This window comes from Carettochelys insculpta, chromosome 4 (genome assembly GCF_033958435.1).
Source record: "Carettochelys insculpta isolate YL-2023 chromosome 4, ASM3395843v1, whole genome shotgun sequence".
NCBI lineage: Eukaryota > Metazoa > Chordata > Testudines > Carettochelyidae > Carettochelys > Carettochelys insculpta.
The window spans coordinates 26,949,590-27,093,768 of record NC_134140.1 but is presented as its reverse complement, the minus strand read 5'-3'; the positions used below and the strand labels follow the sequence as shown (position 1 = coordinate 27,093,768).

At 39.8% G+C, this 144,179-nt stretch overlaps 2 protein-coding genes across 2 annotated transcripts; one reads left to right on the top strand and one right to left on the bottom strand.

Moving 5' to 3' along the window:
* The first annotated feature begins 46,044 nt into the window (after positions 1–46,044).
* On the top strand, positions 46,045–100,153 carry CLNK (cytokine dependent hematopoietic cell linker). The gene is made up of 19 exons (XM_074992095.1): positions 46,045–46,094; positions 47,019–47,090; positions 48,017–48,066; positions 52,376–52,416; positions 54,406–54,568; positions 59,928–60,025; positions 61,399–61,444; positions 65,135–65,197; positions 67,741–67,760; positions 68,264–68,283; positions 69,825–69,953; positions 71,522–71,549; positions 76,418–76,436; positions 77,485–77,632; positions 78,107–78,147; positions 83,471–83,601; positions 86,725–86,802; positions 96,399–96,554; positions 100,007–100,153. Exons 1-19 carry the CDS (start codon positions 46,045–46,047, stop codon positions 100,151–100,153), a joined length of 1,500 nt encoding a protein of 499 aa, XP_074848196.1.
* A 3,451-nt stretch (positions 100,154–103,604) lies between these two features.
* Positions 103,605–114,519, bottom strand: ZNF518B (zinc finger protein 518B). The gene is made up of 2 exons (XM_074992499.1): positions 114,438–114,519; positions 103,605–107,450 (listed from the first exon to the last, which is right to left on the bottom strand). Exon 2 carries the CDS (start codon positions 107,243–107,245, stop codon positions 104,099–104,101), a length of 3,147 nt encoding a protein of 1,048 aa, XP_074848600.1. The 5' UTR covers positions 107,246–107,450; positions 114,438–114,519; the 3' UTR covers positions 103,605–104,098.
* Positions 114,520–144,179: the final 29,660 nt, after the last annotated feature.

The following is a 144,179-nucleotide window of genomic DNA, read 5'->3' as shown; positions in this document are numbered from 1 at the left end:
GCCTCCTGCATCACCACGGACCCCCCTGTAGATCTGCCTACCCCAAAATGATTTGCTACTGACCAGTAACTGTCGGACATTGCAAACATCGACAGAGCAATTGCCACTCACTTCTGAACTGTTAAAGCCAGTCTCATTCTTGTGTTGCTGCTTTTCAGGGTGGGGGGCAGCACAAAATAAAGTTCTATAAAATGGACTTGTGCATGTGAAAGTTCTACAGCCACTGCTGGTCTTCCCAGGACTCCAGAATGATGTGGTCCCACCAGTGTGTACTGGTCTCATGAGTCCAAAACTGCCACTCTAATGTCAGCAATGCATCCAGGGTAGCCAGCAGTTGTGAGTTCTTGGACAACAGTTGTGAAAATTCTTCATCAAAACCATCATCATCATCTTCATTATGATACTGAACCATCACTGGGCTTTGTAATTGAAAGCAAAATTGCGCAACAGCCAGTGTAGCTGACTAAACAACATGTGCTATGAGTTGAAGCTTTGGGGATCCATGCTTGCGCTGGTGGAGAAAATGCCACAGGAAATGGCGCGATCTCCAGTTCATTTTCTTGTGTTTACTGGGTGCTCTGAATTCTGGGATAGTGCTTTGTATTCTGGGATTCAAACATGAAACTCCCACAAGCAACGAGGGCTAAGATACAGTGGGATTATTATCCACAATGCACTGCTTACACTGTTGAACTTGCATAGGACAATGGGTACGCAGAAACTCGACATAGAAAAACGATGGATTGAATTTCAGGAAGTTTTGTGGACTCAAATTCAAATTCATAAGAACAAGGTTAAAAATCAAATTCATTAGAAATCAAATTTATTTCATAGTGTAGACATAGCCTGAGGCTGTGTCTACACTGCAAAGTTATTTTGACATAACAACAGTTATTTCAAAACAACTTTGGCAGTGTCCAAACAACACACATGCTATTTCAAAATAAAATCCAATAGCAGGTGCATTATTTTGATTCTGATACAGTCCACAAACAATAATGCCAATTTTGAAATTGCTGGCTCATTGAATAGAGGATGAATGGGAGCTTTTTGGTCATTTTGCTACCTCTTCTTGCCATTTTGGACTCACTGGGAGCCTCAAAAAGACAAAGGTTATGTCTCAGTCTGTTTGGAAAGAACCCAGCATTCCAGTGATCGCTATTGCTGATATTGTCCTTAAGTCTGTTGATAAATTTTGATGATGTAACTGCTCAGCTAGCTTTGGAAGAGTGACCAAATGCTTATTGGATTACCATGGTGGTAAAATTCACATGAAGGTAACAGTTTATCAGGCGGTTTCTTTCCTATCCTGCTGTACGGCTTGGAGTCATGGCCCATATAATATCTCTGCATTTTGAAATTTGATAAGTTCCATAAGTGCTGCCTCTGAAGATTGCCCATGTGAATTGGTGGGACAAAATTCAAAACACTTAAGCTATATGGTGTCTTGGGCATGGAAGCAATGACTATAAACAGTTTTGCTGGATTAGTCATGTTATAAGGATGGATGAAACACAGAGACTGATACTTTTATGGGCAGCTTGTTAGCAGAAAGTGCTCTATTGGTTGTCAGTAAAAGCATTACAAAGATATCTTAAAGGCCAATGTGAGGTCATGCAGCATATCTCCCAGTGACCTGAAAATCATAGCTCAGAACAGACTGTTCTGGCTCCCACTAGTTCTTTCTCTTTTCTCTTTAGATTTTTAGATAATTGGAACAGAAAGTGACTTTTTCTGTGCATTTATACAATGGGATCCCAATCTTGCTACTGTGATAAAGAATATAACAGAATAGCTCTTGAAAAAATTACATGAATTCAAAACATTAGTATGCTACTGCAATCATAACCTCACCATAAAAGTTGTTTTAGTCTAGCAATCATTTAAATAAATTAAACAGTGCTAAAGAGGACATCAGCTATAGTTGTCAAAAGTCAGGACATGAAAATTTTGGAAATTTTAGAAGCAGTGAAGTACTTTAGCAGCACTGAGGTTTTCCACATCTTGGATCAGAGAATCTGGCCTTAAAGGCTGTGAAAATATTGTCAGAAAGCCTGGAAATGTCCTCTGGTACAGTAAGCAGTGGAAGTGGTGGTAATGCTGCTAGACAATATTAACCTCCCATGGTCCAGCAAAATCTCTGATCGGCACCAGTTAGGTTAGCATATTGTTGGCCCATGCAAATACAGGTAATAAAAGCTTTAAACCTTTATACTACATTATTCTTATTTCTAATCTGACTGCTCCCTCCCCCCCAACCCCAAATTTCTGTCTGTCTCTCATTTTTGCTGGGAACAGATCGTTTGCATTACTATTATTCACTTCATGTGCACTGAAGTAACATTGCGGTTCCAATACATTCTCTGAACCACAGTGTTTAAAACTTCTGCTATTTCACTTTTGCAATTCCATGTACTTTCTTTATTTTTCTCTTCTCTTCTATTCAATAGTTTTAAGTTCAACTAAACTACCCACAGAGAAATGATTCCAGGCAGAATTACAAGCAGAAGTTTCAGCCACAGGAACACTGAGCTCGCTTCCATGGTTGGTGCAATAATGGCTCATTAGTTTTCTAAGATCGTTTAGATACTGTTATTTAGACAAGACAGTGAAGTAGGTTGCATTTAAAAAATACAGAGCCAGCTGAAAATACTAATTATCCAATTCCTCCAGCTCTTACCACCAAACTCCAGCCTTTACTGGGGTATCAAGTTTATTTTTCTACATTTTGAAAATATTTTAAACAGGTGTGGATTTGTTTGTTTGTATGACTATGGCCAGCCCACAACCAAGGAAACGGGTAAAACAAAAAAACTAGAGAAGAAGAAAAAAGCTGTACACATCTGAAGGCATACACCTCTCTGCACAGAGCATTCTTCCTGTCTGACTCAGTCAGAGAGCAACGACGATCAGCATGTTCCTCAGCCTGTTCCCAGACAGGGAACATTTCAGAAGCTTTAGGGGGTTGTATTTTAAAAAGGTGAAATATTAATAAATATGATAGACCGCCCCCCGCCCCAAGTTCCACGAAGATTGCATTCCTGGGCAACATTACCTAACTCAAATTTCGCTCAGCTGGGAGGAGCCAGGAACCAGGCAACAGCCTGACTCCCAGCTCACCTGCGCTTGTGGGAGCCGGGAAACTGACCAACAGGAAACTGACCTGACTCTTGCTGCCCCTGACAGGAGTGGTTTCCCCGCTCCCATCAGGGATGGCAGCCTGACTCTTGGCTCCTGCTCCTGTCAGGGGCAGCAGCCACTCCTGTCAGGGATGGCAGCCAAGAGTCAGGACCCAGGAAACTGACCAGTGCAGCAGTGAGCTCACAGTCACATTAATCCGAGATACACACAAGTCAAGCATGCATATCTCAGCGTTTTACTGTAATGGAATGTGGGGTCTACAAACATGCTTCTTGTCACAGTCACGAGCTGTTACATAATCACAGTTTAAAACAATAATGTCTTGCTGTTTGCAACAAGGAGCTTCTGAGACATTGGGAGATGGCTGTCCTCTACCTACATATAGGTCTGTCTACTTAAGATTTTATCTTCGTGCCTAACAGTGTGGTATTTCAATACTATACAAAATTAAGGTGAATAAAATCTCATAATACAAAGTAGGCTTTCCTCCATTCATCCAGGGAAGAATTGGTGGAAAGTGAGACTTTGAAGTTATACTCTGGTATAGTGTGTAGGAGTTGTCCACATGAGCTCTGATCAAAAGCCATATAAGTCAATGAGAGTCTTTCCAGTAACTTCAATGGGCTTTGGGTCAGGGCCTAAATTGAAAAATTTCTTGTGATGTTTGAAACTACTTCTGTTTGTTCTTTTTGAAGTTCCAACTATCCAGGAAAGGACCAGTTACAATACCTAAGCATGACCAGAAATAGATATTAAAATTTCAGACAAAATATATTATATATTTTGTTGGAAAAGTATATTAAAGAAATTAATATTATCCATGGTAGCTCTGTGCACATATGCAATAGCAGTGAAATGAATTATTTACTTGAATTTGGGCTATGATCAGTCTCCCTCCAGTAATGTTGTTCACTGTACCAAATCAAGGATTCTCCTTTGGAGGCTACTTCCTGAAAGAGGTATCTTCCCTTCAAACACCCAATCCTTCAGTTGTTTAGCTCTCAAACAACCTCATTCTATTGACACCAGGAATGGTTCCATGGACTCTCTTCCGAAAAACCAGGGTTTGAAATAGTGGGTTGCATTATGCATATTTCTTATGCTACTGCATCCTAATGGCTAGCACATGTCACAGATGACCTGCTTGATGCCTGCACTTGGAGGATATGACTTTATCATAGAACCCACTTTATTTCACGCTTTTAGCTGTGGAATCCCCCAGTTCACTATCTGGTGTGTTAGCCAAGCTAGCAGCCATCACATGCTAAATAGTACCATGTATATATCCTATCTTCCTTGGTAAACCCTATAGAGAAAACACACATTTCCGTGAAAGGGGAGATCTTTGAGGACAAAAAGAGGAGTCATCTGGTGCATCCTCCATATTCTATATTCCTGATGGATCCATGCAGAAAGAGAACTCATGGTTGACTGCCACTACAAGGCTTTGTCTCACCTTCTTCTCTCTTTTGTCAGCAGCTCTCTCTCAGGAAGAGGTGTTTTCATGTGATAGTGCCATGTTAATCTAAATGCAGGTTCCTCATGGCAGAAAGTGCAGCAGAGGGAGTTTGCAAGAATTGAAAGAGGACACAACTCCCCCTTTAGAGACCCAGCTAAGGAAAAGTAATGGGAAATGGTAATGGGTAACTATGTGTGGTAATGGGACCTACCTGCAGGGTGCTGTTGGATTTAAAGTGTCCCCCCAGGGCTTTGCAGTCACTGAGAATCAAGAGCTATGAGAATAATTAATACAGCTAGTGCATGAAAGTAGAATTTGACCCAGCTAAGGAAAAATCCCTTGATTTGATGAGCTCTAAGTTTGCTTATAACATTTTTAAGAGACACATCACCCTATCACTAAAAAGAAACCAAACTCAGCAAACAAATTATAAAGGCCAAACTCCACAAAGAAATATAAAGTTCAAACCACAACAGTGGCCCTCACACAAGATGTTGACCGTAGTTACTACTTTGGGTTTTACTGCTAAAGAGCTTGGTTTCAGCTGTTTTGTTGAGTGCTTTTACTAAAACAGCCATTTACAGCTCTTCCCACTCGCATATCTTCAAAAATTTGACTTCTCTGCTAACACATATTAGTGGTGTGTTCTCAGACTATTATCTATCACCTGTTAATTTTAATTTTGATCTTTGTAATTGTCTGTGGAAAACTGAAATCACCATGTGCAGTTACAATATGCTGAACCAGTAGGAGAAGTGATAAATACCTACTTTAGAGGAGGTATTATTTTACAATATTGGTCTCCTTACTCAGAAAGGCTATAGGAGATGAGTGTGCTTAGCACCTCACAGGATAATATTCATCAGGCAACATTCCCACTGAGCTTAATGGAAGACTTGTCTGAGTGAGGACTGAAGCAATTTGCCCAGTTGCCAATGTGTTTTTGAACAGAAGAAAATAAGTAAATATGCTAAGAGACCTAAATAAAATTATCTGAGCCTTTTGAAAGCCTAATTGTGATTTATCATTTATTTCTATTCTGATAGCCTCTAAAAACTAACAAACAATCTAAACATGAAGCAAGAGACAATATATGGTTACAGACAGATAGAGGAGTACAAAAAATAATACTTGGAATCAAGTTTATTCCATTTTTATTCCAACCTCAGCAGGGTGAAGGAGAGAGTGTCATGGTAAATAGAAATGGACACCCTCTGTTTACTCTGCAGTATGGGATTTTAGATTGAGATTAATGTGATGAAGTGGATTTTACCCACGAAAGCTCGTTACCCAATAAATAAAATTATTAGACTTTAAGGTGATACAGGACTGCTTGTTTTTTGTTTGGTTTGTTGGGTTTTTTTATTTTTTGTTTATTTGTTTTTGTTCTTTTGTTTTTGTTTGGGGTTTTGGGGTTTTTTTTTTGTTTTGTTTTTGTGGGGGTTTTTTGATAAAGCTATAGACTGACATGGCTACTCCTCTAAGACTATTTGACTTGCTCTATAATAGTTACTCTCAGCCAGGCTGGGGCCAGGCACTAGAAATGAGGCCAGTAAGCCTGTCTCTACTGTACACTCAAACATCCCTTTGCTGGCATCTTGGAGGCAGGAATCTATACAAATGCAGAGGGGACAAATCCCAGTGCAGGAGACTGGGACAAGAAATCTGGAGAGACTGAGACTGGATAGTGGGTTGAGAGAGAAATTGTGATTGGCTAAGCAAAGAGGCTGGGACTTGAGGCAGGTGCAGTGAGAGGAAAGGCTGGAACTGTTTGGATAAAGAGACTGGGATTGGAAGCCGTGGGAGGCTTGGACTGGGATTTTTCTTCAGCAAGGGAAAGAGGGTTGGTGAGGGACTGAGAGCCACATCACTAGAGGGGTACATAGAATGGATAAGCAGCTTGAGAGCTGAGGAAGAGGGATGGGAGACAGCTCTGACAAGGAGAAGTACTGGGATTGGTCCAGCGAGGTGTGTGCAGAAACAACCCACTCGCCAGGCCCCCAAGCAAGGTGGGTGAGGATCATCCCTGCACTCCTGAAGAGGTGGAGCTTTGGGCAGAAGGCATAGGACTGGGACAGCCAGCCCCCAGTGCATACCAGACTGCCACCCCCGCCTGCCCCCGCCAGGCCTCATAGATGCCCATAGTGTGCTGTGTGGGATTACAGCAGCAATTTGTCATTGGTGGTGGCCAGTGGGACCTTTGAATTTCTGGACCCCAAGGCAGTTGCCCCTTTTGCCTTCCTTTCCCTGCCCCATTAGCAGGCTTGGATGTGGGGGAAAGGGGTGGAGACTTGGGTCAAAGGAGTGGAGCTAAAGACAGTCAGCCCTTAGTACCACAGGAAGCATTATGCTAGCCCCTCCTGAGCCCTCAAAAGCCACTCAGAGTGGTGGAGTGATGCTGCCACAGCATTTCAAAGGGACCCGGAGCTCCCTGCCACCACCAGTGCTACTAAAGAAAAGTTCATCAAATTATTAAATTAAATGTATTAAATGGTGAGAAATTCCTGAGTCTCATCTTTCCACTGCTGTTAACAAATATCTCTGAACCCCACTGTCTCATTCTTTTTCAGTGTGAGTCAGCATAGAAGACAGTAATTACTGCTATTAGCTACTCCATTAGAGCAAAAGGCAGAAATCTGTGCGGTGGGTAAAAAGGTTCAGATCCTACTGATGAACCATGTGAATGTCAATATGCTGTCGTGATGGAATTTGTTTTTTCACTTTGCTGATTCTTGAAAAATGGGACATTATACATGCACAAAAACTACACTAAAAGGAACATAATTCAGGTTGTGAAATCAAGCACTCAAAAGTTAGAAAATGCCATAATTCAGTTTCCCATCTACAGTGAGATAATACCACCACATTCCATACATAGGGGTGATCAGTGACTATTACAATGAGCCCTTTCATGAAATCCAGGAGGAAAATTAATTCGGTCTTTAGGTAGAGTAAATAGGACCTGGGCCACACATTGAACAATAAGGAGAAAATACACTGAATACCTGTTCATTACGGCTACGTCTACACTAGCCCCAAACTTCGAAATGGCCATGCAAATGGCCATTTCGAAGTTTACTAATGAAGCGCTGAAATGCATATTCAGCGCTTCATTAGCATGCGGGCGGACGCTGCACTTCGAAATTGATGTGCCTCGCCACCGTGCAGCTTGTCCCGACGGGGCTCCTTTTTGAAAGGACCCCGCCTACTTTGAAGTCCCCTTATTCCCATGAGCATGGTTGCCCGCGGCTGCCCGCATGCTAATGAAGCGCTGAATATGCATTTCAGCGCTTCATTAGTAAACTTCGAAATGGCCATTTGCGTGGCCATTTCGAAGTTTGGGGCTAGTGTAGACACGGCCTACATGAGCAGCTTTCATACTGTGCACCGAATGAAGCATGGTGTTGTGGAAAAATAACTTGATAACATACCTGAAGACTAGCTCATAATGCAAATGCAGAAAGAGGCCAAATTAACTTACACCAGCAACCCTAATTCTGACATGTCCTAATTTGTGAGTATTTGATTTTGCAGCACAAATAATAGTCTTGTGAAAAAGTCTCTGTGTGTGTGTGTTTTGTATCTTTATATATTGTTTTGGATAAACAATGATGAAGGAACAAGACTCTTCAGCTGGCTGACCATACGACCGTCAGTTTTACTAACCAAACGTTTTTTCAGATTTCTGTTCCAGGAAGTATGACCAACCCCAGCTGTGACGCTTAAATTAGAAACAGTACATGTAAGCATAGAATATTGCTGTCTCTATGGTCACAGGTATGTAACATTTTTGTACTAAAATTGGGCTATTTTGCCTTTGTTTGACTTTACTTTGATTAATCCTGTGAAACTGGTCAAGATTCATTGACCCCTTTGAATTGCTCTCTTGTTTCTGATTAAATTCCCACAAGTCAAATTTGCAAATAAAGTTGATCCGCTGATATGGTGTATTTAGATATTAAAACTCTAAAGTTAAAACTTCTGAAAAGAAATCAGAAAAAATTATTCATACAACATAAACATTTGATAAGATAGGTTAGGGAAGCTACAGTAGCCAACATGGTTAGATGACTTAAAGGGTGTTAAGAAATAAAATGTACTTTAGACTTTTAAAACTTTTTCTGAGGACTGAAAGTCAAGATGTTTGAAGTTATCCTCTAATCAGGCTAAAATGTGTGCCCTTGTCTCAAAATACACACACACATAAAAAGAAGAAACTAAAAAGTTAATTCGGGGTTGGGATGTCTTATAAATAGTTTTTTGTGGCATCAGAAGCACAGATAGGAGTATTCTATTAAGACGCTAATTAGTTGACAGAGCAATAATGGCCAAGTAGGCATGGAAACAAATATTTTTTTCAGTTGGACTGAAATACACACTAACGCTGAGGCATGTTGACTGGACTGAACTGGAAGTCTGCCCTCCCACTGCCTTGTCTTGCAGGGAATAGAGGACATCAGTGGCTGTCACAAGCCGCACACCTATGCTGATTCTTCTTAGCAGCCTTCCAATCAATGTTACATTCCAGATTTTCTGTGTGTTCCTTCTATGACAGGTGCTGAAGAGTGCCACGTGCTGGTGGCTTAGCACACAGGAGCAGGTATTAAACCATTTGGACCAGCTGGAGCCTGAAAGTGGGAAATTATTTATATGCACATGCCCATAACCATTTGATCTTTGAGAAGTAATATCCAAGGGGGGCAGGTTATGGGGAAGGAACTGCAAAGACTAGAGAGGGGTGATACCTACATTGCAAAGCAAGGAGGATGAGTGCTTAAAGGGTAGAAAGGACTTGAAGGCAGAAAGCAGTTGAAATTGCCAACATAATTTCTGTCATTTCTTCCATTTGTTTCCCCATTATTTCAAACTTACCACTAAGATGTTCAGCCAGCCAACCCTTATACATGCCCTGGTCATCACTAGACACTAGATAAATTGTCTCACCAAATCATCTGGATTGGAAAAGAAAGAAAATAGATCTAGTTTTCATCAGCAGAGTAAAGGCACTGCAACCACTAATTTCACCCTATCTGCTCAGCACTGAGCAAGTATGTGACAGAATAACCCTGGAAGCCCCCCAGCTTGTGACAGAAAGCCTGGGGCTAGTGAGTAATTAATTGCTGAATGCTTCTCCCTAGGATTGCTCTGTATGTCCTCGAATGGATCATTAAACTTGTACAGTTTCTATTTTCCCCAGTATCTACGGTGTTGTCCCACTGCCTTTGTATTAAAATATGTCGCACACAGTTTTGATTTTCCCTCATCCTGGTCTGGGCAAAGATGGAACATTTAGTCATTAACAGGTGAGATAAAGGCATCAGTATGACACTTGATGAGACTGATCCAAACTTCCCTCGTGTGAATGGGAGTTTCCATTAAGTTCAATGGACTTTGCCTAATTCCAGATCTGTCTGAACACAAACACATATTTTACCTGTGGATGGCCTCTATGCCATTTATTTACATGAATTAGGTAGGCACGAGCATATAATATACGAGGTCCCATGCAAGGAATATCCTGTTTCTATTATTCTCAGTTCACAAACATATGGATGACATTTCAAAGATTTTCCAGAGTTGGCTGAATTAAATTAAAATAAAATATCATTATTATGGTTGTTCTTCGCCCAAAGATTTCCTTTCTTAATCAGGGTTAGAAACTTTCATCTGAGTCAAGTCAGACTTCCTGGCAGCAAACTGTGCAGCCTCTCTGAGAATCTCATTGTTTAGTTAATTGATCTGACATCAGTGGGATTCTGGTAAACAGCCAGTAAAAATTATGTCTTTTGTGTTTGAATAGATTCTTATACAGTTTTGAGCACTTTTGAGGAGTATGACAGCTCTAATTCCATTATGTATTTTAAAATATGCATGTACTATGTATGAATACTTTGTTTGTATTTGCAATAACCATGAAATAAATCCGTGAATTTCTATAACCAGTACATAAATGAAGGATAGGGTGTTGTATTCTCATGAACCAGAAATTAAGTATAAAGGCTCCCACTGTGGCCTTTGGAAGGAAATCATTTGAAATGCATCATCTAATGAAGAGAATACGTCTAGATTGTAAGGCCCAAGTTCTGATCTCACATCCATTGGTGACAATTAGAACTGGCATCAGTAAATCAGACATCAGGGATAGACTATGTGGGATCCGCATGAAAACACTGTATGCCCTTGTGCTGCCAGTACCAGCTCTGTAGAAACACTCCATGCATATAATTGCCAAGCTGTGTTGACCTCAAAAAAAACAAAAAAACTAAACTGAGAAAAACAAATCCTGAAGGTCATTAACACTGATGTTTGTCAGCGTAAGGAAATAAATGTTTTTTGTCTTCCAAGTGGGTATTACAAATAATAGAGTGAAAAAATATACATGGAAACACCCTTCATAAAAAGACGACCTTCTAAATGTAACACTCTAATGCTATAAAACATCTATTATCCACTCGATGGACAGATAATCTAAACAGATAACTTCCTTGGTGTCAACTGGAATTATTGATCAAACAGATGTCCTCAGTACAAAACCAGAATACCAACAGTACAGGGGATAGGAAATGGAGTAGTTTTCACAATCCAGAGTACAACACAGATTGGAGATCTGAGCAGTAGGGACACAGGGCCTGTACCATGTGAAAACTTATAATGCATGAATACACTGAAAAGGTCTTGCCTGTTCCCCATCCCGATCACCCCTTTCTACTACCACGAAGCAGGCCGACATGGAACTAGGAACCAGATGTACAACAGACAGGAGATGTCGTCTGCTGCTCCTACCTTCATATACTTCACTACTTTTTGTCCCTTTCACAGCTCTGGAAAGGGAGGCCAGGATTTTATTCGATTGGCCTAAAAAGTTTAAGTGCATTCTATAGTTCAGTTTATCACCACCCCACATTGGACTGTGTTATAAAGCTTGTCTCTCCATATTTAACTTCCCAGCCATTCTATCTAGTACTTACCTACTAAAATACGCAAGTTATTAGACACTAGGATTTGTGATGTTGGCATTTCATTCAGTATTGCTGGAGTAGTAGGAAATGTGAATAATTTCCCTGTGTTGTCATGACTGACGAATTGATCATTATAATAAGAGATTAGAATTGTGGAAGTGAAAGGTAAATTTAAAAATATATTTGCAGACAGCAACTTTAACTCTTTATCCCTAAACTAAAGTGAATAATTAAAAGCTGCAAGGACTCAGTCTTTATTGACATTCTCTCAAAATATGTGATCCAGTGATGCAGCCTTAAAATCCTCTTATCTGGCAGTGAGTAACGTAGGGTATGTCAAGATTACAGTGATTTGTCAACAGAAGCTTTTGTCAGAAGGCATCTTCCAACAAAAACTTCTGTCAACAGAGCGCAGCCAAACCACCAAGTGACCACAAGAGTGATCCGCTCTGTCAACAGAGAGCAGCAGGACTGCACAGCTGCTCTCTCAACAAAATGGCCAACTGCAAGCACAGCAGACAGGGCTGCCCGGTGTCCTGGGCACCCCTGGAATGTCCAGGCTGGCTTTCTGTAGACAGATCTCTATAGGCAAAGGTGTTATTTGCTTTTTCTCCTTGTCTTTGTTGCCTGTTCTTTTTTTAACCCCTTGTCTTTGCTGCCTGATTGCATACTGCCAGCTACAAATCAGGTGTGTGATTGACTGGCCAGTTCATAACTCTGAGGTTCTACTGTATCAGCTACTTATTTTAAGGATTTTTCTTCACTACCACACTACATTGGCACCATTGTATCAATGTAACACAGCTGGTAAAGATGCATTATCTCAACAAGACACCGCTCTTCTGTCAATGTTATTCTTCCACCTGTACAAGAGGAGGCAGCTATGTTGACAGGAGAGCAGTACAGAAACTGCTTTAAGTTGATATAACACATGTCACACAGAGGGGTGATTCTTTCACACCCCTGAGCAAAGTATGTTACATCAACTTAGTGTAGACAAGTCCTAAAATACTAGACTACCTATTGTGCTATATTCATTCTTTCTATATGCCGTATATGTCTGTGTGTAGTCACATCGCATCTATCAGTTTAAGTGTGTATTTATGCCCTATGCTGGAGAATGTGCATGTTACATTTTGGCATGGAGGGGAATCCGTAGCCAGACCAACACCCTTATAAGATTCTTTATACAAAATAAAGAAGGTCTTAACAACAGTTACTTATTTGACATTCTGTGCATATTCTCATATCAACACAGGAAACTGCCCCTTTAAATGAAAGGTTCCTTTTAGCTTTATCCAGAAGATAAACAACCCTGCTCATACTGTAAGAGCTGTCAGCAATTTTTGACACAACTGAACCTGAGAGGTTACTGTTCCATTGAGCCGTAGCAGGAGTGGTCAGACTGACACATAGGTGGTTCTAATACTTCCTCTCAGAAAGATTCATGGGGGAGTGAATGATTTTTGCTTCATGAGCTCTGTCTTGTGGAGCCCTTCAAGAATTCCCCATTCTTGTCAACATTTCCACTAGACTTCTACTAGTCTTTTATGCTATAAACACCCAGCTCCACATCATCTTCTCACCAAACCCATTTCACAGCTTACTCAGTGCCCACTGAAATCAGCAGCTGACTGAAACTACACTGAGGCACGATGGAGCTCATGTTGGACATAGGCTATATGCTTTGAAGAAAGGACCTCATAACGCTGGTCATTTTCATTCAAAGGAATCTACTCCCACATCACAGTCTTGGGACTTCCTAGGTTCTTCACTGATTTTTTGGATCATCAAATGATTCTAGCAGCCAAAAATACAACCATCTTTGGTATGGTGGGAGGGTTTCTCCCTACCAGACGAATTCAGATACAGCCACTTGGGCAGCACCTCAGGAATCAATGACTGGAATGCTCCATACCTGTCTGAGAATGCCGTGATGCTACAAGATGCAGATGTTACAAGATGCAGGACCCTGTCATATAACTAACAAAGGTAATCACTCAGTTTTTCTCACTTCACTGGCCCTTACTGCATCATAAGATCCAATTTAGGCCCTAATTTTAATCTGAAAAGCATTTAGGCCCAATTGTGCAAACTTTCTACAAGCCAATGAAGAAAAACTAAATAATTTGAATAATAATGACACTGCTCAGTTCTGAATTTAATGGACTTGACTATCTCAGAAACCAGCACTCTACCCAGGACCTAGCACAACAGTTGCCTCCCTCAGGAGCCCCAGAGCTGATCACAAATACATGGGACGTCTCAGCAGTAATGTCATAGCAATGGAATCCTCTTCGGCAAAATGGTAGCACACCCACACATCTGGGCACTTTTGCAACAAATTGTGAGTCTCATCTCTTCATGTTAGCATTTCCACAGTTTCCCAGGAGTGTGGCAAGAAGGAGGGGCAGAAGGAGGATGCAGAAAAGGAAGAAGAAAATCAGTATCTTGGCTAGGAAGAAAACACTGTCTTCATACTTAGAACTCCTAGTTCAAGTCCATTGATACAAATGGCAAAACTCCCACAGACTTCAAAGAACCTTGGTTCAGGCCTCGATGTTTTTTTTTGTCATTATAATTCTGTCCAGATGCCACAGTGAGGAGGATGATTTTCTATATCACACACACCCTGCTATGTGTTCCATGACTTCCAACTACTTGCACAAAATAATTACAATAAAGTACCTGCTTTAGAGCTATAAAACAAGTACTGGCTGATAATTATGGTTTTGCTGAAATTAATGTTTTTCAAAATGTCTGCTAGCCATGGACAATTTTGTTTTTTCATGAAAGAAGTGAATACTCCAAAACCAAACACTGCAGTTTTGTTGGCCAAACCATAAATAATTCAATTTAGCAATGCAGTCCCAGTGACCTGCCCCATTCTCCTTTGTTCTAGTCTATATTGATTTTAATACAGCATCCATCAACATCATATCTAACTTCCTTCCCATAGCGCATTAATTAGTGCAATGATACAGTCTGTTACGTGTTATTTGTTCTCTCAGTCTTCCAACAAGAGGCATGTGGAATCTTGTTTTGATAGGGTTTCATTTGTTTTTCTCTATACCTGTTGTTGTTATTTATATTAGAGAAGGCAATGTGGTGGGTTGCCCAGCTAGACTACATATTTTTTATGAGGTACTGTGACGCTTTTTGTGGATTATTTTTTCCGCCAAACCAGCTCCAGATACAAACAATAACTGTTTTTTCTTCCTATATTGGTTTCAAAACATCTGTGAAGATAAAGTAAAATATTTCCTAGTTAAGCACATGCAGTCAAATTCTCCTCACATATAGCTGGAAAAACCTATTGGGATCTCATGTCACTGGAAAGCAGAATTAATTCATTCCCCCTACTCCAATGTATTCATTTCTTTTGAGAACAAAGTGATTAAAATATTTAGACATATCTTAAAACAATTCTCTAAACCCTTTGATCAGACAGAGCAGGTAGAGGAAAGTTTAAGTTGAGGGATAATTTTTTTTTCTTAAACTGGAACAGATCTCTGGCAAAAGAAGTTCATCCTTTCATGCTAAGATTTATAACAGCTCTTTGAACAGAAGATACTGGGGTAGAATTGTTAAACATAGCACAAAGAAGATCAGAACAGTGCTTATTTTTCTCTCTGTTCAAGCAAGACTTAGAAAAGGGAAATAATGGGTATTTACCGGTAAAAGTTCATACTGCTGATTGGTGGCTGGGCCTGTGGCAGCACTTTACAGGAAATCAGACAACACTGTCCAGCGGAGATTTCTCAGTATTGCTTATACTGAAGAAACAACACTGAAACCCATTCAGCTCTGAAAAGCATCTCTCAATGGTGCACAGAATTTGCTTCATAGGCAACAACATCTCAGCTCTTTGCTGCCTCAGATCACACACATCTTAAGGTAAACCTACATGAACAGCACTTGCTTCTGCCTAGGTTCTTTTGCTTTTGAACAGATTTCTGCTCCAAACAGGAATTTTAAACATGGGAATGGTTTATGAAACTTCTCATTATACTTGAGGTAAAAAGATTACATGGTGTGTAAATGCTAGCTGGGCTTAGTCTATCTTGCACAAGACAGCTGCATCCTGGCAGCCAAAACCCTCCAAGTTCCAACATTTTATATTAAATATATTAAAAGAGGACTGTATTGTAAAGTTAAATTGAGTTACCCTGCTTAAAGATTTTACTGAATCAACAAAACTTCACTTAAAAATGCTGGTGGTAGGCTCCTATTATTTACATACTAATACATTCATATTGTTAATATGCTGCTGCTGCACATTGCTTGCAAGGGGAAGAATGAAATGAACATTTCTAAAATAAATTGAGCAATGCACTAATTATGCCAGAAACAAATTAGAAACAGACTGGGTTCATGTGAGACACAGAAACAAGTTCTACAGCTTCTGTCTCTGACATGTGACTATTTTCCGTTGTTGTAAGAAGAAATTTCTACACCCTGTAGCAATTGGTAGAATATATTTTTTTACTATCTAAAAAGTAATTATTCTGCTACATACAGCAATCTGTTACTTGGTATGGTAGAAATTTCTTATAAGAGACATAAAAAGGCAGTAGTGGCTGTATCAAATAGCATGCCCCTTACGTGGATAACTTTTCTGTGTCAGGCATATAACACTGCTCTCTATAACTTCTGGGTCTTTTCATTAAAACTCTACAATAAAAATATATATGCCTGGCAATGGAGCTTCATGGATCCATATAAAATTTTACATACTTGCTCTGTGTTGTTCTGGTCTCTAATTAATAGGCTGCTTTTAGACATGTTATTTTAGTTTTTATTGTGGAGTCAGATGTTAAAAACAGGGTTGAAATTAGTTATTTGAGGGAACAGACTGTTCACTAGACATCTTACTGAGGTCCCTGGGAGTTTGTTGGACTTTTTAAGGATTTGGTTCTGCTGCATACTGGAGTGGCAGAAGGGTGGTTTACTCAGGAAAACGTAAAAGATAATATTAGCAAAAGGGTCTGTTTGAAAATTTTACCTTAGGCCTCTTCTGGAATTTAAGATTATTCATCCAATCAATTTCAGGGATATTTAAAAAGGTTAAAAACTAACATGTATAATGTGTCCACTGAGTTGTACAATGAAACACTTGTGTCTGTGCTTTAACAGAGCAGTTCAGTCCGTGGAGCCTGCAGGTCCAATTGCAATGCTCCATCTTGATCCAGGCAGATGAAAAACTGAAGCTGAATTCAAGATGAAGCACATTACACTTCTGCTTAGAAAATGTCTTGGGCAGCCACTTCATATTAAAGATGAGAGCCACTACCAATATATAAAAGTGAGCTCTGGCCAAACCCCTCACCATTGCCTAGTCACGCTTAAGTAAACTTTCTCAAAACTGTTTACACAGTCTAATTTAAAAATCCACATGTCACTCAAGAAGCAGTACGATTTTGCTGATTACTTTGCCTGTGCACCCTTCAGGACAGGATCCCTCTCTCCCCACATGTTTATACAGCACTTAGCTTCTCTTAGTTTAGACTCCTAATGCTACTACAATAGTAATAACAAAGAGATAGGCATGGTAGTCTGTATTCTAACAAAACAAAACAACAGTTATGTAGCACTTTAAAGACTAACAAAATAATTTATTAGGTGATGAGCTTTGGTGGGACCAACCTACTTCTTAGATCTGAAGAAGTGGGTCTTTCCCACAAAAGCTCATCACCTAATACATTATTTTGTTAGTCTTTAAAGTGCTACGTGACTGCCGTTTTGTTTTATTACAATTGTAATAAAAAAGAGCAACTATTACTGCAGTTTTTTATTAAAGAAAGTTTTTCTCCATCTCCTTGGAGGTTTATCCTGCTTTTCAGCTCCACTTGAGTTTGTTTCTCTACTGATGTGACGTCCATTCATTCCCACAGGATCAACATCATAGGGAATCAAGTATCAGACGGGTAGCCATGTTAGTCTGGATCTGGGGTCCTGTGGCACCTTATAGACTAGCAGAAATGTATGAACATAAGCTTTCGTGGGCAGAGACCCACTTTGACCTGCATCTGACGAAGTGGGTCTTTGCCCATGAAAGCTTATGCTCATACATTTCTGTTAGTCTATAAGGTATCATACGAAATGAAATTTCAGCTGGGTGACTCAACAGAAGAGAAGAAACTAACTACAGATGAGATTCCAAGCTTGAATCACAACTGTGCAATTAAAACCATCTGTGGGTTTATCCATACTCAGTTCTCAGAAAACAAGAAGGTTCAATGACAAGGGCAAAAAGTTGTAATAACATCTTTTTCTCTTGATAATTTTTTCCCTGATAAAACATTTCTCAGACTCTGGACCTTTCCATTTTCCTTACATAAAAGTAAACTAAATAAAAAAATAATCCAATGGTCTCTTCCTAGTTGTTAACAAATGAATCTCCAACTTAAAAAATCACCAGATAAGGGACAGTAAATCAATTTTTTCACGTAGTTTCAAAAAGCATCTATCGTTATTGCTTCTAAGTGCCAAATATAATGGAGTGAAGGCAGGAGTGTGAACTCAGTGGGACTGGAATGACATAGGTGCTGTTTATTAAAGCACTGGGGAAGTTTGCATGATACCAATTCAGCACTGTTGGCCAATTACCGCTTGGCTCTTTCTCATAAGAAATACTTCTGAACGCAGTAGCCCCATTTCTATGCATAAGGGGAGAAGATTTTGGCTGCATATCTCATCTCAGTTCTGCTTAATTATATTCTCAGCCCTCACTTTCATTGGAGTTCTACTGTACTTACATATCTTCGTATCTCATGTCATATCTAGTACTATTAACACAAAGTATTCAAAAATCATAATTCAGGACCTTTTGTCCCCAAAAGTCATGAGATTTGGGGGTGCCTTTGATATCTCCTCTCCCTTTTGATTTGTTACAGTTCACATTTCCACTAGTTTTGTTTTGGTTTTTTTGCTTTTTTTTATTTTGTTTTTGTTTTTGAAACCATGAGGTCTACAAACAGAAAAGAAAAAGAAAAGAAAAAAGATTCTCATGTAGTTACATGACTCCAGAAGCTGGAGCTTTAAGAACACCTAATACCATGAGACAAGTGATAGGCCAACAGAGTTTGAAAAACTCCATGTCTAAATGCTGTCTATACAGCACATGGTGTTCCATATATGCTATTATCCCTTTAATATTCTCAGCATCAGGTTAACTGTGAAGAAAATCTTTCACTGAATTATAGGTATAAAATGTTTAAAAGGGACTCATGATTTTAGGCTGTAAATATATGATTTGACTGCTGTGATTTTAGAAAGTGCTGAGCATTTGGTGTTTCAAAATTAACCCCCCTTTAAAGTATTTCATACTAAGATGCCTAAAAAACATATCTTTAAAACAGAAATGTAGGTCTTGCATCATTATTAGAGAGAAACTGACACCTCCTGAGGAAATTTTGAAAAACATTTCAGTTATACACAAGTATATTGGAATATTTCCTGAGTTATTTGCTTCATCACCCTGTCTTAATAAGAGATGTATATGAAAGCATGATCTTTTGTAATTAAAAGTTCAGCTGCTCCTGTTGTAACTACAGTGAATCACAAGCTATAGCCCACTAGTTGTGCTGTCAAACTGATGACTGTGACTTCAGGTGAGGAATAATAATAATGCCTTAAATCTATCCAGAACGGTACAAACATTAACTAAATTAATCTGCATGCAGGAAACAGCAGGAGTTGGTGGATTTTACTGAATAAAAATGCTTGATTCCATGCACATATCAATTGGCTACAACTAAAATTAGGAAAAGAAAAATCATATGAGCAGTTTTCTCTTTGAATAAAAGTTCAATTCAATTTAGTAATTTTTAGGCAGAGGTACCAGAATGTCTTTAATACTGATTTAAAATGAAAAGATCAGGAAATTGTACAGGAAGGACAGACAATTCAGCAATAGCCAATAAATATGTACACAACTGACAGATAACTCCTCCCATTTGTTAACGAGTCTGCCCTTGACCCCCATAACAAAAACAATGCAATACTGTGCATATACAACATATCTCTGACCGTATGGAGAAGTGAGGCAGGTATCTTGCAGAAACTTAAAGAGATTATGTAGACAACACATAGCAATAGCCAGTATCTCCATCCATGCAGGTATATCTGTGGATTTATCACTGTCACAATTTGCGGTGCAGGCAGTCAGGTCTAGTGGTTGGTGCAAACACCAGTAGGTAAGCAGGGCAGGAGTAGACTGGACAGGGCAGGAGCAAGGCTGGGAATAAGGTAGGCACTGCAAAGATCATGTCTATGGGCATATGCACTGAGCAGGCAGAGATCAGTTGTTGTTGGGGTCAGATCACATTTGATACAGCTCAGTTGTGCTCCTTGGCTAGCTGAAAACTGTGCAGGCAGAGTTGCACATATTCATTCCTGACAGTCATAATCCAAAAAGTAAACGATGCCTCATGTTACACAGTATGTGGAATACCATGATAGAAAACAAATGTGCTTTGAAAAGGTGATTGAGGAGATTGGGGATATTTTGCAACAGGAAAAGGAAACTGATTCCAAACATTATGACGAAGTTACATTCATGGCAGAGATACAGAGAAGTAAAATTTAAACATAAATACTCTGAATGGAAGGTTTCAGCGTAACATTGTTTCTTAGACTACAGAATGATAATCCACAAGAACCCCCAGAACAGAGAGAGACAAAACAGGCTGCTCCCTAACACAGAGTCAAAACTCACTCCATCGTGCCAAAGGCATTTTTCCCCAGAATGACTCTGCTTGCACACTTCCTTACAAAACTGCCTACTATGCCAGCTGGATCAGGAAACCAGTCACTCACAAGGTGAGTGCTTGCAATTTCAACACAGTCCTCAATACCACACAGAGAAAAGTGGGAAAAAAACATGAGGAAGACAATAAGAGGAGAACAGAGTGCAGTGCAGTATTTGCAGAGGAGATCTGGCAAGGGTAGAGCTCTTAAGAGCATTAAAGTTACTGTCAAAAGACAGTGAGGTAGAGGAGCCTTTTGGCATGAGCAGAGCTGCAGGAGAAGATTATTTTATTAGTTCATTGCTGACTTGATTGAAGAGGAAATTAATTTAATCTAAGTGTGTGAGAGATAACTTTGATGTGACCCAGTCTTTTGGCAGTGGAAGAGAGAGGTAGAATGAGGTTTAGAATATTAGAGAGAAGCAACAGTTTGACAAAATCACTGAAAAGAGAGGAAAAAAAGGAGAGAGTCATAGATAAGATCAGGTTGTAGAGCTGAGTGTAAAGTTTGGAAGTTCATTGTTTCATTGGAATTAGCTTAAGGGAATGGTAAGGCATCCATAAGGAAATATCAGTGAGCCAGGAAGAGATATGTGTGATGCAAAGCTACACTGATGCTTCAACATGAAGGAGACTGCAGTTTGACTGATAATAGCAAAGTGATTTTTAGAAACAGCACATTTAACAGCCAAAAAAGCAGTATTTTGAGCAAAATGTTATAAAAGAGTCTCCTCTTCATGAATGAGCAGCCACACACACATATACACCTGCACATGTTCTGTCGGAGAACTTACATCTGTGCAGTTTTGAAAGGCACTTTTCAATTTCAAGCATACTGGATAAGATTTATACATCCTTCACTCTTACCAAAAATCCATGTGGACCCACAAGGAATTGCACATGTGATATCCATCACATGTGCATACAGATGGTAATAATAAGACAGTGTGTGCATAGGTGCTAAGCTGCAAAAGCACAAATGGAAAACTTATTAAGGCCACTTTTGCAAAATGTCCACTTGCTGCTCCCCGCAGAAATGATCAAAACATTCCAGAAACAGATGCTCACTGAAAAGCAAACGACCCTTTCTACTTTAAAAATAGGCGGCATTTGGAATGAAGTCTCTGTCTAGTTTAATGAAAAGCTTTATTCTGTAATTATTTAGGGCCCAATGCTCCAGCCCTTTTTTACACTAAACTCAGTGGGAGTTCTGCTCACATGAGATCTATAGGATTGGTCCCTTGATCAAGTTAAAACAATATGCAATGGTAATATGTCAGCCAGCATGCTATTTTTAAAGACCTACATAAAACATTTTCTCATGTTCATACCTGACTCTCTCTTCACCTGGCATTGGCCACCGTCGGCAGATGGGATGCTGGGCTTGATGGACCTTTGGTCTGACCCAGTATGGCCATTCTTATGTTCTTATGTTCTTATGTTCACAGGCTGACCTGAAGATTTTGTATTAACTGGGTGCCAAGAATCATGAATAGAGAGTAAGTACTGTAATATGACATTTATCATCCTGTCGTGGTCACAACATTCATTAGTTATTTCACATAAACTACGTCTACACGGGGATGCTATGTTGAAATAGCTTATTTCGATGTAGCGAAATCGAAATAAGCTATTTCGATGAATAGCGTCTACACGTCCTTCAGGGCTGGTGCCATCGACATTCAACGTCGACGTTGGGCAGCACTACATCGAAGTAGGCGCTGCAGGGGAGCGTCTACACACCAAAGCGGCCCACATCGAAAGAAAGGTGCCAGGAACAGCTACAGACAGAGTCACAGGGTGGACTAGCACTTCCGGGGAAACAGCAAGCCGCTCCCTTAAAGGGCCCCTCCCAGACACACTTGCACTAAACAGCACAAGATCCACAGAGCCGACAACTGGTTGCAGACTGTGCATGCAGCATGGATCCCCAGCTGCAGCAGCAGCAGCCAGAAGCCCTGGGCTAAGAGCTGCTGCACACCGTGACCATAGAGCCCCGCAGGGGCTGGAGAGAGTGTCTCTCAACCCCTCAGCTGATGGCCGCCATGGTGGACCCCGCTATTTCGATGTTGCGGGACGCGGATCGTCTACACGTGCCCTACTTCAACGTTCAACATTCAACGTCGAAGTAGGGCACTATTCCCATCTCCTGTTGGGGATAGTGACTTCGACGTCTCGTCGCCTTACGTTGATTTCAACTTCAAAATAGAGCTCGCCATGTGTAGATGTGGCGGGAGCTATTTCGAAGTTGGCACGGCTACTTCAAAGTAGCCGGCTCGTGTAGACGCGGCTATAATGTGTTAAAGTATAGGTAAGGAAAGGAGATATGGGATCTCCCTAGAAGAGCTTGCAATTGAAGTCTCCCTTCCTGCAAACCCTAAGCATGTAAGTGTGCTGAGTAAAGCATCATTTACAGGATCAAACCCTAACGACACAAAACAATAGGGCATAGCTGGGGAACAGGAGAGGCTGGAGTTACAGCAGGAAGAGTGCGTAGCTATTCAGCAAAGACCCAAGTGCATTGTAGTGAAGGAAGGACTTTCAATATAAAAAATAAAATAAAGTAAAATAAAATAAAATAAAATAAAAGCCTTTTGGCTCACTTTTTTGAGAATTGTGATAGAAGGCAACAGTGCCATAGATTAGCAGAGGAGAAGTATTCTGGCCATAGGGGATGAAGTGGAAGAAAGCATAATTGTTTACAGGAGCATCTCTTTCTGAGGAGCAGCTTGCTTTTCTGTCCGCTGCTGCTTTCATCCTCCCACTGGGACGTGTGGAGGGAGAAGCTCCATGCTCACATGATTTTGGAGATGGAGGCCACCAAAGGCGTAGGGACAACCAAGTGGGAAATGGGTGGAGATGGCCATCCTGGACTGCTCTTTCTCTCTGCCTCCTCCGGAAGTGTGTATTCTCCTTTCCATTCTTCCTGCCCCTGCTCACTCATCCTAGCATTTCTGTTGTCTTTATTCCAAGTGCAAGATAACCAGATGATTGTATGTCAACATCACTACCCTTTTCTGGAAGAGACAGGTTGTTCCTGTAGCTAGAGCTTGTGAGGTACTTAATTTGCTTTATTTTTAGTTTCCCCACCAACAAAAAACTTTTTACCAACTAAAATCTCCTGTAAATGACTAGCATTCTGGATGGTCCTACATTCCCTGTTCTCCCAGAGCTCTCTTTCACTTCAGCAGACGGCTCTTTGTGAGCAAAAAATGCTGGGGGCTGCCCTACAAAATTTTTTCTATTTACATTCATCCCAGCTTTTGTTTACTGTGTGGGCTGCTATGGGGCTCTAAAGACCAAAATAAAGTTTGCCATAAACTTTCTAAAACGCTATCCACAATGCATGACATGATAATTGTACTAAAGTGTAGAGTACACTATATTTGGCTTGATCTAGTTTCCATTAATACAATGCCAAAACTTCCACTGTCTCATAAAAAGGGGTTATTCATAGATGTCATTCTATTTGTCCAGCAGAGTTCCTTTCCTTATTGTGCCACTCTGGGACGTTCCCTTGTTGGCTGCATGTAATTCTTGTCAGGCACCCAGATACCATGGTGATGGGCATGCTACAAACAGGGAGACAGCTATAATCTGAACACTTGAAACAAACAATACGTTAGACAAAAGCAATTGAAATTTGAAAAGATAAAAGTTTATAATTAGGGTTTATTTTTGCTTACTAAAAAAAGTTCGTGGTCTGAATCTGTGTTAGTAATGGCATTTATTTGTATTGTGGTAGCATGTAACAGCCCTAACCAAGGTCAGGGAACCTATATATAACAGATTACAATCTCTTCTAATGATTTTACAGTCTAAATGGCCAAAGTACATAAAAAGTAGGAGGGACAGTGATGAGCGAGTTGCCCAAAGCCGTAGAGTGAATCAGTGGCAGAGTTAGAAATGGCAATCAAGTCTCCTCAGCACTAATCCGCTGACCTGCACAGCCTCTTGTGTTTGTTGCTTTCATTCTGCATTAAGAGCACCAATAACACACACTGGTGCACTGTTTGTTCTCTCTCTCTCTCTCTCTCTCTCTCTCTGTATATGCAATAATCTCAACTAAGGACCAGTTAAGTTTAAAAAAAATTTCGTGACAGGTTTGTACTTCTCATTTAAGACACTTGGAGACTGGTTTTCGGCAGTCTTTCTTATTAAGGGAGGTGGCTCAGTTAGGACACCAAAAACTAGCAGATAATCTGGAAATATGAGTTGTGTGAATACAAATAGCTTTTCATTGTCAATATCCGGAGGAGGTAATTATGACTATGACTGCAGAGGTGTTAATGGGCCACACAACCTTGACTTGTCCCTTACACGATGTGCTGGCTAGTTATGCTAAACAATCTGTTCCATTGTGCATTTTGCTGTGACACTTCTAGTCCCATACCCAGATCTGAAGAAGATATCCGTGTGACTCAAAAGCTTGTCTCTATAACCAATAAGCAGGAGTGGTGGGTGAATCTATGACTTGGTGAGTCCACACCCCTTCCAACGCAAAGCCCTGTTCCCCAACTATGGTCACAGCCCAACATCCTCCACACACAAACACACACACACCAACAAACACACAATGGGGCTGCTGTCCTCCAGTCCAGGAAACTCCTGAGAGCAGATGGCTGCCACGGCTGAGCTGTAGGGAGCTGGCGGGCAGGTTGGCTGCCTGGCCCCAAGCCTGATTTCCCCAGCCTCTGCCATTCCCAAGAGCAGGCTCATGGAGGGAGCCTGGAGGTCTCTAGTAGAGGATGGGCAGCCCAAGGTGAGGCAGTTTGGGAAGGCACTGCCCACTGCCCAGGCCAATAAGATATTACTGCACCCATATTGTCTCTCTGCTACCCAAGAGAAGATCTCTTCATTTGCAACCACAGACTGTAGTGCAGTTGGGAGCCCTCTCCCTTGCCTCTGCCATCTAACCTCTGATTCAGTCACAACAATTAAGGGCTACAGATTGTGCCTTCCAAGCTTCCCCTCCTGCTGCCCCACTCATATCAGTATTGCATCTCTAAGCCTTCAGTTTATGATCAAGTGTTACAAAGTCACTGATCATTCAGTGCCCTTAATGATCTTTCACCTGTTTTCTATGCTCAGTTAGCTCAGTTTACTTGTATTTGCAGGTTAAAGATATTCCAGATATTCATACCGCCCCTAAGGCCTGAGACTTCCCTTCCCTTCCCTTCTCCTGCGGTGGCTCCATGCATCGCAAACACTGGAGACACCTAGACAATCCCACCACTAGTCTATCCCACAGAAGCCAGTGGGAATCCATCAACTTCAATGAGTTTTGGATCAGGACAATAAACAAGTTTTCTGTCATTGCATTCATTTGGTTTTCACTTGAGCTACAGGGTTAGGGTTGGTCAGATGTGTGTTGATGCACTGACTGTCAAACAACAATACAAATGAAATGCCAGTACAGTCAAAAGGATACAAAGTAAGAATTCTCTGAATTGTCACCAAAACAATTTTCCTACTCTATTCAGGCCACTGGACCTAGGAGCACAGGGAGGGAAAAACATGATGTCAAGAATTCAAGAAAAGCTATCTAGACCTGTGCTAGTGCATGGGTAGGCTTGGCACAGTTTTTTTTCTTTCTTTAAATAGTTTCTGTGAATAACATTTATGTTTAATTTTAAGCTTTTTTGTTTGTTTTTAATCAATTTAAGCCCTAACATTCACATAAAATTGTGGTTTTAAGCATTTTGTTTCTCTTTGTTTTACATGTTCATAGTTGTAGGATGTCAGATAAGTAGTGACAGTAGGCAGAGGCTACAATTACACTACAGTGATCTGTTTACAGAAGTTACTGTGGAAAGAGATGTTCTGACAAAACTTCTGTTAACAGATTGCATCTACACGTAAAAGCACATCAATTTTTTGATCCACTCTGTTCACAAAAGGACCCCCCCAGAGCAGCTACACAGCTTTTTTGTTGACAATTTCTATTGCAAAATGCCTTTTGTGTGCACACTCCATGAGTTTCATCTACAAAACTCACTAGTGTAACAGTAGCTATAGAGATTCAAAACATTAAAACTTTAGAACCATTAAAAACATATTGTCAACATCACATCAAAATACACAAAGTAAACATCCTTAAAATCAAACTCTCATAAGTTCTCAAGAAAGATTTTTCTCACTTTGCTTATTGGTTATTTTGATCGTCATTGATGGAAATGTTTTTTCAATGGTTTGTGCATGTATTGTGAAATCAACATTTACCAACATTCATTGATGAAAAAAATGTAAGCCTTCCAAGACTAGTTGGAGGGTGTATAAGCGAAAGCACTAGTTGTCTCTGTGCAGCTGATAAAAAGCTCAGTTCTGCTTAACTAGTTCTCTGGTTGATTCTACTCTTTGTATTTTTCTAATTTTGCATTTCAGTCTAAAGTCCCATTTCTGAGTATGTCGCCACCTCAGCTATTAATGTGAGCTATTATGCACAAAGATGCCAGTTTTATAACTATAGAAATTCAGTGATTGTTACATTGCTACAGTGATAGACATCCCCCCACCATACAGCTTTCAAGATCCTGGGGTCCTACACAGGCTTATCACAACATGTGATCATCATCATGAACAACGATGGGCTCAGCATCCATTGGTGTCTGATGCTCCAGTAAAATTATGTGGGTGAAATGTGAGAACCACTACACTCTCAAATAATCTCACACAGGAGTTATAGAAGTCCACATCTCACTTATGGGTTACACTTTTCACAAAGTTGTTCCCTTTCTATCTCACCTATGAGTCCTCATCCTGCACAACACTTTCAAAAGTTGAGCCTGGGAACTTAAATTGATAATTTTGATGGATGCTAAAAATCCTGATCTTATTAAAAGACACTAGATTTATGCCTTGTTATAACCACCTAGAACTCACCAGCTTCCTCTTTTGTTCTTGATCAGAAGGGTGTGAAGAGGGCACTTCACCTGGAATGGTCCATTAGAATCTGTGCTAAATGACTGGTCCATTAGAATATGCGCTAAATGAATTATGGTAAATGATCTGTCTGTTTGATCTAACATTTAGCTGTAACACTCAAGGGTTGTCTACACTGCTAAGTGTAAAGCCACGGCAGCAGTTCAACACAGCACAGTGGTCACTGCACGAGCACAAGGAGACAGATCTCCCACCACTGTAGATAAACCACCTCCGCAAGAGGAGTAGCTAACAGTGCTGTGAGCCTGTTTGTACTGACACTTTACAGAGCTGCAATTTGCTGCTTGGGGAGGGGGAGGGCATTTTCTCTGAGAAACAAAGTTACAGAGCGGTAAAGTAGCAGTGTGGACAAGCCCTCAGAGTGTCTTTCCCAGACCTGAAGAAGAGTTTGATGCAGCTTGAAAGTTTCTCTCTCTCACCAACAGAAGTTGGTCCAATACAAGATATTTCTCTCATCCACCTTGTCTCCCTTAAAGTGGTAAATCAAAGCAAAAATAACTGTAATCACTAATAATAATAACAGAAACCTCTTTACGCCTTTTACTGATGATTATGTATAAATAGGGCCTCCATTTTTAAACAAAAGTATGCTTTTTATTTTCTTTTCCTATTTGTGTTTGATGTTAGTACTCTCACATTCTGGCTGCACTCTGTGGCTATGGCCACACAGTAATTTCAACAAAACAGCTGTTATTTAAAAACAATTTTGCTGTCATATACACTATGCACATGCTATTTCTAAATAAATTAAAAATAGCAGGTGCATGATTTCGAAATTGGTAAACCTCATTGCAGGAGGAATAGCATCTGTTTCAGAATAACTATTTCGAAATAGGTGCTGTTAAGACACAGGATAGTGCTTATTTCTAAATAAGCATTGGTCTGACCCAGTATGATCATTTTGTATATTCTAAAATGTAGACCAGGCCTAAGTCTGATTAAAAAATCAATCGGATTTAGGCACCTAAGTCAGCTTTAAAATGAATTAACCTCTTGAATAACTTGGGCCTTGCAATGCTGTATGGAGCCATACCTAAATAATTTTTAAAATCAGGGCTGAAACAGCATAAAATGCAATATTCCTGCCCACCTCTCTAAAAGAGATATTATCAATGTCCCACTAAATATTGACAGTCAGTCCTCCAGCACAAAGAGTGAAGGTAGAGCCTTTTATTTTTGATACTTCTAATTTAACATTGAAAAATTAAACATTTAAAAAGTTATAGGCTTCTTTGCTACATCAGTAGAAAGATCAAACAGACCTTCCAACCTTTGCAATTTACCTTTCAGCATCACAACACTCACGTAGAAATGTGGTCGATACACAGTTCCCACAACAGTACATTTTGCTTTTTTTTTTTTTTTTGTGGTTTCATTTGTAATGCAGTTGACCATTAGAAAACAAGGACACAGCTGAGAATTTGTAGCCAATATCTTCCCTATAGCACCCATCCAATGTTTCTTGTAAAAATGTATTTCAAATTAACAAAGAACCCTTAAAGTAGTACAAGCCTAAAACCTCTAGTGTCTGACAAACCAGCACTTTCTGTTTTAGATACAGCCCCAGCTGTGGCTTCTCCCTTTGCACTGCTCATAGGAGGGGCCCCTCTTAGACGAGAGAACCCTTATGTTTGAAAATGCAGGCCCTGATCCTGGCCTGCTCTCTCACTCCTTGCCCAGGCAAAACTCACAATGAATGAGAATCAGCACTTGCACACTAGGGGGATGGATGAAATGCTAACAACAGATTTGATTAAAGGCAGTTTTGACTGAACAGGGAGCTCAGACGCAGGCCACAATCTTTCATTCTAAATGTCACCCACCTTTAAGCAGTTTTAAAACCTGGGTTTTAAAGCTCCTAGTTTCCTATTGCTGTGAGAGCTGATCCTCTAGCACATCAAAGGCCAAGGATGCTGCAGCATCACCTGTCTTTGAATTATATACAGGGGTAATTCTCAGGAATCAGGAATGGGTTTTAAGTTGACTTTCAGCTAAGCTAAACATGATCTTACCCAAGTAGACTTAGAGCCTGTGTTTTAAACCATCAGGCTTCTCTATCTGCAGAGAGGAGTTTCAGCTCTTCAAAGACAGAGGTGCCACATGTGGGACTGGAGATGAAATTGGAAATACCAGCTTCAGCACACACTGGAGGTTTTAGGATCCACAGACTTCCACTTTACATCAAGTACAGAAAGATACAGATTTTAATCAATTAGAAACTATTGACAACTGTCATATGCAGTTTGGGTGGGAAATACAGCTACCCTTGAAATTGTTTTTAGAGAAATTAATGCATTACATTTTTGAAAACATGTACATTAACACAGGGTGTCAGCAAAAATTATGTTGCTGAAGAGCATCGCTAGTCCACCCTCCCAAGCAAGATAAATCACGCTGCCATAAGTGGCAGTGTGTGCAGCACTATTTTGATAAGCTAGCTTCTCCCACCAACACAGTTACCACCACTAGTTGAAGATGGTTTAATTAAGCCAACAAAAGATCTCTCTCCTGTTGGCATAGAACAGCTACATGACAGAACTACAGAAGCACAGCTGCATCGGTACAACTGCTCTGCAGTAAGCTCTCTAGTTTAGAAGTAACCTTACTATATGTTTGTAGATGCCCCAGCACAGTTACAACCATTGTAATATTTAAGTATCATGTCATCTAGCACTATGTATTCAGTAAAAAGGTCACTTAAAAATCAGCTCTTACCAACACTTTGCATACAGTGCTATCTCAGATGCAGCACTATTTCCCGAACCTTGGACAGGAAATAACCCTCTATACACCTTCTGTAACACAGTAGTAGCTCATTTACCTGGTGTTGTTCGGGTCCTTAACTCAATTAAGAATTGGGGTGTGGGGAATAAAAGGAAAATGTTATTTAAATGATTGTATTTTTCAAAAAGAGAGGTTTTTATGAAGTTAATTTTGACTTTGCATTTCTTTTAAAAGGGGACTGAGATGTTAGAGTTGAGGGGTGAGGAGGGGCTCAGGGCAGGAAGTTGGTGGGGGGGTGAGGAGGGTTCAGGGCAGGGGACTGAGGCAGGGATCAACAGAAGGCTGGAGGGGCTGAAGCCCCCACTAACCCCCCTCCTGAGAATTCCTAGCAGGGCTGCTTGTTGTTCTCCTTCCTGTCTTTGTCAGGGAGTGAGAGCAAAGTGTAGTCCATTTGCCACCTGAGCTCCCCAGCCAGAGTGCAGAATGTAGCAAACTGTGCACTTTCCTTTCACTCCCTGACAAGGGGAACTGCCAGCAATGTCCCTATATGAGCCTGGGGTAGGGCACTTCAGCACCCATCCCCTGAAAAAAAAGTGCCTGGGAGTGGGAAACTCAGGGCGGTGGCAGTCCCGGATGAAGGTGATAGGGTGCACCCCCAACCAGCCCTTTCACCTGTCTAGTGATTGTCTCTTTTCTGTTTGGTTTCATGAGATGCAATCACATTCCAGGCACATCTTAATTGCCTGGCACAACCAAACCCTTGCATTGCATTAAGTTATGATAAGACGAAGCCATATGCTGAAGTTGATGGTCCTTGCTCTTACTAGTTAGGAGGAGTTCTTGAGGAAACAGAAAAACACACAAATAGACAATTTCTCTCAGATTGAAGTAGATGGTAATCGGAGGGGAATGTTGGGACAAAATTTTGTCTTTTAGCCATTGGAGGAAGAGCGTTTGATGGAGTTCAGCACCTGCAGCAACTTCCAGAGGCAGGGCAGACTCAGGGCAGATTCACAGTGACACAGTGAACAGCAAGGCTGTAAAAACATAGGCTCAACCTGCAAGGATGACCAGAACGGCCTCTACGATGGATCTGTCCAGGATGCAGTGTGTGAGGCATAAGTGGTAGGGGAAAGACTTGCTCTGGATCTGTTAATTTGGGGGTCCCTGAGCTCACAGAATAAGAGACAAGACTTACCTTTAAAACAAAGAAATATATATTTTATTTTTTCTTTTCTCCTGGATTTTACCAATGGCTTTTTCTCCTCCATCTATCTATCTCAACATTTGACCCCTTCCTACATAGGAATGTACTTGGTCAATAACCTGCAATTTTTAAAAAAATGTTTTATATCAAAAATGACCTTAGTCTATCAAAAATGACATTTATGATTTATTAAAAAATTCTCCTATTTCGATAAGATACTTTCAGATTTCATGCATACATGCCCAACCTCTCCCTTTTTCAACAGCATCCCTGCCCATTCTCCAGTTCTCTGTAAATACACTGTAATGCAGACTATTTTTATTTTATAACTCACTGTCAAGGAAGCACTAAGACCATTACAAACTCACGATGAGTCTGTTCTTCCATTTCTTACTTCCTTCCCTTCTCCTGCAGCAATAGCCCTTCTTGCTAGTTGTCTGTGGTTTCCAACCTTATGTTTTGTTGCCTGGCCAGCCTGGAATTACTGTCAATTAAGCTGCACCACTGGACAAACATTCAAGAGTATCTCTGATTTGGCGATGGAGTAAAACATTTCATCTGAGAAGCTGTCAGTCCTTTTAACAAGGGCAAAATAATCTCTTTGAGAGCATTATCTGCTTGCCCTCTTTATTACTGTGCCCTATACCATAATAGAGAACTATGGAGTAAATATAATATTGTAATTAATTTATGTGGCTCCATTAACAATGTGAGGGTAGCTTATGAGGCTTATGAATGGCAGCAGAGCCCCAGGAGTGAAATGCAGCCACTCCAATGCCACAAATTAAAGTATGTTGAATTTCTGGTTAATTTTGAAAATTTTAATATAAAACATCATTTGTTAGGGTAGGGTTCTTCTGGAAGGGCATGAATGGGAAACAGGAGAAAATGATGGTGTTCTGACACTAAACTATGAGTTTATTTAACTTTGACATGGCATAGATGCAATTTCAGTGTTGATTGACAGACTGATTTCCCCTTCTGACATCAATTTTGATCTAACTCCCTGTCCAGTGTAACTGATATACAGCTAGTGTGACGTTAGCAGCCACTCGGGAGGAATGGTGAAAATAATTCCATTATATTCTTCTCTACAATCTCGGTGGCAGAACTGTGGCTGCTGAAAACTGGCAGAACTCCATTAAGGCTAATGGGGCTACAACAATTCAGAGGGGCATATTCTCAGCTCGTATGTCTGATATGCATACCCAAGTACACATACCTTTAAAACCACTCACCTTTCTTAACTGCAGCCCCATAACATCCATTGGCCCCGATACACTTTTACTAAAACTTAGGGGGAAAAAACAGATCCCTAAAGTTAGGCTTCTCAACCCAGACCCACAAAGGGACTCAGGTGCTGCAACACCTAACTTGTAGGCCCTATGCCACCTCATGAAATTCTCAGACCCTGGGTAGATGCCCAAACTCTCTAAATAATACTCAAAAGCTACGTCTACACGTGAATGCTACATCGAAATAGCTTATTTCGATGTCGCTACATCGAAATAAGCTATTTCGAAGAATAACATCTACACATCCTCCAGGGCTGGTGCCGTTGACGTTGGGCAGTACTACATCGAAATAGGCGCTGCAGGGGAGTGTCTACACACCAAAGCGGCCCACATCGAAATAAGGGTGCCAGGAACAGCTGCAGACAGGGTCACAGGGCGGACTCAACAGCAAGCCACTCCCTTAAAGGGCCCCTCCCAGACACACTTGCACTGAACAGCACAAGATCCACAGAGCCAGTATCGACGTGATAGTCCATAATAGCTTATTTTGGAATAATAACACCAGAATAAGCTGTTCCAGAATAATTCTGTAGTGTAGATATACTCTTAGTGTTATTTTAAAGTTGGTTTCATTTCATGGAGAGCCTACAAGTGCAAAATATGATAACATATGAATAGGTCACACTATGAAGTTAAACAGTCAACTGAATCAAGGCACAAAATACAGTAATCAGGATAAGGCAACAAGGAGAACAAATGCATCTTCTCCTTTCCTCCATTCTCAGTAATAAGCTGTATAGATCCTTTTATGGACCCCAAAGTTCTAGCTATAGCTAAGTATATCCTTGATGACATAACATTACAGCTCTGCGGCTAGACAATGTAGAAATAACTAGTTTTAAATGAAGGATTTGAGGATTTGAACAGGCCTTGGATAAGATCAGTAGAAGTTGCTTTATTGTCTTCAATGAACTTTTGCTCAGGCCCTTCAGGAAGGGAATTAGACTACAGATGAGCTATGACAGATTCTGAGATGAGACTAACCATCTAGCGGGTCTGTCCCACGAAAGCTCACCTAATAAACTATTTTGCTAGTCTTTAAAGTGCTACTTGAATGCTTTTTGTTTGATAGTGTGTAGACTAGCACGGCTTCCTCTCTGTTACTACTCATCTATTACCGCGTGGATCATGGTTCTTGTGGAACTGTTGGGATTTCCAAGCATTATGTTTCATGCTGAAGAGACTGAGAGTCTTTAAAACCCAGACTTTTTTGTGCCCAGTATTTTATGGGCCTACCTGGAGATGTGGACCCTCTGGTTAACATGAAAGAAAATGCTGGTTTCAGCTTCAGCAGAAGTTCACATAATTGGTATCACTGTTTCTAACCTCAGCAGAGAAGGTTTGGAGATAGTACTACACAGCTGACATGTAGATGTACCTCTGCTGGTACCATTTGGAGACACACAGGTCGGGGGGAAGGGAGGTGTAGCAAAGCCTTCGCTAGCAGTGCTGCATCTGCTAGAGCTTTGCTTGAGATAAGCAGAGAACTTGTGTAACCTGTATAACCAGTAAAACTCCTTTAAAGTACTCTTTCTCAACCCACAAGTAACCTTGAATTGACCATAAAGGACTGACCATGCAAAAACGCCCAGTACAAATAAATGTTGCTTCTTTTAGTCCCCCTCTTCTTTTTTATTTCGTCAGATTCTCTCATTTAGGGGAAGGGTTGACGCAAAGATTAGGGCACTAGCCTGGGCCTCAGAAGATCCAGATTTAATTCCCTGATCTGCACAAATTTCCTGTGTGTCCTCCAGTAAGTCATTAAGGGTATATCTATGCCACATTTTAAAACCCACACTGGGAGATCTAGCTAATCCCAGAGCTGGACTAACAGCTGGACTAACAGCTCTGGTTCATGGGGCCAGTGCTTGCAGTTCTAAAAACAGCTTCGTAGATGGTTTGGCTTTGGCTCTCAAGCCCTCCATTGTCCCTGATGTTCAGAGTTAAGGGCCAGCCTGAGCATGAACAGGTGTGCTGCTGTTTTGTAGCACCCTAGCACAAACTGCATGAGACAATCTACAGACCTGGGCTCTGAAACTCACTGCCCCAACTTTTGAACCTAAGTGTAGGCATGTCCTTAGTCTCTCTGTGCCTCACATCCCCATTTTATAAAATGAAGATGATATTGGTGTTGTGAGGATAAACACGTTAACAATTGTGAGGTGCTCAAAGGTTGCAATAAGAGGGGGAGGGGCTATAGCAATAGTTCAGGTTTTTAAAAAATTAAGTCAATTTTAATTCAAATTAATTAGATGCAAAAATGGGCCAGACCATCAGCTGGTGTATATTGGTACAGTTCCATTAAGACAGTGAAGCTTGCTTAGTCCACACCATTTTGGATATGCCATTTTCTCTTGGCGTTTTATTTGAATTTAAATTAAAATCATTTTAAAAAATTATACAACCTCTTCTCTCCAACAAGCATGTTCCAAATACAAAAGTTTGCCTTTCTCCTGTGCTGTGCTACAACACACAGTAGGAGTAGGAGCTACCTTCCAAAAATAATCCCGTCCTTGCATTTTATTACAAGCTAGAAATCAGCAAAGAAGTGCAGGCTCTGCTCTGAAGCCATGTATCAAAAATATGACTGTCTAAATCTACATTCCATGACATCATCATCAGAAAAATGTATGAGACTCTCTGCAAACTTGTGATATTTCAAGGCTTGCATTGCTGTCAGAAGGGGGAAAAAAAATTCCTCGGTTATAATTGGCATGCTGACAGCAAAAATTGTTTTACTGATGCACACGAATACAAATGAAAAGCCAGCAGCATGAGCCTGGATGGTTTTGTTAGAAGAAAACATCTCATTTGATTGAAAAAAAAAAGATCATGCACAAATTGCAAGAGAAGTATAAATCAGAATACGGTGGTTGTTGGAAAGCATCTCTGGGTTGATGATCAAGAGGAAAAAAGATGTCCGCCCATTATATCTACATTCCCACTCTCTCCCCTGTTCTATTAAAGAAGATAAGACAGCAAAAGTGTCTTCTTTCAGCTCTGTTCCTCTGCTAATGTAAACTAATAAAGCTTCACTTGTAAATCTAACAGAATCACATTTATTTGCATGAGCTGAAGGTCTGACCATTGTGTTTATTTTGCTGCATTTGGTTAATCCGGCTATCTCTCCAGGTCTGTGTTTTTCCCTTTTTTTTTTCTTTTTGCATGTTTCAGACGTATTTAGATAAAGATTTTCCACACCCCTAAGTGCTGTCTGAGAGGTGAGGTTTCAGTCTGTGTATGTAGTGCTGTGCTTTCTGTATCGCTTAGATAAACAATATGTTGCCATTTGGACAGTTTTGCCTTTCTTGTTAATGTTTGTCCTTAATGTGGCTTATTTGCCCATAACGGCCTAATCACTGCTATCGTGGCTTTATAAAAAGGGACTACAGTAATGTACAGTCAGAGTTCTTAACAATAGAACCCATATTGCAAGCTACAATGTTTGGAACCATTATTGTACAATACTGCCATATAAGGGAAATCATAGCATTCTGCAACACCTAGGAACCTGATCCAAAGCCCACTGAAGCCAATGGGAGTCTTTCTGTTGATCTCAGTAGGCTTCAGATCATCCCCTAGATTAGGGCTGACTGCGGCAGAGAGATGATGTGATTATAGCATTAGAGTGATTCTGCCAAAGCCATAAGGTTCTGAGCTTATCAGACATGAGGAGGATGTCTCTAGGTGGCTGAGGGGACTCACACTGAGCTTCAGGCTTGTGTAGTTAAAGTACTAGGCCATCTCTCCAACCAGGCTGTCCCATATGTGTTTACTCAACACTGCAGCATATGCTTAATATGCCCTCCTAAAAACTGTTTGGCTAGCAGTCTGGAAAATGCCAGTGTAGTCATATGCTAAATGTAATTGCAGAAAAAAAGGAACACACAGAGATCAACCAAAAGAAAGTAAACTTGCTTGTGTGGAGCCAGCCAGCTTCCTTGCCAGTTTTGTTTCCCAGTCTAGTGTACTAATGCTAGACCACAGTTCTGCAGAGATAAAGGTAGGACTTGGCAAAACCACCTAACATCAATGTACATCCCATATACACCACCCTGAAGCTATATAAGTTATGCTGGTTCACTGTGAACATTTGCAGGACATTAATTACCTTCAGAAATGGTCATTTTTTGTTTGTGGTTCTGGGCTCAAGGGGAGTCACAGAGGCTGGATCTAGCTTGTGGAAATCATTCCCTCTGTGGCATTCGTTCCCTCAAGAGATAGGAACAACTTCACCACTTTCATACCAAAATCATTTAAATTTCTCTCAATGAGCTCTTCACGTAAGGTCTGACTACACTGCAGCTCAGGTAGGTATAGCCAAACAAGCTTTAATAGACCAAGCTCAGGTAGTGAAGCCATGAAGCCGTGGCAGAGTGGGCTTCAGGGAAAGACTGCCTATAACCTAGGGTAATTATTCAGAGGCTAGTTTGTGCTGCCACAGATTCCCTGACCTGGTACTCGAGCAAGCTAAATTAAAGTAGCCACAGATAAACAATAGACATATCAAAAGTCTGCCATCTTTTCAAATTTACTTCTGTAAGCAGTGGGATAGATAATGAAAGAAACTGGTATTGTTAGTACTACTTTAACACTTGGGAGGTACTCAGCGGGTCATAATAATACCTAGACAAATGCCAAAATTTTCAGACTTGGAAGCCTCTAAGCCCACAAGTTGATGTAAATTATGAACTTTAGGTATCTATGTTTCAAGATTCTAGATTAAATAACAAGATCTTTATGCATGAATGTCTTTATAAATAAACTAATAAAGATGGTTGCCTCCTGTTGGTAGAGTGTTTCACAACCTCACTTGATTGATGGTTAGAAACCATCTTCCAATTTCCAGATTGAATTTATTCATAGTTAGTTTATACCTATTATTCTTGTGCCAACATTCTCCTTTAGCTTAAATAGCTCTTCAACCTCTCTGGTATCTACCCCCTAATGTATTTATAATGAGCGGTTGTATCCCACCTTAGCCTTCTTTTTATTAAATTAAATAAGCCATGCTCTTTCGCTCCCCTTTCATATGATAGGCCCTTCATTACCCTAATATCCATCTTCTCTGCCCTACTCCAGTTTAAATTCATCTCTTTTAAGTGTGGGTGACCAGAATCATACCCATCATTCCAAGTGAGATCCTACCAGTGTTTGTAAAAAGGTATTAATACTTCTCTTTCTTTCTCTGCTGGAAATGCCTTGCCTAATGCATCCTAGGATCACATTTACCTTTTTCTCAGCCATGTTACATTGGTGCCTCATAGTTTATCCTATGACTGATCCACACACCCAGGTCTTTCTCCTCTTCTGTCACTTCCAACAGGTAAGACCTCAGCTTATAGCAGAAATTATTGTTATTAGATCCTATGTGTATAGATGTGCACTTTGTACTACTGAATTTCATCCCATTTCTGTGACTCCAGATCTTCCTGTCTAATGTTCTGATCCTCCTCTGTATTGACAATCCTTCCCAACTAATATAATCAGCAAGTTTCACACTACTTTTTTGTGTCCAGATCTATTGAATAAGATTGGCACAGGATTGATCCTTGAGGAATCCCACTAGAGAATCTCTCTCCATTTCAATAGACTACCTTTCTATTGCTTTCTCTCCTTGCCCTAATACTTCTTCTGCCTTACTGGGCTGATCCCCATCTTCTGTAATTTAATTATGTGACATCATGTCAGATGTCCTACTGTGAATTAACTAGGTTAGATCCATCACATTTCCTTGATCTATTTTCTCAAAGAAGGAAATCAATCCATCACTATAATTTGCTGTTAAACTCAGGTTACATTGCATCCCCTTTACATTTTCCTTTATGAATTTAGTAATTCTTTATTTTAAACTTTGTTCTAAAACCTTCTACATTAAGAGGACAGACTATCAGGTCTGTAATTGGCTAGATCACTTTTTTTCTTTCTTAAATGCAGCTATTTCTCCTGGAATATGGTGCTTGGGAGAATTCTCTCTTTCTGGAAAAGGATTACAGGAAGGTCCAGTAGCTTGTTTGTGGCTGTGACCAGAAAGCAGAGCTGCAGGATGGGTGTTAACTCCTGTAGTGGGACTCTAAAGTGGAGAGGATCCCCAAGTTCAGGTGTGTGAGGACCAGAGAATTAGACAGAAGCCCTGGAAGGGTGGAAGGCTAGTTTAAGTAGTACTTAGACTCCAGCATGGTGAAGCCTGGGTTCAATACCCTAACAAGAGGGAAGCATAGAAGTCAAGCCAGAAGGGTGAAAAGACCATTTGTTTAGAGCCAAGCCACAAAGAAGTGAAGGACTCTGACAAACCTAAAGCCCAGAAGAGGGCTGAACTGTTGTGTGACAGAAGACTGAGGCACAGAAGATTATTGAGAGAGTTCAGGGAAGAGATTAGATGGAAGTGATCACTGAGGCCAATCAAGTGACCATCAGAGGCTGTGCAAAAGGCACAGCCCCCTGCAATGCAGAGTTCAGGCATGAGGGAGGCACCCTCGTGATGAGGACATGCATTAACAATATTATAAATGGGTCACAGGACAACAACATTGAACAAAATTCAGGCCTGACACAGAAACTGGACAATTACATTGATTTCAGTGGCACTGGACAGGGCTGAATTTGGTCCCCTTTTTTTTAATGGTAGTTGTGTCTTTTGGCTACATTCCCTTCCTAATCGTCCCTCGTCTTTCTCTGATACACAAGCAAAGATTTTGCTTCTAACTAGTTGAGCAGCATAGTCTGGCGGATTCACTGCCGTGGTGTTCTCACACATCTTTGGCTCCATCGATGATGATAACCAGAAGGATGCTTGTTTGTGTGTGTGTTAAGTGTTTATGCTCAATGAGGTGGGCCCAATGCTGCAGCAGAGATCTCCCAAAGACCACAGATCAGGTAAGGATTGAAGGCACAGACAAGATTTATTGTCACGCAAGGTACAAATAACAGTCGTCAAGTATAGTATACTGTACTGATAAACTGTACATATGTACCTGCTTCAGTGGACTGCCACAGCCAGTGGGAATTCCACTGCCCCCTAGGTCAGACAAAGATGGTCCCCCCAAGACATCACATTATATGCAGGTACAAAGAAAGCACACCTCACTGCTGACATTGTCAGGTTACCACCAATCACCCTGTATCTCATCATTTAAATCATCTCTTATCCCTCATGCTGTTATTTTAGATCCCTTCCTGAACCTGGGTCTGTATCTGTAAGGAGTTGGTACCAAGGTCTTTTTTAATGACCTGGTGGTGATTTCAACTTATGAACTATACCAATTATTGTTCTGCACCTGGACCAATTACCAATTAGTGTTTTGTACTCTCAGCCCTGTCTGAGCCAAGTTCTGTTAGCAGAGGCCTGCCTCTTGCTCACAGCTTAGCTTTGTTTTTAGCCATGTTTTGTCCATTGTTGCTAGGTCTCAGGCCTCAAACCAGGCCTGTACTGTATGGGCTTAGGCCTTCATCTTACTAGAGGCAGAAAACCTGCCAAGTATGTAGGTGCAATAGCCGTGCCTTATTTTGTGTCTCTCCTCATCCTTCTGCAGAATTCATGATTTATGGTGAGTTTAGTGGCGCTCCACTCCAGAGAGTGTGTGTATCACAGTTAATAAGTATTTCTATTTCTCCTCACGGTTCTCCTAAGCTCCATTCTCTTTGCTATGCCTATAACAGAACTGTTATTGTAGTTCAGAAAACGCTTGGCACAAACACAGTTATAGGAGTAATAACGTCCCAAACCACCAACCTGCATATTTTTTCACACATATTTAGTTACCTTTCAGGTCTAAGGTTCATGCGACTCCTCACAAAAAGGGTTCAGTGCACAAGCCACTGATTCAAACTTTGCTGGCAATAACAACGCCAAGTATTTGAGTACATTTGTATAGGTTATTGGTTTTCAAAGGAGGACTTGGACTGAGGGCATGATATAAATTGTTGATCATAAACCAGAACACTGAATAAAATTAATGGAGAAATTTGGCACTGCCCTTCACTGAGTATAATGAATCCCTGTGCATATGGAGCTGGGCAAGCAAGAGGCAAACCCAACCTGGCACTCCATGAGAGAGCACAGACTGCCCCACCGAAAGACATGGCAGAGCACGCAATGCACAGGCTCCCCTCCTGAGATACTGTCCCACCTAGTGCTTTCCCTGAGGAAGTAGTGCAATGCTCTGTATGCATGCGGGTTAGAGTTCACAGTTTGGCTTCACCTGCCCAGAAACACTCCCTTGCTGGCTGAACAAGGTTGGTCTGTGCTGACATAAGAGGTCTGAAAGGGAAACTGACGCTTCCTGATACTGCCAAATACCAAATTCCATCCAAGAGTTTCAAAGTGCAGCAGTAGGTGGACCGTCATGTCCGACGGTGACATCTTGAGCTTGCACAGGCTCATCGGTTGTGGACTCATATGTGGCTGAGGAGTCCAAGCTTTGAACAGCATGGGCATTCACAGTGGGGCAAGGGAATTGTCCTGGCTCTGTTGGTGCAGCTGCTGCTGTTGCTTTCTTCCTCTCACAAGCATCAATGAGGCAGACGTGTCACTACTCTTCAGAGTTGTCATACGCATGTCGTACGAGAGCACACCAGGCTGTTCGGTCTTTTGCATGCTGCTCTAGCTGATCTGGTTTTAAATCAGCATGAGCAATGTTGGCTTTCACGCAGTCTTTATACCTCTTGCGAGGCCTACCTTGATTCCTTTGCCCTGGGAGAGTTCACTGTAGAGGAGTTGCTTAGGGATTCTTGACTCCTCCATTCGTATGACATGCCCTGTCCAGTGAAGCTGGGCTTTCAGAATCATGGCTTCGATGCTCATGGTTCCTGCTCTGTCCAGGACTTCCAGGTTTGCAACTCTGTCCTGCATCAAATGAGCAGTATTGACCTCAGGCTGCATGTGTGAAAGCCCTCCAGCAGTTTTATATGTTTTCTGTGCAGTACTGTATTACTTTCAGCATAATAAATATAATATAATCTGTGTTTAGCAGCAGCAGCAGAGGTTTGGGTTTTGTAAAGGGCTAGTTGCAATAACTATGTGGAAATAAAAAGAAAGACTAAGTAAAATATTTCCTTCTCTTCCAGAGTGACAAAATGCTTAGTGTTTGAAATATGCCTAATCAGAGCTCTGTGCTTTTCTCAGCCATAGTGATTTTTTAATTTTTTTTATCCATTGCCAAATAGCCAGATTTGGATTAGCCCCAGCAGTACCAGAGCAGAAGATTAGGATATAATATAGATAATATGTATGTAGTGCATATCTTAATTATCAGTTTTGAATACCTGTATTGTCAGAGGACTAGAGGAGCAGGAGTCATACTACATATAGGAGAGGATTTGTTTTCCTTAACAGAAGCAGCTTTAATTTCATCTAATCTTTTGTGTTCTGAGTGTAAAAATAGTGCTTGTATTTTTTACAGATGGTTAATGCTATTCTGTACCAGAATATTTTCTGGAAAAATGCTGAGAAAATATCCCTATTTGGCACTTCTGAAATTTTCATTTAACCAACACAGAGATTAATTTTAGTTGTATTTATGTTCCTGTGGGGTTATTTGATTAGATCTGGGGGTACTCGGTGAGGCTTTTTATTTATGTTAGTCCTTTTAAAATGTTATCAACAACATCCATGCTACATCTGTGCTTCAAAAAGAGATGCATAAGTCTGCATCAACTGGCTCAAGCTTGTGCTAAGAGATTAAAGAGAGCAGTGGAAACATTTGGGCTTGATCTGCAATGAAACAAAGGGGAAGGCAGGGAACAGTCTTGGATTCCAGGCTCCAGCCACAGCCCAACTCTGTACGTGGCCATTTTAGCAATTGAGCTGTATTTTTGTTATTCTTTCAGTGTAGGCGTACCCAACATACTTTTATGGTAGAGTAGAAACAATTTAAATAAATACATTCCAATTACCATTTTATTTTTTTTCACAAAGATTAGTAACATAAATCTGCTAAACAAGTGTTAATGAGAGAAGCTGTTCCAAATGTTTATTTGACTTTTTGTTTTTTAAGACACTTTTTTAAAAAGGAGATAATATGTTAATATTAATCAGTCTTGATATCAACATTTCCCGTTAGCTAAAAACAAAACAGAGCTCTGTATGGATGCTGGAACCCCCATGGAACCATGTGCAGTTTGATTACCTCAGTGTTTTAACAGTACTATATTTGTTTACCTGAACATCAGTTTTATTCAGTATTCTCTACTATTCACATCAAATAAAATATTGTCTTCTGTATATTTTTTCCCCTGAGCATCCTATTACTGATCTACTAGGGGAAAGGGGCTTTTTTGATTTAAAAATAATACAGGCACCAATTAAGCAAAGTGCTTAATTACCTGGGGTGATATTTTTCAAAAGCACGTAAGTGACTTAGGAACCTAAGTCTCATTTACAGAAAGGAGTTCGTTACCCACACCCACATTTTCAGAAGTGTTAAGATGCCTAGTTCATTTACGTAGACACCTGAATACCTTGGCTGTGCACCTAAGGATCTATGTAGCTCACCAGCGAGTATACATGAGAAAACACATGAGTTATTAGACCCTCAAGCTATAGCACTGAATCCTTTTAGTTCTGAAGATCCCTCATTCAGGTGTCAGTGAGTTAACCAAGATGGCAGTCATCACATCTATCTCACTTTTGAAACAGAGATTTAGGTGTGTTTGAAAATGTTACCTATGACTAACTTTAAACATGTCCCATTTACTTAAGCACTGCTGATTTCAGCTTTGCTTGATCAGGGCCATAAAACCTGTGTCTGATGCTTCTGCTGACCAGAATGTGAGTACTCAGCTATAGTGTTTGAGGGGGAAAAAAAAACGGTATTATCAGGAAAGGAAATGAGCAGCACAGTGCTCACTAAACCACAGTCTAGCAAAATTGACCTTATGAGTTCTAAACACGTTCAAGTTTTAATCACATTGCTGTGTGCACCATCTGTAACATTTTTAACCACAGTTCAGAAACTAAGCTAATTATTTTATTAGTGTCTTAATAGTCAAATTAGTTAATAATTGTCCTGGTAAATACTTGAGTTGAACATAATTTTGAGTTAGGAGTGGGATAAGGAGCCCTGAGCTATGAAACAGGAGCCTTTGTCTAGCACCATTGTTCAGCTGTGAAGTTAGAGAGACTTTTTCCCTGCAGAAATAATGACCTAGTGTTTCTTTGCAGACATTGTTTCTGTCAAGAGACCTGATCCTGCTGGCATTACTCACATGAGTATTTTTCATCCCATAATAAGACCCACTGATTTTTCGGGGAGAGTGTCTCTACATAATGAACTGGTTCCCATAGTCTAACTATGTTCCATCTTCCACTCTTTTCTTGCTGACTTACTTCTGTATCAACCTTACCTTGTGCACATCTTACCTGTTGGAGTATCTGTCCATTTTCTCTTGTCCTTTATTTAGATGGTAAACTCCTTGAACAGAAATCACTTTTTAATATATTTGTGTCTAGCCCATTGGGGCCCTGGCCTGCAATTGGGGTGCCTACTTACTACTACACTATAAATAATAATTGGTCAACCAACTCAAAAGTGCTTGTGAACATTTTGGAAGAGGCTATAAATATTATTGATAGGAATAATTGTTGCATTATCAGTGAAAATTAACAAGCTAATGAAAAAAGAAAATATCCAGTATTTGACTCCTCTAAAGTGCTGTAGTTGAGTGTGAAAATACTGAGTGGGGTACAATTTTCCTTTGAGTCACTGTTCACATGCAGGACAAATTTACGGAGGGTGAGGAACTGGGAGACAGGTCGGGAAATGAATATGAATCTCTTCTACTCTTTTGGGCTATGCTTTCTTTCTGTTATTGCTTAGGACCATATTCTAATAGCCTCACTCATGGTGAATTGTACTTTATGCTTGCTGTAGTACTATTGAAGTCAATGGAACTGTGTGCATTGAGATACCCCTGGATTTCAGTAAATGTACCAGAATATGGCCTTTAGTATCATGATTCCTGGCAAATTCCAGATTTTGGAACAGAAACTTTTATGTATCCATTTCATCATGAATTAATCGTTATCTATTATAATAAAATCCATCATGCTGAATTCACCTGGCATTAGTGTAAATGTCAAATGTATTTCTGTAGGTGTTTCATCACAGTTTGTCAGCAATTAAACATTAGTCAAAGGACTCTTAAAATGAATGCTACCTTACATTGCTTCCACCTTAATATCTTTGATGGCCATAAATAATGTAACTTGAATCATGAATTGGAATGTGCATCATGGTACTTTGTGTCAATGAAGAGCATTGTCACAAATGTGGAATTAAGACTTCAGAACATGCTTTCACTAGAGAATGAATTCATTGGTGGCAAAGGCTGGAAAATGGTATCATTAGCTTAAAGGCCACATACTTCCTTCTGCAACAAAGGTGAATGGATGCTAAGTGGCATGGAAAATGCTCCATCGTTCAAAAGGAGGGAGCAGTGCCTCTGTAGCACAAATCAGAGACCACAACAAAGCCCTGCATAGGAAGGCTGCTTTGTTGGGCTCTGTGGATCTGCTTTGAGCAAGCCAGAAATTGAGCTCAGGAAACCAGGCTCATGAGGGAATTTTCCCCCTGGAAGTGGACGGGGACTATGCAGACAGCTAATTGTAAGACTCCATTCCTGCAAATATGTAAGTGCATGATTGACTTTAAGCCTGGGAGCAGTCCTATGGCTTTTCAAATTCAATTTGTCAAGCATTTGCAGGATTTAGTCAGAGATCAGTAATAGTTTTCCTGGATTTACTGTCTCCTAAAAGAAACCCCATTCTAAAGGGGCCTCAGGAGCAAGTGTAAATGGACAGAGTATAGCAGGGCACAAGAGCAGTGAAACCAGTAATGGGGGCAGGAGCTTCAAGCGTATGCCCTACTGCTCAGCAAGGCTGTGGCGACACTGGCCCTCCCTTTCGGAAGGGGCATGCAAATGTGGCAGATCAGAAATGCAAACAAGGCACAGATTTAAATATCTCATGCCTCACTTGCATACTCACATGGGGTCTCAATTCCAGAAGAGCTGATTTCAAAAGCCAAAACAGGAAGAAGGATGCTTTCAACAGCAGGGTTTCCTTTTGAATGAACCCCGTATTCCAAAAGGGAGGGACTGTAGTTACAGCCCAGCTACAACTACACTTGCATTCCTCTTTCAAAAGAGGAATGCAAATGAGGGAAATTGAAAATGCTAATGAGGCATTGATTTACATATCTTGTGGTTCATTTGCATAATCCCTTTTCAGAAGAGATTCTTTCAAAAGAAAAAAAGGAGTGTACGTGGTCTCTTTCAAAAATCAACCCCATCTTCAAAAGAACACTTCTTCCTGAAACAAAATAGGAAGAAAGGATTCTTTTGAAGATGGGGTTTATTTTTGAAAGAGCCCCATCTACACAGCGTTTTTTCTTTCAAAAGAATCTCTTCTGAAAAGGGATTATGCAAATGAAGCATGAGATATGTAAATCAGTTTCTCATTTGCATTTTCAATTTCCCTCATTTGCAAAGAGGAATGCAAGTGTAGATGTAGCCCCCAAGTGTATCACTGTCCATAACAGGGGTCTACAACCTGCAGCTCTGTAGCCGCATGCGGCTCTTCAGGGACTTCTTTGTGGCTCCCAACATTATGACTGCAAGGTAAAAAAAAACCCTCTTGATTATTTTCTATAAACAGTGAATGTCTAAAATGTCAACAATGAACAATTCATATCTAAATAGAAAACAATATGTGATCTCGAAACGATGGATAACTCCCCTTTTAATATGTGCTTTGAAGCTCTTAAATTACTGAGGTTTTTTACTGAATTTGAAAAAAATGCCTCTTCTTGATATTTTGGTTGCTGACTCCTGGTCCATAAGAACAGCCTCCCAAGGTCAAACCAGTGATCCACCTAGCCCAGTACCCAGTGTCAGCTGTTTCAGAGGGAGTGAACAGAACAGGCAATGATGAGTGATTTTGCAGTCACAGCTTCTTGCATGGAGTTGCAGCTGGATAACTATAGGTTTTGGTAACTCAATTGCCTTTCCCTTCCAAAACAAGTTAGTGAATCCCCACCCTAACAGTTTTGAACATTGGCCTGCTAAACCCAGCACTGTGAGTTCAATCCTTGAGGGGGGCCATTTAGGGGGTCGGGAGCAAAAAAGGTTTTTAAAAAAATCTGTCAGGGATGGGGATAGGGCCTGCTGTGAGGGCAAGGGGCTGGATTGGATAACCTCTGAAGGTCACTTCCAGCTCTATGAGATAGGTATATCTCCATATATTTTTTGTGTTATTTTAAATGGTATCACTTGGAGTTGGAATTTGGAGTTTCCTGTCATTCAAGGGTTTTTCTCCCTGTCTTTTTGCACAGGAGGCAATTTGGTTCAAAATTGTTCAAAACAAGAATCAGCAAAGCCAAATCCTCCCAATACTGGGGGTGGAAGAAGAAATGTAATGTAATCTATCTATACATATGATGTCCCAGATTTGAAGAACTGCTAAGATATATGAACCTAATTTTGCTCCTATTAAAGCTTGCTTCCAACTTACTGCTATTTTCTAATAATTTTCTACTGAACTAGATTCAACAGGAAAATTATAGTTGAACAAGCAACGATCCTGAAAAACAGAAAGTTAACTTTGCCCTTGTATAGGTAAGTGAATTTATTATTCTAAAGCACTGATAAGTAATCATAAGAATTGTATTCTTGATGTATAGCTGCTTTAAGCATTGGCCACCTAAAAGTTAGATGAATCCAGTGTGGTTTGAAGAGCACTCACTAAACAGGAAACCACTGAACTACATTTTTTGTTCGATAGCCACTATGAGAGATAAGACAAAAAAGAACAGATGATATAGTATAACTCTAAAGTACAGGGGCGGAGTTTGGAGCCCAAAGGTTTAGAACTGACATTTTGCTAGCCCTGAGTATTTCCTAGGGTAGCTATTCCGATATTAGGGTGATGAGGTGGGCATAAATTTATTCCTAATTGTGACTACATCTATTTTCCTAGTCTTTAACAGTTGATAGGTGCTCACATACAGCAGTGATAGACAAGTACTGGGACAGGTAAGGAGATCTGAGGTACAAAGGGTATGGAGGGATAATGGTGACAGTCAGTATGAAAGAGGAGATCTTTGCACAGGATTATGTGTGCTCACATCTTGGTGAGTTCCACAGTTACCAAAAAAAAAAACAGTCAAGTAGCACTTTAAAGACTAACACAGTAATTTATTGGGTGAGCTTTCGTGGGACAGACCCACCTCTTCACACCATAGCCAGACCAGAACAGACTCAATATTTAAGGCACAGAGAACCAAAAACAGTAATCAAGAAGGACAAATCAGAAAAAAATGATCAAGGTGAGCAAATCAGAGAGTAGAAGGGTAGAAGGGGGGAGAAGGTCAAGAATTAGAAGTATGCAAGCGAGCCCCTTGTTACTAGTTACCAAGAAAGTTTTTCACTTAATGATTAGCAGTTCCTCATCCTATAATGTAATGCTAATCCTTCAAGTGTGAGGTTTTGATATATTTGCTTATATTCAAGTGAGTGAATTTGTTCTCTTTTACTTCTTTTAGATCTTGGCCAAACATAAATGCAGCAAGTAAACTGGAGTTACACCAGAGAGGTAAAATACTATGTTACCATTTCTACCACATTTCCTCTCAATAGTATTTTTCATTCTGGTTTCTTGTTATCATGCTTTTTACCCTTTAGCAATAGTGTGGGTTATGCAAAGAATATAGAATCAGAACCTGGATATGCTGATGTATTGTAAGAAATATTCACAATTCAGGTATCAACTAATGAAGGGAGCCAATAACAAGCATACAAGAAGAACACTGATTTTGTGACCTTCTGCATTTAAAACAACAAACATTGAATTGTTAATCAAGTGGCTTGTTGCTTCTAAAAACAATGAGAAGGAAGAATGTATAAAGGTTTTTGATAAAGTGCCTTTTTGTCTATATCTATCTTACCCCTTTAGGCTCAAGTTCCGTAATTAGGTCGGCCAGCATGGACCTCTGTTCCTGTGCCAAGGCCTTCTGATTTGATTTAAATTATCAAAATGGTTGATCACTTCTAAAGCAATTGGAAGTTTGCAAAAAAAATCCATTATAATTTAGAAAAAAGTAAACGTCTTCTATTTATGAGGTCCTGATCCAAATTATAAGGTGTTCTCCAGCCCTGGGTCGGTAAAGTATTTAAGCACATGTTTAGCATTAACATATACTTAAGTAACATTGATTATATAGGTAACAGTTTGGCCTCACTGTAATCAGTGGGGAAAACTCCCACCAACATGCATGGGCCCAGGATTTCACCCCACGACTTTAATGGAACATCCTTTATGTAAAGACTGTATGTCAATGCTTTGTTGACTCTAACGATCTATTAGCCAAACGTGTGCTGGATGTAAAGCCAGTACCCTACGTTTATTGTACATCAGCATCTTGCTGTGTGTGTTGCACATTGACACACAAAGGACTGTTTGCTAAACTGAGTACATCTGCCCTCCCCTTACCTTTTACCTCAAAAGAGCATCACAGGGCTTTTTTAATAGAGAATGTTCCAGGGTATGCAAACCTCACGCTAGGTCCAAACGGGTGAAAGAGCAGTGCTGGGTAGAAGTGCAGCTTAGAAGGAATGCAGGCAATTCCATAGAGGGCTGACAAGGCAGGGAGAAAGACCTACCCTGGAAGTTCCCAAGAAGGGGTGCTACAGCAGCTCCATGGGAGAAGAGGAGCCTACCTGCTGGGCTCAGGCAAGCTAAAGAAGCCATTTGTATTTTATTTTTACCTTTTGCTACAGACGACACCACTTGGACCATAGAGACGTGGGTAAGAAGTAGCCCAAGTGCTTTTGGTAGTTAAACTTTGGTAACTGTCATGGAGCATAAGCTCCCCTAACAGCCTGCAATCTTAAGAAGGAAGTGACCTGCTCCCAACCACTAGCTGATGTTTCCAACAAGCACCAACTATCACAGAGCAAAATAGGTTTTATGGTGAAAAGAATCCACTCCAATAAATTATAACCAACTTGTCTCATGGTCTGGGGGAGGTGTTCTCTTTCAAGCCACTTCCATGGAGACATGTGGCCACTTTAGAGCTAAACCTCACTACTGCTGGCATGGAACTAGCATCTTCCTGTCCAGTGCTTGAATTGAACCAAGATCATTGTTGAGGCTCCTGCATGTTCTCATTAGAGCCTAAAACAGAGTTGCCAAAATGCATGAGATGGGCATTTTTCATGGATTTTCCAGACAAACTAGCAACTGGCTTGAAAAGTTTCCAGACCAGTTTTGTATATCAAAGGGGCTTGGCTGTTCATTTAAACAACCTCCTGTCTGATGTCACTTTTAAAAGCATCGTGAAATCACTGATCTTTCAAAGATCTTTTTGCATCAACATTCCTTGGTTCAGATTCAGACCTTGTGAACTCCTATGTTATTTAATGAGATCACAGAATCAAAGTTGTCCCTGCTTTCTCATTTAAAGGCAACGTTGATGTGGTACTAATGTGCAATATGGTAATCCATGGTTACGGTCCACACCATTTTAAACTCAACCAGTGGGTAATACCCCTTAGGGAAGATCACCAGGAGCTGACCAAAGGGACGAAGAAAATCTCATGCCACCAATTCCTGCAATCCTTTACCTTTCAACTGTTCTCTGTCAACCTTTTGGAATACACACTCACAATTATATGAGCTTATTATTATCATTGATACACATTTACTCTTCGGTTGCATATAGATTCAGCCCAGCTGATGGCAGCACGATGCAAATGAAGACTCAAGAAATTACAAATGGCCAATTATTTGCATATTTGTCTTACTCATTTGCATATTCACTGCAGAAAACAAGTCATGTAGACATTGTTCTGCTGGCAAAATCCCCCTTTGTCGGCAGCCCCTTATGCCTGATTTTTTTCCAGGCAAAAGGGGCTACCAACAAAAGGGGGCAGAACCACATCTACAGTGCTTGTTTTCTGCTGCAAATATGAAAATGACTCATGCAAATATATGAACGAACAGCCATTTGCAGTTTCATGAGCCTTCATTTGCATCATGCTGCCGACAGCCAGACTGAATCTAGATGCAGCCGCAGAGCAAATGTAATGGAGCTGCAAAAATGTCTTCACTTTGAATAAGGTGAGAAATGCTGAGTCTACAACAATACGAACTCTTTGGTTTCTAATGAAAATAACAGTGAAAAGAAGTAAATTAGATTGTCGACACTTTGGCACACAGACTGTCTGCTATGTGTGCTTGTGCAACACGAGCACATAGTCTGATCTGACTGACACCTGAGGATATGTGCACAATACAAATAAATAAATGAACACCATTCTGTGAAGTGTTGTGTACCTCCAATTCCCGTGCACCTTCCCGTATTTTACAAGATTGGGACCCAGTGCACGTTGTGTTGGTTATGTTATATTACTGTATAAAGTCTGTTATAAAGTTTGTCACAACTTTAGAAAAGGTATTTAGATGAAGGTCCAGCATGATCACCTGCCCCCTTTACTGGCAGGTTTGCACTACTCAGGCAGCACAAAGGAGCTGAACAAATAATCAGAAACCTGAGGGTTAGCCTTACATAAATGGAATCCCTAGAGAGAGCCACACTGCTGGTGCTGTTCTATGTGACCATGCTCACAACCCTTTGTCAGAAGAGGTTTTCCCAGAAGAAAGGTGCTTAGGCTGGTTGCCTCTGAGCTCCAGAGATCCCTGGCTCATAGATGCATAGACATTAAGGCCAGCAGGGACCATCATATCATCAAGTTGGACCTCCTGCAAGTTACAGGCTATAGAACCTGACCTGCTTTACTATCCGAATGGCTTGGGGCTCTAGGCATACATGTATACATTTATGTTATTGCAGCACTGTATTGCTCTAATTTATGCTGCAAATGAGGCCACCTCCACCAGGTCATGTTTGAACTGGTTATAGTAGAGAATATGGCCAATAATGTGGATCTGAAAGACTCATTTCCTGTCATGTGGAGGGTGTTTAACTGGGAACTGAAGGAATATAGAGTCATGTTTATAATTTGTAACAGAAAACAAAACAACAAAACTTTAAAGCACCGTTTGGTTTTCCTCATTATGTCAGTTGGCCCTGAATCACCTCTCTTACACGCATGTAAATCAGGATTCACTCCAGTGAAGTGAATAGAGTTAGTGGAGCTACAATAGAAAATTGGTGTAAGTCAGGCTCATAGTTTGCAGAAGTCTGCTACCCTTCCCTTAAGGATGACTTTTAAACAGAGATCACAGTATTACAGGTACTGTACAAATGAACATTTAATGCCATCTGCTGGGCCATACAAAACTGTGCAATATTTTGTTGCTGGGATTATATACTACCTCTAATTTACAGAGGAAAAATGACACATAAAAGGATGTGGGGTGGGATTTTTTGTGTTTTTTGTTTTTTGTGTTATGGTCACTGTTAGCTAGAATGAGCACAAGGCTCTACGTAACACAATACATATCAAATGGGAGCATGCATGTGTAACAAGCTGTGGGCAAAAATCAAAGCTGCTATTGACTTCTTTGATTATGTTGTCCCTTTCCAGTCATGTGGGTGGGAGACTGGCTGCTCAAAACTTTGAAACTCCAGCTACACATGAGGGGTAGGCTATTCCAGCTGTCATGAGGTCAAACCAGGACTCCAGTCCTAGATGCAATACCTTGTTTTTCCCCAGACTTCTTGTGTGACCTTGCACAAGTCATTCTCTTTATGACCCCTTGTCCCAGGTAATGGGAATTATGCCAGCATTTTTCAGTATGTGAGCAACGTAAATATTTTCGGCATATTATATATAGTAACTAAGTTCTGTTCCCTTCAAAAAAAGTACTAAAATAACATATCACTCTTCTGTGTGAAACATATAATACTTCCTGTAATCTTTTTGACTACTTTATTTAGAAGACAGGAGCAGACATATTCCTGGAAAAACATCTAACTTTGTAAGTATTTTTCCTACCTTTCTAAAAATTTGCTTTATTTTCCCATAGACTTGAAATTTAGGATTATTATCTACTATAATGCTGTTTCGTGAAGACCATCCTTTCTGCCTGAGTGCATGTAATGTAGAGTGGGATTTTGAAAAGTGCTCAGTGTTGGCATAACTCTACTCCTGTTGGAATCAATGAGAGCTTTACATTGACTTCACTGGGAGCAGGATTGGGCCGATGATTGTTTTTGAAAATACCATGAATGGGATTCATTTATTGTATATACCTATGTTCTGTTTGAACTACAGTATCTTTGTATCAGTGGGACCAACAGACACTGTGAGCCCTGGGGCAAGGTGAGCAGGGCACATGGTTCCATGCCCTGGAAGAGGTGGAGCCAAAGTAGAAGAGGCAGAGCCTATGGCAGTCAGCCCTCAGTGCTGCTCGAACCGCAGCACTGCCTCCCTCCCTCAGCCATGGCATTGCCCCTCTTCCCCATGGTATTTAAAAGGGGCCTGGAGGTCCCAGAATCTGTCTCTGCCAAAGTAGCAGTTGCAAAAACTAGAACTCTGGGCCCTGTGCAATGGCCCTCTTTTGCCTCCCACTGTCAGCAGCCTGCTTTGTATTTAGAATAAGTCTCAGAGAGGTATCCATGTTAGTCTGTATCTGCACAAACAAGGAGGAGTTCTGTGGAACTTTAAAAACTAACAGATGTATTTGGGTATTAGTTTTCCTCGGTAAAAAGCTATTTGTAAGATGCATTTGATGAAGTGGTTTTTACCCACAAAAGGTTATGCCCAAATACATCTGTTAGTCTTTCAGGTGCTACAGGACTCCTCAATGCATTTAGGTTGTATTGTATTCAGTATCAAATCTACAGAGTATAAGATGCATCTGTTAAAATGGAAAATGGTTATTTCCAGATAGGCTATTAACTTCTGAAGCAGGGTTACAGGGGCAGACTACTCAGCAGCCAATTACGTATCTTTGCCCTGGTTCCATTTTACTTGTGTATCTCAAAAATCACTCTGAAGTCAATAGAAGTTGGAGTAAACAAGAATTACGAGACCAAACCAAGCTGGATAATTGGTACCCAAATAGTGCCAACACAGGAGCTCAGCAAATAAAAGCACAGCAGTGAACTTTCATTCAAATCTGAAAGTTGTTCTCATTTATACCATTCAGTAATATTCACCACCCTCTCTTGCTTACTTGGACACAGACGATGTGCTAGTCCAAGCACTGAGCACTCCAATAATGGAATATTTATTAACCAAAAGTGACTTTTGATTATTATCTTTTTATTTTAAAATTTGCAATTTGTTGTGAGCTGGTTAATTACATAAATCACTGATATCCAGATTCACAGAGTCCAAGGCCAGAGATGTTCTGCCATTAAGCTAACCCTTCTGTGACAATACTAGTTCTATTCCTGAGTTTGATGATTTATGTAAGTGAATAGAATAGCACAAATGAGATATTGAAAACATTACTCTGAAATGTAAAAACATTTAAATGTGCTTGGCTGGTGAAGTTACACGCTGTGTAACATTTTCAAAAGTCTCTAAGTGACTTAGGAGCCAGATGTCCATTTCCTATGTGATTTTCAAAGGCACCACTGATACTCAGGAAAAAACTTCTAACTGCTATTTGTGCCTTTGAAATCTCCCGATTAGGAGCCTGAATCCCATTAACTTTCAAATTAAAGTCAGTTTCACGTGTGTAAGCAGCCTTAGTTAAATTCTAAACTGCAGCCAGAAGCTCTCCTGCACCATTGTAACGTCTAGTCTTTCATCTTTATCCCTTCAGCAGCTGAACAAAACTCCCAGTTCATAGTCTGGAAGGATGAAATGGCATGAGTCAGCCCAAGTCTATCAAAGCCAGTTAGTCACAGAACTCACCAAAGCCATTCAACTCAACGGTATCCACTTTGACCAGGCCTGAAGTTAGCCTTTCATCTGTGGGTTCACTGTGTTACCTGAATTTCTTTCTTTTGCCTAGAACAAACATTTTGCAAAAGTGGGCGAGGAAGAGTCACAACACTCACGCTTCATACCCAATGAAGAGCAGTATCGCTATGATACTGTAAATACATCCATCTTGGAGGCAAGACAATCTTCGACAATTCTGCCTGCCAAGCCTATGAAAGAACCAGAGTATGCAGGTACTTTATTTCTGTACTAAAAGAGAACTGAGTCCTTGGGCTAAGTGAGGAAAGCAAGGACCAGACTGTGCTCAGTTTGATTAGACGAGCGTGTCCAACAGGCGGCCCATGGGCCAGAATCTGATCCATGCAGCCTTTTTATCCGGCTTGTGGGGCTGGCTGCCACGACGGCACCAGCTTCCATGGGGCCGGCTCCCACAGGGGCACCAGCTGCCATAGAGCTTGGGGCAAGGGGCCAGAAGTAGAGCCCCAGCAGCTGGAGTTGTGAGCCGCCGCTGGCCTGGGGGTGGAGCCCCAGCTGGGGCATGTGGCTGGCAGCAAAGCAGTTTGAGGAGGCGAGGTAGGTTAAGCCTGGAGGTGGGCAGGGGACACTTTGGGACTGTGGGGGGTTTAAAGCTGGGGGTAGTTTGGGGTTCTGGGGGGTCTAAACCTGGAGGGAGGTTTGGGCTGACAGAGGTTTTAACCCTTGGGGGATGGTTTGAATTATTTTGTGTTTAGCTCCCTGAAACACATAAAAAATTGTTGTGTGGCCCCCAATAAAAAAGGGTTGGACACCTCTGGGTTAGACCAAGTGCTCCACCAACTAAAAGACTTAGAAAAGAAAGAAAAATATGTAATCTCCAAGATAGTCAATTTGCATGTGCATCTTTCAGGAATGGGCATTTTGGTTTTGAATAAATTTCACAATGATTTGTCCATGGGAAAATTCTGTATTTTAATCAAGCCGGTGATTTGTTTTATAGAAAGTCATATTCAAGACTCATTTTATTTTAGCAGTTATTTGACATAAGCCACTTTCAAATTTGTTACAACGAAAGGTTTCCCCCATTACCAATACTAATCTGTTCTAATAATAAAATAACAAAATAGTCTTTTTAAACCCATCAAAACAAAGAAAGAAATACCTTAATACATATGCATATAAAATGCACCAAAAATAGCAAATAATGTAAGTACTTTTATTAAATTTAATTTAAAAAAATGAAAACCACAGCACAGCAAATAAGAGACGTTTGTTTCAAGTAAGGGCCTCAATTCTCACTGAAGCCAAACAAAGTTTTTCCATTGTTTTCAATGGGATTTTGATTGGACCCTAATCAAGTTACTCAGCTCATTTTTCCTTAGCTTCCTCAGCATATATGAACACAGTCTGGGGTGAACTTGCTGGGTTATGCTATGTTCTAAAAAATTATTTCCAAGCTTTATTTGAATTAGCAGCACTCAGATGCTTGATAAAAGCTTATTTTTCCTATTTTTCCCAACGCCTACCACTGGGGACATTTCTGTTAGGAACCCTGAGGTAAGCATCCTTTGGTGCTTATATAAAATCACCCTAGAGTGCAGTTACTGCCTGGAGAAAACTGCAAATTTTGACTAATGGATACAAAAAAAAACACATATTAAACAAATGGACAGCTATTTTTATTCATTTATGATGTATAGCTTTCACCTACCAGAAGCGAGTCTAAAAATGCATTTCAGAAAGAAACTTTTGTGTTCATGTCCCATTCTGCAATCTTTTATAGGAAAATAAAAATATGCACTGGAAGTTAATGATTCAGAAAATGTACTGACTCAGAAAAACATGCTTAAGCACATGGATGTTTTATCAAGGTATTGGCACATATTAAATAAGCGTTCATGGGTGTATTAGAATCAAATGTAGATTTTGCAAAGACATACTGTTATGCACTTTGAATAAATGAAAACAACCAAGAATAAAGGATGCAAGGGACTTTGTCAAGGGCCACGTCTACACAAACAGCTGTTCCCGGCAAAAAACACAAAGGGTGCGTCTACACTTGCATGCCTCTTTTGAAAGAGATATGCAAATGAAATGAATTGAAAATGCAAATGAGGTGTAAATTTGCATATTTGGCACCTAGTTTGCATATTCTAATTTTGAAAGAGCTTCTTTCGAACAAAGAAAGCCAGTGTAGACGCTGCTCTTTCGAAAGTAAACCCATCTTCGAAAGAATCCTTCTTCCTATTAAATAAATCATCTACACTGGCTTTCTTCTTTCGAAAGAAGCTCTTTCGAAATTAGAATATGCAAACGAGGTGTCAAATATACAAACTTATACCTCATTTGCATTTTTGATTTACCTCATTTGCATGTCTCTTTTGAAATGTGCTTTGTCGACAGTTTGTCAATAAAACCTGGCACACCCATCAGCAGCATTATACCTCTCCCCATTCAGGTATAAAGCTTCTCTTGATAGTGTTCTGATGACAAAACAGCTGTGTAGACACTCCATTGCCTTTTGTTGACATATAGGGCTGCCAGTTCACTGGGCAGCCCTGTTTGCAGAGCTTCTGGTCAACCATTCTGTCGAGAGAGGGCTGGGCAGTCTGGCTGCTCCCTGTCAACAAAGCAGATTGTTCTTTAGATTTGCTTTCATGTGTAGATGTGATCTGTCGACAGACTTACCAGGAAATTCCTTCCAACAGTAACTTCTGTTGACAGAGGCTTCCCGTGTAGATGTGGCCAAGAACAGCAGTTCAGGCAGAAAATTAGCAAAAAACCAACTGTCTGGTGGGGAGAGTGTTTATTATTGCTCTGTTGCAGATATTTTTAAGATAATAGGCCAAGCTCCAGAAGATAGAGTTTGCCCTCTTTTCCCCAAAGAGTTGGCCTACAAACTCCACAGACCTCACAGGATTCGCACGGGGGCTGGGTTATCCTGGAAACTTTTTTTCCCACAGTATTAGCTCTGGGCAAGAGAGGCAGCACATTCACTCCCTTGGTAGTGGAGCTGGGCTTGCAGGGACTCAGCTGGCCACTGCTACATAGCCCTAGGCACTCCCTATTTTCAGGGAGAATTCCCCAATGTGGAAGTTGCACAACAGGAAAGATATAGTCTGGGGATTTATCACCTTTCCCCAATAAGTGTTGGGGAGCGAAAGGGGATTTATGTGTATCCCCCACAATCCTGACCACACCCAACATGGATTATTCATTTCCTGCCCTTCTTTCCCTGCATAAATTCCATTCTATGGTGAGTCCTCTGCAGAGTCCAAGAAAGTGGAGTATAGTGCCACAGAGGTAGCTGATTACCAACAAGAGACCCATGGCTGAAGGGGTCACCTCGGCTGGGTCTCCACGGCACAGCTTTCCCAGAAGGTCCATGCTAATGAGCAGCCTCAAAATTGCAAATGGCTGTTCATTAGCATGGCCCTGAAACTCATTAGCATAACCATGCAAGAGGCAGAGCTATAGGCAGAGGTGGGTGCCAGCAGTAAAGAGGTGGATGTGCCTGAAAAAAAATCAGGTATAAGGGGCTGGTGACAAAGGGTCTTTTTGCTGGCAGGGATACATCCACATGGCCTCTTTATGGCTGGCAGCTGCCCCTGCCAAGACCAAGCTCTCGTGCAGGTATACTAATGAGCTGCAGGCTCATGCTAATGAGAAGCCCCGAAATTGCAAATGGCTGCTCAGTAGCATGAACCTGCCAGGAAAGCTGTGCCATGTAGACACAGCCTTCATGTGTCAACATCATGGGAGCAAAGGGCTGGATTTAATCTAATGAGTAAGATAAGCAGAGAAATCATGGATTTGCACATTATTTAATGTTTCTGAACCAGCATTTTTGGATCCTTCCATGTCCTCAGTGGATGTTTCAAATGACTGTTCCACTGAACTCAGTGAAATGCCTTAGACATAGCTTAGGCATTTGGCATCTTTAAAGGGGCTGACAAATATACCTAGGACACTCAGCCACCATGAAATAGTTAACAAACTCACACTATTCCACACCTGTAGGTGGTACCTTACCAATGATGTTTTGGAATGATAAGGTGGTAGTGCAATATAAATGGATATGTGACTTGACTAACTTTGACCTGAACTTATTCCACCTATCAAAGTATGTTAACATTACATTACATTACTTATGTAATGGTTGATTTTCAAAAAGGGCTCCAGAAACAACCCCAACGATTAAAAGCTGGTGGACTTAAGTACCAGCAAAATTGGTAGAAATTATAGTAAAGAACAGAGTTGACAGACAAATAGATAAATATGATTTATAAGATAAGAGTCCTCATGGTTGTTATGAAGAGAAATCATGCTTCAGCATTCTATTAAGAACAACACACATTGTGGAAATGGCAGAAGTGTTTGCTGACTTTTTTGTTTCAATTTTCACCAAAAATTTAGCAGAAATTGGACATCTAACTAAATGAATGCTAGTGAAAATGAGGCAGGATTAGAAGCTACAATAGGGAAAAAACAAGTTAAAAATTCTTTAAAGAACTTAGGTGTTTCCAAGTCATCAGTGCTTGATTAAATACCTTCTAGAATACTTCAGGAGCTGACTAAGGAGATATATGAAGCATTAGCTATTATCTTCAAAAAAGTCATGGAAGACCAACAGGATCCAGAGAATTAGAAAAGAGCAACTATCTTGCCAATAAAAGGAGAATAAGGATGACATGGGGAATTACAGATCAATAAGCCTAATTTCAGTATGTGGAAAGATAATGGAGCAAATAATTAAGCAATAAATTTCCACATACCTAAAAGATAATAAAATAATAAGTAAGAGTCAGCATGGATTTGTCAGGAACAAATGCATCAAACCAACCTAATAGCTTTCACTGAAAGAGTAACAAGCCTTATGGATGGGGAAAAGCAGTCAATGATGTGTATTTTTACTTTAGTAAGATTCTTGATGCTGTCTTTCACAAACAAATGAGAAGAAAAATACAACCTACGTGAAGTTACCATACGTAGGGCAAGAAAGGGTCGGAGAGACATAACTGGTTGGAAAACTGTTCCCAGAACGTAGTTATCTGTGGTTCACAATCAAGTTGAAAGAGCATATCCTGCAGGGATGAGTTCTGGGTCCAGTTCTAGTCAACAACTTGATCAACAGTTTAGATTATAGCAGACAGAGTACACTTACAAAGTTTCTGGATGATACCAAGTTGGGAAGGGTTGCAAGTACTTTGGAGGACAGGATTACAATTTAAAATGGTCTGGACTAATTGAAGAAATGGTCTGCAATAAATAGGATGAAATTCAATAACGACAACAGCAAAATAATCCATTTAAGAAGGAACAATCAACTGCACACATACAAAATGGAAAATAATATGTTCATGGAGAATAGATCTAAGAAATGCCGTAGCCAAGTAAGTTAGAGACACAAGCCTATCCTTGGGACAACCCTAACTCTCAGACTTTGAGAAGCCAAGAATGGAAGACATGTAGATCATTCCATAAATGTCCTGTTTTGTATATTCGCACTGATGGTCTTGTGTGGGCCACTGTCAGATACTGGTTACTGGACAAAATGGACCATGGGTTGTTTCAGTATAGTAGCTCTGATGTACTTTATTTTGTCCTTTGTCACAGATAAATGGTATTTAGGAGATTCAGCCTCTACTCAGCTTTCCAGAAACATGAATATCACCATCCAGCACATGTCCTCTGACTTCCCTCCAGACTTAGGAGTAAGTAAAGATCATACACAAATATATTTCCTCTTTTTCTTGTTTCACTTAATGCTATGAAACACCATGGGAGTTACATAGCTAAATCCTTGGGCACTTTTTTGAATCAGTGGCCGTGTCTACACTAGCCAAAAACTTCGAAATGGGCATGCAAATGGCCATTTCGAAGTTTACTAATGAAGCGCTGAAATACATATTCAGTGCCTCATTAGCACGCGGGCGGCCGTGGCACTTCGAAATTGACATGGCTCGCCGCCGTGTGGCTTGTCCACACGGGGCTCCTTTTTGAAAGGACCCCGGCTACTTTGAAGTCCCCTTATTCCTATCTGCTTATAGGAATAAGTGGACTTCGAAGTAGACGGGGTCCTGTCGAAAAGGAGCCCCGTCTGGATGAGCCGTGCGGCAGCAAGCTGCATGAATTTCGAAGTGCCATGTCCGCCCCCATGCTAATGAGGCGCTGACTATGTATTTCAGCACTTCATTAGTCAACTTCGAAATGGCCATTTGCATGGCCGTTTCGAAGTTTTTGGCTAGTGTAGACGTAGCCAGTATGTTTCAGTATTAAGACCCATATTTTAGTCTGAGCTTTTCATTCATTTTATCAGATGTAATATTGTTCTCATTGGCTATGATTACACTAGCAAGTTTTGCTGGCAAAACCCCGGTTTTGTTGACAAAACTTGTGAAGCGTGCACACACAAAATGCCTTTTGTCAACAGTATCTCGACAAAACTCAGCACTTTTGCCGGCAGCATTTTGCCTCAAATAACTCTGCTGTTGACAGATTCCATTAGCAAAAAAGCTGTGTGAACACTCTGGGGGGGCTTTGTCTCAACAGACAGGGCATCCACAACAAAGGGCAACCCTGTCTGCTGTGCTTCAGAGTGCCTGTTTTGTCGAGAGAGCAATCAGGCAGTCCAGATGCTCTATCAACAGAGCATAGCACTTTTCCAATTGGCTTTTGTGTGTGGCTGCACTCTGTCGACAGAAGTTTTGTCGGGAAATCTCTTCCGAAAGTGACTTCTCTCAACAGAGTGCTGTAGTGTAACCGCAGCCATTGTTTCTGTTATTTGTGCTGAGTAGAGTTGTGTCAGCCATACTAGGAGAGATTTCTAGAGCTTAACAATTATGGAATAGATTAATGCCTAGTTGGCAGTTTTCAATTGTTAACTATTTTATGGTTTGACAATTCCAAGTTTGTGTATAGTATTGGTGAAGGAAATACATATGGAGAAATCCATTAACTGGCAAGTATTCTTGTTGTGTCAAGAACAGCAGACTTTAATTTGCTGTACTTCCAATATATATCACAGCTAAACATTTTACATTTTATATATACATTTTGTGCATTCTACCCATTTTATATTTTACAGGCATGCAGATCTGTTTCAAAGGACAGCAGAGTCCCTGTTGTTGAAGGTACAATATAAAGCTTGTTTTGCATTTAGATTATGAAGATATCATTCTTATTCATTGGATATATGGGGAAGAATAATATAAATCAAGGAAGAAAGTATAAAAGGTCTATATTTTTTCAAAATATCAAGTTACTTTCACAATTCACCATATTACAAAAGAGAATCCATCTTCAACTCAGTAATGCTGAAATACTCAATTTCAAAAGGGGATATGTTGTGCCATTTATCTTTACATTCCTCAGGGACAGGCCACTCTGTGTAAAAATCAGGTTTATTTCTCCTTCTCTCTTCAATCTTAAGAAAGAAATATATAATATAAAAGAGAAGTGGCAGGTCTGCTACATTCAGCTGTTGAACAATTACAGAGTGCACTGGAGTCACTCTCGATATCAGCTGGAGGAAACAGGATCAGAATCTGTTTTTTGTGTGGCTACCTAGCCAACAACATGCATTCCACTACATATGCTTGTCAACATCTTTCAAGTGTTCAGTTACCAGAAGTGGCTGCTATTTAAGACTCAGGCTATGTCTACACTAACACCCTGCTTTTGAAAGAGGGATGCTAATGGGACACTTTGGGATATGCTAATGAGGTGCTGCAATGAATATGCAGCATCTCATTATCATAACGGCAGCTGCAGCACTTCGAAAGTGCTGTTTTTGATTGCGTGTGGCTCTTCTACACAGGGTCCTTTTCAAAAGGACTCCACACATTTTGAAATCCCCTTATTCCTATTTGGTTATAGGAATAAATCAGTGCTTCATTTGATTATAGGAATAAGGGGATTTCGAAGTGTAGATAAGCCATGTAGATAAGCCATGTGTGATCAAAAGCAGCACTTTCGAAGTGCTGTGGCTGCCATTATGCTAATGAGGTGCTGCATATTCATGGACGCAACTCATTAGCATATCCCAAAGTGTCTCATTAGCATCCCCCTCTTGAAAGGGAGGTGCTAGTATACACATAGACTCAGTGTTTGCCAGTATTTACCACACACTATTGCCAAAGGATGTGACAGCGTCCCTCCAGTTTAAAATGTAATAGAAATGCTAACAATGTAGCAACCCTTGGCAAATACTGACTTCCATGGCTTCCAGTTTATTGCTAGCCCTCTCTGTATTTTATTGCAAAATCGTTTAATTTTGAGACACTTGTAAATGCACACTCCAATGATTTCTTCCCTGTAGGTGAATTGTATATTATGATCAGACGCGCGTCATTTTGTATAAATGTAGGGAAATGGTCAACTCTTGCAGCTATTAATTTGCAATTTTACTCTGTCACTATATTAAAGTTCTATTTAAATTTTTTTAAAATAAAAATGTTTCTAAATAAAGTTATTGTCACCCCATTGAGACTAAAGGTATGTCTACAAAGCAAAGTTATTTCAAAATAACAACTCTCCTAACCTATCCTAGGACACACCTACACAGCATTCCCCTTTTGGAGAAAGAATACAAATGAGGGAGAATGAAAATACAAATCTGATTCACAAATCTTGTGCTTCATTTGCATAATCTTGCATGATCACATTTCCAGAAGAGACTTTTCTGAAAGCAAAAACAACTGTGTAGACAGAGTTTCTTTGGGGAAAAAAACGTTTTCAAAGAACGCTTCTTCCTTATGGGTGCGTCTACACTTGCATTCCTCTTTCGAAAGAGGTATGCAAATGAGGTAAGTCGAAAATGCAAATGAGGTATAAATTTGCAAATTTGGCACCTCATTTGCATAGTCTAATTTCGAAAGAGCCTCTTTTGATAGAAGAAAGCCAGTGTAGACGCTGCTCTTTCAAAAGGAAACCCCATCTTCAAAAGGATCCTTCTTCCCATTAAATAAACCCTTCTTTATTTAATGGGAAGAAGGATCCTTTTGAAGATGGAGTTTACTTTAGAAAGAGCAGCATCTACATTGGCTTTCTTCTTTCGAAAGAAGCTCTTTCAAAACGACTATGGAAATGAGGTGTCAAATATGCAAATGTATAGCTCATTTGCATATTTAATTCGCCTCATTTGCATGCCTCTTTCAAAAGAAGAATGCAAGTGTAGATGCACCCTATGGCCGTTTCTACACAGGCCTCTTTCTTTGAAAGTGGCATGGTAATACACGGCCTGAAATATGCTAATGAGGTGTGGATGCAAATTCCCCATGCCTCATTAGCATACGGTCACGTGATTTGGAGTCCAGAAGACCGTTCTGCTGCACTCCAAAACGCCGTTTAGAAGTGCGGCCCCAGGGGAGCTTCCAGAAGGAAGTCCTTCTTCCGGAGCCTCCTTCTTCCCAAAAATTTTCGGGAAGAAGGGGCGTCCAGAAGAAGGACTTCCTTCCGGAAGCTCCCTGGGGCTCGCTTCTAAACAGCATTTTGGAGTCCGGAAGAACGGTCTTCCGGACTCCAAATCACGTGACCATATGCTAATGAGGCACGGGGAATTTGCATCCACGCCTTATTAGCATATTTTGGGCCGTGTATTACCATGCCACTTTTGGAGAAAGTGGCCTGTGTAGAAACAGCCTATTTGTTTAGGGAGAATTGTTCTTTCGAATTTTTTTTTTCTGAAGGAACCCCATCTACACAGTTGCTTTTGCTTTCGGAAAAGTCTCTTCCAGAAATTCAATCACATAAGATTATGCAAATGAAGCATGAGATTTGTAAATCAGTGCTTCATTTGCATATTTGATCTCCCTCATTTGCAATCCTCCTCCAAAAGGGGAATGCTGTGTAGATGTGGCCCTATTGTCTAAACAACACAACCACTATTTTCAAATAATTTCACAATAGCAGTGGTTTACTTTGAAATTGGTAAACCTTGTTCTAAGAGGAATAGCACCTATTTCAAACAGCTGTTTTGAAATAAGTGCAGTTAAGACAGGGAATAGAACCTGTTTCAAAATAAGCCATAACGCATCCAATAGCTCTATCTCAAAATAGTGTGTTAGTGGGTAGCTAAGTGCTATTTCAAAATGAGTTTTTAGCTGCATCTACACTAGAGCTCCCTCTCAGAAGGGGCATATAAATGCAGCCAATCAAAAATGCAAATATGACACTAATTTGCATATTCGACACCTATTTTGCATAATGGCAGCCACCCGCTGTTCCAGAATGGCTGCTTTCAAAATGTAAAATAGATGGGTAGCTGGGGTTCCTTCAAAAGGAAATTTTCAGGAAGACGGGTGCTTTAGAAAGCAGCACGTACTTTCAAAGGAACCCCATCTACAAAGCCATTCTGCATTTTGAAAGAAGTTCTTCCGGAATGGCGAGTGACTTCCATTATGCAAATGAGGCACTGAGTATGCAAATTAGCATATCATTTGCATTTTCAATCACCTGCATTTACACTCCCTTTCTGAAAGGGAGGGTTAGTGTAGGTGCACCCATTGTGTGTACCTGTATTATTTCGAAATAAGCTATTTCTGAATAGCTCTTTGGTTTCAAAATAAGGCTGCTGTGTAGACATACCCTCAGTCAGCTCTTGAAGGATTAACTGATCTCTTTCTGGCTAAATATTCTTTTATTTCTTTAAAAAGTACAAATCTGTTAACAATGTTACTGCTGCAATATACTCTTTCAGAACTAAAAATAAAGTCAAACTTGATCATTTTTTATATTTAATGTAAAGACTGAATTTCAGATAGTATATATCAGCAGCAGAGAATTCATCAATGCTGAAACAAAATGTATTTTCTCCCTTTTAGGTCCTGCTGTAAAACAAAGCATAAAGCCAAAAGATGCTTCCACTGAAATCACGGGTAAGCATGGTGTGATAAACAATGTTTGCAAAAGAGAACAGAAAGTTTACCCTTTAAGAGCAAATACTGATATAGTTCAAGTGAAAATCAAATGAATGCAATGATAGAAAACTTGTTCACTGTCCTGATCCAAAACTCATTGAAGCTGATAGACTCCTACTGACTTCTGTCAACCTTGGAACAGATTCTCCTCCATTGTTCCATGTAAGCTGTGCGTGAGTATGGACAGTCAATGAGATTCAAATGCCACCAAGCTGATTAGCAGAGTGTCTACTCATAGGTTTTTTTTGTTTCTACTGGTGGTGCACATCTGCACATGCCTTGTGAAAATAAAAATTTATTCCATACATGGATGGAAAAGGTTAGAGAAAACATTGCTCCCCACCATCCCTTATCACAATGATTTAGGACTTAATTCCTCAAAGTACTTAAATACAGGTCTGCCTTTAAGTATGTGCAGGTTATTGTAGCTGTGTTGGTCTTGGAATATGAGAAACAAAGTAATGAGGTTATATCCTTTATTGGACAATCTTTTGGTGGTGAAAGATACAAACTTTTAAAGTACACCATGCAGTCAAGTGAGAAACATGCAATGAAAATGTCACAGAATGATTTCATTCACTATAGAGCCCTCATCCCTCAACCCCAATTTGGGAATCAAAGAAGACTGAAAAATTCTATGGCTTCGTTAGATATCTATGGCCCTAGGGAGCGCATTCTTGATAGTTCTGTCACAAGGCCTTTGACACACACTGGCAAACATGCAAGGGCAATACCATTGAGTGATTTCGTATGTTAATGTGCCTTCATCCTTCATCTCTGACTTGGGGATCAAAAGAAATCTATAAGCTCTACAAGATATATTGAAAACAAACTGAAAGAGGTGAGTTTTGATTTTTTTAATATATTTGCAACATTTTATTGTTGTGATATGTCTTCACCATATGTTCTCACCAAAAGTTATTGCCTGTTTTCATTTATTATTGTTGAAGATTGTGGCAGAATGACCTCCACCTTGCCCTCTTGTGGCCCACTGCAGTCCAGCACAGCAGAAGTTCTACCTCTGTTTCCTGGAAATCACGGGGAATTCTGTTTCCCTGAATTCACATTCTTCCTTTATTTTAAGGGTCAGTCAAGATGCCCACATTCTCCACCACTAGAGATACCCCTTATGGCAAGACCTCAGGTTGCAGCTACTCTGCCACTCTCACATCCTTGGGATTTTTGTGGTCTAGTGTGATGACTAGCCCTTCTGCCAGATCACACTGAAGTCTAACCCCTGCTGGTATACAGGGTCCAAAACAAATTCAAAAGAACAAACCCTTCCACCCTTCCTGGGCTCAATCCTTAGCAAAATATTCACTCTCTTTTGCAGGGTCAGCAAAAAGTTTCTCAATATTCAAGTTCCTCTTCATGCTATTAAACCAGTGGCCCACAAGATGGCATATGGGATTCAGCTGCATAAACCTGACAACATTATTTTGTCAAGTTCATTATCAAACTGTTAAACATTTCACCAATAATTACTTCAGTTCAGAATAACTTGCTATGGTTCACTTGTGCTTGAAGGATAAATTAATATCTATTATGTTTCACTTTTGTTTAGTTATTTTGGTTCTTGGAACTTTAGGGAGAAATGTGAGATATTTATTTAAAAAAGCAAATAAATAACAATAGCAAGAGTAAAATACACTGATGTAAATGACTGCAGACACTTGATTAAAGAATGAAGGAAATGTAATCAGTCATGTTACTGGCAAAAATAATGAAAGCAGGATTTGACTACATAGCCTTATGTACAGAAGCCAAAAATTATGGTCACTAGGATAACAGAGTGTTATGGAAATGTCAGCATTAATATGTAAATTAGCAAAACAAAATGAACGCCAGGCAACTTGATGACTATAAGAAAAATATAATTAATACTAATGCCAAATATTTTATGTTTTATGTAACAGCTGTGTACAGGTTGAACCTCTCTAGTCCGGCACCCTCAGGACCTGACCAGTGCTGAATGAGAGAATATTGTTAGCACATTACCAATATTTCCACTGTTTACTGGGCTCATAGAAGACATTTAGGGGAAAATTACAACTAAATAACAGCACAGAACATTGAGAGCCAGAACTTGTGGCTGCAAACAACTTTATGGGACCATGGGAAACTTGGCCACACCCAGGATAAGTGGCTGTCGAGCTAACTAAAATCATGCCCGTTTATGAATGTTGCTAGACAAGAGAGTTCTAGATTAGAGAGATTCAACCTGCACTTAGTCCCACTGTTACAATATTGTAGCGTGCTGCTGATGCAGGTCAGCAACAAATTATTAAGCTCCTGAAGCAAGAGTGGGAACTGCGCTTCAGAGGGATGGTTCTTAAATGCCTCCAAGGGATATTCCTAAACTATGCATTTTACAGCGTCAGAGTTCTGCCTAAAGACCCAGTCTAGCCTCTGTCTCTTGCTAATAGCTTTGAACAAGCTACAGGCTTGCTTCTTAAGCAAATGAACAGCACTCTATTAACATTTATTTTAATCATCTCTCTATTTAGGAGAAAAAGTAATTGAATCTCAGGTAAGGATAATTTAAAAACAATTTTATTGCAAGTCATTTCTTTTCTTTTGGAAAAAGCACTAACAATAATTGGTGCTTGAAAATTAGTCTCCATTTTTGCAGGCATTACTTTGTGCACCCCAATTAATTTTACCCACAAATGTTGCCTTTTAGATTTCTGCACCTGTTAGTTTGATTGCTCTAAATCAAGATCCTATTGCACCTGCGAATCATGCCTGCAGTCTTTGAGTCATGTGCTTGAACTATATCTGCCATCAAAACGTTAGCTCTTGCAAGTAACAGCAGGGTCACATATCTGCACTCCCCAAAACTAGAAACTGGGTTTGAAGATTTCTAAAAAGTTAAACCCTTTGTAATGTCCAGATATTGTCTGTGTATTATGCAGAAATAAAGAAAGAATTGAATGTGAAGTTTGGTGATTGTGAAATTCCCACATTCTTCAGTTGCCTGTCTTCTCTTGCAATGGAAAAATAAATCATATCTTTATATTTCATCTCTTTCAGTACCCTTTACCCCCTCCAAGGTAAGTGTGCTATGGTACAACATGAATCTATTTCCTAATTAGCTTGCTTGCAGTTGGTTAAGTAGAGGCATAAGAAAACCAGTGTATAAGCCCAATCCTATTAGTCATGTCAATAAGATATGTGCAAGTGAATGTATAGATCGTTGTTTAATTAGTACTATTGGAAGATTCCTCCATTCTAAAACTAAGGTTATGTCTACTTTGTAAGATTTTTCAGAAATAATTTATTTTGACGTTCTAATGCCAAAATAAGATATTTCTGAAAAGAGCATTCATGTTGCAAGAGGATTTCAAAACCGAGCATTCACGCTAGACAGCCCAACTTCAAAATAACAGCAGTGATGAGATGCCTCCCTGGAAACCAATTAAGTTGTAATTACCTCTGTTCCGTGCACACAGAGTCAATTTCAATATTGAAAGATGGGGATCAGCGAAAGTCATTCATTTTGGTGGAGTTACTATTTTGAGTTAAATGCTCTTTTATTGCAGAATAACAAGCTTTGCAGTGTGGATGCAATGGATTTTTTTTTCCAGAAAAAAAAGGGTTCACACACCCACACACACACCAACCAATATAGATAAACCCCAGCTGGGGTGCAAGGCAGAACAAAGTGTTAACCTCAAAAGCTCTGTACCTAGGGCCCAGTCCTACATCACTGAAGTCAATGAAGGGATGTTTGCCATTGACTTGAGAGTGAGCAAGATAAGGCCCCAACTCAGGAAACCTGGGATCTGATCCAGCTCCCACTGAAGTCAATGGAGAGATTCCTGTTGACTTCCGTAACTGCTGGATGAAGCCCCTGGGTTCTGTCCAGTATGACAATATCAGACTTTAGTGCCAGTTAACATTTTCCTTACATTTGCTTTACTCACTGCAGACTTAAATCCAGCTGCCGTGCACATTCAATGGGAATTTTGTCATCTGCTTTCAAGAGAAATGGATTGGGCTCTACTCTGCTATTATAAAGCATTCTTTTTCTTGTTACACAAAAACAATTTTCCCTTGTTGAGGCTTTTATTTTCATCTAAGATTAACAGTTGTCACAGATAAAATATATTTTTGAAAGGACTACCACACTAATTTTACCATACACACAGCAAATGCCATTAAAATTGTAAATAGGTTTGCAAACAGCTACTGTTGCTGCAGTATTTATAATATTTCCTAAATTAAATACTGGGAATACAACAAATACTACAGTAAATGTATATATTTACACACAACTTTGTAGAAAGGTAAGGATTTCAGTATTCAACACTGTTTAAAGATTAGTATATTTATTATTATTTCTTCTGTGCTAGTGGTGCGGACCCTTCATCATGGATTGGGACCTCACTATGCAAGGTCCTGTACTGTATCATGGTTGTATTGCACCTACAGGTCCTACTAAGTCAAGATCCCTACTGAGCTAAGCACTGCTCAAATACATAAGAAGAGACGTAATAAAATCCCAGTGCTTTATACATGCAACCTAAAATTACAAGACTGTTTTTGTCCTCTTTATCCCCTAATATTTTTTATGTTCTATTTTTTACTTTAGGCCTCTTAAGACTCTTCCAAAGAAGTATCAGCCACTTCCCCCAGAACCAGTAATAAGCAGTCATCTGTCTCACACAAGGAATATATTTAGTCAGGCTCACACCTTTCCATTGTCAGTGAAGAACTGCAGGTAATGGGTACCAACCATGTTTGTTTCATCTTCTGCTCACTTGCCATTATGTCAGATACACAACCCCAATGGAAGAAAGCTCTGAAAGTTTGTGATGGACCAAAATATGAAACTTGACCGCCTGACTACAGTACAGAAAATGTCACTTCTTTAACAGCCATGAAACTCTCTCCCAAATCAGAACACCTTTTCTTTAGCTTAATCCAACACCAATGCTAAACTGCCAAAAGCAAAGTAAAAATGGTGCCAATTAGAAAAAACGGGTGGAATTTTCAAGAAAATTTTGTCCCACTGTGTTCATTTAAAGTTTGAAAATTTCCAAACACTCTAAATAAAAATAATTGAAATTATTTAATACAGATGTGTGACGTAATGGCACGCAAACACTTCCAAGTTACTTTAGTGTTTTTGTAAAATTTACTTTTATAAAATCCATATGTAATCAAAAACAGAATGAATAATTCTGCGGTGTCAAATGGGAAGGAAATCAATCCAGTTTTTGCACCTCATCCAACTATGACACTATTTTTATTTATTTCAAATAAGAAGTCTTGTAGACACACTCCTCCTCCCAACTATACGTAACAGGTCAATGCTTTGGCTTGTACCATCATCCGCTGAAGACAAAATGAACTATGCCAGTTTGCATCAGCTGAAGTTGGACCACAAAGGCTGAACTTTAAGCTCATGAATAAATCTCTTCCTGTTCAGCAATGACCTCCCATAGGACACTGACTTTAATAAAATTTAAGCAGTAGTGTTTTTGTAAAAAAGGAGAGATGGTTTGACTCCTCACCACTCTTCCACCACCCAGTTCCCACCAGGTTCCTGATGGGGGCTCCAGCTCCCAGACCCACACTGCTGCAGGGTTTGACTGCTCTGGCTCCCAGTCTCATGCTCTGGGGTGCCCAGCCGGGCTCCAACTTCTGCCCCGCACTCCTACAGGGCTGACAGGGGCTCCAGCTCCCAGCCCAGCTCTGCCATGAGGCTCAGAGGCTCTGGCTCCCAGCCCAGCTCTGCCACAGAGCTCAAACATTCTGGCTCCCAGCCCATTCTGCAGAATTGTGATGGTATGCCATACCAGCATGTACCCTCACAAAAAAACACTGGATTGCTTTGCTGAACTGGGGCCTCAATGATTATTGTGTACTTCTCTATACCCGTTTCTGTGTTCAGCTTGCCTTCTATATCTATCCTCCTATGCTATTCCCTCCATCCAGCTTAAAGATTTCATGGTTTAAAATATTTTTATTCTTTATAGAATGTATCATTGAACTAAAAGTTAGTGATTTTTTCATGTGATGGAAAAACTGTTGAGAAGAAATCTCGTCCCCTACCACATGCGTATACACATTCCCAAAATTTATGCTAGAGTTTTATGGAAAAACGTAACATTTTTCCCCAATAAATTTATGTGGATAATAGCATCTGAACTTATACAGAGGTAATAAAATCCTTACTATACTATGAGCTATTAATTAAGCATTGATAATGTCAAAGTCTTCAGATACTCAGAATGTTTATTCTACAATAATGAAATGTTTTGCTTCTGTGTATTTCTTTTTTAGACACCTATCTGTTAAGGAGTTAAATGAAGTAAGTAGTTCCCTTTGTATACATTATGAACACGGAAAGTAAATAAAGACAAAGTTCATGTCTACATAAGAGTCTTTTCCTGGCAAAATTGTGCTTTTGTCTGGAAAATCTGTGCAGCATCTACATGCAAAATGTGCTTTGTTGACAGATTGTTGACAATACTTGGTACATCTGCCAGCAGCATTATACCTCACTTTGTTCAAGTATAATGCCTCTCTCGACAGCATTCTGTCAACAAAACAGCCATGTAGACACACTGAGGCTCTTTTGTCAACAGACAGGGCTTCGGTTCAATGGGACAGCCCCATTTGCAGAGCTTCCAGTCAGCCGTTCTGAATAGTAACAGAGAGGTAGCAATGTTAATCTGTATTCTAACAAAACCAAACAGCAGTCATGTAGCACTTTAAAGACTAACAGAATTATTTATTAGGTGATGAGCATTCATGGGACAGACCCACTTCTTCAGATCTATAGAATTTATAGTCCAGACCCAGTCATATAGCACTGAGGTCCAAAAAAATTGCAATAAAAACTGACAAATCAAACACATGAACTGAAGGAGCAGGGTGAAGGATGGGGAATGTTAAGTGCCTTGCCTGAGATAATTACAAACATCAAAAGGAAGCAGTCCTTGTCAATACGTGAAATTATTTCTGTCTTTGTTCATACAAAGTGTTAATGTGTTGAATTTGAATATGAACCCCAGTTCACAAATCTCCCTATGTAATCTGTTTTTAAAGTCTCTCTGTTGTAGGACACATATTTTCAGGTCATTCACAGAATGGCCCACTCCACTGAAATGCTCACTGACAGGCTTGTGTGTACTGAGACTTCTAATGTCTGCTCTGTTCTCTCTTTGGCGAAGTGTTCACCTGGTTTGTCCGATGTGTATCGTAGAGGGGCATTGCTGGCACATAATGGCATATATAACATTTGTTGAGATACATGAAAATGAGCCCCTAATGTTGTAATTAATGTCATTAGGTCCAGTGATGGTATCCCCAGAATAAATATGTGGACGAAGTTGGCAAGGGGGTTTGTTGCAAGGAAAAGTTCCAGAATTAGTATTACTGTGGTGTAGCCTGTGATTGCTACTGAGAATCTTTCTTAGGTTAGGAGGTTGTCTATAGGAAAGTACAGGTCTGTCACCTGTCACAGTCTGGCTGCTCTCTGTCAACAGAGCAGATTTCTCTTTCAATCTGCTTTTATGTGTAGATGTGATCTGTTGACATAAGTTTTGCCTGGAAATCCCTTGTGACAGCGACTTCTGTCAACAGAGGCTTCTCGTGTAGACATAGCCAAATTGTAGTAGTCTTAAAGTCACTGCTTTGTCACTGACACATTAATGTAAATTTACTATCTTAAATGAGATTTGTATACATAATTTATCTTTCCAATCACTAAGATAAGACTATGTCTCATAAATTCAAACTGCTGTAGATGTCTGTGAAGGTTCAGCAATACACGCACAAAAATTAGTAATTTTATTTCAGAAAATATATTTAATAAGCATATCCATGTTCGACATATATTCTGAAAGAGAGAAAACTGAAAAGACAGGGCTATTAGAGCTTAAAATAATAGAAAATTGCATTATTATATATTATAAAATTGTAAAAAGTCAATAGCAAGTAATTTTCCTCTTGCTGTGAGTTTTTTCTAACCTAACCTAAGACCTACCAGTCTATAAAATTCTATGGATGGTTCAAATCCATACAGAAGGGTTATTATTCTATACTGCAAATGCCTATAAAATTTAGTAATTTCTACATTATGCTATTAAATTTCTGTAAAATTACAATTTGTAAGGATTTCCCATAAATAAAATACATATAAAATGTATTTTATATTGTTGATTTTTCAGAAAATTCAGTTATTCTATGACTGGCAAACCTGACATGTCTAATGATAGTAATTTGATGTAGAAATTTGGCTAGAAATCATCAAGAATACAAATGGTGATATGGCAACTGAAATCTTCTAGTGTCAGACAAGGCAAAAAAATCCTTGAGGATATCCTGTCTATGATTTTGCTATTATGTGCTCTACTATTTGTATACAACAAGAAAGTGAACAGATAAAATAAACTAAAATTCCAGAAAGATCAATTTAGGGGTAACCAGTCATTTTTATTTTATATACATGGGTTATTTTATCCATATGGGTTCACCCAACCCCAATTACCTATCTAGGATTAATTTTTTACAAGTAGTGAATATACTTTAATGGATTCCACTTTTACTTGCTGAATAATTAGAATCAGGTTAACATACAATTACTTATTACAGCAGTTTACTGATGCGTAACATTCAGAACTGAGATGTTGGCAGGAAAGAAAACAATGTTAATATTTTTGCTTTTCTTTGACATTGAGCCATTACAGAAATTGGTAATAAATATATTGTTAACAACAACAAAAAGGAATATATTCCAGTAATGAATCTACTCTACTTGCACTCTTGAAAGTCACACAAATATTATTGCAAAAATATGTTTTAAAAGCACAGGAGAGTCTGTGCTGGAATAGCTATGGTGCCCAGGAGGGGTGAAAAATCCATCCCTGAGCAGCTCAGTTATACCAACCTAACTCTCTGTGTAGACAGACCGTACTATGTCCTCAGGAGAGCTTCTCTCACTGACACAGCTACCAGCTCTTGGGGAGATGGATTAACTATGCCAGTGACATAATAGCATCTTTATTCAAGCGCTACAAAGCCCAGCTGTTCAAGACAAATGTTCAGTATCTCAATAGGAAAAAAGAGGTTTCAGATTAAATCACTTGCTATTAATATAATGTGACTATAAGCTTTTATCCACTTATAAGCAATGAGAAAAATGTTAAGAAGTAATTTTTAATTAAGATTCAAAATGCAAGACGTAAACAGAGTATAGTGTTTTACCTTTTTTTCGCTATTTATTTATGTTACCAAAAATATTCCTGTATATTTAGTGGAGGAAAGTAACATAAAAATTGAATAAAAGTGGTATGGTCAAAATTCCTTACATATAATTTAGCTGTATCCAATGGAATTATTCCAGAAATGAATTTTATCCATTATATTTATTACAGTAATTATTATTGTTTTAATTTTTTAACAAAGTATATGTCCTGGTCAATACTATTCATACAACCATTTTGATATAATAGAATTGCACAAAAGATAAGTGTGCTACCAATAAGAGAGGAATTAAAAAAAAACCATCCAGTGTTATCTCTAGGCGTTCTATTTCAATGCTTGATTTAAAAGACAATGATGAAGACACCTGGCTAAATGATACTCACAGTTAGACAAGTGCTACACCCCCTACTTCAGAAGCACAGTAATATTGTTACTGTGAGCAGAATTTGATCCAGTTTCAGTGAGCCTATCACCAGAACAAACAATGATCTTAGTTACACTACTATATAAATCCAAAGCTCAGCGATGTCAGTTTTCAGCTTGTGTTTATATCAAAGTAAATAGGTTGTTTAAATATATGTATATCAGAGGTGAGAAAAGTACCCAAAAAGTTACTTAAGTAAAAGTGAAGCTGCTTTGGGGGGGGGGATATACTTAAGTACAAGTTATTGGTGTCTCTCTGGAAAACTACTTGAGTAAAAGTACACATGAACATGTGCACGCGCACACACACATATATCATATCTAAACAAAAAGCAGTCAAGTAGCACTTTAAAGACTAGCAAAATAGTTTATTAGGTGAGCTTTCGTGTCCCACGAAAGCTCACCTAATAAACTATTTTGCTAGTCTTTAAAGTGCTACTTGACTGCTTTTTGTTTTGATAGTGTATAGACTAGCACGGCTCCCTCTCTGTTACTATACATCATATCTATATTGTACTCAGGTATCCAGAAATAAAAGCAGCTGCACTTCTACTGAAGTAACTTTTGGGGTACTTTTTCCACCTCTGGGTGTGTGTGTATCCATCATAACATATATGGGTATATCTATTACTGCCAATTCTTACATCAAGATTGGATGTTTTTCTTTAAAAAAAAAAAAAAACTACTCTAGTTCAAACAAGGATCCAGAAAAGTTCTTTGGCCTTTGTTAGGCAGATCAGCCTCACTACATGTTGAACCTCTCTAATCTGGCACTCTCTTGTCTGGCAACATCCATGACATTGTATGATTTTAGTTAGCTGGACTCATCATGGGCGTGGCCACATTTCCTGTGGTCCCATAATGTTTGTTTACAGCCACAAGTTCTGGCTCTCAGTGTTCTGTGCTGTTATTTAGCTGCAGTTTACCCCTAAATGTCTCCTAGGAGCTCAGTAAGCCGTAGAAGTGTTGGTAATGCTGCTAGATAATATTGACCTTGCATGGTCTGGCAAATTCTCTTATTCAGCACCAAGCAGGTCCTGAGGGTGCCAGACTAGAGGGTGCAACCTGACATTCTTGCAATTGTCCCTTGTGGGCTTATGATTGGGGAATCTCTGTGTGTGCAGATCAGCACATAAAACAAGGGTAAATTCAAGTGGTGTGGTTACTAAGGGCCTAATCCATCTCTCCTGAAGTCAATGGGAAGACTCCCATTATTTCAGTGGGCTTTTTATCACTGCCCACTGAGGATGATTTGAAATATTACTCCTGATCTTGCTCTTGTTGAAGAAATGGCAAAGTCCCCCAATCATTTCATTTAACAGAAGATCATTGGACCAAATCATGGTTGATGTGGTGCCACTGTAGTTGCACCAGGCATGCATCTCATATATATTCATTGGTACTCATCAAGTATTATATTTGGCCCAACTCAGGTATTAAATCACTTTTGCTAAATCAAATCTGTCTTGTGGTAGCAAGTAAATAAAAATTGTATTATCGTCACTGAAAACTTTCTATATTCACTCTTTTCATTATTCTATACAGGTCCCTGGAAAAGTAACAGGTTAGTACCTTAATAGTATATTGCAGATTCATTACTGTTACCTTCTTATTGAAAGAGCAAAATATTGTGGGCCAAATCTTCATAGAGTATAAATTGGTGCAGTTCTTTGAGTTCAGTGCTAGTCTACAGCAGATGAGGCTCTGACATTATATTCTGATTACATCTTTTAGAATAATGATGGCCAAAATTCAGAAAGGCGATGGCACAGAAGTAGTCTATTGAACTAGTCTTTATGTCTGCAACTACTGAGAAGAGAGAAGTTTAGAATACCTGCATAGCAATGGAAAGCTTACCTGGAGAAGGAATCTAAACTGGAACTGACTAAGCCTCTCTGTGTAACAACAGTATCATACTTCTGTAAAATCTAATTTAAGGCTTGGATTTCTGAAGGAGCCACAGGCTAGGTTTTCAAATACATTCAGATGCCTATAGATGCAGATGGGTACGTGATGGACTTTACAGAAGTGACAAGGCAGCGAACTTCCCTTGATTTCAATGGAAGTTAGAACCTAATTGTGATTATCAAAAACCCATCTGGATGCCCCTCTCATTGAGGATGCTTTGAAATTCCTACCTAGAAAGCATACCTACTTCAAAGTGGGAAGTAGGTACATTATTAATTTCCTTCCATTTTCACCACCATATGATAGAGTTCACCACTTCTGGGGAAACCAGTTCTGTCCTCTTTGGTCAATGGCTTAATTTTCATTGACTTTACTAGACAACAACATTGGTCCCATTAATATAAGGACTAATTCCACCTATTTGTTAAAGGAAGAGAAGGATATTTTGTATTCTTCACGGGAGCATTCTGCATTACATACGTTTACATTATTCCATATTTGGTATCAGGAAAGACTGTAATGCCAAATGTTATCTTGTAAATTATATTCCACATGGGATTCAATGTTAGCCTAAATTACTTCCATCGACAGCAACATTCTAGCCCATTTATTTCAGGTCTGAGTTTGGCCCATTAGATTTTTTTTTTTTAGAATACTTCATAGTATAAATGATATAGATTAATTTTCCTCTTTCTTGTTATTAGGTGCATCTTATTTGTATTCAGTGCTATGCAATTTATACATGAGAAGGAATAATATGTTTTTTATTCATGAAGTTACAGATATCAGCAGGGAAGTTGAATTATCTTTCCAAACACGACAGCAAAAATCAAAATATCATCCTGCACCCAGGTAGGAATATAAGAATGACATGGGCTTGTACTGGATGCTTCAGAAAATGTCAAAACTTCTGCACCTGAAAAATTGTGCTCTGCCATACTATGAAGGCACGATTACTTTCTCATACCATTCGGTAATTATACACTAAAGCTTGTCAGATGATAGTCTCTGTAATTTTCATTCAAGCTATTGTAACTACAGTTCCTCTTCCCACTTATAGTCTTACTACATCCAGTACCCCAATAATATCTTGTAGAAATGAGCTCCATGTATTACATGAAGACATTTTCTGGCATGTGCTTTACATTTGTTCCATTGTTCTATTTGTTTCCTTATTTAGCATATTATTCTGATCCACATTCATCCCTGAGAGAACTCAAAGGAGTTTAGACTTTCCATATTTTTCTCTTTGCATATATGCAATATCTCAGTCAATAATAGATTGAGTATCTGCACTTATTAAAATGATTTACTGCTTTCTTCTAGCCCTCCTTGTACTCTGAATACTAAAAGTTTTCAAGGCTCAGGTAAGAATCCTAAGATTCCATACAAAAACACCTGTAAAACTGGAATAGATAAGTTCTAGTATCACAAATATATATCTGTGCAAATACTTCTATGATGAACTAGAAAATACAATCTCGCTGGACACTCAGTGGCAGATTGAAGGGTGACAGTTCTGAAACAAAAAAATTTCAAAAATCAAATGGAGACAGAAATCTCTGAGCTGCAATTTATTTGCAAATTTGACTCCGTTAACCATGGATTAAACAGAGACTGGGAGTGGCTCGCAGCTTACAAAGGCAGTTTCTCTGCTCTGGGTGCTAATATCTCCCCATTAGACTCTGACAAAGGCTCACATCCCCCTGTCTAATCTGACCTGTTTTTTCCTCTTTTGATAAGTGCTGTTGATACTGGGCCATTTCCACCTTGCTGAATAGACCTTGCCAGCTCTGGCCCTCCCTCTTACTGGGACCCCACTCTTTAAATACTCCTGTGAAACCACCCCGACTCATGCATTTGATGAAGTGGGTCTTTGCCCATGAAAGCTTATGCTCCAAAACATGTGTCAGTCTATAAGGTGCCACAAGATTTCTTGCTGTTCTAGAAAATACAGGTTGAGCCTCTCTAATCTGGCACCCTCAGGACATGACCAGTCCTGGATGAGAGAAGTTTCTGATACCAGAGGATGTCAATATTGTCTAGCAGCATTACCGACACGTCCAGTGCTAACTGGGCTCTTAGAAGATGTATGGGGGTCAATTACAGCTAAATAACAGCAAAGAACACTGAAAGCTAGGACTCATGGCTGTAAGCAAACTTTATGGGACCACAGGAAACTTGGCCATGCCTATGATAAGTAGTCATCCAACTAACTAAAATTATGCTGGATTATGGATGTTGCCAGATGAGAGAGTGCCAGACGAGAGAGGTTCAACCTGTAGCTGCATTAATTTTGATGACTATGTATGCCTGTGTCTTTGTTTACAATGACTTACTTGCTATAGCATTAGATCAAAAAGGGTTATTAATAAAAAAAGTGACCAATGTGAATTCTTGAAGAAATGCTAGGGAAGCTGTTCATTTGGGAATGCCCTCTACATAGTTCTATCCAGGTTAAAAATAATTTACCTCTTTTCCCCAGGATAAGCTCAGGACAAAGGAGATGCTAAACAAGTACCTGGCTCTAGGTCTACAAAAAGGCAATGGACCCAATAAGTTTACAGAGGCTGCCAAGGGACCACCAGTGATACACAAAGACAGAGAGAACATGTTGATTTCAGAACAATCTGCTTCTTCCAAATACAAATGGGTTACCTGGCTGAGGGAAACTCATAGATGCTTTTAGGGAAAGATTAAGTGTAGGTAAGGGGAAATACACATCTAGGACTCTATTGTAGCCCTCTGCTCTGCAACCCTATGCTTCAAACAACAAATAATGCTTTGGTTTGAAGAAGCTGGTTTTGGCTGCATCTACACTAGCAAGTTCTTTAAAAAAATGGGCCTTTTTCAAAAGAACCCCTGGAGCATCTACACACAAAATACACTATTTTCATCTGAAATCGAGAGAATGCAGCACTTTTTGTGGTGGCCCTCTTCCTCTCCCAGATGAGAAAGAGCACCTTTTTGGAAAGTTTCTTTCAGAGAAAAAATGTGTGTCAATGCCCCAGGGGCCCTTTTTTCAAAAGAGCAGGCCTCATGGCACTGGCTTTTTCAATCCCTAGCCTGTTCTTTCAAAAGAGCTGGGGCTTTGGGGATAGAAAGAGTGGATCGACTTTTGATCTGCTTTTTGGTGTGTGGATGCACGCTTTCGAAAGAAGATTTTTTGGAAGAGATCTTCTGGAAGAACTTCTTTCAAAAGATCACTGTAGTGTAGACATAGCCTTTGAGTCCCTAATCAGCCCATCTCAGCCTCCCATAGGCAAGGGCAAAATTCAGTTGTGCCTGTCAAGCTACAGTGGCTGGGAAGCATAGAGGCTGCAGCTCTAAGACCCAGTTTCAGTGAGTGGACTGCCTGGTTCAACTCAGAATGAGTTGCATTAAGTCAGGTGTGACACCTCCAGGGTACCAAAGAGTGGTCTATGGTTTGGCTGGCCCACGAACCATGCCAGCTTTGTTCAGTTCTATTCGTTTTGACTACATCTTTCTGGTTTTGTTTTCAAGCACTGAATGAATTATTCAAGAGAAGTCTTACCATAGTCACAGAGAGAGAAATATTCCTCTGCATCAGAAAATGTGGCTTTTGCATATGTTATTTTGACTGTCAGTTCACATTGCAAACATATCAGATCTGCTGCCAACAATCACCCCTGAATTATCTGTTTTGGTAAAATGAAGACCCCTTTTTATTTGACCCCAAAAGTTTATTTGGCTCGTCCTTACCTATTGGTTATACAGACTGCTGTTTTCAGTAATGTTCCTGTAATACCACATACATTCATACATTAAACAAACAAACCTCCACTAACCAAACTTAGCACAGGCAAGGAAGGGAGAACAAAATCTCCTCTTCAACCTTGGAGAAGCAGTGAGATGTTATGGCAACAGGAGCCATATTGTTACCTAATTAGGTAGCCAGATGGAATATGAGCAGGGTTATCATCCACTATCACTCACTCTCCAAGGCTGGGTATGAAAAAATAGGCTATCTGTGGTATAAGCAGAAGACTTTACTATCTATTTGTAATTTTTAGTTGAATGTAAACAGGATGTCTTTCAGGCACAAACACCTACTCAAGGGACTCTCTGCTTGAATTATCTCTTCATCTACAGGTTGATGTATGTCTTTGTGTTAACATAGAAGAACAAGAAAATAGGGTATTTATAAATTAAGTGGCTTGTTTTTTCTTAATTGCATTAATGTTGCACCACACAAATAAGCTCATGTTATCAGATTTCTCACGGTAAGCAGTGTTGGACTTAGTCAGTTCTTGTGTTTTTAGGAACTGGGGCTTGTGATAACTGTTTCAGCTGAGCTCTACACAGCTACCAAAACCTTTATCTTCTCCCTCAACTACTTTTTTAAATGCATGGATGTACTGCCCACACAAAAATCTGAGCCACACTAAATTTAGAGGCTGCATAAGATAAAGGGATGATAAAAATCACAAACAACAGGAAAAATGCAATGATTTCACATATTTATATTAGATCTGGGATCAAATTTTCAGAAGTGCTAAGTGACTTGGGGTCCTAAGTCTCTCTCTCAACAGACCTAAGGGCCAGGTTTTCAAAGAGGGATTTTCAAAAACTCTAAAATGACTAACTCCCACTGATTTCACTAGGCACACAATACCTTTAAAAATGTAGATCCTAGTGGGATTTCCGGAAGCACCTAAATCAGGTAGGCACTAATCTTCCCATGAAAAATGCCACTTTGGTTGACATGTTCTAGGTGTTAATAAAAAACCTGAACTTTTTTCAAGGGTTTTGAAAGGCATTTTTGGTCAAAAACCAGAATTTTCTTGTGGGAAATTTTCATTTATTAAGTTTTTAGAAAATTATCAATTTTTAACACCAGTTGTATTTATGTATTTAAATAAATGAAGTATGACCCATGCCTGAAACAGAATTTCCAGGCTGCCACATGGCAGTTCCACACAAAGCAGAGAGCTTTACGCAGATTTTATGCCCAACTTGCTGTGGAGCACACGGAATCTTGCTTATAGAGCAGCGACAAACTAGACAGGTGGACATAACCGTAACTTGACACACAGCCTTGACTGCAGATACAAAATTAAAGGCTTGGTTCCAGACCCTTTGAACAGTTGGCTCACAGCCTTCATTTAGAAACTGATCCAACACCTAGTGAGGACAATAGGAGATTTCTGACTGATTTCTATGGGCATTGTTTAATGTCTTTCAAAATAAATTTAATACTGTTAGAAAGCAGAAGGTAGTACATACATGCAGGAAAAAAAATCCACATTAATATTAAACATGTGAAAACTATTACTTTTTTTGTTGAATAGCTTGCTTTCAAGATTGGATGTCTTCATTATTCCACCCCACTATATGGCCAGAACAATATTAAAATGATAGAAGTACAGATAAAACCTAATGAAATATGGTCTGGGTAAACAGAGCAGGCCTATGTGATAGACCGCAGACAGAAAAGATAGGAAATCTAAATAACCATCTTTTGCTTTTCCTGTCTTATTACTGTTTTGTACCCTTTTCCAAAACAAACAAAATCTTCTGTTACCTAAGTGACATGCTCATGGCATGCTTTTAAATAGTTACAATAACCCAGTTTTACTCCTTATCTATACATTAGCTGCAGTCTGATTAATGAGAATGAGACACGCATGACTGCTTTTCACGTCTTCCAGCTGTGCAAGGAGTAACGGATGTCACTTCTCTGAACTCGGACTACAGCACCTCAGCCAAAACTCACAGACCAGTGGTTCCCGACTTTTTCACTAGTGTGGATCCCCAATCACCTCGCCAAACTGTTCGCAGACTTGGAATCACCTCCAAATTGTCCACAGACCCTTGATAATCCCCCCACCATTCATGGATCCCCATTTACCCTCCAAACCATTCACAGACCCCCATCAAAGCCAATTCTAGCCACTACATACACTTCATTAAATGAAAAAGGAAAACACAACACTGATTTTCCGACAACAAGTAATAACATTATGGGAAGATATTTAATTTACAATAATAGTTGATTGTAACTTTGCAATTTATTTAAAACTTTTTTTCTATGATCATTTTTATTTATCTTTTTTATTTTTTCATGGGACCACTGTCATAGGCTTCACTGGGCATATCCATATTCTGTACAGCAACAGAGCATCTGAATGTTTAGAGATTCCCGCTGGCAGGTGGAGAGATGTGATATCCCCAAATGGTGGGTTTGGGAGTGGCTCTAATGTACTCAGACCAAGCACTGCTAAGGCTACATACATAATCCATAGGAACCAAATGGTATAAAAATAAGGTAAACAATTTTATTACTGATATAAAACACAACTAGCCATAAATATTTTCTGCTAAATACTTTTGTCCTTGGCCCTCAGAGACTCCTTTGTAAATGAGCTGCATATATTTAAAAATTTGAAAGCAACTCTCATTGTGCATGAAAAGTAAAGTGAAGTAAAAAGGAATCCTTGGAAAACCCGAATCTGACATAAATTTCTGAGTCTGAAATCAGTTATCTCCATACAAGCGAGATCAGAATCAGGCCCCTTTATTTTTAAATGTGACGATCACAAAACTGCATTTTCAGATAATAAACACTACACTTGAATGTACTGTCAATAAGGCACATATGCTAGCAAAGTTAGGGGATTGTTGCAGTGCAGAATAACATGGTTTTCTCCCATTAATTTATGTTTATAGGATCCAGATTAAACATACAAAACTGTTCAGTTCTGAGATCACCTCCAGAAAAGCAGAATTCTTCTGAATATAGATCGCAACATACATATGTAAATCTGCAAACACAGCATCTTAAGAAGCCTGTTGAAAAGGTAAGCAACCCTCGGATATGTTAAAAAGTCAACTTCTTACCAAAGAGATGTAGTTGCAGTAAAATATATTATTTGTACCGCCATGGACCCGAGTTATGCCCCATGGTCCATGTGCTGTCTGTATAAAGAGACAACAAAAAGTTTTTATCAGTATATTCTGTCTGTGACCACACTGACATATCCACAACAACTGTACACTAATTCAAACTATCTAGGCACCTAAGTGGCCTGGAGCTGGTGAGTGTTTAGGGTAATGCTGCTTCTACCAATTCAAACATGGATATTAACCTCAAGGCAGACTGTTAAGAATCAACCACAAAAGGGTTATGAATTTGATATTTAGATTTCACCAAGCAATAATCAAGTGTAAACTCTTCAGGGTATTATAACAGCCTAAGCGTGGAGTCACAAAATAATCCCCTTGGGTACTCAAATCTATCTTGCCACATAGGTGGACATCCCTTTGAACAATATGGCTCACACCAAGGATTGCAGAAATATTCCGGTTACTTCCAGTCCCAAAGGATGAGTCACTCACCCGTGGCCAGTTGCAACTTCGATCTCACCCAAAAACCAACGTTTGTAGCACATCCCAGAATAAACATCAAAATGTATTAAATGGTAGAAGGAAATGAGTGAGTTATAATCTTAAAGCTGATAAACAGAAGTGTAACTCATAATACATGCAAGGGCAGTGCTTCTTTTGTGCTGATACTTGCTAGTACTGAATACCAGCACCTTGGCAGCCCCAGCCAGGGGACTGTCTAGGGAGAGGGGCAATGGCAGGGAACTGGCTGCTGAGTACTGGCTCCACCTTTTGTTTTTTGTTTGTTTGTTTGTTTGTTTTTGTTTTAAAAAAAAAAAAAGCCCTGTCTAAGGGTATGTCTACACAGCAAAGTAATTTCAAAGTAACAGCCATTATTTGAAATAACTTGGCTAACATCTACAAAACGCAACTGCGATTTCAAAATAATTTTGAAATAGGGGCTGTAAAGACAAGCAATAGATCCTATTTCAAAAAAAAAAGACATAATGCATCCAATGGCTCTATTTGAAATAGGCTATATTGTGTGTAGATGCTGTATTTCGAAATAGCTGAGTGCTATTTCAAAATGCATTTTGTGTGTAGCAATATTATTTCAAAATAAGCTATTCTGGAATAACTCTGTGGCTATGGCCACACTACCCCTCCCCTTTTGGAGGGGACATGTTAATGAGGCAGTTGAGAAGATGCTAATGAGGTGCTGACATGAATAGGCAGTGCCTCATTATTATAATAGCAGTCACACATGATTTGAAAGTACTTAGGAAGAAGGGCCTTTTGAAGTCGGGGGGTCCTTTCAAAAGGCCCCCTTCTACGTGGGCAGCATGCATTCCGAAAGCAGCACTTTCGAATCATGCACAGCTACCATTATGCTAATGAGTCACTGCATATTCATTTCAGCACCTCATTAACATGCCCCATCCAAAAGGGAGGAGTAGTGTGGCCACAGCCCCACAGAATACCTTATTTCAAAATAACGCTGCTGTGTAGACATACCCTAAGTTTCCACAGGCAATGGAAGTTTCTATAATAAGCAAGCTCTAATTCAGGCTCTCTCAGCCTTTTTTCTTGGTAAGTCTTGTAAGGGTTAACTCAGCCTACCCAGCTGAAAATCTCTTGCTTATGCCTATAAAAACCTCACCCCTTTCCTCAGAAGCTAAATAGCACAGAGATACAACTCCTTCTTCTTAGGCCGCGTCTACACGTGCACGCTACTTCGAAGTAGCGGCGCCAACTTCGAAATAGCGCCTGTCACAGCTACACGTGTTGGGCGCTATTTCAAAGTTGAAATCAACATTAGGCGGCAAGACGTTGAAGTCGCTAACCCCATGAGGGGATGGGAATAGCGCCCTACTTCGAAGTTGAACGTCGAAGTAGGGCACGTGTAGCCAAGCCGCATCCCGCAACATCAAAATAGTGGGGTCTGCCATGGCGGCCATCAGCTGAGGGGTTGAGAGACGCTCTCTCTCCAGCCCCTGCGGGGCTCTATGGTCACCGTGGGCAGCAGCCCTTAGCCCAGGGGTTCTGGCTGCTGCTGCGGCAGCTGGGGATCCATGCTGCATGCACAGGGTCTGCAACCAGTTGTCGGCTCTGTGGATCTTGTGCTGTTTAGTGCAACTGTGTCTGGGAGGGGCCCTTTAAGGGAGTGGCTTACTGTTGAGTCCACCCTGTGACCCTGGCTGCAGCTGTTCCTGGCACCCTTATTTCGATGTGTGGTACTTTGGTGTGTAGACGTTCCCTCGCAGCGCCTATTTCGATGTGGTGCTGCCCAACGTCGAAGTTGAACGTCGACGTTGCCAGCCCTGGAGGACGTGTAGACGTTATTCATCGAAATAGCCTATAAGCTATTTCAATGTAGTGTGCACGTGTAGATGTAGCCTTAGTGGTTTTATTCTCCATTCTCTCTTGTGTTTTGAGCTGCAAACTTAGCTGACAGGAGGAAACTATTTGTATGACTCATCTTCATGTGGGGAGAGACACAGGAATAAAGTCCTTTGTCCTTTTAACACTCCACTATAATCAATCGTGAATGGATCTTTTCTGTTGGACAAGATATAACACATTTTGTTGAAGATCAGTAGTGCACATCAGTTTAGTTTATTTTTCTTTCTGGCCTGGTGATTTACACAGTTCACAATGCAACTGCTCAAATATTACCTTACAGTATGGGATACAGATGTTGTAAGTGTGATTAATTTGTGGAGCAACTTACAAGTATTCGATAATCTAAACACATGCTTATAATTCTACTACTCTTTTTAACAATGCTACTGCAAGAGTTGAGCCAGATTGAGTCCAGCTATGTATTTTGTTAGTGTTTAACTGAAATGGGGACTTTGGCACCTAGTCTGCCAGTGTCACAATTAGTAACTCTGAAATTCAGGCCATCTGCAGATTTCTCATCTCTAACAAGTATTTTTTAAAAATGGGTTATTTTAATGTAACTATACTACCAGGTAATTATTTTCATAACATGTATGATGAATTGGCCTTAAAATGCAAACTGTACATTTTCATTAACTTTTGCTTCTGCAAACTGCTCCATTTCTATACTCTAAGCATAACATTTCAAATTTCAGGATTTAAGTAAATATGACTGGTATATTAGAGAACTTGATCGTCAGAAAGCAGAAGAGGCTTTGCTACAGGAGAAAACCGTGAGCATCATTAATCTTTAAAGCAACATGTTTAACTCTTGGAGACAAAACATAAAGGTTTTACTATGTAGCGTTCTTGTTTGGTACAGTGTATATGAGCAGGGTTGACAACATTTTTTAAAATCACTTCCAACTTTTCATTGTACTGCTGTTAATTACAGAAGCTGAAATTTAGCCCAGCATCAAATATATATGGTCAATTTTTTGCTGATTTACAACCAAGGGAGTACTAACAGTAGTTACACTGTTCCTCAGGACTGCATTAGGCCTCTTTTCATGTGGGGATACTCACAAAAATATACATCTTGCAGTTTTGTAGTATAATAATATGTGATTAAATGCTTTGCTGGATCAGGATTAATGAAAACAACAACATAGTACACTGCCATAGTCCTCCCTGGATTAAATATGCTTATTTTAGCCACCTTATTTATTGTAGGCAAACCAATATTTCCATTTTAGTATAACAATACTAGAAGTGTGCTGCTATCAGAGGAGGCTTTATGAGTAAAGCCCTGCAAGGATACAACATTGGGATCCATATCCATTGGTGGTCTGCAAACCTGGTCTGTAGAGTATCTGCAAATCTGCAAGGCTCTGCTTATGGGCCAGGTCACGTAGGAGCCCAATTTTTGATGGATGAGGCTACTTAATTTGTATAACATGTGAGGCTCCTTACTATTGGTTGCTCCTCAGAGAAGGCTCTTGTTATGCTATTTGTCTCAGGACCCTAAGGACCAAGACTTAGAAGTAGCAATGTGGAAAGGGAGGAGAGAACTAAGAAAGGGGATGGAGTTAATTGGCAGCATGGGAAAGAATCAGCAGTGCTCAGATCTTTTTACAGCTGTTGTCTCAAGTGCTCTGTTCATACTTCAACAAAAGGAAACAGAGTAACAACATAAACTAACAGCCCCAGTCTCAAACCAGATCGTGAAGCCTATTGGTCTTCAGCCACGCTTTGGTCAGAACCTTCATTCAGGTCACGTTAGGTTCATCGTGCCTGGAATTTCAACAGGAGACAGCAAGTTTTCTCTCAGACCTCTCCTGATTCCAGGTTCCCTCATGGAGCTCAGGCCCTTAGTTATCTTCCTTAGCAGGATGTCATCAGACCAAGTCTCTTGATGCTGTCCAGTTGGGTTGGACAATTCGCAGTACCTATTTTCCAGGCTCTCTGCTAGAACAGGGCAGTTTGCCCCCCAGCCCTAGCCTCATTAAAAAGACCTGGTATGGGGGGAGGGGCCTTATCTCAAGGGTAAACAGAAATAGTTTCTTCAGTGAAATTCTTTGCTGTTAGATTTGAGTCCCCTATCATGAGGTTGGTTGTTTTTCTCCTTACTACTCTTGCATCTGTGTAGTCTGAAAACATGCATGGTACGATCAATATTGTGCAAGATTCCTCAAATAGTAAATGTAGTTCAGCCCTATCTTACACGATCCTACCGTTAGCATCTATCCTAAACCAAGTTGAAACATGCCAGACTATATAAAAATAATCACACTGAATACATCATAACCTGGAACCAAAAGCAGGAATTGAAACCATTCCTGTAAACAGGCAGGCAAAGAAATTAATAGTGCAGGACATACAACTCTGCAAATGAACATACTATAATTAAAGCAATCTTTCTAGGAAAAAATACAGTAGTAGTCTTTAAAAAAAAAAAAAAAAAAAAAAAAAAAGCTTTCATCCAATGTCTCAGGAGTACAGTTGTGGAAAGAGATAAAGAGTTAGTTTCCAGCAGGAAGTATAAAGTTGCCGGGGTCTTGCAAGACACTATAAATTGCCATATTTCCTGTTGACTTTCTCAGATTCTCCAGCAGGAACAGATTTGGAGAACAAGAATACAACTTTAGGCCTTGCATGAACAAGAAAAAAAAACAGAAAGAAAAAGTAATGAAACAGAGGTTAACAATGGACAAAACATGAATTCACAAGCAATCTTGTAAACATATAATTAAATGAAGAAATAATTTAAAAAGACACGTGATGTTTGCCACTGCAGCTTTGGTTAATAGCATATTTTGTAGCTTGCGGACAGGTTAGAATTTGTATAATGCATATACACTAGTCTGTATATAAAATTAATGTACATGTTTTTGGAGTTTTGATAAATTCCTATACCCTCCCCACTGTATTAGAGCTTGAACATCTCAGTGTAGTGTTGCTCGATGTCCATTTTTAAAACACAGAGAAAAGCCCAGATTCAAGTTCACTTCTTGGATACAGAATGGAAAAGGTATCACAGAAAAATCCACACAACACCCCCACTCTCTGGTGAAGTATGTCTTTATTTACACTAAACAACCTGTTCCCCTTTGTATTTAGTTGTGATTCAAAGTTACCTCCTCAGACCTGAAGAGCCCAGTACAAACTCAAAAGATTATCTCTGACCAACAGAAGTTGGTCCAATAAAAGATAACATCACACCACCATCTTTCTCCAACAAGACTAGATTACAGCAGCATCACTACTGTGCTACCGCTTGTTAATTAAATATGTTACCCTGAAACCAGCCTTATTTATATTTAAATATTGCAGATTGGTTTCCTGTTAAATAGGTGAATTAAGTAAGCTGCTTTATTTTTTCAGGCCACTTTCTGCATAATATTTTTAAACCAAGGTAGGAGGGAGATACTCTGTTTCTCAGAGGGCTCAGTGTTCCCCTTTCACAATGAAGAGGCCTACAAGAGTTAAAGGCCTTTGCATTGGCATATTTGACAGCACTTAGCTGTACTGACCATCTTCACAATGGATGGTTTAGAAAGAAAGAGAGACCTTTTGTTTCTGAGTTCAGGAGAGTGGTAGAAAGGAAAAGCATCTAACAAAAGCATCTTATTTGTCACCGCCAAACTGTAGGAGAGATCTCACCAGAATATGGCTTTCCAATACTGTAATTTGGATCACTTGGCTTTTCAGGATAACTTCCTCAAGGACTAGCCACATGTGTGTACTCTGTTTATCAGGATGTTTCAGACATCAATATCAAAAGTACATCATTCAGAGCCAAGTGCTTACTCCTGCCATTATGAGAGGGAAAGACACTCCTAAACTTTCTATTACCAGAAAGTCAATAGGAGTTGAGCACCTAACCACTTTAGCCACCTGCAAATATCCCTCCCTATGTTCATTCTAAGACATTATGACTCCACCACAAAAAATCCTCCTCTGAAACCTCCCGCCCCCACTCATGCATCTGATGAAGTGGGTCTTTGCCCACAAAAGCTTATGCTCCAAAATAAGTGTTAGTCTATAAGATACACAGGACTTCTTGTTGTTCAGGGCTTTATAAAGCAGTGTCCAAGTGAACAGGTGAGCTTGTGAATAGGGAGTCGGAGAGGGAGTTCTCCAGGCACGTAAAGGAGAAGCAAATACAGGATTCTTAAGTAAGAGGCTGTCTGGGTGTGTGTTGTGTTTGGGGCTCTCTGGCTGTTGCTGGGGTGTTTTTCTGCTCTGTGGTGTGTGGTTGTTGTTTTTTTTTTCCTGCCCCCACAGAGGGTGGACTGGGACTGGCAGTTGGAATCTGTTGGCTTCCAAATAAGCTTGTTATCTAGAAGCCTCTGCTAATTGGCTGAGCCTCAGTAAGGGGAGGGACTTTGAGGCAGTTCAGGGCTTTATAAAGCAGCATCCAAGCGAACAGGGGACTGCAAACAGGGAGTTTAGAGAGGGAGTTAACAGGGGACTGCAAACAGGGAGTTTAGAGAGGGAGTTTGGAAGGGCGTGGAAGGGGCCAGGGACCCTTGCCTTTCTTGTCAATCACTGTTCTAGGATGGCAGGCATGGATAGTGACAGGTCTGCTGCTTGGGATGTGCCATGTTTGTCTTCCTCCCTGAGGAAAGAAGGGATTTCATCTGCACTAAGTGCAAGCTGGTCTCCATTTTAGAAGAAAAAATTAGAGGACTGGAGGCTCAAGTGTTGCCCCTACACTCCATCAGGGAGGATGAAGATTGCCTTGACAGAAGGGAACATTTAATCTTGCAAGCACGGCAGGTGGAAGAACCGGGGAGGGTGGTAAGGGATGAAGCAGAGAACTGGCAGCATGTAACTTCTAGAAGAAAAAGGTGGCCAGTGCACGAGCCCCCCATTGATACATAGATAAGTAATCGCTTTCAGGCACTCTCCACTGATTCTGTGGTGGTGAATGCTTTGGAAGAAGCCTCACAGGGAAAAAAAATTGCAAGGGAACTGCTTCTACTGCAGGACAGGGGATGTGTAGTCCTAGGGGTGGGGGTTCAATGACCACCACCCCCCGAAGAAAAAGACAGGTGGTGGTGGTAGGGGACTCCCTCCTAAGAGGGACTGAACCATCCATCTGCCGACTGGACCTGCAATCTCGTGAGGTGTGCTGTTCACTGAGAGCTCAAATTCAGGATGTGACTGAGAGCCTTACAAAACTGCTCAAGCCTTCGGAATACTACCCCCCTTCCTACTTCTGCATGTGGAAACTAACGATACAGCCAAGAATGACCTTGAGCAGGTTACTGAAGATTATGTGGTGCTAGGAAGAAGGATCAAAGAATTTGGAGCGCAAGTGGTGTTCTCGTCCATCCTTCCTGTCAAAGGGAAAGGGTTAAGTAGGGACCGTCCAACTGAGGAAATAAATGCATGATTATGCAGGTGGTGTCGGAGAGAGGGCTTTGGATTCTTCGATCATGGGACGCTGTTCCGGGTACAAGGATTATTGGGAAGAGATGGGGTCCACCTAACCAAGAGAGGAAGGAGCATTTTCGCAAGTAGGCTAGCAAATTTAGTGAGGAGAGCTTTAAACTAGGATTGCTGGGGGAAGATGGCCGAAACCTTGTGGGTAGAAAGGAACTTGGAGACTGGGAAGAAATGCAAAGAGAAATGTACAACAAAAGTGGACCCTTGGTTTGAGTAGTGAGGGCGGGGAGATCGACTGGTTATCTAAGGTGTTTATACATCAATGCCAGAAGCCTGGGTAACAAGCAGGAGGAATCAGAAGCCCTGTCTCAGTCCAAGAATTATGACTTGATTGGAATAACTGAGACTTGGTGGGATGACTCGCATGACTGGAGCGCTGCCATGAAAGGGTATAAACTGTTCAGGAAGAACAGGCAATGGAGAAAAGGAGGAGGAGTTGCACTGTATGTAAGAGAGCACTATGATTGCTTGGACCTCCAGTACATAGAAGGACAAAAGCCTGTTGAGAATCTATGGGTCAAGCTTAGTGGTGTAGGCGGCACTGGAGATGTGGTGGTTGGTGTCTGCTACAGGCCGCCAAATCAGGATGATGAGGTAGATGAGGCTTTTTTTGGACAACTGAGAGAAGTTTCCAGATCGTGGGCTCTCGTTATCGTGGGGGACTTCAGTTACCCTGACATCTGTTGGGAGACCAGTACATCAGCACACAAGCAGGGGATCACTTCTTGGTACAAGTGCTGAAGGACCTGATCAGAGGTCGTGCACGGCTCGGCCTGCTGCTTACAAACAGGGAGAAACTAATAGGGAAGGTAGAGGTGGGTGGCAACCTGGGAAGCAGTGATCATGAGATGGTAGACTTCAGGATCCTGACCAAAGAAAGGCAAGAGCAGCAAATTACACACCTTGGACTTCAGAAAAGCAGACTTTGACTCCTTCAGGAAACTGATGGGCAGAATCCCCTGGGATGCTACCATGAAGGGAAAAGGAGTCCAGGAAAACTGGCAGTATTTTAAGGAAGCCCTATTGAAGGCACAGAAAGAAACTGTCCCAATGCACAGCAAGAGAAGTAAATATGGTAGGAGACCAGACTGGCTTAATGGGGAAATCCTTGGAAAACTTAGGCACAAAAAGGGCGCTTACAAAAAGTGGAAACTGGGACAGATGTCTAGGGAGGGGTATAAACATATAGCTCAACAACGTAGAGCAGTTATCAGAAAGGCAAAAGCGCAACTGGAATTGCGACTAGCGAGGAATGTGAAGGATAACAAGAAAAGTTTCTACAGGCATGTTACCAAGAAGGAGGTGATCAGAGAGGGCGTGGGGCCCCTACTGGATGAGGGAGGTAACCCAGTGACAGATGTAGGGAAAGCTGAAGTACTTAATGCTTTATTTGCCTCTGTCTTCATGGACAAAGACGGCTCCCGGACTAATGCGATAAGTGATGCATTGTGGGATGAAGGTGGACAGCCTGTGGTGGGGAAAGAACAGGTTAGAAGCTATCTGAAAAAGCTAAATGTACATAAATCGATGGGCCCAGACCTAAATCATCCTAGGGTTCTGAGGGAGTTGGCATATGTTGTTGATGAGCCCTTGGCCGTTATCTTTGAAAAGTCGTGGAGATCGGGAGATGCGGGATGATTGGCAAAAGGCAAATGTAGTGCCCATCTTGAAAAAGGGAAGAAGGATGATCCAGGGAAGTATAGGCCAGTCAGTCTTACATCAGTCCCTGGAAAAATCATGGAGGGGCTCCTCAAGGAAGTCATTTTGAGGCACTTGGAGGAGGGGAGAGTGATCAGGAATCAGCATGGATTCATGAAGGGCAAGTCATGCCTGACAAATCTGATTAGTTTCTACGATGAGATAACTGGCACTGTGGATAGGGGAAAATCAATGGATGTGATTTATCTTGACTTTAGCAAAGTTTTTGATACGGTCTCCCACAATATTCTTGTTGGCAAGTTAAAGGACTGTGGATTGGATAAATGGACGGTAAGATGGATAGAAAGCTGGCTAGAAGGTCGGGCCCAGCAGGTAGTGATCAATGGCTCGATGTCAGGGTGGCGGTCGGTTTCTAGTGGAGTGCCCCAAGGTTCGGTTCTGGGTCCTGTTCTGTTCTGCTCAACATATTTATCAATGACCTGGATGAGGAGTTGGATTGCACCCTCAGCAAGTTTGCGGATGACACTAAGCTAGGGGGAGAGGTAGATACACTGGAGGGTAAGGACAGGGTCCAGACTGACTTAGACATATTGGAAGACTGGGCTGCAAGAAATCTGATGAGACTCAATAAGGACAAGTGCAGAGTCCTGCACTTGGGCCGAAAGAATCCCAAGCATTGTTACAGGCTGGGGTCCGACTGGCTCGGTAGTAGTTCTGCAGAAAAGGACCTGGGAGTTGTAGTGGACGAGAAGCTGGACATGAGTCAACAGTGGCCAAGAAAGCTAGTGGCATATTAGGTTGCATCAAGAGGAGCATTGCCAGTAGATCCAGAGAAGTGATTATTCCTCTTTATTCGGCTTTGGTGAGGCCGCGTCTGGAGTACTGTGTCCAGTTCTGGGCCCCCAATTATAGGAAGGATGTGGATACACTGGAGAGGGTCCAGTGGAGGGTGACCAAAATAATTAGTGGGCTGGAACATATGACTTATGAAGAAAGGTTGAGGGAATTGGGACTGTTTAGTCTGCAGAAGAGAAGACTGAGGGGGGACTTGATAACAGCCTTCAACTTCCTAAAAGGAGGCTGCAAAGAGGCTGGAGAGAGGCTGTTCACAATGGTCACGGATGGGAGTACACGGAACAGTGGTCTCAAGTTGCGGTTGGAAAGGTCCAGGTTGAACATTAGGAAAAACTTTTTCACTAGGAGCATGGTGAAGCATTGGAATGGTCTACCCAGGGAAGTAGTGGAGTTTCCATCCCTGGAGGTGTTTAAGTCTTACCTCGACAAAGCCCTGGCAGGGCTGATCTGATGGGTTTGGTCCTGCTTAGAGCAGGGGACTGGACTTGATGGCTTTTTTAGGTCTCTTCTAACTCTATTGTTCTATGATTCTATGATTTTTGAAGATACAGACAAACTCAGCTACCTCTCTGATACTGGTTACAAAATGAAAGTCCTCTTTTATCTTTTAATGTTCTCATGTTGAGGGCTAAACAAAGCGTCCATTAATGTAGAGAGGCCATTGAAATGGATTTTGAAAATATGTCCCCCTTTAATAACAAAGGAGCCCCCTTGAAGAACCCCATCAAATATGGGTTTTTCTCTTTCTCAGATTAACTTAGTCAGTGAAAAAGCATTCAATCTTGCACCATAGAGGACATGGAGAGTTTTGCTGTTGACTTTTCTTAAACACGAAAAATGAATAGTCACGGAGAGGTAGCCGTGGTAGTCTGTATCTTCACAACACAAAAAAGGCAGTGCTGTAGCACGTTAAAGACTAAAAATAATGATTTATTAGTCAATAAGCTTCTGTAGGACATACCCACTTCTTCATATCTGGAAATTGTGAAGTTCAGGATACCTCATACATGTAATTGTTATGTAGTTTGCCTAATACTGAACTTTTCCTCAAGTATCTTATTAATGCAATTTTTTTTTAATTTAAAAGCATGCAGAGTCTCAAAACAACTTATTACAGATACCGACTTAGCAACATACATTTCTAGTTTTTCTTATGGTACTTTCAGTCTGACCCTCACACTTTGTGAAGTTTAAAAATATTATACACACAAGATAGGCAGCAAATAATCCACGCTCATGACTGCAGTGCTCCAAAGAGATATAAAATACGTGGAACAGCAGTTGTCAAAAGGGCACATATTTTGTTTTATTGTGAAGATGAATAATCCCTAATTAGTGGGAGCTAAAAGTAGTTGAAGCCATGTTCAGATCATAATCAGGTATGTGGTGAATTATATGCAAAATTGAATTGATATTTTAATAGCTTGACTGGTACTATTATTTATATGATGGTATCACCCAAAATGTGACAAGCATTTTCTTATCACCAAAGGAAGCGCTTGCACCCTGAAGACCTGACAGTCTGAGGCCATTATTTTGCAAACACTTAAGCTTATGTCTAGTTTACACACATACACAACCTTATTGAACTCAACTGTAATTGTTAACGGCCCTAATCCTGAAAACACTGACACAATTGTTTAAATTTATGCACATTAATTCCTTTTGATACAAATGGGACAACACAAGTGTGTAAGGTTAAGTATATGCATATATGAATGGCATCCACACAATTATCTGTGCAGTTCTATAACAAGAACTAAGTCTGATAGACTGCACTGAATTTTGCATGTTGTTAAAATGCAGAAATACAATAATACGATGTGAAAAAAATCAAATTTTGAAATGTGCATCTATTTAGATCCATAAAATTAAGCTGAGGTTCAGTACAACATATAGAATTTATGATAGTTTCATAGAGTCCATTAAAGATAGTCCATATCATTCCTTTAATATACATCCAGGTGTAACAGAGGTGAATGACCCAAAATTTTATTTTTAAATGCAATACCCTTGGTATCACGCTATTATCTTCCATCTTTTTTTACTCTTCTTTCTTAACATACAATATTTTCTTCGTCACAACAATTTTTTCATTGTCATAATCTGAAAAAGGTATTTCCATATTAAAATGTTCTGTAATATTGCAATATACATTTCCGTATACTTCTCTCACTATTTTGTATATTGAATAGGTACACTACTTAGATATAATCCCTGAGGTAAATCTGATTATTTTATCAATAAAAAACTGTTATATTTTCAGAAGATATTTTATTTACAAATATATAGTGTTACGAAAGCTACTTTATAGTTCCCACATTAAATAATCCTGTTGAATTTACCTAAAATATCTGTGTTGTTTATAGGAATAACTTACTAGAATGTACAGTTATAACTAATGTTATAATTTATCATGCAGGATGAGACATTCTTGGTCAGAGATTGTTCAACAAAATCAAGCACTGAACCATACGTATTAGTCATATATTATGGAAACAAGGTATACAATATTAAAATACGTTTTCTGGAAGACAGCCAGCAGTATGCACTGGGAACAGGGCTCAGAGGAGATTATGTGAGTGAAATACCATCTGATATTCCACTTTATTGTTTACCTGTTGCACTTAACAGCTCTAAATACTATTTGGGATTAATTATACAATACCCAACATAAAAAAGACTAACTTGTTAGGAGTTTCATTAGAAGCTTCCCTTCACATCATGTCAAATATTTGTCAGCATTTCAAGCAGTTACTAAGGCACAGGAATAATTTAAGGCCTCATCTTGCATGTTCAAATTCACATTTAAAACCAGCAGGAACTTTGCCAGAAAGTAAGAACAGTTCTGGCCCATATAATTATACTACTTCCTTTATATAATTCTTATTTTTTCAGTTTTACTTTATGCATCTGACAGCACATTTGAGGCCTCATTTGTAATGTCAGATTCCCTTTAGCAAATGCAGATTTAGCAATGAGTAAGGAACCCCAGCTCAGGCACAATGAGTTAGACTTGGAAGTAGAAGATTAGAATAAATTACTCATTGATTGTATGTGGCACTCTGCTCTTAAAGAGACCATCCACACCAAGAATGTAAATGCTCTATCCCTCATATTCAAAGAGCTCATTACTAAGTTGTGGCTGTAGCCCACTTCTCTTGGTTGTGAGGCACCCTAACCTGTTGTCTTATATGGTTCTTCACCTCTTGAGGCTTCTTGGGACCCAGGACTCCTTGCGTATGGTCTCTGATTTGCCGCTGCTTTCACATAGGAGAAGGGCCTAGTCTTCCCTTGACACTGTGGCCAGACTTTGTCTAAGTTTTCAAAGCCTCTTCTATCAAAAAGAACACTCTTAAATTGAGCACCACATTTTTGGACGATCCTTTTCCAAGCAAACATCAATAAAGTGGAGGCTAGTGAATGACATCATGCCATTCACAAGATGCACGCTTCAAACTTCTTTATTTTAATGGATTCTGCCAAAATTAGACTCCAAAACAGAAGACAGAACTCTCATAACAATGGAATGAAATTGGCAGTTTGGCACATTATTACATAGTGCCATAGAGTGCTACAAAGTTTCAGACATTATTGTACACTGGGAAAACAAATGCAAACAACTTTGAGAAAAAGAATCTTACAATATAGGTAGGAGAGCAGACATATCAACTTCATCAAGGACCCAAAGTCATAATCTGTAAATAGATTCTAATCTGTGCACAGAGGGAACATACACACTCTAGAGTCTAGACATTGGATATGCATCAAAAGTACAGGTTGAACCTCTGCAGTCAGGCACTCCTCAGGACCTGACTGATGCTGAACGAGGGACTTTGCTGGACCACAGGTGCTCAATATTGTCTAGCAGCATTACCAACACTTCCACTTCCTGGGCTCTTAAAAGACATTTGGGGTAAATTACTGGTAAATAAGAGCACAGAACACTGAGAGCCAGGACTGGTGATTGAAGACAAACTTTATGAGACCACAGGAAACTTGGAAACACCCATGATAAGTGGATGTCCAGTTAAGTAAAATCATACTGGATTAGAGACATTTTCAGATGAAAGAGTGCCAGACTAGAGAGGCTGAACCTCTACTTAGATTACAATGCTGTTCTATTTTCAAAAACAAGCATTTTAATTTTCTCAGTTTTTATCATAAGACTGGTTGGTTTTAACAGAGGAAGTCCACAACTAACAGAACTGACTAAAATCCTCCATTATTTTAATGTTAATTCTGTGTGTATTAAATGTAAAGAAAATACCTTTCCCAGAAACCAAACAATGGGGACTGACTAATGTCTCCTACTAAACAGTTTCTGTGCTGTATTGGGAAGCCCCAGCGAAGAGACGCTCCCAAGAGAAGCATTTCTTTCTATCACACCAGCATGTTCCCTGAAGTGGAGAGTAGAGGGGTAGGGAATGGATGCACTGATTTGGGGGCCAGGGCCCAGTTATAGTGAAAGATCATTGTCACCACGTACTGTTCATCAAAGCTGCCTACTTGTGTTAGGTGCAGTAAATGAAAGAATTCCAAAGCTGCTCTTTCTTGTTTATTCTCTTCTCAGTTTGTCTCAAAGGGATTAAAACAATTTATATGACTTCAATAATTAGAGTAAAATTGCATTATGCAACTTCCTTGTGTGCTTAAATGCTCTTCAAATGTACATGAAATATTTAGTACAGATTATTTCATTGTTAATATTAGGTAAATTCCATCTGTGCATCCACCAGACAAAAAATATAGATGCAGGTTTAGTACTCAAGATCTGTACTTTGCCATCCTCCCTCTAATTTCTTCTCTTCACTTTTTTAAAGGATAATTCTCTTCTCATAGAAATTGTCTGCAGCATGCTTCCACTTTTGCATTAATTTATTTTACCTGTTTTAAAGCTTAATTTATTTAATCCAGCAACTTTTTTCCATCCCAAATACTGGTTTTGATCTTTCCTATACAGACTGTTAGTTGTTAATTAATGCAGATTATTATCATATATGCTCTTTTACATACTTTTCCTTGGAAAGTTTTCTGAGAATTAATTAATTTCACTTAAGCATCTATTCAAGGACAGATTTAGGCCTTATCCTCTTTATGAAAGAGCTGTATTTATTTTAGAACTGTATTTATTTTAGAAAACTTACCTCTCTACTGGCAACTTGATGACCATCAGCATGTCTAAAACCTCATCCAGTTAAACTGGTACAAAGGCATAATACAATGAACACAAATAAAAGAAAAACACACCAAATTTAAAATGATAATCTTGTTGGTGCCTTTTGTTGGCAATTAAGCCACAGTGGTGCACGTGCATATTTTATATATCTAATTGAGCTGACTGAGGGCCTGATAATACAGTGAACTAAAAGAACATTCTGGGAGTTACTAAGAACTGTCAAATCTCATTGAAGTTAATGAAGGCAGGTAGATACTCAGCACCTCACAACTATATTCCCAGCAGTTTCAGGTTTTTTTTTAAAAAGTTATGTTTTTATCTTTTGTCATAACAGCTCGTAGATAAATGCTGTTACAGCCAGGAGCTCAGCATAGTCATTGGAAGAAGTCAAGTTCAGGAAAAAACTAGGATGCATATTATATAATGGTTCAAATAGCTTGTACTGAATATGTTTGGTTTCTTTTTAGTTTTTAAGAATAGTTCAGTAAATAATAGATCAGCAGAGACAGACAGAGCGAGCACTCAATCAGAGGTTAATAGTTATTTCAATTCCTTATGGGCAATGCCACACTTTAAAACACACCTGTGTTGCTGTTTGCTGGATTTTAGGTTGCATTTTATGAGTTTAAAACCCTCTGCCCTGAAAAAAAATAGTTACTATGTTCAGATGTAATATTAAGCAGGGAAGACTACTGTCTACTGGAGGCACAAGGGGATGAAATAGGTGACAGTATGTGGAGGATAGCAAGTGAGGGGAGTTATTTTTTTATATGTGGGCATTGATTTGTTTCTTCATAGCTGCAGATAAGGACTTTCAGCATTTCTATGTTCAATTGTTTTATGTTTTTCAGAAGTTTGATTCTGTACAAGAAATCATTGACTTCTACACACATGTTCCCATTACACTTGTTGATGGAAAGGACAAATCTGGAATCCAGAGAGAACAATGCTACCTAACACATCCTTTTAAATTCAACAGAAGATGCTTCTTACCCTAAGTGATTTTAAATCTGTGTAAATAAGAATACTTTAATATAAAATCTGTGTAAAAATTGGGAGATTACATTATGAGTACAACATGAATTTAACGAAGAGCTTGGGAAACTTGTATGTACTATAATTTCTCATACATGAGATAGCACAATTAAAATTATGTAATTTACAAAAAACAAAACTTCAAATAGAAGGTTTTGCTGCAAGTACATCATACAACTACACAAAAAGGTATGAAGAGAAGCTAACTTCTAACCCTGTCTTGCTCATAAATGATATTCTGTAGGACCACTTACATTACCAAAACTTCCCCATTACTTGAAAAGTCAGTAGGAACCAAAAATAAATCCATGGAATAAAAACAGTATATTAGAACTGCATTACAAAATATTCCTGCATTAAAATAGAAAAGTAGCATCTAACTTGGTGCTTATTATTTAATCATCTCTTTACAGGTGCAGACTATAGGTGGGTTTTTAAACAATCCAATCACTGACTGAAGAGATGCCCAATTCAATATCCATGAAGTCAATTAGAGTTTCCCAACCAACTTCCACAACCACTAGATCTGACTTTAGGACTGGTCTGCATGAGATAAGTCTTACTAAGACGAATTATTTTTTAGCTCAAGCCAACACAGTCTTGCATTTCTAATTCTTCAAAACCTTCTGCAGGAAAAATTACACATGCAATTACTTCCCCTTGTATGGACAATTGAGAGGAAATCAGTCATTACAGGCACTAGAGAATGATTCTGGCCTCCTTAAAAATACATATACTAAAATTTCTGTACACAACTTTGTTTTAATGTAATATATAGTATATATAACAACAACAATGTTGGAGATTTATAAGGTTTCTATCGTGTAAATTTGGCTTGACTATATAGGATAAGCCTTAATTCTGTTCCCCAAACCATCAGCCTCTCTCTCAAGCATAACAAAAAAGCAGTCATGTAGCACTTTAAAGACGAAGAAAATAATTTATTACGTGAGGAGCTTTGGTGGGGCAGACCCACTTCTTCAGATCTGGAGATAATGCTGTACTGAAATATTTCTAGCTTTCTGCCCCAGGAAAGCTCATCACCTAATAAATTATTTTGTTCGTCTTTAGAGTGCTGCATGACTGCTTTTTTGTTTTGTTAAGAAACAGACGAACAGGGCTACCTTTCTGTGACTATTCTCTCACATGCTTCCCACCAGATTGTTTATTATATTTTAATAATCTAACCAATCAGTCACAGGTCCTTTAAGAAACCAGAAACAAGAAACAATATCTTGTCTGGCAGCATGCAGGAAAAAAATTGTTACAGAGCCCAAATAAGGTATTCCTGCCTCTGTTCTAATTTCTACTGGACTCATCAAGGTGCAGATCTTCCCTGACAATCAGAAAGCCATAACCAAGCTCCCAGAGAGCCTCCTTCTGTAAGAATACATGAGAATACTTTCTTAAGTGAAGCTCAGCACAGGAGAAAATCTGGGTCACACTCAACCACAGAATCATTGAAGTAACGGAAGGGAAACTAACCACATACAATACTGCATCAAACAACAAAAATTTAGAGACACGCCCATCTAGGCAGAGACTGGATTCCCTTGAGAAGAGAAAAAAAGTCTGAGCTCTGCTTTCAAATTTTTATAGCCACCACACAATTCAATTTACTTAAAAAAATCATGTTAAAATATAAACATTTCTATTTTGCAAGTTTAATGCAAGGAGAACAGTTACACAGAGATTAACATTTTACATACAAAGATTCTGCCTATTTAACGAAACAAAGGCAAAAACATTACAAAACCCATCCGCAACCTGTTTATAATCCTTTGTGTAGCACAATTTTTCACAATATAAGGTTAATTAAAAAGATATTCATATTTTGCCAGGCATATGTTAAGCAAATAGAGGTTTAAAAGTATTTCTTTAACAGTTTCTACCTGGGTTGATGAGTGCAAGTGAGGGAAGAATTTGGCCAGAAGTGATGTTTTCTGTTAGCAGTTTCAGTATTTATCATAATCTGATATGCCAGAATTTAGAATGAACACTATTTTCACAGTTTAAAAGAAAAACTATATTGTGATATTTGGCTTCAAAAAACACAAAGTGAAATTCTCTACCGTACTTGTCTAAAAAAATATAAATTTCTATTTCAATACAAAATAAGAACTGTAATTTAATTACTGAAAAACAGAGATAATACGAAATTCTGTAGTACAGTTTAGCTTTTCACTACAATATAAAAAGTAGCTAAGTAATATAAAATCTCATTTCTGAAAGAACCAAATATCTGAAGGATTTTCATATTGTACTGAAAAATGATCTGACACAAAAGTTCCACATAGTTGTTTTTGTACATTAGACATAAGTCAAAGATGTACTTCATAGTTTCAAAATATTTACATTTCAATTCAGGTACAGTAAATACATTCTCAAAACCATGTTTATCTTTCTGGAATATAAAAAAACAAAAAAAATATTCCCAGACTATTTTTTTAAACACAAAATGTGTTAATGAGCATCCAATTATTGACTTTACCTGTAGAAATGTGACTGCAAACATGTGCTTCATTCATCACTTGCTGTACATGAAATTCAGAAAAATAAAATGGCTTACAATTTGTGACAAAATAACCAAGAAAATTCTATACATTTACAGTGGCCAATTATTAAACTCCGCTGTCATCCATCCTCTTTCCCTAGTAAAAACTCACCTTCAGTCAGCAAGGCACTTAAGCATGTGCATAAGTCAACTGAGGGATTCTGTTGAAGTCAAGAGGATGACTCACGTGCTATTATTGTTAAGTAGCTTCCTGAACTGAGGCTTACCTATGTGAATTCTAACATGCAAATTCTTCAATTTTAGGATGTCAAAACAAAGATTCTATCGAAAATGTGGATACTACTGGTAACAGAGGTCTACAATATAATTTTCTTTTTATAAGCAGCAGTTTGCTTCTTCAGCTAGCTCTTAATATCTATGAACTAAATGTCAGATTGGCTGGTTAAAGGCTCTATCCTGAAAGTGCACATTTCTAATGGAATTACATGTAGAACTGATCACTACCCCCTACAGCAGGCAGGCATTACTTGTGGTGAGGTTCTAACTCATTAAATCAGAGCATAATGCATCGGAATCACATCATGCCAGCAGCCAGGAATTCGGGCCTCACTCCCAGCACTCTAAGTTCTGCTCCTGCTTGCTTGCACACTATGAAGGTATGGTAAGTAGTCACCTGATTCCTCCTCCCCTCTCACATGCGTGTGGCACAAGACACGACTTGGCCCCTGATATGGCCTATACAGAATTAACCTTTCATTGCCATTCCACATAGTGAGACCAGTTCTGATCTCAGCAATTCCTCATTTACACTCATGTAATTCCACCGACAGCAGTGGAGTTACTTTGGGTCCATAAAACTGAAGTTTAATCAGATTCAACACTGGGGTTCCTCCCCAACCCCCACCCCACTATGGCATTTTAAAAGAAATTAGCTACTAACTTACAATGCATACTATTTTGTTCATCGAAGGGTCAAATATACTCATTAGACACATGCCTAACCTCTGACTAACCTATAGCAGTGAAATCAGACAATTTCACACAGATCACGTAGTTTGACATTTTAATTGCTACTGACCTAGCAAAGAATATTACTGCACATAGTGACCTAGTGAAGAAAATTACACTAGAATATTTACATAGCAAATCATTTCCAATTTTTCTCAAAAAAGCAAGGGATGGCCATTATATTTATTGCAGGCATATGAGTGCTATGTAGTGTTTAGCGCTCAAGACTGGTTCCTCATATAGTCCCTAATCTCTAGTACAACTGTCCTGCCTGCTTTGAAAACAAAAAACGAAACAAAAAAAACCAGAAAAATATTTACCGTCTCACTTTCCAAACGAATTAATAATACTCATGTTAAAATAAAAGCAGTAAACTGACATTTTCTCACTTGTGACTTTCTACAGGAAGAGAAAGAACATCCCAGCCTTTCGTTGCTTCTATCAAATGTCTCTGTCCATGACTTATCCATTCTTCCTGGTCTACATATATGCGTCCGCAAAACCAACACTTAAACATACATTGCAGTGTTGTAGCTGGTGAAGTTTCAACTACTCGATGGTTCACTTGTTGGGTCTTTTTTAGCTTCATTTTTAGTAACTTCTGCTTTTTCATTTGTCTAGTTTCCGAGTTCTGAAATACAAGTCGTTTATTATACCGTTTCACACCCAGGAAATTACTTGTTCTTTCAGATAAAACTACTTTCACAACATTACCTTTATACTTGTTGATAATTTTCATTACATTAATTACCTCTGGTGAATCAACATCAGGATGGTTTAACACAACTACAGGCTGATTACGACGAGGACATTTTATCAACTGATGTGTTCTGAGCGGTACAAGTCTAAGACGTCTTGCTGTCAAAAGGGACATTGCCTCAGAAATGCCATTGGTATCCGACTCAATTCTTGCTTTCTTCTTGGATAAATAATCCCTGGAACTAGTTTCTTTTACTTTATTTGTAGGTGCAAGTTGATCTTTTGAGTGAAGCTTGTTCTGCTTACTTATCTCATCACTTTTTTCATCCAACAGCATGCAATTTTGTTTGCTATTACTTTTTGCATTAACCTCTCTTTTTGGTCTATGCCTAAGTGATACGTGTTGATTTCTAGATTGTTCATTAAGTTCACTCTCATTTGGCAAAGGTAATTTATCACTTACTTTTTCAGAAATACTGAAAGGAACTGGTCGTGGTAGGAACATTTCATTGCAACAAGTTGGAACAGCTGATATTTCGTTCTTACCTCCAGTTTCTTTTGCATTCTCACTCCTAGTGACATTCAGGACCCTCAGCACTGTCCCTTTTGGAATGAAAACTGGAGCAGCAATGTGAGTATTTTTAGTCATTCTATTCTTCATTTTTGTGGTAGCTGACAGTGTTTGGGCTGGTTGTTTATTACACAGTTCATTCTGTGGTGTCTGAAGTGAAGATACAGATTGTTCCAATTCTGTAGCAGGTACACTTCTTTCATAGTTGGCTAAATTTTCCTGAGGCAAAGGCATTTCATTAGAAGTACATCTAATACGCCTAGATGAAGCCACCGATGTAGATTTTGCATTACACTCAGCAATGGACATCAACTGAGCAATCTTTCTGCACAACATTGCTGTTGAGGTCTTGTTGCATGCAGTCTTATCCCACTTGATACCCTCTGGGATGTTCTGAGTCCCAGAGCTAAGGGAAAATACAGATGAAATGACAGGACCTTCCGGAAGACTGTCCTTTTTTTCTAAATTCTGCAATTCTAAAGCTTCTAAAAGCTTATTGTTTTGACAATCAGAGTTCTCTCCATTTAATTTATTTAAGCCAATACTTGAGTCCTCCAAAGATGCACTTTTATTTAAAGAAAACTCTCCCTCTCTTTGAGAAGTTTTAATACATTCTTTAACCAAACAGGTATCAAATAAGTTTGTTTCTAGAGAGCTAATGATACGGTTCCTGCATTCTTTGTCATCACCATTTAAAGACACTACATCCTTTGCTTCAAGGTAAGGAAATGAAGACGAAGTGTTGCTCTCCAGAGCCACTGGCAACAAAATATTTTGAGACTTATCTTCAGAGGAGGCAATATATGTGCATGTGGACATGTCCATAGTCTCTTCAGAACAGCATAAATCATTTGTTGGATATTTTTCCTTATTTGAGGATTTAGGACAACTTGTTCTTGACTTATTCTGACTTGGCACATTTGAGTTACAGTCTGAAGTATGAGAAGAGGAGGAATTAAGACATTCAGACTTCTTGTTGTATATATGATCTGTAGCAAGCATATCACTAACACTTGATAGTGAATCTATAGCTGCTTCTGTGGCTAATTCACTTTGTGCTACAGAAGTTACTCTTTTTCCCTTGTCTGATTGTTCTGTACCTTGATTCCTGAGTTCCTCTTCCTCATAGTTGATAGGCTTATTACTAGTTTCTTTCAGAGGAATAAGTTTAAGAACCAAATGTTGTGTGCCATTCATTATTTTTATCTCTAACAGCTGAGCTAAGCAGTTAGCAGGTACCACAAGCTCTGAAGGGGCAATCACTGTTAATGGCATTCCAGGCTGTATGGGCTCTTTTTCTGGAGAATAAACTTCAACTTCAACATTTTGGTTCTCGCGTGAGTTTACTTCAGTTGGTTCCAATATAGTTTTATCCGTACTTAGGCTACATTCTACATCACCAGACAAACAAGCATTTTTGCTCATTTCATCTTGAATCCTGCTGCAAGTTGAACCCGATGCTAAATCTGAAGGTGCATTCTGAAGAACTTTTTGATCACGTTTCTGCTTTTTGGAAAACAAAGTGCTTTGCTTTGGCAAGCCAGATCTTTTTTGCTCTTGTTTAGTAGCCATATTCATCAGCCCCTTCTCAGTAACTGTTCCATGTACTCTTCTGGTATGCTTTACTATATAATCATGTCTAACAGCACCATATTCACAGTATTCACACTGATATGGAAAAGTGCCAGTGTGTTTCACCAAATGCCTTTGGAATTCTCCTTTGGTGTAGGATACATAATTACAGTGTGAGCAAACAAACTTAATCTCCTCGTGCTGAAATACGTGCTTTTTATATTGCAAAGGGTCCTTTGTTGAAAATCGACATTTATCACAGTAATATTTGTCTGGTTGAAAGTTTTTTACTTTAAATGTTTTCTGAGTTTTACTTAGAGATGTTTTTTCTTGATTTTCCAGATCTACGGAAGTGACATTGTCAGCTACAAAATGGAAAGTTGGTAGCGTAGTAAGACTGCAGCTGCTGCAAATGAAGTTTTTGTCTTCAGTCTGCCTATGTTTGTTATGCTTTTGTAATTCATGAACTGGAAGTTTTTGCACACTCCTGCACTTTACACAAAGGATCAATGACAGCTTATCCTCAGTGTCAGCCCTTTGATAGACACAATTCTGGCCTTCAATCCCTTTTGGTTGATTTGCTTTGTCTTCATTGGCTTTCTTTGGAGATGTAGTCGAAGAATTATTTATGTCATTAACTTGGCTTGTATACAGTTTTGGTAAAATTTCCCTCATTTTCTTTAGCTGCATTTCAAACAAGTGGCTCTTCGCCTATTTAGTTAAATAAAATAGCAATGGACACAAACTGTTTTCTTAGTGACAGTCTCACGAATGTGTTGCTATCATTCAGGCAACTGCTGTGGAAAATGAATACATGTGAATAAGTGTTGCTTCAAGTTCTGAATCCATAAAGCTGTAGTTTCAAATCTTTACTAGATTCTCGCAACTTATTGCTCTAAAAAAATAAAAGCAAAAGACTGGGTCAGTCAGTGGAAAAAACAAAAAAAAAAAAAAGGAGAAATTGCTGGTATTCAGTAACCAAATATTTGCCATATAATAAAAATAGCTAATTGCTTAAATAAAATCTTCAAATCTATGTTTCTCTTCATTATTAGACATATTATATACAAACTATTACAGTATTCTTTTGCAGGAGGTTACATCCTGGAGTTGTGCATTATGTAAAATTCACAAAACACAGTGTTCTATTGTATGTTCTCCTCACTAGGTATTTTTTAAATTCTTTAAAACTGACGGAGAGAAGAAGCCTCTCAGTCATTTGAGGGTAAAAGCTAAATTATCATCCTATGGTTACAATTCCATATCTTGTTTGTGCTCAAGACTAAGCAGATGTAGATGTAAAATTTTCTGCCCTTACTCATTCAAATCTATCTCAATAGTCTTGGTATTTGTTGTCCATCAAGTTCACATTGTTAATAACATGTGTTTCTCTACACCAAGGGGATTTTTAAGATAATTGGAAATAATTGAAATCAGCAGCCTTACTAAAGCAAGGTTCTCTTATAGTCAGTGCTAATGTTTCTAATAAAAATAAATTTGGACAATCATAAAAAAGCATGCAGCTTACAGTTTGCCAATCCTAAAAAAGTTTATAATTTGTACTACAGTCGTACACAAAGACCGCAGTCAGGACCAAATCCCCACTGTGCTAGTGACTGTATAGGCATATGATACCTGCCCTGAAAAAATTAAAATCCAATTTGAACACAAGATGCAACAAGTAAGAAAAAAACAAATTAAAGCCAACAAAAGGTTGGACATAAGATGAAGAACAATGGCACGAATTTTAGAAATATCAGGCTGTGAAATACATTCTATATAGACTGATGAGTACAAACAATGTATTTCACAGCCTGATAGCTCCAAAATTCTTTGAAAAACAAAAAGCAATGGAGTTTTCCTCTGTGGTTTCATGTATATAGAATCTGATCCTCAACAGCTGTTGCCTAGATTGTGAGAAAGCTGACATATGTTATCAAAAATACTTACCTCTTTTCTGACAACCGGTGTTCTTTGAGACATGTTGTTCATGCCCATTCCAATCAAGTGTATGTGCACTAGTGTTGGAAATTTTTTCCCCTTGCAGCTCCCATCTGAATTGGCTGTGGAGCCCCCAGGAGTTGCACCACTATGGTAGCCTAATATACCACTGCTACCCCAACTCTTCCTTTGGTTCCTTCTTGCCAGCTCACTGACAAGGGAAGGAGGGTGGGTATTGGAATGGACATGAATAACACATCCCAAATAACATCAGTTACAAGAAAATGGGTAGCTTTCTTTTCTGCTTGGAGCACTTCTCCACCGTGATTCCAATCGGGTGACTCCCAAGCAATTAGACCCTTGAGGTGGGGTCGGAGTTTGGAATCACTGACTGGAGTATGGCTCTGCCAACTATTGCATCAGCTCTAGCCTGCTGGCTGATGGTGTAATGAGCAGTGAACATATGCATCAAGGACCAGGCTACTGCCCTACAGATCTCCTGAATGGGGACCTGGGCTAGAAATGTGGCTGAGGAGGTCTGTGCTCTGGCAGAGTGGGACATGACTGCAGGTGCATGGATTTCAGCCAAATCATAATAGGTGCAGATACAATCTAATATTCAGGAAGAAATGCACTGCAATGTAACCAGGAGACCCTTTATCCAGTCTGCTATCACAACAAAAGAGCTGGGTCAATTTCCTTAACCACTTCGTGCACTCAGTGTAGAATGTTAGGGCTCTGCATATATTGACAGTGTGCAGCACTTGTTACCAACAGTAAGGTATTAAACTGGCTAGGGACTGGACAGGCTTGCCGAATGCAAGAGGGACACTGTTCAGTGCTGACAAAGATGGCAAGAAAGAACGAGGGGCTGGGTGGACTCAGTGCAGAAGCAGTCTATAATAGCCACTGTAGTGGCACCAGTTCAGGGAGCTTCAAAGAAAAAAAACTTCCAGTGCCCATGCACATGATGCGTGCACTCCTGATTGGACTAAAAAAGACAAAGCAAAAATGAAAGTTTTTAAGAATGGAGATATGTGTCTCCTGGAACTGGAAGGGACCTTGGGAGGTCATCTGGTCCAGTCCCCTGCCCTGATGGCAGAAGCAAGCACCATTGCTGGCACCTCTTTGCCCAAATACCTAAATGCCCTCCTCAAGGATTGAACTCAACTCTGGGTTCAGCAGGCCCATGCTCAAACCACGGAGCTATCCCTGCCCACCCAAGTTTTGGCCTCAAAGCATTCACAAAGTTAAATGTAGGTTAGTGATACAGATCCTCCCTCTGTGTAGCACTTACACAGCTACTTCTACGACATGACCCTCGCACTCTGCGAGGAGCAGAGGTCATCTACAAGTCTCCTCCACTTCACTCTCTCCTGGGACAAAAATTCTAGCTGGCTCCACAAATACCCCAGTTGTTGACATTCTATATCAGTAGACCTTCTCCACATTGTCCAAGGTCTTCCACTTTTGCATTTTCCTTGCAAATTCCATGTGAGAGCTTGACGGACTATGCTGGATGATGTTTTTCTGAGACTGTGGCCTAGACATCCCCACTTTTGTCTCCTGATTTCAAAGTCAATTGGTTCTTGTCCTGCTCTGTTCCAAAGCTCCCAATTTGTGATAACGTCTTACCACTTGACGTGAAGGATGTATTTCAGACATCAGTTTTTGAATGTCTGTAGCTTGTGATTTGAAGACTTTTTAGTATGGCAGGTCTTGCATCCACACAAGAGCACTCTTCACATTTGTATTAAGAATCCACAGTTTTATCTTCACAGATATTGTCTGTGAACTCCATATGGAACAGAGAGCGTTGAATATATCTGTTGCTTTCCCTATCCTGGCATTGATATCCTTGTCTGTTCCCCATCTCTGCCCATAATACTCGTCAAGTAGGGGAACTGCTCCACATCTTACCGGTCACCCCCTCCCAGGGTCATGGTGGTGTTGCTGGACTGGATGATCCTCATTGTCTTGGTCCCTCCCTTGTTAATGTTCAGTCCAGTCATTGAGGCAGTTCTGTCTAATGTTTTGACCTTTTCTTTTATGATTTCACAACACGTAAAATCCATTCACATCTTCCCTGTGCAATCATTTCTATAAATATAGATACCTTTGCATAATGCACCTCTAGGCACTGACATTTCAACATATCCATCAGGAGCCACCCTCTCACCTCCTCTTGCATTCTTATAGGTAGATAAGATTTGGGCAATTGCCCTAGGAGAATATTTTTGGAATTACTTAGTAATATCACATGAAGCCAATGCCCCTGGGAAAATACCCCTGGGAAAAAGGTCATTTTTACAATACAAAAGTCTTCACGTCATTCTGAACTTTGGCAGGAATGAGTTACAGAATTCCCGTTTTTGTGCTTGAATCTTTGTTCCACCAATTAATGTCCTTAGGAAATGCTGCCATGGAAAGGGATTGGTTGACACAAATACCTTGGCTCAAAGTCCATCCAGGGCTTTGAAGAAGTTAATTTTTTATCAAAATCAAACGGCAGCCAATGTAACTTTATGATGCACTTCCATAGGTTCTCTTCATTTAGCCAGTATATACTGAATAAAACTGTAGTTTGCCGATAGCCTTATCAATGAAACTAAATTGTAATGATCCATCTCATGTGATAATAACTGTGAGTTAAGTCCACATCTGGAAGCAACACCAGAGTCTTACGCAGCCAAAGGCTGGTTACTGTTGAGCCATCTGGATATCTATGAGTAGCTTTTTATTACTTCAATTCTTTCATCATCTTTATAGTAAGAGTGTTGGACCATTTTGATAGTTGAGGATATGCTCTCATTAGAGAAATTTTCCCCTAATTCTACCTGTCACACCTAAGTTCTTATCTCTGATAGTATCACCTCTGTCTCATCATGGCTGAAGGTGAGCCACTTTCCATCCAAGTCTTTATTTCCTTTGGGCGTAAATATGGCAGGCCTACTGTTGTGTTTCAGATCAAGATGATGATACAGAGCTATACTTGATACAGTATTTATAATGCTGTTCTTAAAAATCTAACATACATTTCCTTCAAAATTTAAATGTTGCATCTGCACAACTGTGTTGATCCTGCCTGCAGCACTCAGATCTTAATGAAGCTGCATCTCAAAAGTAAGGATGAAAAGAACATAAATGTTCTCCTTAAGAATCCTAAGCTTTAAAAAAAAAAACTGTGTACAACCATTTATAGGCAATGTAATTGCACTCAACTAAACAGGGAAGGCAAAAACACACAAAGCTGCAGCCGCCCACTATTTGATGACACAAATGAGAATGAAAAGCTCAATTGTCTTATGTTATTAAAAATGTTAGTACAGCAAGCTTCACCAAATATAGAAAAACAAATAAAAAGAGTATATCAAAAAGGCAGGCCACAGCAGAACACAAGAGATTTTGAAGTTTTTAAAAAAGTTTTGACCTACAATCCATGCAACTGGATTATCCAGTTTAAAACAGAAAGTTTGATACAGTAGAAATACGATAGCTGACTGTCCCTTACTGAGCTCTTCTAACTTAACAGGCCTCACATTTAGAGGAAAGCATATATTTAAACATATGATGAATCCCATCTTCAGATTAGATTTGTATTAAAATGTACCGAATGAAAATAAGCAAAATAATTCAGGTAGTCTTCAGAAAGTGGAAGGAGAAGAGATTAAACAGCAATCTGATGTCTTAATGACAAGACCTATTTTGTTTACCAGGTCCTACTGCTGGTTGTTCTTGAGTGCTGATTTTTTTCCATTTTGTCATTGTGTGGGACAGCATGAGTGAGAATAAGAGAAATATAAATGTTTTACTAAGATGTGAGAATATCCAGAACATCATGAATCCACAGTCTCATGAGGCAACACACTGCCCATTTACCCCAGCAGATAAAGTATGTATTATAAAAAAACAACCCTGGATACATTGTAATTTTTGTTATAACCTTGCAAGTGTTCATAAAGATATCATACAGAAGGGTAACCAAAACAAACTGCTTCTTCCAAGTAGATCACAACCCAAAACAGCATTGCAGAGTATGGATGGCAATAAAATCCAAAGATGGTATTTTGGACCTGTGCAGCGGCCAATGCAGCAAAAAAATATTTAAATATATAAAAAAGGGAAGAGAAGATAATACTGAAAGTATTATAATGTTGTAATATAAATCTCCTGGGGTTACTGTTTTCAGTTCTAACTGCTGTCTTTGAAAGATGTAGTATTACATTTAAAATTTAAAAGAAACTATGCATATTAAAAAGAAAGTGAGACACTAAATTATGTCAGTGGAACTCTCTATACCATGTCTTGAAGAACTTTTATTTCTAAATGAACTTCTAGTCATGTAGTCACAACACGTGCTGTATGTTGAGTTCAAAGTTCTTCCCTCTTTAAAAATAAATAGAAATGTCAATAATACACCATACTTTAAAAAAGCAAAACCATGTACCAGTTGTTAAAGCTTTCCTTTATTGTAACATACAATTATTTCACATCCTGTTCTCATATTAAAAAGTCTCTTACAATGCGAATTGTACAAAACATTAGGTTAAAAATGTGGATATTTTAAAGCATGACGTACACGTATTTTCTCCAGTGAAAAACAAGAATATATTGTAAATGCACTGTGCAGTACTTTAAGGCCCTGAACTATACTGAGAACTAGAGAGGACTATCCACATACCTCAGTGAAGGGATTGGGGCCCTCCACTTACATACCTACAAAATGCTGCTGACAATCTAAGTCTGAAAACTAGAGAGTAGACCTATTGCGATAACTTTAGTCATGCACTCTGAGATGCTAAGTATTTACTGCATCTATAGTTATCTTTGTTACCTATGCTCAAAAGACATCTACATTTGGTATGATTTGATGCCAACTGCCAGACTTTAAAATTAAATAGTTTTCTATTGCATACATTTATACCTATTAAAAATCCCTCAATATTCTAATGTTCGTTAACCAAGGTTTAGTATTATATTCTATGCTTACAGGGCTAGGACGAATACAGTAACAAGGCCTGGCACTGAAGACACAAAACCAAATTATGGTTATCCTAATATGTCTGTTACATCCAAATTCTGGAAACGTACATGTTCTTTAACTTTAGCGAGTCACACGTAGTCTTCTTAGTACCAGCCTGAAAATTTGATACCGAAACTATACAACACATTTGGCTAAATCTAGGATAATGCAGGATTTTCTACAGCACATTAACTGAACTTCAATATTTGTCGTTAAATCATTTGAGGAAATATATGCTTTTCACTACTGTTTCAGGGGAGCTTTTTTTGAAACAGGAATTACAGCTAGATTATCCAAATAACTTTTTTTTTGGGGGGAGGGGGTGGGAGGGCTATCTCAGCTCTTCCCAGACCGTGTGTTAACGTCAGTCTGTCCATTAATGCCTTGTACTAAACTTTCCACAGTTTCCAAAGTAATTCCTCAGTAACAATGTAACTGGGCCGGCCCACAGCAGGCCGCCTGCTCCCTCCCTGCGCTTTGTAAGATTCACAGCAGGGTCCCCGCCGCTCTCCTGCGGGAAGGGAGACATTTCTCACGCTCTAACTGCAAAAAGAGAGGGCGCAGGAGGGGAAGGCGCTGCCAGCAATTCCCAGCAATGCTCCGACCGGCCCAGGGAGGGCAGCAGGGAGCGCGGCCAATACAGACCCTACCGCTCCCCAGCCCCCGCCCGCAGCGCACAGAGTCTACGGGGTCCCCATTCCGCAGCCCCGGGAAGCGGGGAGCTAGGAATGCAGAACAAAGGGCCGCTGGGGAGACCGGAGAGCGCAGCGGGACTGGGGTCCCCTGGGGCTGCTCCCCCGGGACTGCAGGGAGGGGGATAGAGGGGCTGTGGTGGTAGGGGCTGCGGGGCCCGAGCACGCACAGCTCAGCCCGCGCCGGCCTCCCTGCTGCGCCCAACAGGGGGACCCAAGTACTTACCCCCGTGGGTGCGCCTGCGCGCCCCCGCGCACGGCTCGGCTCCACACTCGGCGGCTTACCAGCAGCGGCAGCTCGCGAGCACACGGCGGAACTGACCTCAGCGCCCCACCCGCCGCCGCGCCACCCCATTGGCTAGCGCCGCCGCCTCGCCCGCCCGCGCCGGAGTAGAGCTCTACAGAGCCGCCGGCGAGGCGCCGCGGTGGGGGTTGGCGGGCAGGGCTGCCACGTGGAGCTGATCGGAGTTACCAGGCTCCTGTATGACGGGGCAGCGGGGCGACCCTGCACTGCTGCCCACGCAGGGGCCCGGGGTTGGCCGCAGAGTGCAGCAAAGCGGCTGCCTACGGGCTTGTCTTCAGGTGGCCTTGCAGCATGGTAGCGCTCGAGGCTGCGGCGCCTGCTGGAGACGGGGAGGGGCATAGCGGGCTGAGAACAATCTGTTGCAAAAGGCGGGTCCCTGGGGAGTAAAAGGAACCCTTGGAACAAAGAAACGGTGTGGCACAAACTGGGTTTGGGAAAGTCTGTGTGAGTACGCAAAATACAGCAAAAATAAAGCCACCGAGACTCCTGCAGGTTAATAAACGGGAGTTCAGTCTTATATTCCCCCCCGTTTGATTATTTTCTGTGATTCTTGGGGAGTTCCTGTTAGTTTGTAAATACACATTTGCAGAGTACTGGGTTCTTTACTATTATTATAAAAATCAAGTGCTTTATTGTTCTTCCAAAATAAACATTCAGAAACTGTCATCTTCGTAAGGGAACATGTCGGAAGCATGACGCTGTTCTGAGATGAGCAGCTGTTTTAAAGCACATCAGTAGGCATCATGACTATATGCAAAAATCTGTCATTAAATAAAACCAAATTTTGAAATGCATTAGCGTATAAATAACTCAAACATTGAAAATGAGTGGAATGGAAATATGAATATGTAAAACAAAATATTTGCATATACTTTATTCTCATACAATTTAATTTGTTAAAAATTCAACTATATGATAATGTGGCCTCAGAGGATGAGCCGAAATAAGATTTCTGCCAAAATCAAAGACTGTCACTTTAGTAACAGCAAAAGCAAAGGTTATTTTATTCCACAGAGATCACATTACAGCAATGTTATTGCAATTGCCCTTTAAAGTATCTCATTATACTCCCATTGAAGTCACTGACATCAACTCATGCATAAACACTTCTCAACATGTATTTCAATGGGACTACTCAGTAGAGCGAGCAGGATTTGCCTTTTAATTACAGTTCAATGATAGTATGATGTAGTGCTTTTGTTGTTTTTATTCATAGTGGAAGCAATCAGAACAGCTATTCTTAAGTGTACATCTCTGGCATTTGCCACTAAATATAAATTTCATTTAATGGGATCTTGTCCAGTGTGACACAAAAATGTGTTTTTTTTAAACTGCAACACAGTTTCTCCTGCAAAACATTACAAATCTGGTAGTTTATGAAAGTGGGTATCACATTACTTTGTTTCACGGCTAAGCCAATTTTTACTTGGGTTCCATGGTTCTCTTCAGAATTTGCATCTTAAAATCCATTCTGTCACTATATAAGCTCACATATGCTTGATCAACATTATATTCAATTTAAAAATATCTGTTGTGTTGTGAGAGGCAAAGTGCCCTTCCGTTCCTGTTGACTTCCTTTGGAAGCAAGGGCTTAGCTAACTCTCACCAAGATCCAGATATACACATTAGCTATGTCTACACTAGAGTTTTGTTGATAAAGCTTGTGGAGCACCCATGCTAAAAATGCATGAGGTTGACATATTGTTGACAGAACTTGGCACTTTTGTCAACAGCCTTCTGCCTCACCTGACAGAATCTGTCAACACAAAAGTCCTGTGGACACTCCGGGGGGGCCCTATGTCAACAGATGAGGCTTCTAGGTCCCTAGGCAGCTCTGTCTTCTGTGCTTCTGGTTGTCCACTCTGTTGAGAGAATGGCTGGGCAGTCTGGCTGCTCTCTGTCAATGGAGCAGATTGACAAAGTGATCCACTTTCATGTGTGGCTGCAATCTGTCAACAGAAGTTTTGCCAGAAAGTCTCTTTTGACAGTAACTTCTGTTGATAGATTGCTGTAGCATAGACGTAGGTATTGAGTCTCTGTACTCCCTTAGACTTGGATGTTTGCTAGGCTTTTGGGTTTTATAGATGAGAGGGAAGGGATTGTACCAGAATGAGGGGTCAACTTCTGTGACCTTTTACACACATACACACACACACACACACACACACACCCCACTCCCAGAACTGGAAGGGACCTCAGGAGGTCATCTCATCCATCCCCGTGCCCTCTTGGCAGAATCAAGCACCATCCCTGACATCTATTTGCCCCAGTCCCTCAGCGGCATCCTCAAGGATTGAGCTCACAACCCTGGCTTTAACAGGCCAATGCTCAAACCACTGAGCTATCCCTTCCCGCCCCCCCCCCCCCATCTTTTTGTTACCCCAAAAAAGAAAATTTAAGTACTCCCAGAACAGTTTACTCATTTTCCTCTCCCAGGTGTCTCTGAAAACATCTCACCTATTCATCAGTCTGTTCTCCTGAGTTGTGGGATCTCCAGGATGATTAAAGAATATTTTAGGATTGCCAATGGTTCTGTTTCAGAAACACCATAGAATAGTTCAGACCTGTTATCCCAGGGGACACAGATAGCCCTCCAGTTAATAATTGACGCAAGCAGTATTCCAACACAAGCCCCCTGCCTTATTGGTGCAATCAAGTCCTTAGCACAATGATGATCTGAAACACAAATCCCTTACACAAGTTAAACATCTTAGACTATACTATCTCAGAATTTCAAATGATACTAAGTGATGGTGCCCTGCTGCAGATAACCAGTTCTTCACAGGTCACTGACCGCAGTTCTTAAAAGTTCTTTAGATCCTCCATATATAAATTGCTTTCACAGTTAACAGAACACACCCACATGTACACTAACACCATTCTGTACTATAGCAATAACTATAAATCAGTCTGACAGACTTACTCTATTGACTACACTGCATTGATTGTGTATTCTCACTCTATCCTCTCATACTGTCTATGTTCTCTCTCTCCCTCTTCCCCCCCCTCAGTTTGTCATATCCTTTCTTCTCTCACTGGGTCTCTTTCTCTCCATACTGTCTCTACCCTCTATCAGAACTGTCCATCTCTCAACTGCCAGCTGATTTTTATACCCTTCCATCAGAACTTCAGGTGTATGACATCATCCTATTTGTTTACCTGCTGCTTCTAATGGTCAGTTCTGTTTTTATGCTTGTGATCATTATTTGACCTGCTGACTCATTGTTTATCACATTTTTTTCACTGATTTGGTTTTCCTGTTGCTTCTATAGTTCATGACCTGCAGCTTCCATCTCATAAATGAGGTCTGGGGACCTCAAAATGGAGTTTCACTGGTATCACTTTGATGTGATATAGTTAACAATGTTGATAAATAGTCATCACAAATATTGCCGTTGCTTACATCATATGGTACAGATGCTGCTCTATTTTCTTTGTTCTTCTCTGTTTCTGACATTTTTGTTTGTGTTTTTTGCTTTGTTTTATTTTTGCAGCATGTGCCTCGCACCCTGGATTAACTGACTCAGGACTGCAAGACTTGCGTATAGGGCTAACAGTGCACATACTTGGGCCTGGTTTGGAGGCTGGTCCATGAGACAGGGAGGAGGTGTATATCACAGCCCAGGCTCCATCTGGAGCAGAACTGTCTATGCTGCTATATGTAGACCTACAGTGTTAGCACTCCAAGCCTGAGTCATTTGACCCACTCTCCGACAGTTGCTGCCATGTTTCTATTTTTTGTACTGTAGATGTGCTCATAGGCACTGCAGGGGCAGTTCACATTTATTAGGGGTATTGTTTCAATTTCTCTGCAAATATCACTGCATTATTTACACTTGCTTGATGCTTTAAAGGTTTTTTTCACAACCAGCAGAACTGAACATGTTTTTTAAACAAAAGCTGAGAGGCTGGAGTACAAACTAACTAATTCACATAGTGAAAGCCCTCTTTGTCAAAACAAGAATAAAAAGTTAAATTTATCTAGATCAATATGATATTATGTGAAATGAAAAAAATCATGTTTCATGCAACAGAAAGGGAGTCATTTATCTGATACTGAAACTGTTATTAAATGTGCATCTTTACCTCAGGGTCTATTCTTGCCTGAATATGCGTATCTAACTCACAGTGGAATTAATGAGACAATTGCCTATATCAAAAGCAGAACAGTCCCTTCAGCATTTAAATAAAATCAAACTAAACTCAGGAATGTAGGAATCAAAATGGCCACTGTAATGAAAGGTTTGGAGTGGAGCTGGGTGATCCTATTTGCACAGTTTATTCACTGAAAAAGCAGCTTTAGTCAACCCAAAACTATTCACAAATTCAGTCTAAATTTTCTGGACTGTTTTGATCAAACTATAAAACTGAAATGTTTCAGTATGCCAAAATGAAATAGTCTATTTTGGCATTGCTGAATGATTTTGATTTTTTGGGCTGGAGGTGAAGTCCTTCTTATAACTTTTAGAACCTAGAGTTCAAGGCATTCATTTGTGATGTGAGACAGAGGTTCAGTCTCCCACTTTATCTGCTGTGGAGAAAGGAGTTCAACTCATGTCTCCCACACTACAGAAAAGTCACTGAGTTTTGAATATTCTGGTGTGTGACCGTTTTAGTTTCCTGAGGAAGCTGTTCCACCATGTATCAAGAGTTAAAAGTCATTGCAGCAGAGAATTGCATAGGATGTCAAACTAGGTAATCTGATGGTCCCTTCTGGATTTAAATTCTATACTGGATGTATCTCCTGACTATTGGGAAACTGAGGCAGTGGGTGGGCACAGCCTGCCCACAACTAAAAGATCCCCCTTGAGAAGGGGATCCATTAAAACAATGCAGTCCCCAAGTGATTACAAGGGACAACTAAAAAAGAAAAACAGGAATGGTTGTGGGGGTCAAAGGGGCCAAAATAAGAGAGCTGGAGAGGTATACTGAGCACAGTGCCCCAGACAGCACCCACTGCTCCCCGAAGGTGTCGAGGGAGCCAACGGACTCTGCCCAGAGGAACTCTGCCTGGATTCATTCTGTGCTATAGAGCCAGTCTCACTTTTTTTGGTGATCCAATGGCTACTCAGTTGTTTACTCAGCTCAGTTTGGAGGTCATTTTGTGTCTTTATTGCTACCTTCCATTTGCATCCAGTCCAGCTCTGCTCTAACTTCCTGTAAGATTGTGGTGCCTAGTTATCCCTCTTTCTCCCACTCCTTTGTATGACTTCAACCTTCTCATAAATAAATTACATCCAGCTGCCTCCTTGTATCTATTTCCTACTTCCTTCATTTGCCTCCAGCTCTAGACCTCTTTGGGCCATCAGAGAGTGTCTTTACAATGATTTCTGAGATATATATCATTCTCTCCAATTATCTCCTCCCCTTCAGTGGGGGCAGTAGTTCGCCTGTGGTTTCTATCTAGAACAACTAATGTAATTCACATGCTGCATACCGCAAAGAATAGAAGAGTTCAAATGTCCAAAAGTAAGATGTGGCAATTGCTAAGGATTTTCAATAACCATTCTAATGGTGCACAGAAAACTTTTTTTAAAAGCAAGCAGTCTTGCATGGTCCAGTCAGAGAATGAGGAAGCTTATAAACATAGGAGTTAATTTTTTAAGTCCAGTCTACAATACCACCTATACTGGCAAAACTTATGTGGTGAGCAACTTAGTAGTGTGCACAGAGTTACAGCAGTGGGAGACCATGTCCCGCTGACATTGCTACTGCTGCTTGTTGGGGATGTGGTTTAATTATGTTGACAGGAGAGATCTCACCCACTAGCATACAGTGATTACACAAGAGATCTTGCAGCAGTGCAGTTTCATCAGTGCAGCTCTGCTACTGCAATGTCTCTGGTGTAGATACAGCCCTAGTGGGCTCAGTGGATGATGGATGCAGGTGAGTTTGCTATAAGTGTTTATCCCACTACCTGTACTATATTGGATACAAGCGGGTGTTAAATCAGCTTCTACTTTTTTAGGGAAACCCCTCAGAGTTGACTTTGATCCTCTGGGATCTATTTTGTAGATCCAGAGGGGAGGTAGGTGTTTGTCATCCATCTAGTTTACAGTTTACAGAATTTACATTTTGCTGTTAACTAGATGCTACACACTTGAGCACAGAATATGATGAGGTGAGAGTTTGTAGATTATCTGATTGATCTGGATTCATGGGGGAAGAATAGTGCCCTAAGACGAGTGACAGCCTTATAGAGATCTAGGGAGTATATATTTTATATGCTGAGCTCAATACTTGTAGCAGTGTGAATATGGGCTAAAGCTATCCTGTCTCACTAGGAGACCAATTATCTATTCATCCAGAACTGGGATGCTGCTAGATGGGAAAAGCCCTAAACATTTTTTTGTTTCTGACAAGACTGAAGTGTTTGGAAGAGGCAGAAGTAATGCACCATTTCTTCTCAAGATCTGAAGAAATGTCAATTGGAAACTACACCTTTTAAGGCCTGTCTCTAGCGACTGAGAAATAATCTCTGAAAGGGAAAGAATGTGTGTGCTAAATTACAGAAATTTAAATGTTATGTTGAAATGTTACATTGAAACATATGCAGGCCTGCCAATGGGTGGGGACAAAGGGGGCAGTTGCCCCTGTACCACATTTCAAAGGGACCCAGTGCTACAGCCGACACAGTAGCAGCAGCAGGGCCTGAAGGTCCAGACCTATTTGAAATGCCACAGAGCGCTGTGTCACCATACCACATGTGGTGGGGGAAGGGAATCTGACTGTCGTAAGACCCTCCCCTTTTTCCCTTGGCCTCACCCCCTCTGGGGGTAGCGTGCCTGCCCCACTCCCACCTGGTTCCTGGGCAGTGACGGTCAGCGTCGCTGAACACATGTTACACCAGCAAAGAGGTGGAGGTACCTAAGGGACTACTTAATAGCTTTTCTTTAAAGTTATTTTAAATTATTTAAATAAAGTTTACCATTTTTATTTTGTATATTAAATGTTTGTAATCTAAAGATGTATGCAGTGCTCTGTCTTTGAAGCCATTACTGATACCTCCATTTAAGATTTTGAATACAATAGCTTGGCAGGCCGGGGCAGTCTGTGTAATGCTTCCTAAAATAATCATCATCATCATCATCATCATCAATAACCATGGGCTCAGTGCCCGTTGGTGTCTGATGCCTCTCTCACTATTTCCTTCCATCTTTCCCTATCCAGTGCAGAGTGGCTTAGTTTCTGTAGACTAGCTCTGCACCAATCTACTACATCATCTATCCATTCTCTGTGAGGTCTGCCTCTCCTATTCGAACCATCCATTATGCCGAATACTAGGGTCTCGATTTTTCGTTTGTTGTTCATTCTGCAAATATGTCCAAATAGTTGTAGCTTCTGTTTTATAACCTTCTGCAGCAGATTCTCTTTCGGCTGTATCTTCCTATATAATTCCTCATTGTTTACCTTCTGCATCCATCCTATTCTCAGAATTTTTCAATAACAACTCCTTTTGAATGCCAATATTCTTCTTTTCGAATCTTTTTTTATCACCCATGTCTCACATCCATACAACATGCTGCTGAATACACATGCTTTCGAGATGCCCAGCTTCATTCTTGAGCTAATTGCTTTGCTTTTCTAGATCTTATCCATCGCCTTCAAACTCGCTCTTTGCTTTCGTTATTCTAGTTGCTATTTCCTTCTTACAGTCTAGATCATACGTTATGTTGCTCCCCAGATATGTGAACTTCTCTGCATTTTCTAGTTCAATGTCATGAACACTGATCTTCCTTCCTATTTCCTTATCTCCAAATACCATTGTTTTTGTTTTGTCAATGTTCATAATCAGTCTGTACCACTTCCCTTCTTCGTTTAACACTCACACCGTTTTCGCTAGCTTCTCCTCATCTTCCTCAACGATAATTATATCATCCATGAACCTCAGGTTGTTAATTCTTTTCCCGTGCACAGATATCCCTTCTACCTCTTCCTTGATCTTGTCTATCACTCTCTCCAGATGTGCAATGAAGATACTTGGTGATATTGGATCTCCTTGTCTCGTACATCTACTTGTTTTAAACCAACTTCCCAACTCCCTGCATGTTCTCACCGCTGCCTCCGCATTATCATTGATATCTTTCAACAACCGTATCAGTCTGCTTATCCACTCCCTGTGACTCCAACACCACCCAAGTGACTTTCTGATCTATACCGTCAAGCGCCTTTGGAAAATTGACGAAGCAAGTGTATACGTTTTTGTTCTTTCATCAAGCTGTCTCCTTTATCACTCTTAGTGCCAATATCTGCTCTATGGTACTTCTGTCTTTTCTGAACCCTGCTTGCTCATCTGCTCTATGTTCTTCTGTCTGCTCTTAATCTCTCGGTCAGTATCATCATCAGCACCTTACCTAAATGACTCATTAGGACAGTTGTTCTGTAGTTCTTGCACTCCTACGTGCTTCCTTTCTTGGGTATTGTCACTAGCACAGATCTTGTCCATTCCTTAGGTACCTTCCCTTCTTTCCATGCTATATTACATAGCGGTGTATTTCCTGAATCATGCTTTCTATTATTGGCTTGTGCTTCAACAAAAATTTATGGGTCAGGAAAGGGAAGTGTGATACGATTTGTACTTAACTTATCCGCATCACCTGACTGAAAGGGCACCTAAATAAACCTGAACTGCTGCTACTATTACTACTTCTACTACCAATAAAATTGTTTGATCCTGCACATCAGTAACTTTAGTATATGTCGGTAACTTTACCATGTGCCAGTAATAGGACCATTCCTTCTAATAACTGTTGACAAGATCAAGGCCTTTATGAAGGGAAGAAATGACAAAGATGTCCGCTGGATATGATTTGTGAAGATATATATGGAATGATGTATGGCTGTACTTCCCTTCCACAACCCACACTACATGTAAAGGTATGTGTGGAATGAGGCAAAGCCTGAAAAAGCTCTGGTTCATTCCATCTATCCACCGTGTGCATTCACAGTTCAGAATCATGCGCTCCAAGTAGCTGGGTTCTGCTGCAGTGGAGCATTGGTATGGAATCATTAACAAATGTTTTCTCCCAACTGTTCATCAAATATTTTAATTAAGTAACAAAAAATTAAACACTTCAGAGATTTAATAGAGAGTATAAGATTAATTTTCCCCTGCATCATGTTTCTCTTTCTTGGTATTTGGGATGTCATAATACATACATTTCTGTAATGTGAATTTCTGTTGTTTTAAAAAAAATAATAAAAAACCCTTCTTTTCTAGCATCTTGTAAAGAAAAAAGGGTCACACATTTGATTTGTTTTCTTATATTTACATATTCTGTTTAACAACATGTTTAATTATCTACTATATATTTTAGAGAGTTTGTCTGTTTGATCTAGAACACCTCCTAAAAGGTCAGCCCTAGGAGGACCAAATTCAGTATACCTTTTCCTCTTTTCCTAACTTAAAGCAATTTAAAGGTTTGGTTGTGTCAGGAAAACAGGATAGTCCTGTAATGGGATTGCGTCTAATAAAACCAAACAGAAAACAGATAAAATGGTGAAAATTGGAGTAATGTTATTTTTTGGCACAGCTATCAATGCTTAAAGTTCAACAACTAGAAGATGATGTTATTAGAAACCAAATTAACTATAACCCTTTTGTGTTAAAACATATTGAATGGTAAGAATTTATAGTGATGAGGAAAAAATACACTTGATTAAAGTCACATTTTTAAAAATGTGCTAAAATTAAATGAACAATTTTAATCATTTTTAAGCAAACCAAAATAAAAATTAACTTCCTAAAAGTAACACTATTTTTGAAAAAATAAATACAATCATTTAAAGAAAGCATGTACATTTTCCTTTTCGTTTAAAAAAAATCAGTTGAGTTACGGACTCAAGCAATGCCAGGTAAGTATGCTGTCTCTAATAAAGACTCAATTTGGTTCTTACGCCTTTCAGAAGGCGTCGTGGTTTCTTGAATTTTTTAAGGTTAAAAAGTCGTTAAAAAATTCTTTCATACCTTGCTATTATAGAGATGACCAAAAAAAAAAAGTGCGCAAACTATTTCTCCTACTTTGCCAGCCACTTTTAACTAAAACGAAATTTAACCCTAGCCATCTTCCCACTTGATATTTTGTCCACTGATTTATGAGCTGTCGGCGCTGCTGAATACATGTAACACCAGCAAAGAGGTAGAGGTACCTAAGGAACTACTTAATAGCTTTTCTTCAAAGTTATTTTAAAATATTTAAATAAAGTTTACCATTTTTATTTTGTATATTAAATGTTTGTAATCTAAAGAATTATGCAGTGTTCTCTCTTTCAAGCCATTACTGATACCTCCATTTAAGATTTTGAATACAATAGTTTTGGGTGCCGGGGCAGTCTGTGTAATGCTTCCTGAAAGGATAGTATTATTGGCTTGTGCTTCAACAAAAATTTATGGGTCAGGAAAGGGAAGTGTGATATGATTTGTACTTAACTTATCAACATCACCTTGTTACTGAAAGGGCACCTAAATAAACCTGAACTGCTGCTACTATTACTACTTCTACTTCCAAAAAAATGGATTGATCCCACACATCAGTAACTTTCGTATATGTCGGTAACTTTATTATGTGCCAGTAATAGGACGATTCCTTTTAATAACTGTCGACAAGATCAAGGCCTTTATGAAGGGAAGAAATGACAAAGATGTCCGCTGGATATGATTTGTGAAGATATATATGGAATGATGTATGGCTGTACTTCCCTTCCACAACCCACACTACATGTAAAGGTATGTGTGGAATGAGGCAAAGCCTGAAAAAGCTCTGGCTCATTCCATCTATCTACCTTGTGCATTCACAGTTCAGAATCATGTGCTCCAAGTAGCTGGGTTCTGCTGCAGTGGAGCATTGGTATGGAATCATTAACAAAGGTTTTCTCTCGACTGTTTATCAAACATTTTAATTAAGTAACAGAAAAATCAAACACTTCGGAGCTTTAATAGACAGTATAAAATTAATTTTCCCCTTCATCATGTTTATCTTCCTTGTTATTTGGGATGCCATAATACAATTTCCTGTCCTCCTGAGAGTGTGAGTATATAACCCAAATGACTTAATATTCCAAGTGAGTCTTTGAGACACACACATAATTCATTGCTGTACTAAAATTCTGATATATAATTCTTGTAACGCTCCTTTAGAGCCTGCAAACCATACATGGGAAATGATAATAACAGGGTTTTGATATGTTATTGATAGTCTTCTTGTTAACATATGTTCCATGTGCCACAGGTGGCATATGTCCAGGATTTCTCACCCAATATGATCCACTGCGTGGATCATTAGCTTCCCTGGCCCAGGTCAGGAAATTACAGTGAGCACGATGATCCATGTTGATCCATGTTCAATGCATATCGATGTCTCCCAATAATGAAAGTATAAGGCATTGGTTTCTGTATAAAGCTGTGTGTGTCATTTTCTTTTCTGTTGTCATGAGAGCCTATGGTATACACCATTATCTTATGCATTCATGGAAATATATGTGTTCCAGCCAAGACAGCTCCATGAAACCTATTCAAGGAACGTTAGATATTTGCACAAGTTATTAAGAAAAGAAAGAAGCAAGGAAAGTAAATGGGAGCTGTTTGTTAGTATCTTCTCTATAATTCAGGAGTAGAAGAATACTTAATTTTATGGCAATGCTGTTTGGTACAGTGCAAGTACCAACACATATTCCTTGCCACAATGGATGTAGAGGCTTTGTACACTAATATTCCACACAAAGATGGATTACAAGCCATCATAATACCATCCGTGATGTCACCACAGCCAATCTGGTGTCTGACCTCTGTAACTTTGTTCTCACACCCAATTATTTCCGATTTGGGGACAATTTATACCTCCAAATTAATGGAACTGCTATGGGCACCCGCATGGCCCCACAATATGCCAATATATTTATGGCTGACCTGCAGCAACAATTCCTCAGCTCTTGTCCCCTATTACCTCTCCTTTACTTATGATACATCAATGATATCTTTATGATTTGGACCATGGTATAGAGACTCTAGAAGAATTCCACAGAGACTTTAACAATCTGCACCCCACCATCAACTTATGCCTTGACTACTCCATGCGAGAGATACATTTCCTGGACACTACAGTACAAATCAAGGATGGCCTGATCAGTACCACACTCTACTGGAAACCCACTGATCTCTATACTTACCTACACACTTCTAGCTTCCATCCTGCACACACAACTAGATCCAAACAAAAAGCAGTCAAGTAGCACTTTAAAGACTAGCAAAATAGTTTATTAGGTGAGCTTTCGTGGGACAGACCCACTTCTTCAGACCATATCCAGACCAGAACAGACTCAATATTTAAGACACAGCGAACCAAAAACAGTAAGCAAGGAGGACAAATCAGAAAAAGATAATCAAGGTGAGCAACTAGATCCATTGTTTACAGTCAAGTCCTTAGGTACAATTGCATTTGGTCTGGTCCTACTGACAGAGACCGAAAACTACAAGATCTCTACCAAATATTCATAAACCTGAATTACCCACCAGGAGAAATAAAAAAAACAAATCGACAGGGCCAGACGAATACCCAGACAGCAGCTACTCCAAGATAGGCCCAAAAGAGTCAAGAACAGAACACCACTGGTCATTACCTACAGCCCCCAACTCAAACCACTGCAATGCATTATTAAAGACCTACAACCTATCCTTAATCAGGATCCCACATTCCAGAAGGCCCTAGGTGACAGGCCTGTTCTCTCCTACAGACAACCTCCCAACCTCATGAGGATTCTCACCAACAACCACAGACTATACCACAGGAATACCAGTTCTGGAACTTTTCCTTGCAACAAGGCCCATTGCCAACTTTGTCCACATATCTATTCTGGAGATACCATCACTGGACCTAACCAGGTTAGTCACAGAATCATGGGCACATTCCCATGTTCCTCAGCTAACATCATATATGCCATCATGTGCCAACAATTCCCAGATGCTTTGTATATTGGACAGACTTCAAACTCTCTTAGACAAAGAATCAATGGGCATAAAACAGACATAAAAACACTCCTGGTTCACAAACCGGTCAGCCACTACTTTAATGGAGTGGGCCATTCTGTTAATGACCTGAAATGACCATTCTGTTAATGACCTGAATGACCATTCTGTTAATGACCTGTGTTTTACTGAAAAAGAACTTTCACAGCCGTTTGGAAAGAGAAGTTGCTGAACTTTCTTATATGTTCAAATTCAACACATTAACACTTGGTTTGAACCAGGGTGGGAATTTTCTCACTCATCATAGGGACTCTTTTACATACTTTGCATTATCTAATTCTTGACTTCCCCCACCCTCCGTTTGCCCCTCTGCTCTCTGATTTGCTCACCTTGATGATAATTTTTCTGATTTGTCAACCTTGATTTCTATTTTTGGTCCTCTGTGCCTTTAAATATTGACTCTGTTCTGGTATGGCTATGGTCTGAAGAAGTGGGTCTGACCCATGATAGCTCATCACCTAATAAATTATTTTGTTAGTCTTTAAAGTGCTATGGGACTGCTTTTTTGATTTTATATAACTGAGTGACAACCATGCACTTTGCAGTTGCGCCTGTGATGGTGCACTGCAGTTATTTTGTATTTATGTGATCTACATAATTTTTTGTCAATCTTTTCTTGGCCAACTTCTATTGAAAATTATCCAGGTAATGCATAAATTAGAAAATATGTCTGAACAGAGTTTGCAAGGCACTAGAATAATGTGCCGTGGTTCTCTCTCAATGTCTCCTCCAGAAGCACTTTTGCTGTGTGCACATAATTAAATAAGCCTTTGACCAAAGACATGAACTTGGAATTTGCCCTTCTCCTGATATAAAAATGTGCTTTAACCATTAGGCTGTAGAGTCACTGTGACATATCACTCATATTTTTTTAAAAATACTGCCTGTAAAATTGTTAACAGGTAGCCGCCCACTGTATTTCAAAGGCTACGTCTACACGTGCAGCCAACATCGAAATAGCTTATTTCGATGTTGCAACACCGAAATAGTCTATTTCGATGAATAACGTCTACACGTCCTCCAGGGCCGGCAACGTCGATGTTCAACTTCGACGTTGCTCAGCCCAACATCGAAATAGGCGCAGCAAGGGAACGTCTACACGTCAAAGTAGCACACATCAAAATAGGGATGCCAGGCACAGCTGCAGACAGGGTCACAGGGCGGACTCAACAGCCAGCCACTCCCTTAAAGGGCCCCTCCCAGACACAGTTGCACTAAACAACACAAGATACACAGAGCTGACAACTGGTTGCAGACCCTGTGCCTGCAGCATAGATCCCCAGCTGCCGCAGAAGCAGCCAGAAGCCCTGGGCTAAGGGCTGCTGCCCACGGTGACCATAGAGCCCCGCAGGGGCTGGAGAGAGAGCATCTCTCAACCCCCCAGCTGATGGCCGCCATGGAGGACCCAGCAATTTTGACGTTGCGGGACGCGGATCGTCTACACGGTCCCTACTTCGACGTTGAACGTCGAAGTAGGGCGCTATTCCTATTTCCTCATGAGGTTAGCGACTTCGACGTCTCGCCGCCTAACGTCGAAGTTAACTTCGAAATAGCGCCCGACGCGTGTAGACGCAATGGGCGTTATTTCGAAGTTGGTGCCGCTACTTCGAAGTAGCGTGCACGTGTAGACGCAGCTAAAGTTATATTGAAGATCAGCCTTCAAGTGGTAAACTTCACACTCAGTGAGACTTGATGAGAATATCTGATTTGTGTGGTATACATTTGACCATTTTGTCTTACTTGGCGGATCATTGCTACATCACCAGATGTATTTAGTTTCCATTAGAGATAATTTTTGTTATAATCAATATATATCCTTACACGGGGGACCCCACTATAAGTTCAGGTTACCTTCCTAAATAATGCAACTCATAGCAAAATGACTTATAAAGGGCAATTAATATCCAAAAAGAATAATACAATTAACTTGAGATACATTCCCAACCCATACAGTTCACACATATATACACATATAATGTACCTATAACCCATAAGAAACAATAAATAGAAATAGATAAGACAAGCATGTTGTTATTCTTACCTTGTAAATGGATTTGATGTGCTTGATGGTGGAAGTAGAAATACCAAAACTGTACCCCCTGCTTGGTGAGAGTTAGGCAGAAGGGAAGGGAGAGGGGACAGGGAAGTCATCCACCACCATCTCTTTATCATCCAAGATGTCAATTTCTTCATCCTCCTCAACGCGTAAAGGCTGTACAACAACTGTTGGTCCTGCTTCTTCCATGTCTTGAAGGCCTGAAGATCCAGCTTCTTCCGTGACTGGTTCAGGTTTCTTTGATTTCCTAAAGAAAGACTCTAGTGTTGTCTGCTTGCCACCACAATTTTTGCATCCAAAATCTCTCAAGAACGTGACAAACTGATCATGAGTCTTGATTGTGTCAGTGATTTCATCAGCAAGGCTAAAAATAGGGTGGAGAGACTTCACTGTAAGTCCTTTATCTTCCTTCTTCATTGTTTCTTCTTCATCTTCATCCTGGCTTTCCTCTTCAAATGCTTGATTATTTAGCTCTTCATTACTTAGAGGATCTGAATGAGAAGCAAGCAATTCAGTCAAATCCTCTTTGCTGACATTGTCAAACACTGTCTTTGCTAGCATCACCAACTCCTTTCCAGTTGTGGTCTCATCAAAACCAACAAAGTCATTCACTGCTTCAAGATAGTTTTTTTTCTACACGCTTTTCATGCATCGAACGCTAATTTCATCCCATGCTGTGCCAATGTGTATCACTGCATCCATTATGTTAAGGTTTCTAAAATCCCTGCATGATTGTTTTTTCTTTGTCATCTGTATCTTTGATGAGCCTCCTGAATGTCCTGTGTAGAGAAAATGCTTTAAAGTTAGCAATCACACTTTGATCCATTGTTTAGATCAGCAACTTAGTGCATGGTGGTAAAACCTCAACTTTAATGTTGAGGCATAACAATTCATAATCTGAGTCATGTGCAGCATCATTGTCTACAAGAAGAATTTTGAATTTTAGCATTTGCTCTGCAATATTTTTTCATTTCTGGAACAAAACAATACACTAACCAGTCATGGAATATTTGCTTTGTTATCCAAACCTTTCGCTGAGACTTCCATATGATGGGGAGACAAGACTTTATGTAATTTTTCATGGCATGAAGGTTCTCACTATAATAAATGAGCAATGGTTTAATTTTCTTATCTCTCTTGACATTGCCACTGAGCAAGAGTGTCAGGCGGTCTTTTGAAGCCTGGCACACTTTTTTCATTAACAGAAATGCAAGTTCATTTTGGCATTTGTTTCCAATAAAGTTCTATCTCATCCACATTAACGACTTGTGGTGGATTGTATCCTTCTTCCTGAATGGTCTCTCTCAACTTTACCTCGTATGCTTTAGCTGGCTCCATGGTGGCACTCACCACTTCACCTTACACTCTAATGTTCTTGAACCCACAGCATGGCTGGAAACTGTGAAACCAGCCATGGCTTGCATACAATGTTTCTTCCTCAGAAATGCCTCCCATCTTCTGGTTCTCTTTATCCTTCAGGAATTCGAATAACCTCACTTCTTTCTCCTGAATGCCACTGAGACTTATCAGCATATTCTGTGTATGCAAGTCATCCAACCACATAGCAACATTGTCTCCACCATTTCCATCACCTTGCTTCTTTGCTGAGCAAGCTTCACAGAAGAATGCTGTGTTGTATGCTTAGCCTCTTTCATTATATCACCAGTATTCTTGGCAATGGTATGAACCATTGTCAGAGGTAGGCCAAGATGGCGAGCAACATCAGCAGCCCATTCACCATATCTGATGTGCTTTTTCAGATCTGTTTTCACAGCGAGACGCACCCTAACATGTTGCCTCTTGCAAATAACACTTAACTTTGCACCAACACTTAATTTCCTAGTCATGGTTAAAGGATTACACTAATACAGGAAGATAATGTACGTGCACTCACAGCGCGTTGACTTCAAAATGTACAGACAGTAGGGAGGACGATGCAAAGGATTGTGGTCCCTTTGAAAATGACTTAAGTGTGGATCCTGCGATGTATAATAAATTTAATTTCCTTAATTAGTTGATGTCATATGAAAAATAACAAGGAGAAGTATACTGAGGACCCCATACCAATTTATAAAAAGCAAAACGAATAAATTCAACCCAATAGGTACAGTCACAGAGTTTTGAATATAGTTGACAGGTGACCAGTCATAAGCTATTGGATTTGTGATTAAACTGTAATATTTAAAAGAGAGTTCCCCCATATGAAACCCTCATTTAGAGCTTCCAGAACATTACGCAAAACCCACTGAAGCTCAGAGTCTTTCCATTGATTCTCAGTGGACTTTGGATCATTCCCCAAATGAACAGGGAAGCGTTCATTTAAAACTGACCTAGATAATTATCTTAGTCAGCAAGCTGAGTTATTTATGGAAGCTGCTAGTGAGACAGATGCAGCTGCAGATCAAAGAACTCTCATTTAATCTCTTCACTGTACTGGATATGTTACTGATGCAAAGGCAAGACAGTAAAGACAGCTTTAAGAGACAAACCTGAAACAATAGCCAGCAGCACAAAGCTTGTCTGATCGCTCCATTTCTATCATTTCCGAATTGAGAAAATATCTATTACAAACTAGAAGTACTAGATTTGTTCATTATACAACTACAATGCTGCTTATTCACTGACAAGTAGCATTCAACTAAGCTAATTTGAGGTTACTGTATCAATGCCTGGAAGTGGGTAAACTGTTAAATCTTGATTTAATCACAGTGCCGTAAACAACATGCCTGGAAAAGAATCATTATACCAAGGACTATATTCATTTCTGTGAATCTGGTAATTCTAGGCCTTAACGAAGGTAGGGAGAGTCATCTGTGTCCAAGGTGGGCAAAATGACCAACTAATGTAAAGAGAAAAACATAGATGGATAAGACTTCAGTCTCCCGTTACATGGTGTCCACAACCCAAGTTTCACAACTTTTGAACAAAAAAACAAACAAACAAATCCTAAAAGGTGCAAGTAACTGTCCACCAATATGTGCACAGCTGAAACCTTAATTTCTTGGCATGGAGGCAGTAGTTTCAATTAACTTAGCTTAAGTGCGCAAATCTGGACAGAGTTTACACCAGCTGCAGATGTACTCCTGAAAGTGTCAGAGCTCTCTTGAAGTCTTTAGAGTTATGACAGTTTATACCAACTGCAAATATGCCCCTCCAGCCTGAAATGTAACCTATGTACCTTTCATCTGTGGACAATTATCTTTCACATTAGCAAGTTGCATACTATGTTTAATTGTAGGTTCACTAAATAATTGCTGTCTCTGTGGCCCCCATCACCATAGTATGCAAATATTTTTTAACTCAGAGAATGGATCAGCTCTCAGATCAGCTCTCAGATTGATCTCCAAAACACGAACTGCTAACCATTGATTTGTATCATTTGTTACTACACTTACTTTCACCCTTAAAATTTAGCACATTGCTTTTTTTAATGAAAGTTTGAGAACCCCGTCATTTGCAGTGTGATTTTTTCCTGTTTTGTCAGGTGGTTTGCAGCAGTATGCATATCCAACTAGATTGCTGGATTTGATCATTGTATATCTGGGTAAAGGCAATGCAGTTAGACTTGCTGATGTAGAACAAACCTTCTGTATGAGAACACACACATATCAGAACCATTTCCTCTGAGTTGTGGCAAAAACAGGAACAGGAAAAACTGAGTTAATAGAAAGCAAAATTAGTTCTGCTTCTGCTGTACAAGACTATACTCATGCTAGTCTGAGATATCGTTGAATTACTAAACAAGCTGAAAAATAAGTTAGATTGCTGTAATTGCTACCAGTGTAAACTGAGCTGTTGCTATGGGAGCTGTGTGAATGCTTCATAAAGAAAGCCAATTCAAAACCCCAGAGTTCTGTACATTTGTTACATGAACCTTAGCCTGCATTCAGACAATCATTCTGAAACTGGGCTGATAGTGTGTGCACTGTCCCATCCTTTAATACCGTAGCACTATGGTGTCCAATACATTCACCACTCACCACATGTGGTGAAAAGGACACTGGATTGTGGCGAACGTGGAGGTGGACAACCCACAGCTCTAGAGCTGTGTGTGGCTCTTGGAGCCTTTAAATGTGGCTCCTCCGGAGAGCTGCATGCGGGGAGTGCCATCTGCCCATTTGATGAGAGAAGCACATGGTGGCAGGGTGACAGCCCTGGCATCTCTGGTGAGTTGCCAGCATTGATTTACAATGGGGGTTGTGGAGGGCCTGGTTCTGGGGGGAGGGGAAGGGCATTTATTTGAGGAGGGGTTGGGAATTCAAATGATGTGGCAAATATGGAAGGAAAACAACCCCAAGTGTGGCAATTTTTGAATTTCTATTGGTCACCACTGCCCTAGCACCTGCAAGGGAAGCACAGCTCCTGTTTTTTCTGTTTTCTGCCCGATCCGATCCCAATCCAGAAGGGCTTCAAAGGATGCTTCCCCAAGAAGGGTCTTCACATATGGACCACCACCATCCAGTTCATAATGGGACCCGTGTGCTGGAGACAGGATATGATTGTAAATTAAAAACGCATCGGGAACTGGGACAATTCTTCTGCTGCAAAATCCACTAAATGGATACAGATAATTCTTAGTGTGGTGATGAGAAGGAAGAATGATCTTTTTATAATTACAATAGAATTTGTATGCCCCCAAATGAGATTGTGCGACATATATGCATACAAATAGACAGTCCTTGCCTTGAAAAGCTTACAATATAAATACAGAAGACAGAATGTGAGGAAGACTGGTGAGAGGCAGACTATAAGAACTGGGATCTGGGCTCTGAGATCCTCTGTAGTGAGGCATTTGAGTGCTGAATCAAAACAAAACACAATATGGATGGTTTGTTCCTTGTCATGTGCAAAATATACACAAAATATATGCAAACTATATAAAATTTAAAGACATCAGATATCCAAAGAATGACTGTGAATTTTTCATTTATTAGATTCCAAATGCTCATGGATCACTTCTTGAACCTCGCAGAAGTGAAGTTGGGCAACATAGGTGATCTCAGCTCAGTACAGTAAAAGTAAAGAAAGAAGAGATTTATACATTCTTCACGCATCTTGAATTGTACATGAACTTGAAGCTATTATGAAAGTAATTTTATTTTAAAAAATCCACTGGAAAACAAGTAATACAGGGACTGATGATGCAGACAGGCAGGTTTTGAATTGTTTTATGTGAGAAGAACCTACTTGGATTATATAAGGCTTGGTCTACACTAGACCTTACAGTCACCTGCAGATAATCAATTTTAGCTATGGCAATTGTGTAGCTAAAATCAACATATCTGCATTCAACTGTAAAGCCATAAGGTCTGTCCTCACTCAGGGAGGTCGACAGGAGCGTTTCTCCCATTGATCTGAATTAAAAGTTAAAAATGAAGAATATTCTTGAAATCCTTTGGGTTATGATATACAAATGAAAGATACCTGGGAAAACAATAGTATGCATGTACTACAGATCAGAGGAGATGAGGAAAGAGCAAGAGAGGAAAAATTACAGAACCATCTCCCAAAGTACCATGATTTGTAGCTGTATTGGCTGTCCAAAATGGATAATCAGCGTTGCTGCACCTAAATACCTTTATGAGCTGGAAAGTAAGAGACCTGTTCAAAGGAGTCATCAGGGATATATTTACTGACAGAGAAAGTGAAAATAAAATGGAAGTTTTAGGATTAGTGGCAATATGCTAGTTTGATTAATCATAGGAAGGGACCATATCACAGCATGCATAGATTTAAACAGGTTTTAGGAACGCGAGTTTTGGGGAATTAAGAAATCTAGCCAGTATTATGGCGTAACGTGCTGCAGATCTTTTTAAGTGCGATAGTAGTAATTGAAAGGTTTAAAACAAAAACCTTATTTTCTACGCTTCAATTAAAAAGACAAAATTTGTAACACTACTGTGCTGAAACCAGATGAAGAAACTGCCCCCCCGTCCCCTCCCAGCCTGGAGCAGCCAGAGGGTATCAGGGGTAAGGTGCTCAGTGCCCTTCTTCGGCTGCTAGCCAGCCTGAGTGCCCCTGCACAGCCCACACGCCCTGGGCACAGCCCCAGACTCCCTTCCTGAATCCAGTTTCAATATTCTAAAGAAATTCAGTACCTGAGCCACAAATAGAAAACTCAGTTGCCAGTTATTGGTGACAAGTTTGGTTGGGGGGAGTGAGTGGGCCAGTTTTCATTAGAGAAACAAAAGACATTAATCGGCTTTCCAATAACCCTGTTACTACTAAATAGAGGACTCTGACAACTGTAATATCCGTATCTTCTTGCTAGTGTATAGCATGATCGTATGTAGTACTAAAATTTTCTTGCTTTTTAGTGAGTATAGGGTCCATATAGATTTGCCAGCCCGGAAGTTGTGCAGCTAATGGCTTATGTTTCCACAGTGTTTTGTCTAACTGCCACAAAGTAAATACATGGTATATTATGAATTAACTGGATAATGTCATTGATCTATTTACGATAGAAGGTTGAACCTGAGTTGTAACCAGGGCAGTCCCAAGGGAGGGCAGGGCCTGAGGCACTTCTCCCACACTGCAGGCCCTGCCCTCCTACTCCACCCCTCCTGGGCCCCTTGCCTCCTCCCCGACCAACCTGACAGGGGATGTCCTGGAGCCGGACATGGGAGCAGCAGGTGGGCAGGGGAGCAGCAGGGGTCACCTCCCCTTTCTCTCCTGCACTCACCGCACAGGCAGTACAAATGGAATCTTGCTCCACTCCACCACTCCCTACTTTTCTCAGACAGCAGGGACCGGAGGCCACTTCCCCCTGCCTTACAGAAGTGGGGCTCAGCAAGCTGGGAGGGTGCAATGGAGCAGAGCAGACTGCCCCTTGCATCGTGGGCGTGGTGGGCGCAGGGGTTGAGTGCAGGGTGCCGTGGAGGCTGTTGACTCCCCTGTCATCACGTGAGTACTACTGCCCTAACAGAAGAATGTATTCTGCATGAGCCAATTTTCATCAGCACGAGAGGTGGGAGCTCAGCCCCATCCCCTTTGCCATGCAGCCAGCGGCTTTCTCAAAGCCATGCCACCTGTGGATTAACAAAAGACCAGACAATGCTACCAACCCCCACCTAAACAGTAAAGCTCTGCATCTTAATTTGTTTATTAATGAGGCTTTTTAAGTAGGACTGTTAGGCTATGGCCACATAGCAAAGTTATTTTGAGATGATAGCCATTATTTCAAAATAAATTTGTGAGCATCTACACAGCACACACACTATTTTGAAATAAATTCAAAATAGTGGGTGAATTATTTCAAATTTTGTAAACCTCATTGGCTGTGTCTACACTACAGTCCCCTTTCAAAAGAGGAATGCAAATGAGACAAATCAGAAATGCAACTGATGCATGTTCACATTTTCAAAAGAGAGTCTTTCAAAAGAAAAACAGCAGTGTGGATGGGGTTCTTTTGAAATAAAACACCATTTTGAAAGCACCCTTCTTTCTAATTTTTTCAGGAAGAAGGGTGCTTTTGAAAAAGAGGGCTTGCTTTGAAAGAACCCTGTCTACACTGCTGTTTTTCTTTCAAAAGACGCTCTTTTCAAAATGTGAATATGCAAATGAAGAATGAAATATGTAAATTAGCACTTCATTTGCATTTCCAATTTGCCTCATTTTCATTCCCCTTTTGAAAGGGAACTGTAGTGTAGAGGCAGCCATTGTGGAAGGAATAATGCTTATTTCAAAATAGCTATTTTGAAATAGGTGCTGTTAAGACAAATTAGACTATGCCTGTGTCTACAGTTGGCCAAAATTTTGAAAGGGCCATGCTAATGGCCAAATCGGAGAGTACTAATGAGGCACTGAAATGAATATTCACTGCCTCATTAGCATGCTGCCAACCACAGCACTTCGAAAGTGCCATGTTTCAATCATGCGCAGCTTGTCTACATGGGGCCCTTTTCAAAAGGACCCCGCAAATGTTGAAATCCCCTTATTCCTATTAGCTGATAGAATGTATTTCGATGTTTGTGGGGTTACAATGGATTATTTTACTATTAATATTATTTTTATAATAGGATTATTATTGTGCATGTAACACATGCATTGCATGCTCCAAAATGCCCCCCAAAAGTTTTGTTCTATAAGAATAAGAAAGCTCCATACACAATGAATCTGTTCACATAAGATGTCTTCTTGTTTTGCAGGCAAAGCATGCTATGTTCCAAGTGCCTAGGCAGCATGTATCTGCAGGCAGCTGACTTCCTGACTGGCTGTGCATTGATAAAAGCAGCTGAGACATGCAAATGAAGAACTGAATCATCTGTAATAGAACCCAGCTACCAGCATGACCTCATCAGGATGGAACATTTAGTGCACATTTGATCACTAAATCATTTAATTCAAGAGACTATGAAAGAAAGAAAGAAAGAAAGAAACTGCAAGTAGACACTTACAAAAAAAGCAGAACTTAAATGGAATTTTAGTGGAGTACTGTGGTGTACAAATGTGAATGGATCTGTTGGTGTGCAGAAACAAACAAGCTATAGGGTTGGCCTTCCCTACTTTTAGTAAATGAAAAGAAGGTGTAGAATAGGGCAAGAAACTATGGGCATGTCTGTACTTTTGCTTCCATCAACTTTCCTTAGGACTATTAGGTAAGCCGATTTCCTGTAAGTTGAGTCTAGCTATGCAATTGTCATAGCTAGAACTGTTAATCTAAAATCAACTTATTTCCCTAGTATAGCTCTAACCTAAGACCTTAAAACCTACATAATGCCTGAAGACATCATGAAACTAGTAAGAAAAATATAGCTGTGTTGAAGCACAAGACTTCTCTGTGTTTAGGCAGCTAACATTCAGCTTTATTGAATTCAATAAGGCAACAGATAAGCCAGACTGGACACAAGTAAAACCAAGTCCAACAAGGCTGCTTGATGCAGCTAACTCTAGTATTTTATAGCCTTACACAAACAAAGCCCAGTGTCAGAGGCAATTTAAATCACTTCTCAAAGAGAAACCGTTATCAGCAAAGAGAACAGGTACTAGGGAGCTGGAGCATTGACTCCAAACAGTTAACGCATTTAATAGAGCTCATCCTCCCTGCCATTCCCAAATAGGTCAAGGAAAGTACAGGTTCTTGTGTGCGTGCAGAAGTAAGGGATGTGAAATGGCTTCTTATACAAGATGGCTTCCACAGCTGCCTGTATCAGTTATAAATGTTTGAATAAGCTCTCACTGATCCTCAATTAGATGAGCAATGCAGAAGTTCTGTGCAACAACCAAATGAAAAAGTTTGTCAGAATCTACGTCTATTCAGAATCTATTCATTACAATCTATTTTGCAAACACTACTTCTTCTTGTACATCATCCTGGAGAACAAGATTGGATATTTAGTGAGCATAACTCCCTGAATCAGGGCAATGATGCAGAAATCTAAGAATTAGTTTGTTCAATGGTTTATGCCAGCAGTATTTGTAAATTGTTAATCCTTTTTTTCTGAAGCATATAACTGAATTCAGAATGGCCTCACTGAACCAGTAAGTAATGTCCAACTTAATGTCATTGCCAAAAAAATTGAGAAAATACCATTTGTTGATATTTTACTTGATAAAATGTCAGCTATTACCAATAAGTTTTGGCTTTCAACTGTACTGCATTACATAACCAAGAAAGGTGATGTTACAGACTGCTTTGTTAGTTTCACCGATGTTAGTAACAGCTTACCTGCAGCTGACCTTTGCCAGCATGCTGAAACAGGGTGCCAGAAGTTTAAATTTGCTGATAAGTTAGTAACTCAGACATGATGGTACAGCAATAATGGCAGGTGTTGTAAATAGGCTTCAAAAATTTGTTTCTGAAAAGTCCCCATATTCAATTTTTGTTCATAAGCATTTTTTAATGCTTAAGTTTTAAAACTTGTTAGTTTTCCAGTGAATAGTATCAAAGAAAGTAAGACATTTTTCAAAAGTTTAGAAGAACTATCTGCATTTTTTTCTGTGGATATGTCTATGCTTACCCAGCATTTGATGCACCACAATCAATCTTTTGGAGTTTGATTTTGCTGCATGTATGAAAACATAGCAAAATATCTCTCTCTGGACTTGGCCATCAACCCTGGTCCTCTATGCTATTGCATGGAGTAGGCAATATTGGCGTGATTACAAACAGTGCCAATCTCTACTCGGGCAGAAAATCAATTCTGATATGTCAGTTCTAGCTAGGCTTGTGTAGACTAGGCCTGTGTCTCCCAGAGGGCTGAATTTCTTCAACACACAGTTGAAGAGAGGCTGCCTTCTGTTTGCACCACAAAGTAGAATTTTCATTCACGTCTTGTACCAAAGGTTAAGCAGAGCAGAGAAACTTTGATCAAACTTTTCAAAAGTATTATGCAAAATCCAGCAGACTAGAATGCTATTTTTTTTTCTGGCCACGCTTGATGATTTTCAGTTTTTGCTTCACTACAGCATATGTAACTGAATATTTGAAGTGACAGAAGGGGTGGTTGACCTTCGTTAAACCAGGGTATATGGTGCCAGGTTTTGTATTCAAAAGATTTGGAAGACACTAGAGCAAATTCACCAAAAGCAACAAACATTTGATGAGTTTTGGAAAGTGTCAGAGTTAGACACAAATGAACCTAGGAAAAAAAGAACAAAAGTAGGCCAAGCAACACATACACCTCTCCTTTGAGGCTATTGACAATACCAGTGAATAGCTATCAGTACAATTTGGGATGGGAGGGAAACTTGAATTTGTGCATATGCTGAATCCAAGAAGATTCAAGGTGCTCCACACATACATCTGGGTGGAAGTTCTTGAATCTCTGGAAGCAGCTTATTGAACTTTTTTTTTTTTAAATGTTAGCTTGTTGCATCCTGAATTGTGTGCTCTGTACAACTCAGAACAGCGGCAAGGGAAAGGTTCATTTGAATAGTACTGAACTATTTATAGTCTGGATTTACAAATTTGTTTCTCCATGGTCAACAAGTTAGCTGTGTTAATTCTGACTATTCCCTATGGTTCAGCCACAGTGGAAAGAACTTTTTTCAACTTTTGCATGAATTAAGACATTCACTCAGGGAGGTGACACCTATGCAGCTTGGCTTTACTGACTATAGAAAAGGAACTGAGTAGGTATTTGCTTAGCTTATTTGATTTCTATGACATGGTCACAAAAGAGTTTCTCAAAAGAGGTAGAAGAAAGGATTTCCAATTTCAGTAGAAAGAATAGGTAATCACATGTTTGTGTATTCTCAGCTATCACTCTGAGTACTAGTATTTTCCAAAACAAATGTATTAGGTTTATGAATTGCTGTGTGTACATTTAAAATTTATCTTTTTATCCATCATCTAAAAAACAGTTGCATGACTTACTAAAAAAAATCCACGCCATTAGTAGGTATAGAAAGGATTACAGGTCTTCACACCTGCCAATGTAGATTTAATTATGTGCTTTGCCATCATAAAAGAATGTGACTCCTTTAAAAAGAAAACATTAAATGTGTGTTTAAAAACTAAGTACAGAAATTCAATCTCTCATTCACTATTTTGAATGACAGTGAAGCTAGTCTTTCAGAGATATCCAGTCTTTCAGAGATATATATTTTCTAATTTAGCAGATGAGAAAAAAGAAAGATCAAGACAAACAGATTTTTGTACACGAGAAACAGAAAATGTTATCTGAAAAAAATAAGCAAACTAATTTGAATGGGAAAATAAACTGGATAAAATATTGGCTCCATTGTTTAAAGAGATCAAAATCTGCAACATATACTAAATACCTAAAGCTATCCATGACAATCAACTAATTATTATTATTAGGCATACAAGAAAAATTCCAAATGGAATATGAAGAACTTTTTATTAGTCAAAATAAGTTAAAGTGACCCACTGGATGATTAGTAAATTACCCAAATTACTTAAAGTTTTAAAAGAAATAAGGAGGGTTGAGGAAATTCTATTAGAAGGGTATAGAACATGAAATAAGAACGGTCCTTCAAGTAGATGGCCTGACCAAGAAGTTATGCAGGAGCTCCAAAAAAGGAATTTATCTATTACATGTTAAAATTTTTAAAATTACCTCTTTTCCTAAAATGAGTATAAATAAGTACACCAGACCACAGTACAGATGTTTCACTGAAACCAGCAGTACAGACTCACCACACTTCCACAAGAGGCAATAAATTACTCATCTATAGCACGTTCAATTGCTTCAAATACAGCCAGTGATTATTGTAACTTGTCAGTTATTACCATACGGAACGTTATAGGATGGACAGTGAAAAACAGAAACCTATTCCTCACAAATTTGAGTATGTCTGGCTTCTTATTAATGATAGCATACCAGTCCATTATGTATATATGGCTTACTGCCCTGGCCTTGGCTCTTGCTGGATGGACTGTTCTAGCAAAAACCAGACAAGTGCTTACATAGTATTAGCCAGTAGTCTCTGATGTATTTTGGCTGTAGAGCCCACCAAGGAAAAGTCCAACATGACAACCATCATGGGTTTTGTTTTGTTTTGTTTTCTCTGAACCCATCAGCCCTTATGCGATCATCACTGCTAAGGAATCATATGGGTGTGCTGAACACACAATCATGTAAATGTGGTAGCATAGTATTGCCCCTCCCTTGCCAAACTTGAATTTGTTGGTTTTGGCCATGTCATTAAATGCTTTGATGCTAGATTTCTTTACTGGTCAAAGAAACTGCATGTCTCATTAGAATCACATGCACCTCTCAAAATCTCTCAGTTTGTTTTTCACCAGTATCTGCAACCTTCAGTCAAGGCTCTTGTGTGTCTGACGTTATGAATAGTCCAGTAAATAAGCTGGTAAGAACCTATGACTGTGATTCAGAGTCAAATGGTCTTATCTTCTTGCTGAGGCCATGGTTGGTAAGAACTATAACATGCTTTTCCTCACTCTTCAGTGAAGAAACAAATACTTTTTTGTGGACTTTTTCTTCACTACTTCTTGTTGGCCACTTTTATTTTCTTTAATAGCTTTTGCATATTCATTTAGGACATGTTTTGTGATGGTCCATCTGAAGAGGGTTGGTTTCTTTCTTGTCAATCCCATTGCTGCCCTTTGAGTATTTGAGGATAGTTTTCTTGTTCCTATGTCACTCCAAATTTCCCTGAAAGAACCAGGAGTCTGGTGCACTGCAGTTCATCAGATTCAAGGATATTGTGTACTTCTGCACAGACATTTAACATATCAGGAATGCAAACTGGCATCCATCGTGCATAATTGGGCCTGTTTGCAGTAAAGAAGCATGGAAACACAGCATGCTGTGAATGGTGGTAATGTTTCCAATCACCCTCTCAATTGAAAGTTGTAGATTTTCAGTGCAGAAAACCAGGAGTCACGGTGTCTGGCATAGTTCACAACTGAAAGAGCCAATCTCAGGCCAAATGATCAGAAAAAAAGGACAGATGCCCCCATCTGGTCATATGTTCTATAACTAGACTTCAAGCCAACAACAAGAATGCGCTCAAACTGTTCACTGAAGTTCTCCAACACATCTTTCCATCCAGAAAACCTGACCTACTGTGCGTGATTAAAGGTTAGTAAAACCAAAAATCACCACAGATTACATCATTCCTTACCCTAAAAGGTAAGTCATTTACCCCAGGTCAATGGGTACTCTTGCTCTCACACCAAAGACAACACTGAAGCCAATTTGTCTAGTAAACAAGCTAAAGATTTATTAGGTCAGGAGAAAAAATGAGAGCTATTGAGAAATGAAAGAGGTGAAATACAAGTGAATCAGAGTTTGTAAGTTCAAATGATTAGCAGTGGTGTAGTAATCTTGTGGTTTTTCGTAAATCTCTTTGGGTTCCCCCACACAGTTTGGACTTTATCTGGAATGGCTCCTAGAAAGTTTCCAAACATTTCAGAGATACAGAAACACTCCCAGGTTTCTTTCTTTCTTTCTTTTTTTAAATAGCTGTTTTCCCCTGCAAAGCAATCTGTCAAGTGTTTCCATCACAGCAGGAAATCAGCCTTTGTTGACAAAACTCAAAGTTTGAACACAATGTTCCATGATTTTAACATAACATGCTTCTTCATTTACAGTTTCTAGGCTCTGGTCCTGTGTGATAGGCAATTACACATAATGCTTTTAGTTACAGCCACACTTTGATTAGCTCATGAACAATGAAATAGCCAGAAACAATCTTTAATTAGTTTTCATGCAGTTTACAGATCAAATATCTCCTCATCTTAGCCCTAATACATACCTTTGATCTAAGGCTCACTAAGTACAAGGATAGCAATTACAGGAAACAGATGGGCAAATCAATACTATTACATTCCTTTGAACTTTTCTAATATACAAGTGAACTAGTGAACTTAACTTGTCTTTGACATTCACACCCAAAGGAATTGTTCTGAGATTGTGACCTGACCTGGCCTATCGGCATCACACTTACAAAACAAATCAGCTGACAGACCCACTTCCCACAAAAGCTCATCACCTAATAAGTTATTTTGTTAGTCTTTAAAGTGCTACATGACTGCTGATTTGTTTTGTTAGAATACAGACTAATACAGCTACCTCTCTGTTATTATTCAGCATCACACTTAGTATACTTTCTCCCACATCTGAAATTCCTCCAGTAGTGGTGGCATATGCTGAGT

Excerpts from the sequence above, each read along its gene's own strand:
- ZNF518B (XM_074992499.1), bottom strand. The coding sequence starts at position 107,245 with ATGCAGCTAAAGAAAATGAGGGAAATTTTACCAAAACTGTATACAAGC.
- CLNK (XM_074992095.1), top strand. The coding sequence starts at position 46,045 with ATGCGGCTCTTCAGGGACTTCTTTGTGGCTCCCAACATTATGACTGCA. Across the intron at positions 46,095-47,018 it reads CCCAACATTATGACTGCAAG|ATTCAACAGGAAAATTATAG; the intron begins GTAAAAAAAAAC and ends CTACTGAACTAG. Across the intron at positions 52,417-54,405 it reads CTGGAAAAACATCTAACTTT|AACAAACATTTTGCAAAAGT; the intron begins GTAAGTATTTTT and ends TCTTTTGCCTAG.